This window comes from Theropithecus gelada, chromosome X, assembly GCF_003255815.1.
Source record: "Theropithecus gelada isolate Dixy chromosome X, Tgel_1.0, whole genome shotgun sequence".
Taxonomy (NCBI): Eukaryota; Metazoa; Chordata; class Mammalia; order Primates; family Cercopithecidae; genus Theropithecus; species Theropithecus gelada.
Genome location: NC_037689.1, coordinates 98,660,185 through 98,804,363, shown reverse-complemented (window position 1 = coordinate 98,804,363; position 144,179 = coordinate 98,660,185). Strand labels below are relative to the sequence as shown.

The 144,179-nt window shown below is 41.0% G+C and overlaps 3 protein-coding genes and 1 pseudogene across 7 annotated transcripts in view; 2 read left to right on the top strand and 2 right to left on the bottom strand.

Annotated features, from left to right (window-relative positions):
* Nucleotides 1–25,201: 25,201 nt before the first annotated feature.
* On the bottom strand, nucleotides 25,202–25,841 carry LOC112615898 (annotated as a pseudogene). Its single transcript, XR_003117500.1, has one exon. The product of XR_003117500.1 is annotated as a thymosin beta-4 pseudogene (transcript).
* Nucleotides 25,842–50,987: 25,146 nt separating this feature from the next.
* SYTL4 (synaptotagmin like 4) lies at nucleotides 50,988–106,586 on the top strand. Of its 3 annotated transcripts, none has more exons than XM_025372639.1 (19): nucleotides 50,999–51,132; nucleotides 51,631–51,724; nucleotides 78,013–78,103; nucleotides 79,287–79,466; nucleotides 79,721–79,936; nucleotides 80,065–80,174; nucleotides 80,395–80,497; nucleotides 89,825–89,926; nucleotides 90,396–90,471; nucleotides 90,873–90,963; nucleotides 91,073–91,176; nucleotides 92,633–92,722; nucleotides 93,827–94,005; nucleotides 94,291–94,393; nucleotides 94,921–95,082; nucleotides 99,737–99,845; nucleotides 101,651–101,750; nucleotides 102,479–102,687; nucleotides 104,907–106,586. In XM_025372639.1, exons 4-19 carry the CDS (start codon nucleotides 79,357–79,359, stop codon nucleotides 105,053–105,055), a joined length of 2,013 nt encoding a protein of 670 aa, XP_025228424.1. In that variant the 5' UTR covers nucleotides 50,999–51,132; nucleotides 51,631–51,724; nucleotides 78,013–78,103; nucleotides 79,287–79,356; the 3' UTR covers nucleotides 105,056–106,586. The 3 variants fall into 3 exon arrangements, with proteins under 3 accessions (XP_025228422.1, XP_025228424.1, XP_025228423.1); XM_025372638.1 differs by lacking the exon at nucleotides 50,999–51,132 and adding an exon at nucleotides 76,329–76,407 and having other exon boundaries at nucleotides 51,602–51,724; XM_025372637.1 differs by lacking the exon at nucleotides 51,631–51,724 and having other exon boundaries at nucleotides 50,988–51,132.
* A 574-nt stretch (nucleotides 106,587–107,160) lies between these two features.
* Nucleotides 107,161–137,092, bottom strand: SRPX2 (sushi repeat containing protein X-linked 2). Of its 2 annotated transcripts, none has more exons than XM_025372640.1 (11): nucleotides 136,746–137,092; nucleotides 134,852–135,063; nucleotides 130,434–130,514; nucleotides 118,989–119,180; nucleotides 116,096–116,272; nucleotides 115,668–115,794; nucleotides 115,380–115,501; nucleotides 114,103–114,282; nucleotides 113,636–113,769; nucleotides 111,699–111,820; nucleotides 107,161–110,262 (listed from the first exon to the last, which is right to left on the bottom strand). In XM_025372640.1, the coding sequence occupies exons 2-11, from the start codon at nucleotides 134,931–134,933 to the stop codon at nucleotides 110,082–110,084; spliced, it is 1,398 nt and encodes a 465-aa protein (XP_025228425.1). In that variant the 5' UTR covers nucleotides 134,934–135,063; nucleotides 136,746–137,092; the 3' UTR covers nucleotides 107,161–110,081. The 2 variants fall into 2 exon arrangements, with proteins under 2 accessions (XP_025228425.1, XP_025228426.1); XM_025372641.1 differs by having other exon boundaries at nucleotides 134,852–134,934; nucleotides 136,746–137,063.
* A 6,998-nt stretch (nucleotides 137,093–144,090) lies between these two features.
* The window catches only part of TSPAN6 (tetraspanin 6), an 8,092-nt gene continuing 8,003 nt past the window's right edge, over nucleotides 144,091–144,179 (top strand). Inside the window, exon 1 of the mRNA XM_025373515.1 lies at nucleotides 144,091–144,179. This exon is cut by the window's right edge and continues 133 nt beyond it. The gene's annotated coding sequence lies outside the window, so the exon portion shown is untranslated.

The window sequence follows — 144,179 nt, the reverse complement described above, 5'->3', positions numbered from 1 at the left end:
CTCTTTGCCTGCTGCCATCCATGTAAGACATGACTTGTTCCTCCTTGCCTTCCACCATGATTATGAATCACGTGGACATGTAAGTCCATTAAACCCATTTTCCTGTGTAAATTACCCAGTCTTGGGTATGTCTTTATCAGCAGCGTGAGAATGGACTAACACAATAGCCAAAGCTGTTCTAAGCAAAAAGAACAAAACTGGAGGAATCACATTACTTGACTTCATGTTATACTACAAAACTATAGTAAACAAAACAACATGAGACTGGCATAAAAACAGACACATAGACCAATGGAATAGAATAGAGAACCCACAAACAAATCCATACACCTACAGTGAACTCATTTTCAACAAAGGAGCCAAAAACATACATTGAAGAAAGAAGACAATCTCTTCAATAAATGGTACTGGGAAAACTGGATATCCATATGCAGCAGAATGAAATTTGACCCCTATATCTTGCTGTATGCGAAAATCAAATCAAAATGGATTACATATGTAAATATAAGACCTAAACCATAAAACCACTACAAAAACCAGCGGAGAAACTCTCCAGGACATTGGTTTGGCCAAAAATTTCTTGAGTAATACTCCACAAGCACCGGCAGCCAAAGCAAAAAAGGACAACTGGGGTCACATCAACTTAAAAAGCTTCTGCACAGCAAAAGACACAATCAACAAAGTGAAGAGACAACCCATAGAATGGGAGAAAATATTTGCAGACTATCTGTCTGACAAGGGATTAATAATCAGAATATGCAAGGAGCTCAAACAACTCTACAGGAAGAAATGTAATAATCTGATCTTAAAATGGGAAAAAAATGTAAATAGACATTTCTCAAAAGAAGACATACAAATGGCAAGCAGGCATATGGAAAGATGCTCAACAAAATTGATCATCAGAGAAATACAAGTCAAAACTACAATGAGATATTAACTCACCTGAATTAAAATGGGTTATATCCAAAACACAGACAGTAACAAATGCTGGAGAGGACGTGGAGAAAAAGGAACCCTCATACATTGTTCGTGGGAGTGTCAATTAGTACAACTACTATGGAGAACAGTTGGAAATTCTTCAAAAAACTAAAAATAAAGAACTGCTATATGTTCTAGCAATTCCACTCCTGGGTATATATCCCAAAGAAAGAAAATCAGTATATTGAATATTGAAGAGATATCTGCACTCCCATGTTTGTTGCAGCACTATTCACAGTAGCCAAGATTTGGAAGCCACCTAAATGTCCATCCATATACGAATGGTTAAAGAAAATGTTTCTATACACAACAGAGTAGTATTCAGTCATAAAAAAGAATGAGATTCAGTCATTTGCAACAGCATGGATCGAACTGGAGATCATTATGTTAAGTTAAATAAGCCAGGCACAGAAAGACAAACATCACATGTTCTCACTTATTTGTGGGATGTAAAAATCAAAACAACTGAGTATATGGAGATAGAGAGCGGAAGGATGGTTACCAGAAGCTGGGAAGGGTAGCTGGGGGGGTAGGGGTGAGGGCAGTAGTGATGATTAATGGATACAAAAAATAGTTTGAAAGAATGAATAATATCTGGCATTTGGTAGCACAACAGGGTGACTAAAGTCAAAATAATTTAATTGTAAATTTAAAAACAAAATATTTTAATTGGAGTGTTTGTAATACAAAGGATCAACGCTTGAGGGGATATATACCCCATTTTTCATGATGTGATTATTACACATTGAATACCTATATAAAATATGTACCTAATAAATATATACACCTACTATGTACCCATAACAATTTAAAAAATAATTTAAAAATTCAAAAATGGGCTAAAGAAGTGAATAGATTCCAAAGAAGATATACAAAGAAGATATTCTCCAAAGAAGACTTACAAATGGCCAGAAAGTATATGGAAAGCTACCCAACATCACTAATCATAAGAGAAATGCAAATCAAAACCACAGTAAGCTATAACTTCACATCCATTACAATGGCCACTATCAACAGAGCAGAAAATCACAAGTATTGGCAAGGATGCAGAGAAATTGGAAGTCGTGCACTATTGGTGGGAATGTAAAATAGTGTAGCTACCATGGAAAAACAGTATAGAGGTTCCTAAAAAATTAAAAACTGAATTACCATATGATCCAGGAATTTTGCTTCTGAGTATATATAGAAAAATAATTCAAAACAGGATCTCAAACAGATCTTTGTACACATGTTCATTGCAGCATTAGTCACAATGGCCAAAAGGTGGAAGAAACCCAAGTGTCCATCAAAGGATGAATGGATAAACAAAATGTCGTATATACATACAATTAAATTTTATGCAACCTTCCAAAATAATAAAATCCTATCACATATTACAATATGAATGAACTCAAGAACATTATGCTAAGTGAAATAAACCAGTTACAAAAGGACAAATACGGTGTGATTCTACCCACATGAAGTATCTAAAGCAGACAAAGCCAGAAAGAAGAAAGGTGGTTGTCAAGGGTTGGGGCAAAGGTAAAGGGAGAATTAGTGTTTAATGAGTATAGAGTTTCAAATTTGCAAGATGAAAAAGTTCTAGAGTTCTGTTGCACAACAATATGTATATACTCACTAGTGAACTCTACACTTAAAAATGGTTAAGATGATAAACTTAATATCATATGGTTTTTATCACAATAAAAAGAGAATGGCTAAAGGAAGCTCTCCAAACAGAAATGATAAAAGAAGAAAACTTATGGCCAGGAGTGGTGACCCATGCCTGTAATCCCAGCTCTTTGGGAGACTAAGGTGGGAGGATCGCTTGAGCATGAGAATTCAAGATCATCCTGGACAACATGGGGAAACCTCATCTTTACAAAAAAAAATAATAATAATACAAAAAATTAGCCAGGCATGGTGGTGTGTGCCTGTAGTCTCAGCTACCCACGAGGTGGAGGTGGAAGGATCAAGTGAGCTTGGGAAGTTGAGGCTGCAGTGAGCTGTGATCATGTCACTGCACTTTAGGCTGAGTGATAGAGTGAGATCTCGTCTTAAAAAGAAGAAGAAGAGGAAGAGGAAGAGGAAGAAGGAGAAGGAGAAGGAGAAGAAGAAGAAGAAAAAGAAAACTTGGAACTTTAGAAAGGAAGACAGAACAGGGAGTGATGAATGGGTGAAACTAGGAATAAATATAATAGATTATCTTTTTCTTTATGTGTTTTCAATCATGTTTCATGATTGAAGCAAAATTATGACCTCATCTGATGTTATGCTTAATGTATGTATACAAAATACTCAAGACAATTGTGTTTAAAATGTGGGGAGGGTAAAAGGACCTAAATGGAAGCAAATTTTCTATACTTCACTTGAAGAGTTAAAAGGTCAGTACAAGCAGTCTGTGATAAATAACACATATTTATTGCAATACCTAGAGCAACCACTTCAAAATCTATACAGAGGCCAGGCATGGTGGCTCATGCCTGTAATCCTAGCACTTTGGGAGGCCAAGGTGAAAGTATTACTTGAGCTCAGGAGTTCAAGACCAGCCTAAGCAACATAGTAAGACCTCATCTCTAAAAAATATAGAAAAATTGTTAATAGCTGGGTATAGTGGCACATTCCTATAGTCCCAGCTATTCAGGAGACTGAGGCAGGAGGATCAACTGAGCCTGAGAGGTGGAGGCTGCAGTGAGCTGTGAACACACCACTGCACTCCAGCCTGGGTGACAGAGCAAGACCTGGTCTCAAAGAAAAAAAAATCTATACACAGGCATACTTAAAAAACACTATGCATAATTTAAGATGGAATTCTCAACAAAGATAAAATAACCAACAGGGAGCGGAGAAAAGGGAACAGAGAAACACACAAACAAAAAAAACAGAAAATTAATAACAAAATGACGTATAACCACTAACATTCAATAATTACTTCAAATGTAAATAGTTTAAAGACATCAATTAAAGACAAGATGGCAGAAAAAGGAGAAAAACATGACCTAAAATAATGAAAAATATATGCAATTAGAACAATCAAAAGAAAGTAGAAGGGGCTATAGTTGTAGCAGATAATATAGATTTCAAAGCAAAGAAAATTACCAGAGACAGAGAACGCTATTACATAATGATAAAAAGGCCAATTCACCAAGAAGTCATAGAAATTCTAAATGTGTGTGCACCAAACAACAGAGCTGTAATATACATGGAGCAAATGCAGCTAAAATTAAAAGGAGACATAGACAAATTAGTAATTACAGTTGTGGATTTCAACAACCCTTGCACAGCAATTGATAGGACTGTTAAACAATATCATCAAGGAAATAGAAAAATTAAACATTATCATCAACTAACACAATCTAATTTATATTATTTGAACATGCCATCCACAATAGAATAATACACATCTTTTCAGGTGCATATAGAAAATTTATCACGATAGACTATACCTTGGTTCATAAAATGAACCTCAGCAAATTGAAAAGAACTTAAATTATAAATAGCACAGACATCAGCAAGACGGGCCAACTAGAAACCACTAGCACTTGTCCCTTCCACAAAGACAACCAAAACAAATGAAAAACTACATTTTAATGAAAACAACTAAAGGAGAACACTGGAGTACATCAAAGGGGTAACAAAAACGCTGCTGAGCACAGAAACTTAGGATAGCCACATAGCAAATGGAAGGAAACATGAGGACTCCACCACTCCATCCCCCAGCCACGATCAGCTGGGAAGCAGGAGCAATTTCTCTCTGTGGTGAAAAGGTAGGCAAGAGGATCCCAGCAGCCCACACTAAGATCTTGGACACCTATGTCCTCACCACTGGGGTCCTCTGCTGTCCTTACAGGCACTAAGCCCTGCTGAAGGAGTTCCTTGGAGGCCACACAACTGCGATTCCCTCAGAGAAGGAGCTGACACTGTGCCCCACTCCCTGTGGCCCGCACAAATACTGGGCTATGCCATCTTGGAGCTGAAACTAATCCTGGAGCATTCTTACTCTGGGGACAAGTGGTCATGGTACCCCTTCGTCCCTGAGGCTAAATCACCATTAAACCTGTTCTACCTGGTTGCTCAACAGCCCCAAGCCATGCTGTGAGCAATTGTTACATCCTTCTCTGTGGAGCCAGTCCGCTATGAAACTGTTCCACTGTCCCTCCCCTTCACCCTCTACAGCCAGAGCTGAAGCTGGACACTCCCTCCTGGGGAAGCAGTGCTTTGGCAGAATAGCTCCATCTTCCTCTCTCAGCTGTGGCTGTGCCCAGCCCCTAGGAGCCTGAACTAAAACCGCGCACGGCATCCTGAGGAGACAGTGCTTCAACAGAGCCCTGTATCCCAGGGAAACAGTGCCTGGGCCACCTAGAACAGTCAGAAACCCCAGGCCTGATCAGGTTGAAGCAGCATGTCACTCTTAGGAAATCTGTGCCTTTGCCGAATTGAGCACTTGCATGTCCCAATGCTGAGCTGATACAGTTCCCTACATTCCAGGGAAACAGAGTAGTGGCTGAGCTGAAACGCCTCACTCTACAGGCCAAACAACCTGCTTACCCTGCTTTTCTGCAAATTGGACTAGGTCCCTAGAGTCTGAGCTGTTGAGACACCCCTCCACCCCTCTGCCTGGGGAGTGGAATCATTGTGCTACTTCCTGCTCTCCAGGGCCCAAACAACAGCCATGCTTGACCATTCTGTGGTGCTTGCTGCTGCTGTACCTGGCCTCACAGAGTCTGGGATACTGCCAGGCCCCACTATCCCAGGCTGTAAGGTTAACCCTATATGGTGCTTCATCCTCAGAGACTTGAGTTGCCACTGAGCCCCACTGGCTCAGGATCCTAAGTTACAGGCCTACCTGGTGCCCTGGGCTAAAGCCTCCAGAGTCTCTTTCTTTCCCAGAGTTGGGCTAGGGATGTGCCCTACCCCCCAGTGGTAAAATCACAGCTATAACATAATCCTTTGGAACCCAAGCTGCCAGAAGGTAGCTCAGAGTCACAAATCCTGGTGTTGCAGGCAACCTATGTCCAACCCTGCCGCAGAGAGCAAACCTGCACCCCAAGACCCATATGTCACAACAGGTTCATGAGACTCTGAGCCTATGACTCTGGCCTCACAGCCACTCCAAGCACCTGTACCTGGAACCTAGTGCCACAGCAGCTGCTTGTAGGCCACGTCAGACCTGATACCAAGAGGAATCCTCTCAGCTAAATCTCCTCACTGTGGGGAAAATGAGAATAGAAGGACCCCCCCCCCCCACTCCACCCAAAGCTGAGGACATTAACAACATATGCAGTCACTACCACAAGCTTCTGCAGCCTAGGCCACTAAGACACCCACAGTTATTACAGCCAAAGAGGCTGCACAGAGACAACACCACTACACCTACCTGGAAACAGAGTCACCACACCGTTCCCAACTGGCACACTAAGTCCTAACTGCAGATGAAAGTCTTTCTTCATGAAATCCACTCTAGAAAGTTTGGAAGAGGTTATAGTTTCATCAGATGCCTAGACATCAATACAGGGACACACAAAACATAAAAAAGCAAGGAAATATGACATCACAAAAAGAACATAACTCTCTAATAACAGATCCCAATAAAAAAGAAATCAATAAATTGCCAGAAAAGAAATTCAAAATAATGATATTTTAAAAATGGAACGAAATAAAAGAAAAGACAGACAATTCAACAAAATCAGGAAAACAATTCAGTATATGAATGAGAAATTCAACAAAGAAATAACTATCATAAAAAGAATGAAACAAATTTTACAACTAAATAATTCAGTGAATGAAATTTAAAAAACACAATAGACAGTTTTGATTGCAGACTTGATCAAGCAGAAGAGAGAATCTCTTAATTTGAAGATAGGTCATTTGAAACCACCCAGTTGAAAAAAAAAAGAACTAAGAATAAAAAGAGTGAAGAAAGTCTAAAAGACTTATGGGGCACAAGTAAGCACACAAATTTTCATATTATGGGAATTCCAGAAGGAAAAGGGATGGAAAAGGGCATAAAAAACCTATTTAGTAAAATAAGAGCTAAAAACTTCTTAAGCCTAGAGATGATATATAGACATCCAGGTCCAGGAAGCTTCATTGTTCCCAAATTGATTCAAAAAGGTCCTCCTCAAGGCCCATTACAATAAAATTGTCAGAAGTCAAAGAGAGAATTCTAAAAACATTCAGAGAAAAGCATCAAGTCACACATAGGGGAATCTCTATTAGACTAAGAGCAGATTTGTCATCAGAAATTTTACAGGCCAGGATAGAATGGATTAATATATTCAAAGTACTGAAAAAAAAAATTGCTAGCCAAGAATACTATACCCAGCGAACTTTTCCTTCAGAAACAAGGGAGAAATCAAGTCTTTCCCAGATAATCAAAAACTGAGGGAATTTGTGACCACTAGATTGGCCTCACGAGAAATGCTTAAAGATGTCCTGCATCTAACAGTGAAAAGATGATAATCATTATAATGAAAATATACAAAAATGGCCAGGCCTGGTGGCTCACACCTGTAATCCCAGCATTTTGGTAGGCCGAGGCAGGTGGATCATGAGGTCAGAAGATCAAGACCATCCTGGCTAACATGGTGAAACCCTGTCTGTACTAAAAATACAAAAAAAATTAGCTGGGCATGGTGGTGGGCATCTGTAGTCCTAGCTACTCGGGAGGCTGAGGCAGGAGAATGGCATGAACCCAGGAGGTGGAGCTTGCAGTGAGCCAAGATTGCACCACTGCACTCCAGCCTGGGTGATGGAGTGAGACTGTCTCAAAGAAAAAGAAAAGAAAATACACAAAAATATAAAACTCACTTGTAGAGCATATACAAAATAGAGAAAAAGAAAAGAATCAAACCTCATCACTACAGAAAATTACCAAACCACAATGATAAAAAAAAGAGGAAGAAAGAAACAAAGTATAAACAAAACAAACAAAAAATTTAAAAATAACAGCAGTAAACCCTTACCTATCAATAATAACCTTGAATGTAAACAGATTAAATTCTGCACTTAAAAGATATAGACTGGCTGAATGGATAAGAAAACATGACCCAACTATAGTCTGCCTACAAAAACTCACTTCATCTGTAAAGACACATAAAGACTGAAAGTTAAGAGATGGAAAAAGATACTCTATACAAATGGAAACCAGAAATGATCAGGACTAGCCATATTTATATAACTTGAAAGAGATTTTAAGTCAAAAACTGTAAAAAGAGACAAGGAAGATCATCATATAATGATAAAGATATCAATTCAGCAAGAAGATATAACAATTCTAAATATATATGCACTCAATATTAGAGCACCCAGATATGTAAAACAAATATTATTAGACCTAAAGGGATAGATAGACCCCAATACAATAATAGTTGAGGATGTCAACATTCTTCTGTAATCATTGGACAGATCACTTAGACAGAAAATCAACAAAGAAACATCAGAGCTAAACTACACTCTAGACCAAACAGACCTAGTAGACATTTACAGAACATTTCATCCAACTGCTGCAGAAGACACATTCTTTTCATTAGCACATGGAGCATTTTCCAGGGTAGATTATATGTTAGGCCACAAAATAAGCCTCAACAAATTTAAAATAATTCAAATTATATCAAGTATCTTTTTTGACCACACTTGAATAAAACTAGAAATCAATAACAAGAGGAACTTTTGAAATTGTATAAATATATAGAAAACAAAATCTAAAAATGCTTCTGAATGACCAATGGGTCATTTAAGGAATTAAGAAGAAAATTTTTAAAACTGTGTTGAGGTTAGGCATGGTGGCTCACACCTATAATCCCAGCACTTTGTGGATCACTTGAGGCTAGGAATTTGAGACCAGCCTGGCCCACATGGTGAAACCCTGTCTCTACTACAAATACAAAAATTAGCTAGGCATGGTGGCCCACACCTGTAGTCCTAGCTACTTGGGAGGCTGAGGCATGAAAATTGTTTGAACCTGGGAGGTGGAGGTAGCAGTGAGCCAGGATCATGCCACTGCACTCCAGCCTGGGTGATAGAGTAAAAAAAAACATCTCAAAAAGAAAATGTCTTGAAACAAATGACAATAGAAACACAACAAACCAAAACCTGTGTGATATAGAAAAAGCAGCATTAAAAGGGAAGTTTATAGCAATAAATGCCTACATCAAAAAAGTAGAAAGATTTCAAGAAAACAACTCAATAATGAATCTCAAGGATCTAGAAAAGCAAAAACAAAATAAATCTAAAACTAGTACATGGAAAGAAATAATAAAGATTAGAACAGAAACAAATGAAATTGACACTACACAATACAAAAGATCAAAGAAATAAAAAGGTGATTTTTTGAAAAGATAAAATTAACAAACCATTAGCTAAACTAACCAAAAAAGAGAGAAGAGACCAAATAAATGAAACCAGAAATATAAAAGGAGGCATTACAACTAATACCACAGAAATATAAAGGATCATTAGAGATTATTATGAACAACAATGAGCCAACAAATTGAAAACCTAACAAAAATGGATAAATTTCTGGACACATAAAACCTCCCAGGATTGAACCAAGAAGAAATAGATTGTTTGACCAGGTTAATTATGAGTAACAAGTTTGAATTGTTAATAAAAAGTCTCCCATCAAAAAGCCCAAGACCTGATGGCTTCACTGCTGAATGTACCAAACATTCAACAAAAACTAATAGTAATTCTTCTCAAAGTTGTCCAAAAATTGAAGAGGAGGGAATTATCCCTAACTCATTGTATGAGGCCAGTATTACCCTGATACCAAAACCAGATAAAGATACAACAGGCCAGGTGCCATGGCTCATGCTTGTAATCTGAGCACTTTGGGAAGCTGCAGGAGGGTAACTTGAGCCCAGGTGGTCAAGGCTGCAGTGAGCCATAATCACATCACCGCACTCCAGCCTGGGTGACAGAGTGAGACCCTGTCTCAAAAAAACAAAATAAAATCAAACACATAAATAAGATACAACAACAACAAAAAGACAACAATGGGCTAATATCTCAAATGAACATAGATGCAAAGATACTCAACAAAACACTAGCAAATTGAATCTAGCAGTACATTAAAAAGATCATTTACCATTATCAAATGGGGATTTATCCCAGGAATGCAAGGATGGTGTGACATTAGCAAATCAATAAGTGAGATATATCACCTCAACAGAATGAAGGACAAAAACCATATCATCATCTCAACAGATGCAGAAAAAGCATTTGATAAAATTCAACATCCCTTTATGATAAAAATCCTCACAAACTAGGTATAGAAAGAGCATACCTCAACACATTAAGAGCCATATATGACAAACTCACAGCTAACATTATATTGAATGAGGAAAAGCTTTTTCCTCTAAGAACTGGAACAAGATAAGAGTGCTCATTCTCACCACTCTTATTCAACATAATACTGGAATTCCTAGCTAGAGAAATTAGGTAACACAAATGGATAAAGGGCATCCAAATTGGAAAAGAGGAAGTCAAATCGTCTTTGTTTGAAGATAACATGATCTTATGTACAGAGAACCCTAATAGCTCCACCAAAAACTCTTAAATCTGATAAACAGATCCATTAAAGTTGAAAAATACAAAATTAACTTTAAAAAATCAGTAGCATTTCTATAACCCAATGTATTAGTCCATTTTCACAATGCTGATAAAGATATACCAGAGACTGGGAATAAAAAAAGGTTTAATGGACTTACAGTTCCACATGGCTGGGGAAGCCTCACAATCATGGTGGAAAGCAAGGAGGAGCAAGTCACGTCTTACATGGATGCCAGCAGGCAAAAAGAGAGAGTTTGTGCAGGGAAGCTCCCATTTTTAAAATTATCAGCTCTCATGAGACTCATTCCACCATGAGAACAACACAGGAAAGACCTCCCCCAATAATTAAATCACCTCCCATCAGAACCCAACACATGGGAATTCTGTGAGTTACAATTCAAGATGAGATTTGGGAAAGGACACAGCCAAACCATATAATTCCACCCCGGCCCCTCCCAAATCATATGTCCTCATATTTCAAAACCAACCATGCCTTCCCAACAGTCCCCCAAAGTCTTAACTCATTTCAGCATTAACTCAAACGTCCACATTCCAAAGTCTCATCTGAGGCAAGGCAAGTCCCTTCCACTTATGAGCCTGTAAAATCAAAAGCAAGTTAGTTACTTCCTAGATACAACGGGGATACAGGCATCAGATAAATACAGTCATTCCAAATGGGAGAAATCAGCACAAACAAAGGGGCTACAGGCCCCATGCAAGTCCAAAATCCAGTAGGGCAGTCAAATCGTAAAGCTCCAAAATGATCTCCTTTGACTCCATATCTTGCATTTGGGTCACACTGATGTAAGAGGTAGGTTCCCATAGTCTTGGGCAGCTGCACCCCTGTGGCTTTGCAAGGTACATCCTCCCTCCTGGCTGTTTTCATGGGCTGGTGTCAAGTGTCTGTAGCTTTTCCAGGCACATGATGCAAGCTTTTGGTGGATCTATGATTCTGGGTTCTGGAGGATGGTGGCCCTCTTCTCACAGCTCCACTAAGCAGTACCCCAGTAGGGACTCTGTGTGTGGGCTCTGACCCCACATTTCCCTTCCACACTTCCCTAGCAGAGGTTCTCCATGAGAGCCTTGCCCCTGGAGCAAACTTCTGCCTGGACATCCAGGGATTTCCATACATCCTCTGAAATCTAGGTGGAGGTTCCCAAACCTCAATTATTGACTTCTATATACCCACAGGCTCAGCACCACATGGAAGCTGCCAAGGCTTGGGGCTTGCACCCTCTGAAGTCATGGTCTGAGCTGTACCTTGCCACCTTTTAGTCATGGCTGGAGTTGCTGGGATGCAGGGCACCAAGTCCGTAGACCGCACGCACACACCACAGGGACCCTGGGCCCAGCCCAGGAAACCATTTTTTTCCTCCTAGGCCTCCAGATGTGTGATGGGAGGGGCAGCCATGAAGACCTCTGACATGCCCTGGAGACATTTTTCCCATTGTCTTGGGGATTAACATTTGGCTCCTCATTACTTATGCAAATTTCTTAAGTCAGTTTGAATTTCTCCTCAGAAAATGGGATTTTCTTTTCTATCATATCATCAGGCTGCAAATTTTCCAAACTTGTATGGTCTGCTTCCCTTATAAAATTGAATGCCTTTAACAGCACCCAAGTCACCTCTTGAGTGCTTTGTTGCTTAGAAATTTCTTCCACCAGATACCCTAAATCATCTCTCTCAGGTTCAAAGTTTCACAAATCTCTAGGGTAGAGGCAAAATGCCATCAGTCTCTTTGCTAAAGCATAACAAGAGTCACCTTTGTTCCAGTTCTCAACAAGTTTCTCATTTCCATCTGAGACTACCTCAGCCTGGACCTTATTGTTCATATCACTATCAGTATTTTTGTCAAAGCCATTCAACAGGTCTCTAGGATGTTCCAAACTTTTCCACATTTTTCTGTCTTCTTCTGAGCCCTCCAAACTGTTCCAACCTCTGCCTGTTACCCAGTTCCAAAGTCGCTCCCACATTTTCAGGTATCTTTTCAGCAACGCCCCACTCTACTGGTACCAATTTACTTTATTAGTCCCTTTTTGACACTGCTAATAAAGACATACCCAGGACTGGGGCAAAAAAGGTTTAATGGATTTACAGTTCCACATGGCTGGGGAGGCCTTGCAATCATAGTGGAAGGCAAGGAGGAGCAAGTCACATCTTACATGGATGGTGGCAGGCAAAAAGAGCTTGTGCAGAGAAACTCCCGTTTTTACAACCATCAGCTCTTGTGAGACTCATTCACTATCATGAGAACAGCACAGGAAAGACCCACCCCCATAATTTAATCACCTCCCATCAGGTTCCTCCCATGACATGTGGGAATTGTGGGAGTTACAATTCAAGATGAGATTTGGGTGGGAACACAGCCAAACCATATCATCTAACTACAAACCAGCAGAAAAAGAAATAAAAAAGCAATTCCACTTACAATAGCTACAAAAATATAAAATACCTAGGAATAAATTAAATCAAGGAAGTTAAAATTGCTATGTTAATATTGATATTAATATCTTAAAAATGACTTTACTACCAAAGGTGATCTACAGATTCAATGAAATCCCTATCAAAATACCAATGACTTTCTTCACAGAAATAGAAAAAGGGATTCTGAAATTCATATCAAACCACAGAAGACCTCAAATAGCCAAAACAATACTGAGCGAAAAGAACAAAGCAGAGGCATCACACCACCTGACTTTAAAATATATTACAACCCTATAGTAACAAAGACAGGATGGTATGGGCATAAAAACAGATACATAGACCAATAGAACTAAATAGAGAACCCAGAAATGAATCCACATATTTACAGCCAATGAATTTTCAAAGAAGGCACAAAAACAAACCTTGGGGAAGGGATGGTCTCTTTAGTAAATGGTTCTATGAACACTGGATATTCATATGCAGATGAATAAGACTATAACCCTATCTCTCACCATATGCAGCAATCAAATCAAAGTGGACTAAAGACTTAAATGTAAGACCTGAAATTTTGGAACTGCTAGAAGACAACAGGAAAAATGCTTCAGGACATTGGTCTGAGCAATGATTTTTAGGTAAGACCTCAACAGCACAGACAACAAAAGTAAAAATAGACAAATGGGATTACATGAAGCTAAAACACTTCTGTACAGCAAATGAAACAATAAACAGAACTAATAGACACTTACAGAATGTGAGAAAATACTTGCAAAGTATCCATCCAACAAGGGTTTAATTACCAGAATATATGTAAGAAACTCAAATCAATAGCAAAATTATTGTGAAGGCACAAATAATTTGATTAAAAATGGGCACAGGATCTAAACCGACATTTCTCAAAAGAAAACATATGAATGGCCAGCAGGCTTATGAAATAATGCTCAGCATCACTAATCATCAGAGAAATGCAAATAAAGCCACAGTGAAATATCATCTCATCCTAGTTAAAATGGCTATGAAAAAGACAAAAAATAACAGATTTTGGCAAGAATGCAGACAAATGGTACTGCTATTACACTGCTGGTGGAAGTACAGCCACTATAGAAAACAGTGTAAAGTTTCCTCAAAAAACTAAAAATAAATCTACCATATGATCCAGCAATCCCACTACTGAGTATGTAGCCAAAAGAAAGGAAATCAGTAAATCAAAAAGCAATCTGCATGTCCTTGTTTATTACAGCACTATTCACAATAGCCAAGATATAACATCAATTTAAGTGTCCATCTATGGATGAGTGGATACAGAAAATGTGATATATATACACAATGGAATACTAAATACTATTCAACTATAAGAGAGAATGAAATTCTGCGATTTGCAGCAACATGGATAGAACTGGAGGTCATTATGTTAAGTGAAATAAGCCAGGCACACAAAGACAAATGACTCATTTTCTCACTCATATGTGGAAACTAAAAAATTTCATTTCATGGAGGTAGAGAGTAGAATGATGGTAATCAGAGGCTAGGAAGGGTGGGGGCAGATGAACAGTAGTTGTTTAATGGGTACAGAAATACAGTTAGAATGAATAAGTTGTGTTTGATAGCAAAGTAGTGACTACAGGTAACAACAAATTATTGTGTATTTCAAAAGAGCTAGAGGAGAAGATTTGAAATGTTCCCATTACAAAGAAATGATAAATGTTTAAGATGATAGATATTCTAATTACCCTGATTTGCTCATTGTACATTGTATGCATGTATCAAAATATCACATGTACCCCATAAATATGTACATATTAATAAGACATCATTCACAGTGTGTTCTCTGACCATAATGAAATCAAACTAGATGTCAAAAGCAGAATGATAACAAGGAAACATCCTACCACTTGAAAATTAACACATTTCTAAATAATCTATGGATCAAAGAAGAATTCTCAAGAGTAATTATAAAATATTGTGAACTGAATAAAAGTGAAAGTACAACATATCAAAATATGTGGTATGCAGTTAAAGCAGTGCTGAAAGTGATATTTATAGCATTAAATGTTTATATTATTAAAGAGGAAAGATCTCAAAGCAATAATCTAAGCTTCTACCTTAAGAAACTAGAAAAACAAATGTAAAACAAACCTAAAGCAAACAAAATGAAGAAAATAATAAAGATAAGAACAGAAACAAATGAAATTAAATATAGAAAACAATGTACACACCAAAGAAACCACATTCTAGTTCTTTGAAGTGATCAATACATTTAATAAACCTCTGTCATGACTGACAAAGAAACAAAGAGGACACAAATTACTAATATTAAGAAAGAAAGAGTAGATGTCACTATAGACCTTCAAATATTAAAAGGATAATAATGAAATACTCTGAAAAATAATACACACATACATTTTACAACTTAAAACAAATTGACTAATTCCTCAAAAACTGCATACTACCACAAATCATCCAAAATGAAATAAATAACCTGATTTGTCTTATAGCTGTCAAGTAAATTGAATTATCAGTTGAAAACATTCCAAGAAAAGAAATCTCCAGGCTCAAATGGTTTCACTGGTGTTAATTCATTTTCTGTTGCTATAACAAAATACCTGAGACTGAGTAATCTATAAAGAAAAGAGGTTTATTTTGGCTCATGGTTCTGGAGGCTGGGAAGTGTAGGATCTGGCAACCACATCTGGTTAGCTTCTTGTGAGGGCCTCATACTGGGTTATAAATTGTCAAAGAAGTGGAAGGGGAAGTGGGTATGCCAAAGGGATAACATCTAAGGCATGACTTCACTTTATAACAACCCACTCTTGTGAGAACTAGTCCCTCAAGAACTAATCCAGTCTCAGAAGAACTAACTAAGTCTTGTGAGATAGACATTAATCCATCTTATTAACCTAGTCACCTCTAATGGCTTCATCTCCCAACACTGTTTACATTGACAATTAAATTTCAACTTGAGTTTTGGCAGGAACAAACCACATCCAAACCATAGCATTCTGCCTTTGGACCCCCAAAACTCATGTCCTTCTCAAATACAAAACACAATCATTCCATTCCAATAGTCCCAAAGTGTTAACTCATTCCAGTACCAACTCAAAAATTTAAAACCTCATCTGAGACTCAAGGCAAATTCCAGCTGTGAGCCTGTAAAATAAAAAACAACTTATCTACTTCCAAGATATAATGGTGGGACAGGCATGGGGAAAACATTCCCATTCCCAAAGAAAGAGATAGGCAGAAAGAAAGAAGTAACTGGCCCAAAGCAAGTCTGAAACTCAGCAGAGCAGACTGTAAACTTTAAAGCTCCAAAATAATCTTTCACTCCACATGCCACCTCCTGGACACACTAGAGGTTTGGGCCTCTAGTGTCAGGCAGCCCTGCCCCCATAGCTTTCCTGGACTCGATCCACATGAAGTGGAAGGGGAAGAAGGCATGCAAAAGGGACAAAATATTAGGTACAACCTTACTTTATAACAACCTGCTCTTGTGAGAGCTAACCCAGTCCCATGAAAACTAATCCAGTCTCAGGAGAACTAACTTAGTCTCATGAGAAAGAAATTAATCCATCTTATTGACCTAATCATCTCTTAAAGGTTCCACCTCCCAACATTGGCAATTTAATTTTAACATGAGTTTTGGTAGGGACACACTACATCCAAACCATAGCACACCTAATTCTACTAAACATTTAAAGAAGCAATAACACCAATTCTACACAATCTCTTCTGGAAAATAGAAGTGAAGAGAACAAATCCCAACTCTTTTTATAAGGCCAGCACTACCCTGATATCAAGACTAGGTAAAGACAGTACAAAAGAGAAAACTGTAGATCAATATCCTCCATGAACATAGACATGAAAATCCTAAACAAAATATTGGCAAATTCCACCCATCAATATGTAAAAATTATAATACATTATGATCACATGGGATTTGTCCCAGGAATTCAATACTGGTTCAATATTTAATTACTCAGTATAATCTACCACATCACAAACTAAAAGTGAAAAATCACATGATTATATTAAGCAATGTAGAACAAACATTTCATTAAATTCAACATCTTTCTATGATAAAAGCTGTCAGCAAACTAGGAACATAAGGTGTACATATAAGCAAATAAACAAATTTTGATGAGAAATGATTATTTAAAGTTTCTAGGTATTTGCTTACAAAATACTTATCAATTACAAAAGATAAAAAGAGTAACCTTACAGTGGAGAAGCTTGGCAGATATCACCTTAATCAAGTGATAAAAGCGGACACCATTAATAATGAGACAAATAGAAATTATTCACCACCTGATAGGATATGATAAAGAAGGATGTAGCATTGCTTCTGTGATGTTTCTGTCAAAGATGCTGATATGGTTTGGATATTTATCTTCTCCAAATCTCATGTTAAAATGTAATCCCAGGCCGGGCGCGGTGGCTCAAGCCTGTAATCCCAGCACTTTGGGAGGCCGAGACGGGCGGATCACGAGGTCAGGAGATCGAGACCATCCTGGCTAACATGGTGAAACCCCATCTCTATTAAGAAATACAAAGAACTAGCCGGGCGAGGTGGCGGGCGTCTGTAGTCCCAGCTACTCGGGAGGCTGAGGCCGGAGAATGGCGTGAACCCGGGAGGCGGAGCTTGCAGTGAGCTGAGATCCGGCCACTGCACTCCAGCCCGGGCAACAGAGCGAGACTCCGTCTCAAAAAATAAAAAAAATAATAAAAAAAAATAAATAAAAAAAAATAAAATGTAATCCCCAGTGTTTTAAGTGGGGCCTGGTGAGAGGTGTTTGGATCATTGGGGCAGATCCCTTATAAATGGTTTAGCACCATCTTCTTGGTAATGAATGAGTTCTTGCTCTGAGTTCACATGAGATCTGGTTGTTTAAAAGTATGAGGCACCACCCACCTCTCTCTCTTGCTCCCACTCTCACCATGTGGGACGCCTGCTCCCCCTTTGCCTTCCACCATGATTGTAAGCTTCCTGAGGCCCTCACCAGAGGCAGATGCTGGCACCATGCTATATGTACTGTCCACAGAACTGTGAGCCAATTAAACCTCTCTTCCAAATTACAAAGCCCTAGGTATTTCTTTATAGCAACACAAGAACAGCCTAAAACACATGCTCTATTAGTCAGGGTTCCATGAGAGAAGCAAAGTCTCAAGGAATTTGTTACAGAGATTTGATCATCTACTATTGTGGGAAATGATTAAGCAGTCTATGCAAACCTGTTGTTCTCATGTCTGATGATGGAGCTTGAAGTTCACAGGTCAGGCAATTGGAAGGGGAAGATAAACGTAAAGTGGGGAGAACAAAGACAAGCTGCAACACTCAAGCCCAAGCTGGCAATTATTGTTGCCTCTGATCTTAGTGGTGTGGAGATCCTGCAGAAGCCAGGCCTTTCACCTGGGAGTTAAACACATACCTGGCTCAGGAGTGGAAGGAGTTGAAGGAGGACCTAAGAGAAGGTGGAGCATTTGTAGGCCCAGATGTGCTCCACACAAAGAAGGTGAGCCAGCAGATAAGCAGCAAATGTGTGAGCTGCAAAACGGCTATTGCTTCACTTCCATCCTCCAAATGTCTCACAGGAATCTTTTGTGGCCCACCCTAACAAGAAGCATAGAGAAAAGGGAATTCTGGAAAATGCAGTTCAGCCTAACTTGTTGACAAATATTAAAGCCACCAGAGATATATAACATGAATCTAATCATGAAGAAATATTAGAATAATCCAAATTCAGGGTCAGTCTCCAAAATAACTGTAATCTTCACAAGTTTCAAGATTATAAAAGTTAAGGAAAGACTGAGGAAACATTCCAGACTAAAGGGGACTAAAGGTACGTTACAACTTAATGCAACCTATGATTCTGTCTTGAATCCTTTTACTCTGATGGGCAATTGTCACAACTTGAATGGGGTCTGAGGATTAGATGGCAATAATGTAGCAGTGTTAATTTGCTGATACTGATGATTGACTTGTGATTATATGGGAGAAAGTCCTTGTTTGTCAGAAATACACACTTAAATATCTGAGGAAATACACACTTAAGTATTTGGAGGTGAATGAGCAGCAGGTTGGCAATTTATTCTAAAAAGGTTCCAGAAAAAAGTGTCATTTGTATTTACCACTTTTCCATAAGTTTTCTGTATACTTGTAATTGCTTCAAAATAAAAAAAAATTAATAAAAATATGCATTGGTAAGTGGAGCACCTGCATCCTTGATAAGCTCAATGGTGGCTATATTCTAAAGGCCAGAAATAATGGTGAGGGATACTGTAATACAATTCGGTCCCCTGACCTCAAATAGAAACAATGGGATCCCAAAGTGGTAAAGGTCAGGTGGACAAGATAGGGACCATTATCACAGTAGTACGCAGGAACAGAATGGTAATCTGAATGTTTTGACCCACAAGAATCTGTGGCAATGGCTAATTGATCACCGGGTAACTAGAAATCGAATAGTCAGCTTATTAAGTGCTGTTGACATATTGTGATGGTTAATTTTAGGTGTCAACTTGACTGGATTAAAGAATACCCAGATAGCTGGTAGAGCATTATTTCTGGATTTGTCTGTGAGGATGTTTCAGGAAAAGATTGACACTTGAATCAGTGGACTGAATAAGGAAGATCTGTCCTTATCCATTATGGAGAGGTGTCATCCAGTCATCTGAGGACTCAGATAGAACAACAACAACAGAGGAAATGTGAACTTGCTCGCTCGCTCTGTCTTCCGGAGCTGGGATGCCCATCTTCTTTTGCCCTTGAACATCAGAACTCCAGATTCTCTAGTCTTCGGACTCTTGGACTTGTACCAGTGGTTCTCTGTGTTCTCGGACTTTTGGCCTCAGTCTGAGAGTTACATTGGCTCCCCTGGTCCTCAAACCTTCAGACTTGGACTAAGCTAAACTGCCAGCTTCCCTGGTTTTCCAGCTTACAGGCAGCATGTTGTGGGACTTCTCAGCCTCTGTAATAATATGAGCCAATTCCCCTATTAAATCTCCTCTCCTCTTATCTATCTATCTATCTATCTATCTATCTATCTATCTATCTATCTATCTATCTATCTATCTATCTATCTATCTCTCTCTCTCTCTCTCTCTATCAATCAATCATCTATCTAGCTATCTATCTATGATCTATCTATCCATCCATTCTATTAGTTTGGTTTCTTTGGAGAACTCTGACTAATATAGATTTTCATACCAAGAGTGGTTCTAGAGGAAGAGAATTTTAAGGATCAGTCTCCTGAATTGGTTTTGGGGTTTTGGGAATTGGCTTTTTAATCTGATTAGACTTAAAAATGCTAAAATGTCTATTTCCCAATAGTACAGAAAGCACTGATAGCCCATGATGTGAACTGTTTATAGAGATAAGGGAAATGTCTGCATTGGATACACCTGATTAACCACTTACAAGAGGGTAAAGAACTCAGTGACTCTCTATGTACGATACTTTCAAACATTTGTGGAAAACTAAGGAATATAATGATATCAGTTGGTTGCTCCTAATGTCACTGGATAAAGTGATGAAAGAAAAGGATGAGCTCAGAGATTCAAATTCTAGGCTCAAGCAATGCATATGTGACCTAAGAGTTTCTAGGTGTATCCTGAGGGAGAATCTTATGTCCTGTAGCCACAGGGATAAAATTGCTAAAAACCAAACACAAAGTTTCATTATATAATTGAATTACAGTAAAAGTTGAACTCCCAGTCTTGCAGAGTATTTACTGTTAAAGTGAGAACATTGATTGGGAAAGAATGGGATCCTATAGGTTTGGATGTGGACGTGTGGGAAGACTCTGATGAAGCTGGGGACATTGAGCTCCTAAATTTGGATGAGTCTTTTATGCCAGTGGAAGTTGTTTCTTCACCCCTAGCAGCAGTGGCATCCCAACCTTAATGTTAGCAGCCTTCCCCACCCACAGCAGCATCTGCCTTTCCACCTCTGTCTGAGGGGATTAACTTTGCACTGCCTGAGGAAATGGTAATGGCATTCCCTAAGGCAGTTGTCAAGCAAGACAATTCAGATTTTTCTCCAGACCTATCCCCCACCACCCCTCTTTGTTTCTAGACTTATAACTAGACTGAAGCCCCAGCAGGCCCCTAAAGGTGAGGTACAAAGTGTGACCCATGAGGAGGTGCACTGCATTCCAAAAGAACCACTTGAAAAATTTCCAATTTATACAAGAAGAAATCTGGGGAACATGGGTTGGAATAGATATTGAGGGTTTGGTATAGTAATGGAAGGAACATAAAGTTGGATCAGAATGAATTTATTGACATTGACCTACTAAGAAGAGAGCCTTCATTTAATGTTGCAACTCAGGGAGTTAGGACTCTTGACAGTTTGGTTGTTTAGCTGAAAGATGGATCAAAAGATGACTCATGGTGTGTAAGTTGGAGATGCCTATTATCTCTTGATTTAACATACAGGAAGAACTTCAGAGGCTTAAGGAGATTGGAATGTAATTAGGGTAGATTTGCCATTTAAGACCTACTCACCCACTTTGGGAGAGTTCAGATGACATAACCTTTGCCAATACTTTAAGAAATAGATTTCCAAGTGGAGCCCCAACATCCTTGAAAAGCTCTGTGATTGTTCTTCTCTGTAGGCCAGACCTTGCAGTAGGAACCACAGTGACTCAACTGGTAAAATTAAATGTCGTGGGAGTAACTGGATCCCAGGGTAGCATGGGCCAAGTGGCAGCACTCAACTGCCAAAGGTGTGGTGAGCATAGTTATGGTGAACAGCAGAATCAGAGCAACCATCAGAATACTCTGACTTGTGTAGACTACAGCATTGGTCAATTAATCATGGTGTTCTTAGAAGTGAAATAGATGGGAAGCCTACTACATTCTTTTTTAAAATTATTTTTATTATTATTACTATTTCAATAGTTTTTCGGGAACAAGTGGTGCTTGGTTACATGGATAAGTTCTTTAGGTGTGATTTCTGAGATTTTGGTGCACCCATCACCTGAGCAGCGTACACTGCCCCCAATGTGTAGTCTTGAATCCCTTACCTCTCACTTTTCCCACCAAGTTTCCAGAGTCCATTATATCGTTTTATTTATTTATTTATTTATTTATTTATTTATTTATTTATTTATTTTTGAGACAGAGTCTTGCTTTGTCACCCAGGCTGGAGTGCAGTGGTACAATCTTGGCTCACTGCAACCTCCACCTCCTGGGTTCAAGCAATTCTCCTGCCTCAGCCTCCCAAGCAGCTGGGATTACAGGCCTGTGCCACCATGCTGGCTAATTTTTCATATTTAAAAAATAGAGACGGGGTTTCACCATGTTGGCCAGGCTGGTCTTGAACTCCTAACCTCAAGTCATCCACTTGCCTCACCCTCCCAAAGTGGTGGGATTACAGGTGTGAGCCACCACGCCTGGCCCATTATATCATTCTTATGCCTTTGCATCCCCATAGCTTAGCTCCCACTTGTAAGTGAGAACATATGATCTTCAGTTTTCCATTCCTGAGTTACTTGACTTAGAATAATCGTCTCCAACTCTATCCAGGTTGCTGCGAATGCCATTATTTCATTCCTTTTTATGACTGAGTAGTATTCCGTGGTATATATATACCACATTGTCTTCATTCACTCGTTGGTTGATGAGCATTTAGGCTGGCGCCATATTTTTGCAATTGTGAATTGTTCTGCTGTAAACATGCATGTGCAAGTGTTTTTTTGTTTGTTTGTTTTTATATATAATGACTTATTTTCCTCTACCCAAAGGAAAAGTGGGATTGCTGGATCAAATGGTAGTTCTACTTTTAGTTCTTTAAGTAATCTCCATACTGTTTTCCATAGTGGCTGTACTAGTTTATATTACCACCAGCAGTGTAAAAGTTTTCCCTTTTTACCATATCTACATCAACATCTTTTTATTTTTTAATTATGGCCATTCTTGCAGGACTAAGGTGGTATTGAATTGTGGTTTTGATTTGAATTTATCTGATAATTAGTGATATTGAGCATTTTTTCATATATTTGTTGGCCATTTGTATATCTGCTTTAGAGAATTGTCTATTCCTGTCCTTAGCCCAGTTTTTAATGGAATTATTTGTTTTTTTTTCTTGCTGATTTGTTTGAGTTCCTTGTAGATTCCGGACATTAATCCTTCGTCTAATGGTTGCATAGTTTGCAAATATTTTCTCCCACTCTGTGGGATGTCTGTTTACTTTGCTGATTATTTTTTTTGCTGTGAAGTAGCCTTTTTTCATTTAATTAAGTCCTATCTATTTATCTTTGTTTTTGTTGTGTTTGCTTTGGGGTTCTTGGTCATGAAGTATTTGCCTAAGCCAATGTCTAGAAAGATTTTTTTCAATGTTATTTTCTAGAATTTTTATGGTTTCAGGTCTTAGATTTAAGTCTTTGATCCATCTTGAGTTGAGTTTTGCATAAGGTGATAGATGAGAATCCAGTTTTATTCTTCTACATGTGGCTTGCCAATTATCTCAGAACCATTTGTTGAATGTGGAGATGTCCTTTCCCCACTTTATGTTTTTGTTTGCTTTGTCAAAGATCAGTTGGCTGTTAAGTATTTGGCTTTATTTCTGGGTTCTCTATTCTGTTCCATTGGTCCAAGTGCCTTTTTTTATACCACTACCATGCTGTTTTGGTAACTATAGCCTTATAGTATAGTTTGAAGTTGGGTAATGTGATCCCTCCAGATTTATTCTTTTTGTTTAGTCTTGCTTTGGTTATGTGGGCTCTTTTTTGTTCCATATGAATTTTACAATTTTTTTTTTCTGATTTTGTGAAGAATGATGATGGTATTTTGATGGGAATTCCAATGAATTTATAAATTGCCTTTGGCAGTAAGGTCATTTTCACAATATTGATTCTACCCATCCATAAGCATGGGATGTGTTTCCACTCATTTGTGTCACCTGTGATTTCTTTCAGCAGTGTTTTCTTTCTTTCTTGTTTTTTTTTTGAGACGGAGTCTCGCTCTGTCACCCAGGCTGGAGTGCAGTGGCATGATCTCGGCTTACTGCAACCTCCGCCTCCCAGGTTCATGCCATTCTCCTGACTCAGCCTCCCAGGTAGCTGGGACTACAGGCGCCCACCACCATGCCTGGCTAATTTTTTGTATTTTTGGTAGAGATGGGGTTTCACTGTGTTAGCCAGGATGGTCTCGATCTCCTGACCTCATGATCCACCCACCTCAGCCTCCCAAAGTGCTGGGATTACAGGTGTGAGCCACCACGCCTGGCCTAGTGTTTTCTAGTTTTCCTTGTAGAGATATTTAACATCTTTGGTTAGGTATATTCCAACTTGTGCGTGTGTGTGTGTAGCTGTTGTAAAATGGGTTGAGTTCTTGATTTGATTCTCAGCTTGGTCACTGTTGGTGTGTAGCAGTGCTTCTGATTTGTGTACATTTATTTTGTATCCTGAAACTTTACTGAATTTAATTATCAGATCTAGGAGCTTTTTGGATGAGTCTTTAGGGTTTTCAAGGTATACAATCAGCATCGGCAAACAGTGACAGTTTGACTTCCTCATTACCAATTTGGATGCCCTTTATTTCTTTCTCTTGTCTTATTGATCTGGCTAGGGCTTCCAGTAATATGTTGAATAGAAGTGGTGAAAGTGGCCATCCTTGTCTTGTTCCAGTTCTCATGGAGAATGCTTTTAACTTTTTCCCATTCAGTATGTTGGCTGTCGGTTTGTCATAGATGGTTTTTATTACCTTAAGGTATGTCCCTTCTATGCCAATTTTGCTGAGGGTTTTAGTCACAAAGGGATACTGGATTTTGTCAAATGGTTTTTCTGCATCTATTGATATGATCATAAGATTTTTGTTTTTACTTCTGTTTATGTGCTGTATCACATTTATTGACTTGCATATGTTAAACCAACCCTGGTATGAAACCCACTTGACCATGGTGTATTATTTTTTTGATAGGTTGTCAAATTCAGTTAGCTAATATTTTGTTGAGGATTTTTGCATTTATGTTCATCAAAGATATTGGTATGGAATTTTCTTTTTTTATTATGTCCTTTCCTGGTTTTGGTATTAGGGTAATACTGGGGTAGCATACTAAATTTTTATTTAATCTGTGTGAGCAGAAAACCTCCAGGTCAAATCAATAAAAGTCTAACCCAAATCATAAAAGCAGAGAATCATGGTCCCTCAATCAATTCTCAGACTTGAGCCAGTTTACAAACCCAGAATCCCTTGAATGAAGGGGAGGCTGGGTCTCCTCAGGGAAAAACCCTAGTACACTACTGAAAATGTATACTGGTGGGGTTTTTTTGGTTTTTTTTTTTGTTTGTTTTTTTAAACTTTTTATTTGCATATTTAAAAAATTGTGCATTCTGATAATTAAAATCATTTGAACAACAACAAAAAAATGGCACTCTGATTAAACTGCATTACAGCCTGCAGGACACCTTGGACCAGCTTGGTTTTACTCTAGATTTCACTGTCGTCCCACCCCTACTTCTTCCACCCCACTTCTTCCTTCACCAACATGCAAGTTCTTTCCTTCCTTGCCAGCCAGATAGACAGATGGGAGAGGCAGGCGCGGCCTTCGTTGTCAGTAGTTCTTTAATGTGAAAGGGGCAGCACAGTCATTTAAACTTGATCCAACTTCTTTGCATCTTACAAAGTTAAACAGCTAAAAGAAGTAAAACAAGAAGGCAATGCTTGTGGAATGTACAGTGCATATTGGCGGCACACGCCTCATTACGATTTGCCTGCTTGCTTCTCCTGTTCAATCGTTTCTTTGGAAGGCAGTGGATTTTTCTCTTGCATCTCTGTCTTCTTCAGTTCCGACTTATCGAATTTCTCGATCTCAGTCATATCGGGTTTGTCAAACATGGTTGCGGAGGAAAAGCGGAGCGAGGCGCACGAAAACGAGCGAAGTCTGGTCTGCGCAGTGGCCACTACCGAGTTGTCCGAAAATGTATACTGTTAATCTTTGTCCCAGCCTTCTCCAAGGGGATCTGTGGCCTTTTACAGGAGTAACTGTGCATTGGAGGGAAAAATCAGATCTTTCAGGGAGTACTTGTTCTAAACTGACATTGATTCCAGGAGACCTGGAACATCACTATGGCCGTACACTCAGAGTAGGAGCTTATGGAGGTCAGGTTACCAATGGAGTTTTAGCTTAAGTCCAACTCACAGTGGGTTCACTGGGACCCCAAATACATCCTGCAGTTATTTCCCTAGTTCCAAGGTGCATAATTGGAATTGACATACTTAGCAGCTGGCAGAATTCCCACAATGGTTCCCTTACTATGGAGAGTGGGATATTATGGTGGGAAAGGTCAAATGGAAGCCATTAGACGCATTCTACTTAGGAAAATAGTAAATCAAATGCAATACTTCATTTCTGGGGGAATTGCAGAAATTAGTACCACCATCAAGTACTTGAAAGATGCAAAGGTGGTGATTCCTACCACATACCTACTCAACTCTCCTATTTGGCCTGTGTAGAAGACAGATAGATCTTGGAGAATGACAGTGGATTATTGTAAGCTTAATCAAGTGGTGACTCCAATTGCAGCTGCTGTACCAGATGTGGTTTCATTGCTTGAGCAAATTAACACATCTTCTGGTACCTGGTATGCAGCTATTGACCTGGCAAATGCCTTTTTCTGCATCCCTATCCATAAGGCCCATCAGAAGCAGTTTGCTTTCAGCTGAAAAGGCCAGTAATACACCTTCACTGTTCTGCCTGTGAAGGGGTATATCAGCCCTCTAGCCCTATGTCATAACTTAGTTTGCAGATATCTTGATCAGTTGACAGAGGAAGAGAAGACTTGGGCCTGGTTTAGATAGTTCTTCATGATATGAAGGCTCCACCAGAAAGTGGACAGCTACAGCACTACAGCCCCTTTCTGGGACATCCCTAAAGAACTATGGTGAAGGAAAATCCTCCTGGTGGACAGAACACCAAGTAGTACACCTGGCTTTTCACTTTGCTTGAAAAGAGAAAGAACCAGACATGTAATTATAGACCAATTCATGGAACGTGGCCAGTGGATTGGCTACATAGTCAGGGATTTGGAAGGAACATGATTGGGAAACTGATGACAAAGAAATACGGGGAAGAGGTATGTGGATGGACATCTGAACTAGCAAAAACTGTGAAGATATTTGTGCCTCTAGATGCATCCATGTTGCTGCAAACGGTACCATTTTGTTCTTTTTTAATTGCTGTGTGGTATGGAATGGCCTTTTGCAGACACAGTTACAGTAGCAGGTAGATGACAGTACTTTGCAGGGCTGGGCAAGGTTCTTTGGAAGGCTGTTTCTGCTCTTAATCAGTGTCTAATATACAGTACTGTATCTCCCGTAATTATGCACAGGTCCAGGAATCAAGAGGTGGACATAGGAATGACACCGCTTATCATTACCTGTAGTGACCCACAAGCAAAATTTTTGCTTCTTGTTCCTATGACTTTATGCTCTGCTGGCCTGGAGGTCTTAGTTCCAGAGGGAGAAATGCTTCCACCAGGAGACATAACAATGATTCCACTGAACTGGAAATTAAAACTGCCACCTGGCCACTTCGGGCCCTCATAACTCTGAGTCAACAGGCTAAGAAGAGAGTTATGGTGTTAGCTGGGGTGACTGATCCAGACTACCAAGGGGAAATTGGATTAGTTCTCTACAAAGGAGGTAAGAAAGAGTATGTTTAGAATACAAGGGATCCCTTAGGGCATCTTAGTGTTAGCATGCCTTCTGGCTGAGGTTAAGGGGAAACTGCAACAACCCAATTCAGGTAGGAGCACAAATGACCCACACCCTTCAAATAAATGTTTGGGTCACCATGCCAATTAAAGAACCACAACCAACTAAGGTGCTTTTTGAAGGCAAAGGGAATATAGAATGGGAGTAGAACATAGTTATAAATACCAGCTACGACCACAAGACCAGTTACAGAAACACAGATTATAATTGTCATGAGTATTTCCTCCCTATTTTGTTAAGAATACATTTGTGGCTATATATACACATGCAGACGGTCCCCGACTTATGATGTTTGACAGTGATGTGAAAGCAATATGCAGTTAGTAGAAACTGTACTTCATATTTTGAATTTTAATCTTTTTCCAGGCTAACGATATGCAGTATAGTACTCTCCTGCGATGCTCGACTATGGCAGTTCCCAGTCAGCCATGAGATCATGAGGGTAAACAACCAAAATTTTATTTTATTTTTTTTTATTTTTTATTTTTTTTTTTATTTTGGAAAATGTTAAAATTTATTAATAGTTAACATCACATAGTTAATTAAACTAGTTATTTATTGTACATAATGACAACATCTTCACTAGACTGAGTGCTCAAGGATTTGAGATGATTCGCTATTCACCACACCCCGAAGATTGAGATCCCATGTATATTACACAAAGCAAAGCCATGTCAGCAAAGGACTGTCAACCTAATTCTGAGAACACAAACATTCAAAATTTATTTTCCAGTGTTCCTTTTTGGAAACCAACAACACATTTTTAATACCCACACACACACACACACATCTCTACCTTAAAAAAAAAAAAAAAAAAAAAGTGTAATTTCATAGATAGTACCTAATCTTCAAGCTTAAAATTTAAGTTAAAATTCATCTCTATTTTGTGGGCACCCTTTAGTGAACCTAAAATCTACGTGAAAGCTTTTGGCTTTTGTGTAGCAGGAAACACCCACATTTTGGGTCAATTAGTGCAGATGGGAGCAGCAGAAGAGCTACACCAGACAGCAAAGAGACTAGAGCAAGAGGACCAGCCCTTTGCCGCTCTGTGCTCCCAGGAGCTGGGCCATTTTCACCCAATAACACCCAACTTTGCTTAAAAGTCGTGCAATCAGACACTATTCTCAGCAGAAGTTTGATAAATATACAAAAACCGGGTGCAACTTCATCATGAGTTTCTTTCCATCTTTCCATTCTGATCCTTGTATCCAATTCAATGGAGTTACATCCCTCTTTATTATATAGTATCCAGGTTTAACGTCTGTGCTTGTGTGTATTTTAGAGCAGAGGTGGGCTTTCAGATTCAGAATCAACGGCACTCTTGAAAAGTAGGGACGGAAGTTTTTAAGCCACTCTCATAACAACCAAAATTTTATAGTAGACTGTGTTGACAACATTACTTGGATATTGTGTTTTGTGTTTTCACATCTTATTGTGTCTACAAAATGCCCAATTGTGTACAACACTTTTGTGTACAACACTTTATTATAAAACAGGCTTTGTGTTACATGATTTTGCCCAACTATAGGCTAGTGTAAGTGTTCTGAGCACATTTAAAGTAGGCTAGGCTAAGCTATGATTTTGCTAGATTCAGTGTATTAAATGTATTTTTGACCCATGATATTTTCAATGTACAATGGGTTTACCGGAGTGTAAACCCATGGTAAGTCAAGCAGTATCTGTACCAGTATAGACTCATTGTTTCTTATTTTATTCAATAACGTGTTACTATCGTTAGTCTGATCCTCAAATTGTCACTAACTTGCCCAATGGAAGTCACTTTAAGCTGGTTTATATGTTCTTTTGACATGCCTTCAGTCATTCTTGAGCACTTCCTTGCTTTCTAGCTCAAAGGGGTGTTCCAGGCTCATCTTATCATTTTCTGTCCCAGCTCTGTAATCAGTCATTTCTCCAAGGACCTCTGGCTTCTTTTAGCCAAGAATGGTATTTAGAAACTGGGATCTGGTATGCTAAATGTGATTGTTGCTATTGGGATGTCATTAATCCCAGGCTATCTCAGCAGATAGAGCTAGGACATATATATACGTGTGTGTGTGTGTATATATATATCTATCTGTCTATCTAGCTATATTATTATTATCATTATTTATTTATTTATTTTTTAGACAGAGTCTGGCTCTGTCGTCCAGGCTGGAGTGCAGTGGCACGATCTCGGCTCACTGCAAGCTCCGCCTCCTGGGTTCACGCCATTCTCCTGCCTCAGCCTCCCCATCAGCTGGGACTACAGGCGCCCCCCCACCATGCCCGGCTAATTTTTTTGTATTTTCAGTAGAGACAGAGTTTCACTGTGTTAGCCAGGATGGTCTCGACCTCCTGACCTTGTGATCTGGCCACCTCGGCCTCCCAAAGTGCTGGGATTACAGGCGTGAGCCACTGCGCCTGACCTACATCTATATTTTTCTATTTAAAATTACAAGTTCTAATTGGACCTCTGACTCCAATCGGATACCATAAGGTTTATTTTATTATTTTTCCCTTACCATATTGGTAACTCCCTTCTCTGACAGTGAGAAACATGACTTCAGTTATCCTTAATGATTTTATTACACCCCTCCCTCTATGTAGTTAATCTATGTCTTTACCACCCCTTCCCCTATGAAGATATCTCCTAACCCCACTTTGGCTTTGACACCTGATTGCCAGGCCACTACTTGGCATGGATGCCTTCCTCACCCTTCTTGGCTACTGGTGTGCCATACCAGGATACTGTTTTTGGTGAGGATTCTGATTCTGTCCTACTCAGTCTGTGATGTTGTACACCGCCCATCCCCACCCCACCTCACCTCCACTGTGTGGATATACTCTTGACTGCACTGCGGGTTTTGATACCCCACGCCAGGCCATCTCTCTCCAGGGATGCCCTCCTTACCCTGCTCTTCCTCAGGCTCTGACCCCTCAATGACAGGCTGCCCCTCTTCCCACATGGATGCTTTTCTTACACTGTTTGGGCTCTGATGCCCCACACCAGGGAGCCTCTCACCTGGGCTCTTACACCCTGCACCAGGAAGTCTCTCCCCTTCATGGATGGGTATCCATGGATGGGAGAGTGAGAAGGGTTTCTCACTCTCCTTGGACTCTGTCACCCCATTCCAGGTCTTACCCTTGCATGTATGCCTTCTTCACCCTGCTCAGGTTCTGACACCCTGCTTTAGACTGCCACCTCATTTCACTGAGGTACTCTTCACCTGGCACAGAATCTGTTGCCCTGTATGAGTCTGCCTGCCTTCACAGACACCCTTCTCATTCCACGTGGACTCTGATACTGCATGCCCGATTGCATCTCTGTGTGAATGCCTTCCTCACTCTGCTCAGCGCTGACTTTGCATGCTGGGTTGTGCTCCACTATGGACACTCTTTTAACCTCACTTAGGCTTTGAAATACCCTGTTCTGGGTGGGGAACATCACACCCTGGGGCCTGTCAGAGGGTGGGGGATGGGGAGGGATAGCATTAGGAGAAATACCTAATGTAAATGATGAGTTAATGGGTGCGGCACACCAACATGGCACATGTATAACTATGTAACGAACCTGCACGTTGTGCACATGTACCCTAGAACTTAAAGTATAATTTTTAAAAAAGAGAGAGAGAAAAAAAAGAAGCACCCTGTTCCATTCTTGAAGGATGCCTTCCTCACTCTGCTTGGGCTCTGATTCTCCACATCAGGCATTCCCCTTTAACCCATGTGGATGCTTTCCTCACCATCTTCAGACTCTAAAGCCACCTCTTCTTAGGGATGTCCTTCTCCCTCTGCTCTGGCTGTGACTCCTCATGCTGGACTGTCCAGTAGTGTGGACACTCTCCTAATCCTACTTGAGTGCTATAACCCCAAGCCAGGCGACCCCTCTTCACGAAGTTCCTCCTTTCCCTGTTTGGGCTTCGCCACTCCATTCAGGCTGTTCCTATGTGTGATGCCCTCCATACATGCATGGGTGCCCTCATACTCTGCTTAAGCTCCATAACCCTATACAACACCTTTCTACTCTACTCAGACTTAACATTCTGCCCTTCAGATGCCTCCATTGCTCTGCCTCCACCTAATGGCTTTCAGACGAAATTTCCCAGGAATGAGAGGAAAGAGGAAAGACATTGATGCCTTTTTCTAAATGCCTTGGTGAAGGAAGTGTCCTCTGTGTGTTTCCAGGAGGCATGGCTAGGGGGATAGCTAAACAGTTTGTACATAGATCCATTTCGTTATATCCATTACCCTGAACCTTTGGACTCCGTATTCCATAGGACATCAGAGAAGTTCAGGCATTTAAACTTCAATAACTGCAGGCCATCCCTGGGTCCAGGTTTTAATTAGCCAATTTAACATACCATTACAACATATCTTAGTGCTTGAACTTTAAATTTTGAATTCTGGATGAATACACGTGTGCTGAAGAATTCACCTCTATCAAGTCTTATATTTCTTCCTCCTTGGTCTCACTCATACCCTTAGAACTCACTTCTGAACATGCTTCCTGTGCTTCAGTCAATACAGACTGGTGAGGTCTTAGGACTCTTTTGGGATAAAAGCTGTCTTTCTTGGGCCAGGCCTTGTTCTTTTGTAATTCATGCTGTTGTTGAGTCTAACTCTCTATATGGACTTGAAGCAGGTGAGAGTGTGGATCCAGAAGAGGCTCAACACAAGCTTGCCTGGTAACTGCCCTATGGGTGTTTATTTAAGATATTATGCTGAAGAGGGCTGATTCCCTGTGTGTAGGGAGAGGGAGATGAGGGAATTCATTCCCCATTTCAGCAATTGGATACTGTAACAGCTATGCATATTTTATGTTAATCAACTATTTCTTTTTCTCACTCCCCTCTTATTGCTTCCTTGATGAACAGTCTGATGGTGACTAATATTATAATTTAGGTTCCAGATAGGAATGTAATTAAATCAACACAGCCCCAGATGATACGGTAGCTCATAGAATTTTGTGTCTCCTCTGTATTATAGATGAGAGTTCTTCCTTTGAACCAAGGACAAGAATGGCTCCTGAGTGACAAAACTGTGGGGAAAATAGGATACCCTCACGCAAAAGAATGAAAATGGACCCTTATCATACACTATACACAAAAATCAACTCAAAATGGATTAAAGAATTAAACATAAAACCCAAAACTGTACAACTCCTGGAAGAAAATACAGAGAAAAAGGTTTTTTGACGTTCATCTTGGCAACAATTTCTTGACAAGACACCAAGGACACAGACAACAAAGGCAAAAATAAACAAGTGGGACTACATCAAACTAAAAAGCTTCTGCACAGCAAAGGAAACAAGCAGGAGTGAAAAGGAGGAAAATATTTGCCAACCATACATCTGATAAGGGGTTAATATCTAAAATATATAAGGGACTCATACAACTCAATACCAAAAACAACCTAATTAGAAAATGGGTAAAGGAACTAAATAGATGTTTATTAAAGGAAGACATACAAATGGCCAACTGATATATGAAAAGGTGCTCAATATCACCAATCATCAGGGAAATGCAAATCAAAACCACAATGAGATATCACCTCACACCTGTTAGGATGAGTATTATAAAACACCGAAAGATAATGTATTGCTGGGTGCAGTGGCTCACATCTGTAATCCCAGCACTTCGGGAGGCTGAGGCAGACCGATCACTTGAGGTCAGGAGTTTGAGACCAGCCTGGCCAACATGGTGAAACCCCATCTCTACAAAAATACAAAAATTAGCTGGTCATGGTGACACGTGCCTGTAGTCCCAGCTACTTGTGAGGCTGACGTGGGAGAACCTCTTCAACTTGGGAGGCAGAGGTTGTAGTGAGCCGAGATTGCGCCACTGCACTCCAGCCTGGGCAAGAGAGCGAGACTCTATCTCAAAACAAAACAAAACAAAAACAAACAAACGAAACAAAAACGAGTGTTGGTGAGGATGTAGAGAAAAGGGAACCTTTGAACGCTGTTAATGGAAATGTAAATTGGTACAGATACTATAGAAAATAGTATGAAATTTCCTTAAAAATTAAAAACAGAACTACCAGATGATCCAGAAATCCCACTTCTGGGTATATAGCCAAAGGAACTGAAATCAGGATCTGGAAGGGATCTGCACTCCCATGTTCATTGCATTGCAGCATTATTCACAATAGACAAGACATGGAAGCAACTTAAATGTCCGTGGATGGACAAACGAATAAAGAAAACGTGGTATAGTGGTCTCTACCTCATCTTCAGGAGATAACTTTACAGGACCCCCAGTGGATCTCTGAAACTGTAGATAGTACCAAACCCTCTATATGCTATGTTTTTTCCTATACATACATACCTATGATAAAGTTTAACTTATAAATTAGGCACAATAAGGGATTAACAACAACAATAATAAATAGAACCATTATAATAATGTATTGTAATAAAAGTTATGTGACTGTGGTCTCTCTCACAAAATATCTTATTGTACTGTACTCATGTGGCAGCAGTTTCTTCATTGGCAGACACAGCCTCTCCAGTAATTTCTATATTTTCAGTCCAAACCTATTCCTGAATCTGTATAACTATCCCTTACTTACAGTAAATGGCTTGCTCATTTCAGGGAATTTCTTGCTAAGTCTTTCTATATAGACTCAATGCTTTCTGGAGCAATACATTGCTGCCAGTCAGAATATGTTTCTTTTTTCTTTTTTTCTTTTTCCTTTTTTTTTTTTTTTGAGGTGGAGTCTCCCTTTGTCTCCCAGGCTGGAATGCAGTGGCGTGATCTTGGCTCACTGCAACCTCCGCCTCCTGGTTCAAGTGATTCTCCTGCCTCAGCCTCCCGAGTAACTGGGATTACAGACGCCCGCCACCACGCCCAGCTAATTTTTGTGTTTTTAATAGAGTTTGGGTCTCACCATGTTGCCCAGGTTGGTATTGAACTCCTGAGCGCAGGTGATCCGCCCGCCTAGGCCCCCCAAGGTGCTGGGATTACAGATGTGAGCCACTGTGCCTGGCCAGGACATGTTTCTATTGATGTCTTCTACCCACAAATTTGATGCCTTTTCCACCTTAACTAAGCATTTGACATGCACTGTGGCCATCACTTTTACAGTTTGAGGTGCTACAGCAAAACTAGCACGAATTTCTGTTTCCTTCTTCACAGTTTCTGGATAGAAGATTCGTTCTTACTATAGATGTTAGCAGCCTCAGCATATGATTTTTTTTTCCTTATTAAGTCAGGAACTTTCACCTTTTCATTTAAAGCAAACACTTTACAACTTCTCTTTGGCATATCTGAATTGCCAGCATCCCTATGCTTGTGCTTTGGGGCCATTATTAAGCAAAACAGGGGTTCCTTTAACACAAGCACTGTGATATTGACACTGTTGATCTGATAACCTAGGTGGCTCCTAAGTGACTCACGGGTGGAGAGCATATACAGTGTGGATACACTGGACAAAGAGATGATTCATATCCCGGGTGGGACTGAGAGGGACAGTGTGAGATCTTATACTACTATGAATGACACAAAACGTGAAACTTATGAATTGTTTATTTCTGAAATTTTTCATTTAATATTCTAGGACAGCAGTTAACCAGGGATAACTGAAACTGTGGAAAGTAAAACCACAGATAAGGGGGGACTACTGTATATACATAAAATGGAATATTATTCAGCCTTTAAAAAGAGTGGGATTCTACCACTTGTAACACATGGATGAACCTGGAGGACATTATACTAAGTAAAATGGTCTAGACATAGAGGAACAAATACTACATGATACCACTTATGTGGAATCTAAAATAGTCAAACTCATAGAAGCAGAGAGTCAAATAGTGGTTGTTGGGGGCTAGGGAGAGGAGGAAATGGGAAGGTATTAGGAAATGGGAAGGCTTTAGTTATGCAAATGAGTAAGTCCTAGACATTTCCTGTGCAGCATGGTGCCTACAGTTAACAATACTGCATTATATACTTAAAAATTTGCTAAGAGAGTAGATCTTATGTTGTGTTCTTATAAAAAATAATAAATGAAGAGAGTAGGAGGAACTTTTGGAGGTGATGGATGTGTTTATGACATAGATTGTGGTTATTTTTTCACGTGTGCATACTTTTCTCTAAACTCTTCAAGTTGTAGACATTAAATATGTATAATTTTTATGTCAATTATTCCACAATGAAGTGGTTTTTCAAATAAAAGGAGTAGACTGCTAGATGGTCTTTATCTCCTACCTTCACCAATTTTTTACTCTTCCTAGTCCCTCTTTATGTCTTAGAAGGTTTACTCCTATGGACTGCATATTCTTGGTTCCCTTGACTTGGCTTGCATTGGGTTTGGTAAAGGGGTAAAAATAATAGGAGATCAGAGAGTGAAGGAGCGAGGCGTCAGGAATATTTCTTCCCTACTCTCTCTGCTGTGCACTGCATCCCTGGCAGTAGCTGCATTTCTGCACAACTAGAGTGCCCACTGGACAACTCCTCCTCCATAGACCCAGCACTTACTGGGCTCTGGTAACTTTGTTTCTTTGCTTATCCTTTGGCTGTAGGGGTAGTAACAGTTTCCCACTCAAACCTCACTATCCCTTGTTTCTTCTGTAACAAGGTCTATAACCCTGACCACTTCCTATAAGTAGTTTTACACAAATTCTCTTCATTTGAGCCATTTGGAGTGAATTACTTTTCTGCTGAAGCCCCACTGATAACATGTGTTCATATCTTCATCCTTTGCCTTATTTCCATGATTTTAAAGAAAAATAATGCTGGAAGTGAAACTCCCCACTTGGGTGTTTTTCTGTACACTTTCAGGGCTATTCTACAGTGCTTGGAGATAGAGCACTGGGGAAATAACAAATGATTCATTTGCGAAGCTTACCTTTTTAAAAGAAGAAAATTGAAAAACCTACACAAGTAATACATGATCAAAACAGAAAATTTAGGAAACCACAAAGAGAAAAACAAAAATTTTCAGTAGTCCCACTCCACAGAAATAATCACTGTTAACATTTTGATGGATATCTTTTTAAAACTATGCATATTGAACTTGTATGCTTCTTTTAAAAACACACAGTTCCTGAGGCAGTGCCAGCTTGAATTCTTGGGCTTTTGGAATTACCATAACTGCCCAATCTGTGGTAGTGTGGACAAAGCAGGAGCAACTGAAGAAAACAGAAGCACCGTGGAGGAGGAAACAGACCTGGGGAGGTTTCACAGATCAGTCCCCTTCTGGACTGTCATAATTGATGCACTGGATGGACCCCACCCACACTAAGTCCTGCTATTCTGGGTTGGGCTTGTGTGCTCTCTGGGAGGGGCGCCTTCTCCAGTTCTCACATTCAGAGGAATCTATGCCAGAAGCATGAGTAAATAAGTCACAGTTGCACAGCTGGCTGCCCTGCACAAAGCTCCTTTGGAATACATGGAAACCTCTAGAGCCTGAGGCAGTCCAGAGAGAGAAGTAAAGAACCAATTAATTCTCCACCAGCCCTGAAAAGGTTAATCCCAAATTGACTGTGGAATACAAATGTGTCCCCACAGGGCAGAATCTAATCTTATTTTGGGTAATAACTTCAATCTTCTGAATTCGAGCTTATTTGCTAGATGCCAAGGTCATTTTGTTTTCCTTCAGAATCCGAAGAGCCAAAAATCCCTGTTATTTGATTCCTGTGTCTCCTCAAAAGAAATGACACTATTATGTACGTGTAGAACATCTTGTCCTCTGTATTTGCTTTTCCACTGCCCGGTGTTATGCTGACCCCAAATAACCAACTCTTTTGTCATGATGTTTATAAACTAGGCTGGGAAAATAGCCTCCAGAGAGAAGGAATTTGTACAGAAGAGACATACAGAGTGGAGGCTACTCTACGCTGGCTGATTTGGTGTCAATGCATAGTCTTTCTTCCTAGGGGCCTCCTATATTATTATTTATTTCACTATTTCACAGCAATTGAAGCATCAACTGTCTACCAGTTCCCCTTTCTGGACAGTTAGCAGTAGCAGCAGAAGGATGGAATTTGGACACTATTCTTCTTGCTCGTTCTTTCTATTCTTTTTCAAGACCATGGTTTTCACTTTTAAAATATCCTGTTTGTGAGTCTGCGTTTTTGAAGATCTAACAAAAGAGATAACAACGTGAAAAATTTGTCAAAAAACAATCATAGGACTTGGAGCACAGAGGAACCCAATCTTCCTATTTTTTTTAAAGAAAATACTAATTTTCACTTTAACTCTGCTTGTCAAATACTTTTCTTTTGGAAATCTTGTTGTACCTTTTCAGTTCACGCTGAGGTGAGATAGTTGTACATTTACTGAGCTTCAAATAGAAAGGTATCTGGGCAGGGTGAACTCTCAGTAAACTTGTTTGTTTGCTTAAAATGAGTGCCAGGGCTTGACAGATTTGCAGAAGCTCCGTAGTAACTGCCTTCACATCCGATTGCAGTTTATTTGTGTCAAGCCTCGTTCTTACATACCTTTGGATACACGGTAAGAACAGTTTTAAGATTGTCAAGTAAGAGTGCAAGAAGAATCATAAAGAAAATTTTAGGAAAAGGAAGCAGGGATTAAACCCAGATGAAGCGATTTGCAGATAGCTCTTCCTTGTAAGTCTGAAGAGAGAAATTTTGAGCTGCATTATGAAAAATGGAATGGCAATAGCAAGGTAGTGGAGATGTGACCTCAAGATCCTTGAAGATGAAGCTTGTGATATAAGAGTAGATACAAGCAGAGTGGGTGGAAAGGCTATCTTTTAATGCAAATTATAGTGTGCAATGTTCTGGTTATATGCTGCATCAGCCTAAGCTGCCCTTTGCATTGAGGCAGCTGTTGACAATTGAGTAATTGAGACATTATAAGATATGTACACTCCTGTTACAATGACCACCATTCCTGTGAAGCATTATGAATGGTGCTAGAGCAGTCTTTGATGGTATTCCTAACAACAACAGAAAAGTTGCACAGTCCATGTTTTTCTCTGAATCTGGCCAAAGCAATAGTTACTCCTGATAATGGAAAGCTAGCTTAGTAGTGCTGTAACTGGTTACAGTAGAAGAATTCCTGTGATTGTCTTCTGGAGCATTGAGACCATGTCCCACTTCACAGAATGGGAGTAAAAGATTATTGAGCAGCACCCCAAAAGGATAGAGGGGGTGGCAGCACTTTCGGAAAGAGAAACGAAGACTGAATCCTAGGGGCCTTTGGCTGGGGAGTCTTGGCCTGAAAAGGGACCCCGAAGTTGCATATTAGATAGGCCTATATGTGACTGGGCGCGGTGGCTCATGCCTGTAAACCCAGCACTTTGGGAGGCCGAGGCGGGTGGATCACGAGGTCAGGAATTCGAGACCAGTCTGGCCAACATGGTGAAACCCCGTCTTTACGAAAAATACAAAAGTTAGTCGGGCGCGGTAGCGGGTGCCTGTAATCTCAGCTACTCGGGAGGCTGAGGCAGGTGAATTGTTTGAACCCGGAAGGTGGAGTTTGCTGTGGGCCGAGATAGCGCCACTGCACTATAGTCCGGGCGACAGAGTAAGACTCCATCTGAGAAACAAAAGAAAAAAGAAAGAAAGGCCTATATGTTGGAACAAGTTCACATGTTCTGATTCTCAGCCCAGGCAAGATCCTATTGAACTACAGTGCCCCTAGATGGAAATATACCAAAGGGAGATGCGTCCTACTCAAGTGTGGAGACTGAAACAAAGGGTTAACTGGACTTGCAGTGAATGCCAAACTGCTTTTTTTTTTTTTTTAAGTTTGACAGCACAAACAAAATGTTGCAAGCATTAGAAAATATTTTAATTTTTTTGTGCCTTGAACACTAAATCATCCTTGCATGGTATGATAGAAAGACATTGGATTTAAGTCCCTGTTTCTTCATTTAGCATTAATGTGTTACCTAACTTCTCTGAGCCAGTTTTCTCATCTGTAAAGTGGAGATAATAATACTGCCTAATTTTATAGTGTTAGTGTGATGATTAAAAGAGATGATACATTATAGAAATAGCTCAACAAATAATTATTTTCCTCTTTTTTTCCACTTGTACAGGAGTTTGTCTAGTGTGCTTAGCTTGAGTCAAAAAAGTGGCTTTAAAGTGTTCTCTGAATTTAAAGCCCTATCTTACAAATGGCCCATCTCTCTGTAAGTGAATGTTTTCCCAAATATGGGTTTTAGCATATGTACAAATGTGTTTTGCTCCTCAGCAAGACCAAATGAAACCCCAGCCCACAAGAATTTTATCTTTATGACTCCTTTTTCCTCTTGTCATTATCTTGGACTCCGGAATGCAGGACTGAATTTCACAGGAAACGCTGTAATTCAGCACAAGAGAAACAAGGCTGAAAAGTACACCACAGCTAAGGGGCAAAGTTTCTTAGCCTCAGAACTACTGAGCTTGGGGCCGGACACTTCTTTGTTGTGGGAAGCTGTCCTGTGCATTATAGGATGTTTAACAGTATCCTGGGCCTCCACCCACTAGATGCCAGTAGCACTTCTCCTTTTGGTTGTGACAACCAAAAATGTCTCCAGACATTGCCAAATGTTCCCTGGGCAGGGGGAAACAATATTGTTTTTGGTGGAGAATAAACCCTAGGAGAAACAAATCAGCTAGTTGTTTGGCATACAAACACCCTGTAGGGGTAGATAAATTGAATCTTTAGGAGTGACTGGGAATTCAAAGGGCAAGGGAGGGTGAAGGAAAGAAGAGTCTGGGCAGAAGAACAGTTGGTATTTTAAAAAGAGAACCTATTTCATATGCAGGCCTTATGAATACAGAGGTTAATAACACATAGATCTTGCTCTCGAAGAGCTCATGTTTTAGTGGTAAAGGCAACCACTTGAAAAGACAATGCAAATACTGTGTAATGAGTACTACGTCAGAAATATATAAAGAGTGTTATGGAACAATGGGAGCACAGGGGAGGGGCACCCACACTAGCGGGGTACAGGAAAGGCTTTCCAGAAGAGATCATATCTGAGTCAAAGGATAAGTAAGGCTTAGCCTGGAGAAGATAAAAGGAGGATGGAAGAGCCATGAGAGAACTTGGTGTTTAGAGGAAAGTGAAAATCATTCAGGTTGCCTAGAAACAGAATGGTCAAGACAAAGAGTGGTAGAATAGAAGCTTATAAGGCAGATAGGGAGCAGATCTTGAAAGTCTTTCAAAGCCATGTATAAGACTCAATTTTGAGAACCACCGAGAGCCATTGATTTTTTCCATGATCCTATTTATTTGGATTTAGGGAAGTCTACTTTGGCAGTAGTGTGGAAAACAGACTGGAAGTAGGGTAACCAGTCAGGAGGCTGTTTGTGTAGTTCAGGTGAGAGATGATTATGGCCTGAGTTAAGGCAGTGACAGTAGGAAGGAATTCAAGATCTACTTAGGTGATGAGAACAATAGGATCTAGGGACTAGTTAGGTGTGGGAACAGTTTCTGGTTTGTGCTGCTAGGTAGATAGTAGTGCTATTCACTGGGATAGAAAACACTGGGGACAGAAAAGATTTGTAAGGAAAATGAAGTTTAAGTTTGGAAAAGTTGAATTTGAGGTGATTGTGATCATTCAGGTGGGGATGGCTGGTAGCCATTAAACATATGAGTCTGAAGATCAGGAGAAAATGTAGGTTGGAGATACAAGATTGAGAGTCAGTACAGGGAAACTGAAGCCATTGGAATAGTTACCCTACTTCCAATCTGTTTTCCACACCACTGCCAAAGTGGCCTTCCCCAAATCCAAATCGGATCATGGAGAAACTCAACGGTTCTCGGTGGTTCTCAGAATTGAGTCTTATACATACATAACTTAGAAAGACTTTCATGACCTGCTCCCTGTCTATCTTACAAGCTTCTATTCTAAGATCATCCCAGGACAATGAGTATACTGAAGAGAGATGAGGGCCAAAGACATTCCCATGGCTTGCTTCTGTACTTTATTAGTGTCACCTCTTTTGAGAGGCTTTGCTTGACTAACATATATAAAATATTACTGTATTCCTTTACTCTGATTTTTTGGGTAACGTTTCAATATCCCATATTATGTTATGTATTTAACCCACTTGCTTTTTGTTACTTTCAGATATTTACAATAGTTTAATCTGTAGGCACTTAAAAGTTCAGTCAAATCAAAACTTCCATCTCACACGCAGTTTAAAACTTCTCCTCCAGTCCCCAACCTCCAGTGCAGCTTGACTGGCAATCCTACAGATCTCTAGTCAGAAAAGTGTCTTGGTGTGTTCTTTCATTCTTCTTGCTCTACCTCCTCCCCTACTTGTTCTACTGCTTCTGTCTCCTCCAGGGCTTAGGGGTGGGGTGGGTAAGGAGAGGGGAGTCTTAAAGGGACAGTGAGAAGCTGAATTGACTGGTGCTGGTGTAATCTGGCTATGAATATCCTTTGTGACGTAGATGCCCAAATACTGCCTTTTCTTGTACTGTGCTTTCGTGGTCTATTCAGGGACCTTCTCACTCCTCTTCCTGCTAGCAGGGATCTCTTCCCTACACCATTCCCTGATAAGAACAATGTACCATCTGACCGTCTTCCCCCTTGGCTGTTGCCCCCACAACTTTCTTTTCATGGGATCCTCATTTTTATGTGGGAGTTGCCAGCTATGCTCAAAAGAAACTACCTGGTCCGCAGCAAACATGGTTCCTTGGAAGTCTAGATCTCTTTCTTTGCTCTGCCATTACAAGCAATTTAAACCAGCCTTCCACCTTCAGATTTTAGGTAAAAGTCAAGTATAAGTTTCCATCTTTTCATAGTACTAGAGGACATATGTGAGGTCCTCTCGTGAACCCATCCTGTTTCAGTAGCAACAAAAGCTAAAACTTTTGTAGTGCAGCAAGCCTCCAGCCTGGGGGTAAGATGCCAGTCCCTCTTCGAAAGGCTTAATTAGGATCTTTTTTGCTTGTCTCGAGCAGGGGAACCATAGTGCTTTCTACTCCAATGAGTTCCCTTCAAAAAATCCTCTTTGTTGCTTCAATTAATCTCTAGAAATATCTTATAATAATTCTGGAGTTGAGTGGTGGGGATTAGTAATTGAAATACCAGTTTGGTTACCTCTTAGCAAGTCCTGTGGGAATCTGTCTAACACCCCTCTTTAGAATGTGTGACTATCCCTGGTATGTATGTCTTTAACTTTGAAGCCTCAGTCAAAACTTTGGGAAACAACAGAAAAAGTCCCATTTAACATCCTTTTCCAAATATATGTAGCAATATACACATAACCCCATATACATACAAATATACATCTTGTGTGTATGTGTGTATATGTATTTTATATATATATACACACAGAGAAATATAATATATATATTTATTTATTGCTGAGAAGCAAAATAGAGTACTAGTTAAGATTATGGAATCTGAAGTCACACTATCTGGCTTCAAATACTGAGTTAACCATTTGACCTCTCTGTGACTTAGTTTCCTTATCTGTAAGATGGGTGTAATAATAGTATCTGCACCATAGGATTTTTGTGAGGACTAAATGTGTGTGTGTGTGTGTGTGTGCATGTGTGCATGCATGTGTTTGTGTATCTTAGATTAGTACCTTAGAATAGTAGTAAGTGCTATATGCATTTGCTATTAGTGCTATTATTTTTCTCTGACTTATAAGTTGCATGTGTGCAAGACTTTACTGCTATACTTCTAACTCCTAAAAAACAGTGCATATAACAGGCACTAGTAAATGTAGTAAATGTTAGTGCTCTCAGATTTTTCATGAATAAATTAATATGACATTTAAGCCTTCAGTGTTAAGATATTGGCAGAAAAAGTGGAATCCAAAATATTAGGAAAGAAAGTCAGAGAGATAGGAGAACAAGGAGGTCATGATGTCCAGAAACCACAGGAGAGGAGATTTTAATAAGGCAGGCATGGGCAATGGTGTCAAACATTGCTAGAGGATAAAAGGAAAATAAAACTAAAAAATTGTCATTGCCTTGTGTAACAAGCAGCCCCAATTTTTGCTTTCATGTTCTGGTAAATATTGGCTTTCTTTCCCTGAAAGATGCTTTTATTAAAATGAATTACCAACGAGAATAAATCTTTGAAAATAGGTCTTAAAAGTTTTCAGCCCTGCATTTCCAACCTCCAAAGAACAAACCAGCACGTACTTGGCATTAACCGTAAAGGACCTATCCTCAATACAACTTAGTACGTTTTCCCCTGACTTGGACTCTCCTCTTGAATCAAACCATAAAACCTGCTATTTATGTCTGCATACAACTCCATGAGGATTCCCCTCCTAAGGATGTCCTTCTCCTTTCCTCCTACTCACCTCTCTTTTCAAGAATATAAATAAACTATATAAAGAACTCTTATAACACAACAACAAAAAGACAACCTAATTAAAAATGGACAAGGGTTCTGAATAGACATTTCTTCAAAGAAGATATACTAATGGCTAACAAGTACATGAAAAGTTGCTCAAAAGTATTAGTTATTAGGAAAATGCTAATCACAACCACAATGGGATACCAATTTCCACCCACAGGGATGTCTGTAATGGAAAAGACTGATAATAACAAGTGCTATTGAGAATGTGGAGACATTGGAACCCTCACATATTGCTGATGGGAAGGTAAAATGGTGCAGTCACTTTGGAAAGCAGTCTGGTGATCGCTCAAAAGGTTAAACATAGAGTTACCACATGATCCGCAGTTCCAATCCTAGGTAGATACACAAGCATTTTGAAAGCATATGATCACAAAAACAGCATGCATGAATGTTTATGGTAGCATTACTTGTAGTAGCCAAAACATGGAAAAATCTCAATTGTCCATCAACTTCTGAGTGGATAAACAAAATGTGGTATTATATCCACATAGTGGAATATTATTTAGTCACAAAAGGATGAAAAATTATTTGAGTGATGTCACAGAATGATGGAGTAGGGAATTTCAAGGCTCCTCAAATGGCTGTAATTAGCTACTGGATAAAGTTCAAATTCTTTAACATGACTCACAAAGCCTCTGTTGTTCTAGTACCTACCTACCTGTTATGGATTGAGTTGTGTGCCCCCAAATTCATCTGTTGAACTTACAATCCCCAGTACTTAATAATGTATGCTAATTTGGAAATAAGGTCATAGCATATGTAATTAGCTAAGATGAGGTCATTAGGGCGGACCCTAATCCAACACGATTGGTATCCTCATAAGAAGGGGAAATTTGGACACAGAGACACATACACAAGAAGAATGCCATGTGAAGATCAGGACAGAGATTGGGATGATGCTTCTACAAGTCAAGAAATACCAGAGATTTCCAGCACAGCACCAGTAGCTAGGAGAGAGGCATGGAACAGATTTTCCTCACATCCCTTAGAAGGAACGAACCCTGCAGATAGCTCGATCTCAGATTTCTAGCCTCCAGAACTGTGAGAAAACAAGTTTGTGTTATTTATTCCCTTCAGTTTTTGGTACTTTCTTATAAATTAATACATCATCCTTTTAGCCTCATCTATCATCACTTTTTCCTTTCACCTTATGCTCCAGCAACTTCCTTGCACCCCCTTTGCACATATCCAGTGTTTCTAGCCTTTCTGTTTTTGCTTATGCTCTTCTTCTGCCTGGAATGCCTTTCTACCTTTTTGGTCTAGCTAATTCCTACTCATCCTTTAAGATTCAGAGAAGCAATTTCCTCTTCCAGGAACCCTTCACTGACCACTCTCCAATCAGGCTGATGTAAATGGCCTTCTGAGGCATTCTCCCATATCCTGAGCATCTCCCCAGCTTTGCACTTTCCACACTGTATTGTAAATTTATGTTTTTGGTTTGCCTGCCTTCACCTGCCCCATTCAATAAACTGTGAACTCCCAGAAGAAAGACTCACCAAAACCCCAGTGCCTAACTAGCACAGTATATTTATATTTGAATGAATGGCCTTTTTTTTTTTTCCCAGTGTTTGTTCATCTATTTTCCCATAGTACCTATTAAAGTGCTTCACATGTAGTGGGTACTGAGTACATCTTGACCAGTGGTTCTCAACTGGGGACATTGGTCAATATCTGGAGACATTGGTGGTTGTCACAACTTGGAAAGTGATCTAGTGGATAAAGGCATTTAGTGGATGGAGGTCAGATACATTGCTAAACATCTTGCAGTGCACGGGATAGCACCTTCCCCCGACCCCAAGAAATATCCATTCCAATATATCAATAGTGTAGAGACTGAGAAACCTTGATCTTGACTGAATGAGAGATTTGAATTTACTTTTTATACTTTATACTCACTGTAGACCACTGGTGTACTAAATATGCTTGTTAGGAAGCCTGTTTTTTTTTTTTTTTTTTATTTTGATTTTTACAAAAGTAAGCTCAACATGAGATGAAAAGGGAGTGTCCTGGCAACCAGAATTAAAACTTTGGCAATTAAAAGGTACCTGATCAATGGCAAAACAGATATATAAATTGCCCTGGAATGCTCTATAGCAGTGAAAATAAATTTACCCCTATCAACAGGGATAAATCTCATAAGAATAATATTGAGTGAGGAAAGCAAATTGCAGAAGGTACATACAGAAAGATAATATTTCTGTAAGGTACTACGTATTGTTTAGAGATAGACACATATTTAGTAAATGTGTATAGACATACAAGGAATTTCATGGTATCCTGTCACCTGGGGCTGAGGAAAATCTCCATTTTTTTAGGTTTGCACTGGTCAGAACTTGCTCAGTGTGGCAAAATCAGATTTCATGGAAATAATCAAGACCAAATCTGAGATTGTGAAAGCCTTAGGATGGAGGAGGACACAGAGAGTTTCGATTGTTTTGGTAATGCCTTACTTCATAAGCTGGGTAGTGGGCATGTCCTTGTTGTTATATTATTCTCTATATGTTTACATGTTTTTGAAAAATTTAAAACTGTTTCAAAAGAGTAATTGCTCAATACCGAGGTATCCTTTCACCTGGGGCTGAGGAAAATCTTCATCTTTTAAAGTTTGCACTGGTCCAAACTCTCTCAACGTGGCAAAATCAACTCATTGAATTCAATCATTCACAATGGGTCAGGACATCATATACTATACATGGGGTGATAATCCATACATTCCTGTTTACATTTTTGCCAGGATAGTGCCTGGGTTTGCTCTCATTAGACCTCTCTCAATGTTTAGCATAAGAATTTGAACTTTGATGGGTGCAGCACACCAACATGGCACATGTGTACATATGTAACAAACCTGCACGTTGTGCACATGTACCCTAGAACTTAAAGTATAATAAAATAAAATAAAATAAAAGAATTTGAACTTGTGGCAGACGAGGAGGATAAAACAGAAATGGGCAGCAGTTTGCAAAGCACAGAATGTATGTAAACAGGCCACTGACTAACTTTGCTTTGGTTCATTAGTTACGTTTGTCTCTCTGTGTATTTGAAGCTGGTCAGTGAGACTGTCTTAGAGAAGAGGGGTCAAATCCTCACATCCTCTTTAGTGAGGGGTACCTTGGACAGTGAGAAACTGCACACATATAAAGAAGTAAAGTTTAAAATTTTGCTGAGGAATAAGGGAGTTGGACAAAATGTTTCCGAAGTTACTTCTGGCTGACAGTGTTTCCAGCTCCTGCCAAGCACCAGCTGCAAAGAAGGAGCAGAGAAGTGCCTGGTCTGAGTTCCCACAGGCCAGATTTGGGGGCCGGAACACATTCAAAGTCCAAGGCTGAGTAGAGGGCTCTAGAGGGTGAGCTGAATTAGCAAAGCTAGACAGAACAAAAGGATTTCCTTTTTTCTTTTTTTTTTTTTTTTTTTTTAATTTGCTTTAAGTTCTGGGATACATGTGCAAAACGTGAAGGTTTACATGTGCCATGGTGGTTTCCTGCATCTATCTATCCATCATCTAGGCTAAGGATTTCCTTTTCAAAGTGGCCTCACACTTCAGGGTGGGGCAGTGTATTGAAGGGCTAAAACATAAAAAAGCCCCAGAAAAACAAAAACAAACAAACCAACAAAAACTCTGGGTAGAGCCTGGGAGATGGATTTTTACTGTTTTGTCTGCTAGAATTAATTTTTTTTTTTTTTTAGCTTTTGAAGATTTCTCAAGAAGATTTTAAAAATATTATCAAAGCCATACATGCTCATTAAAAGAAAGTTGAAAAAGACAGAAAAGTAGGAGTAAAACTAAAAATTTGTTTAGTTCCATCCCCTAGAGACATCCACTATCAATATTTTAATAAAAATTCTTGCATACAGATATACCTTGGAGATATTGTGGGTTTGGTTCTAGACCACCACAATAAAGCAAGTCACATACATTTTTTAGTTTCCCAGTACATATAAAAGTTATGTTTACACTATACTGCAGTCTATTAAGTGTGAAATAGCATTCATTATGTCTAAAAAACCAACGACCTTAATTGAAAAATATTTTAGGCCAGGCACGGTGGCTCATGCCTATAATCCCAGCACTTTTGGGAGGCCAAGGCAGGAGGATCACTTGAACTAAGGAGTTTGAGACCAACCTGGGCAACATAGTGAGGCCTGTCTCTAATAAAAATACTAAAAATATATATATACCTGCACATGGTGGTGTGTGCCTATAGTCCCAGCAACTTGGAGGCTGAGGTGGCAGTATTACTCGAGCCCAGGAGATAGAGTCTACAGTGAGCTACAATTGTGCCACTGCCCTCCAGGGTGGTGACAGAGCAAGACCTTGTCTCAAAAAAAGAAAAACTTTATTGTTAAAAAATGCAAATGATCCTGTGAGTCTTCAGTGAGTTGTAATTTTTTTGCTGGTGGGAGGTCTCGCCTTGATGTTGATGGCTGCTGACTGATCAGGGTGATGGTTCCTGAAGGTTGGGATGGCTGTAGCAATTTCTTAAAATAAGACAACAATGAAGATTGCTGTATTGATTGACTCTTCCTTTCACAAAAGATTTCTCTGTAGCATGCAATGCTGTTTGATTCCATTTTACACGCAGTAGAACTTCTTCCAAAATTAGAGTCAATCCTCTCAAACCCTGCCACTGCTTTATCAACTAAGTTTATGTCACATTCTAAATCCCTTTTTTTTTTTTTTTTTTTGGAGACAGAGTCTTACTCTGTCACACAGGCTGGAGTGCAGTGACGCGATCTTGGCTCACTGCAAGCTCAGCCTCCTGGATTCATGCCATTCTCCTGCCTCAGCCTCCCAAGTAGCTGGGACTACAGGCGCCCACCACCATGCTCGGCTAATTTTTTGTATTTTTAGTAGAGATGGGGTTTCACCGTGTTAGCCAGGGTGGTCTCTATCTCCTGACCTCGTGATCTGCCCGCCTCAGCCTCCCAAAGTGCTAGGATTACAGGCGTGAGCCACCGCGCCCAGCCTCTAAATCCTTTGTTGTTGTTTCAACAGTGTTCACATCATCTTCACCAGGAGTAGATTCCATCTCAAGAAATCACTTTATTTGTTCACACAGGAAGCAACTCCTTGGTCAGTCAAGTTTTATCATGAGATTGCAGCAATTCAGTCACATCTCTGGGTTCCATTTTTTTTTTTTTTTTGAGATGGAGTCTCACTCTCTCACCCAGGCTGGAGTGCAGTGGCGCAATCTCAGCTCACTGCAAGCTCCGCCTCCCGGGTTCATGCCATTCTCCTGCCTCAGCCACCTGAGTAGCTGGGACTACAGGTGCCCACCACCACGCCCGGCTAATTTTTTTGGAGTTTTAGTAGAGACTGGATTTCACCATGTTAGCCAGGATGGTTTCGATCTCCTGACCTCATGATCCGCCCGCCTCAGCCTCCCAAAGTGCTGGGATTACAGGCGTGAGCCACTGCGCCCGGCCTCTGGGTTCCACTTCTAATTCTAGTTCTCTTGCTATTTCTACTACATGTGTAGTGACTTCCTCCACTGAAGTCTTGAATTCTTCAAGTCATCCATGAGGGTTGGAATTAACTTCTTCCAAACTCCCGTTAATGCTGATATTTTGCCCTTCTCCGATGAATCATGAATTTTCTTAATGGCATCTAGACTGGTGAATCCATTGCCTTGAGTGGCATGTTGCCATTTACTGATATAGGAAATACTGGAGGAGGAACAAATTTAAGAGAAAAGATGATAGGTTTAACTTTGGATGTGTTGAATTTGAGGTATCTGCAGGACATTCAAGTGGAGATGTCAAGAAAACAGAACTCAATAAAGCGGTCTGGGTAGAGTTATAGAATTAGAGTTGTGACCATATATATGATAATTAAAGCCAAGTGAGTGAAAAAGATTATTTGGGGGAGGGAGTATATGTATCCTAGCCCTGAGAATGTCTGACTTTCAGAGGTCAGATAGCAGAAGAGTGGCCTACAAAGGTCACTGAGGAGAGGGCAAAGGAGTAGGAGGAAAAGCAAGAGTATAATGTCATAGATGCCATAGAACATTTCAAGGAGGAGGAAATGGTTAACAGTGTTAAATGTAGGGGAGAAGTCAAGCAAAATAAGGACCAAAAATACCTTACTTATTTGTGGATTTATCAACACTGAGGGTCATTGGTTTTTTATCTCATTGAGAAGTTTCAGTGGGGGAAGGAAGCCAGACTGCTGAGAGCTGAGAAATGAATGAGACGTAAGGGAATAAAAATTGCAATTTCACCTGTAAAGTATGTTTTCAATACATTTGCCCATAAAGAAGACCTGAAGAGGGACCTCCTGTGTAGGGAGGATATTGTTTTAAGATGGTAGATACTTGAGCATGTTTAATTGCTGATGTGAAATGAGGGGGAGAGGGATGGGAAAGAGAGGGAGGGGAATCTGCAATTACTGGGTAGGTATAAACATTTTAAAGTCTATTGATATATACTGCTCACATGCTTTCTAAAAGGGTTTTTAACCAACATATGCTCCTATCAGCAATTATGAGAGCTTGTTTGGTGGCTACTTTGTCATCATTAAGTGTTATTTAAAAAATAAAAAACAAAACTCTTTGCCAAATAATCTCATTATTGTTCTAATTTGCTTTTCTTTGATTACTAGTGAGTTGAATATTTTAACCAGTTGTGTTCTTGAGTGTGTATGTGTGAATTTAGTCTACTCCTTTGCCCAAAACGTTTCTATTTTAGACAGACAATTTGCCATAAAAGGCCACAAGTTAAAGGATCAGAATGGTATCATATTTTACTTACTCAAATTAGATAGTTCATATTCTTTTATCTCCTTAGAAGTGTGAGACAATTTGACAACTTTTGACTCAGCAGAACGAAAGGGGCAGGTGATTTCACCATCTAAGGGAGCGACCAACAGATGGAAGTAAGGGGGTGGGGAGGCACGTCTAGTGTTAGACCCCTATCCTCGGTCCCTAGGCTCCCACTTCTAACCTGGAAGGACATTCATTCCTCTTGTGTCTCAAGGCTTTGGGTCCCAGAGCTCCCTTTCGGGCTGAGCGGCCCCCTACTAAGGAGCCCGGGGCGCTGTGCGGCCCCTTTAAGAGTCCAGCTCCTCCCAGCTCCAGGGAAAGTTGCAGCTTTTTCCGCCTCCCGGGAGGGTGAGAAGGGCCGGCCGCCGGAGCTGGGTGGCGATCTTCCCGGAGCCAGAGACCCTCCCTCGAAACCGGCACTGGGACGTCTAGCTCTCTGGAGGCACCTGTTGCAGGTGACAGGTGGGTCAGCAGCCAGCGGCCGCCCCCTCGCCCTCGGTTGGGGGCTCCTTCTGGACCCCCAGCTCCTTTTCGCTGCTGAAGCGCCCCCACCCCCATCTCGGGGTCGTGCGTCTTCCCTACCTGCTCTCTGCTCCCCTAGTTTTTCCTTCTCCCTACCTGACCTCGTCTTCCCTCTCCCCGTCCGCCTCTCCCGACCGCACCCCCCAGGCTTGGACTCCCGTCTGCTTGGGCGGTCCCTCCCGGCCACTTTTCTTTCTCTAGGGCTTCTTCTGGCCCCTTCCCTGACCCACCTAGCACTAACGCGGGCTGTGCCCCTCTGGGAGCCGCCTCCCCTCTCCTCTCCGGCTCCCCTCGCGCGGAGTGCCCGGGCTTTTCCCGCCAGCCCGAGCTGGTGCCCCTCCCGAGAGCTGGCCCTGGGGGCGGGGGCGGGGCCGAGCTCCTAGCGGGAACTGCGCCCTCCAAGGCGTGCAGTCACCTTTTCGTGGGTTTCTCTCGCAGCGCTTGGCCGTCGAGCGGGGTCGCTAACCCGCACTCTCTTCGGACCTCCGACATCTCGGCGTCGGCTTCTCTGGCGTTGGCCAGTCAGCCACAGGTAAAGGCTGGAGGCTGGTCGGCCGGAGTCCTGCCTCAGTGGGCTCCCTCTGCGCTTGGGGCTGGGGACCTGGCTACGTGCTGTGGAGCTGTTTATCTTGCCGCTCTTCAAGCAGGCTGTGAGAGACCTGGTACTGGAGGAGGGTCCTCGAGATCTCAGAAGGGGCACAGAATGCTTCTGTCTCCTGTGATGGTTTGTAATGGGGCAGAAAAAGGTGTTCCTCCAACCCTTAACATTGAGATGGGATTTGGGGTGGTGAAATCATTTGGTTAGAATTCTGGTGGCTTGAAAAGTGGTGAGTTTCTAATTAACCAAGCTTTTCTTCCCCCAGTACCCTTCTTCTTCAGGACTAGAGGACGTAAAATTCCAGAGTACTGCTCTTGGCAGGGTTGACCCTAGACCTTGTGTATTTGTGGCAAAAAATGAGTCTTCTGTACATCCTGGACCTCCTATATTTAACTGGCTTCTTTTCTGCTCTTTAAGCTCCCCACCCCCATCTCTCATAAATCTATTAATATTGCGGTATTAATGACTTAAGACTTTTGTCGCTGTGGGAACAATGTTCAATGCAGAGATGTGGCCTTGATGAAGTTTTCCGCATTTTTGGTGGTTTAGTTTTTAGCACCCTAGTAGAAAAGCACCACCAACTTGGCTTGTGAGGCTCTTTTTGGGCAGGGGATGAACATTTCTGCTAACACGATTTCAGGTGTCTCACTCTTGGTCAGAGCAGTGAAATGGAGCTCGGAGGCCTGTTCTGGGGTAACTGATCTGTGAGTATATGTAGCATTCCGGCTCTCTGAGCTTGTTAGGCTCTGATTGTTAGGCTCCATTGAGCCAGACACTGTGATAAGTTCTTTACATAAAAATGCAATCCTCACAGTAACTCTATACAATAGGTGCTACAGTTATAACCATATTATGATGAAAAAGAGACTTAGAGGGTAAGTGCCTTGCCCTCACAATCTCGGAGGCAGAGCTTGTGTTCCTATCCTGTCACACCACCTCTATTGTCTTGGATGTTGGGAGCACTGAATAGCTCATGAATGAGGACTAAATGATTAAAAAATTTCCTTCCAAGTATATGTTTTGCTCCTTGATTCCCCCTTAGATTCACTGCCGAGACTATGGACTACTTACCTTATGATGTCTTACCCACTTCATTTCTGACATGGGCCAGTTGCCACATTACCACTATAAGTACACATCCCTGAGTGTACCTAGATGAATGAAATCTCCCGGGTTCTCAGCTCTGTGGTAATTGTCTTGAAGTTAGAGGAGGGTAACCCTGGATTCCAGGGATGTGCGCCTGACTCAATTTCTTCCTCTCCTGCTGGCTAGGGGAGAAATAAGTGATAGGGATTTCCTGACAGCCATACCAGAGAGCTTGAGGGTGATCGTGTGCTAGTTTTGTCATGGGATGGATGGAGTACCACAGGCAGGGATAGGAAGAAAATGTCCTCCCTATTCCCAGCTCTGGGACCTTGCTCAAACTGTTCCTTTTTTTCTTCCTAAAAAGCTAACTTTCCTCCCCCATGCCCATTCCCCTGACATTAATTCCTATCCATCCCTCAAGATTGAGTTCTAAAGTCACCTTCTTTGAAACGGCCTTACTGAACACATACTTCTTCCCCCAAGCAGAATTGCCAGTTATCCTGTGTCCTAAAGCACTTTGTTTACACCTCAGTACAGCCCTTAACACTGCTTAGTTGTTTTTCCACCTGGAAGGCTGTAAGTTCTCTAAGGGCAAGGTCTGGATCTTGGAGCTCCCTTTGTCTTAAATATAAGATATTGGCAAATATTTGTGCCAGTAACCGGATGTACCATGCCATTCCTTCAAGGTGCTGAGGTGTAGTAATGGTGGGGTTGAGAGTACAGAAGACACCTTCCTGAGGCGCTTGAAATACGACGGCTACAAGTTTGCCCTGATCACCCTATTTAAACGTGTAATCCCTTCTCTGAACGTTCCATATGCCCTTTCCCTACCTTATTACATTTTTCTTGCTTATTGTCTGCCCTGCCACTCCCTCACCCACCATAACATAAACACCCTGTGGGCAGGGATTGCTGTCTGTTGTATTCACCGGTAGACTCTTGGACCCAGAACAGTCCTTGGTACATCATAGATGCATACTAATATTTGTTAATGAATGAATGGCATTACCATTCTAGGAATTTGGCAGTCTTGGAGTTAGGCACTCCTGGACCTGAAACTAAGCCTACCCAGTTTGTCACCCTACAGGTGTAAGTTTGCCCCAGGCCCAAAATTCAGCTTTACTTCTGCTGATTTTGCTTTGAGACTGCATTACTGATGCCAACTTTGACCTAGTTGGAAGTACTTACTCTCTCTTACTTTTTTTTTTTTTTTTTTTTTTTTTGAGACGGAGTCTTGCTCTGTCGCCCAGGCTGGAGGGAGTACAGTGGCGTGATCTCGGCTCACTGCAAGCTCTGCCTCCCGGGTTCATGCCATTCTCCTGCCTCAGCCTCCTGAGTAGCTGGGACTACAGGCGCTCGCCACCACGCCCGGCTAATTTTTTTGTATTTTTAGTGGAGACGGGGTTTCACCGTGTTAGCCAGGATGGTCTTGATCTCCTGACCTCGTGATCCGCCCGCCTCGGCCTCCCAAAGTGCTCGGATTACAGGCGTGAGCCACCACGCCTGGCCTCTCTCTCTTATTTTTTAAAAGTATGGGTCTCTGGATGGAAATCTCTAAAGTTTAAAAGTGGAAATGTAAAAATGTTGTGCTTCTTGTTGGTAGAAACAGGGCCGCACTGGGAGGAAGGGGTGTGGATTGTCAGATGTCTTGAGGCCTTTCAGTCTTTTTGCAAGATCAGTAAGAGCCTGGAGAAAGTTACTGTGCAATGGGGAAGTGAACAGCTCAAAAGAATAATGGATGGCACAAATTAGGCTTCTGGTTTCAAGTTACCCATAGCCTTTTAGGTATGAGGTGGTTATTGGATTATGGAACTTTATGGAAAAGCCGTAGCTGAGTGCTGTTTGTGTTGTATTTAAGTAGTTTTCTACCAGGACGATTGTGCAGTGTGAAGAAACCACTGTGTAACATAAAGGAAAAAAGTGCTATTCTGTTTAAAAGTGTTTTGAAATGTTCAGAAAGGAAGAGGCCAGAATGTCTTAGAAGACAGACTTGGAAAGAGTTGGGCCCTTCATAAGGTGGTAAATATGTGATTCTCATCATTTAATATATGTTAACTTATTTGAAACTCAAATTTGTACAAAAAACTGACCAGCTTCTTTTTCTACTAAATTTGTCTCCCCTGCCTTTGAACATTGCAGTGACCCAGGTTTCAGTCCCTGGACTTTTCTCCATTTAAAATCTTCAGAGAGGCTCTCTTCCAAGCTGCATGGCTTTGAAGAACATCTGTCTAGCTACTCGTCACTCCCAAATTTATGTTTGTGACCCAGGCCTTTCTTCTAAGCTGCAGCCTCATATATCCAATGACCTATTCGACATCTCTCCTTGTCTATCAGATAGACCTCTCAAATGTAACGTGGCCAGAACGGCACTCCTGATTGCCCTTGTATTCCCACCCTCTTCCCTCAGCACTCCCTGTCTCAGTAAAATGTCACCATCATCCATTCAGTTGCTCAAACCAAGAACCTAAGATCACCCTTGATTCTTCTTTTTCTCTCACTGCCCTCCACCCAATTTAATTCATGAGGGAGTCCTGCTGACCTGATCTTCAGACTGTGTCATGTATTCTGCCACACGTCTCCATCTCCTCTGCCTATCACCATAGCCCAAGCCACCACGAGTCTGCCACAAACATCCTTGCATAATGCTCAAGGATATATATATGCAAGTATTTTTGTGGGGTAGCTTTCTAATAGAATTGTTAGGTCAAAGGATATATACATTAAACAATTTAAGTAGGCATCACCAGAGTGACATCCAAGAGGGTTTACCCTTTCACTATTGCGAGTGATTTTCCTCCTGCCCTTGCTGAGGATGGATGACACTTTTAATATTTTCCAATCTGATAGGTGAAAAATAGTATTTAACTGATTTAACTTGGCATTTCTCTGATCACTAGTGCGGCTGAGCATCTTTTCATTTGTGTTAGCTATTTGTATTTTTCCGAGACTTGCTCCTTTATATCCTTTGCACATTTATCTTTTCGGTTATATATTTGATTTGTTTGTAAGAACACTATATTTATTAGTTATATTTACCCATTGCCTGTTATATAGTGCAAGTTTTTTTCTCTCTAGTCTGTCATATGTCATAACTTTGTTCATGATGCGTACCCCTCTCGTAATCAGATAAAACCCACTATAAAACATTTAAAAAACATGTTCATTAGATTTGGCAATTAGGAGGCCAATGACAACATCAGTACAGCAGGAGAGAAGGCAGATTGTAGAGGGTTGGGCAGTGAGGACTGAGAAGGACTGATAAAAAATGTGGTAGATACACATGGACATGGAGAGTGGGGTGATAGACAGTGGAGACTCAGAAGGGTGAGTGGTGGGAGAAGGGTAGATGATGAGAAATGTCTTAATGGGTACAATGTATGTTATTCAGGTTGTAGATACCCTGAAATCTCTGACTTACCACTGCATATGTAACAAAATTGCATGTATACCCCATAAATTTATATTATTAAAAAATGTAGTATATACATTGAAGAAGCTTGGCTATGATGGGAAGGAGAGAGTGTCCCTTATAGACGGTAAGGCACAGGGGATAAAAAGGCTGTTTTATTTAATTTTGTTTTACTTTAAATATAAGAGAGAGATGAGCCCATTTATGTGCAGATGGCATACAGCTTGATGATGCAAGGTCCCTGAGAAAGTCAGAGGGTGGGAGTGCCAGAGTGAAAGCGGGGAAAAGGCTAGCCTTAGAGAAAGAGTGGTGGCTCTTCCATTGAGACAAGAGGATTCACTAATCCTCTTGGTAAAAACTATGGAGAAGGAGGGAGCTGTAGAGGGGCAGGATTTTGAGAGAGCTCCTGCGCCCCCAACAAGAGAGTGGAAGGTTGACCAGAGAGTAAAGAGGGGAAGAACGGTGAAGGGTTGGAATAACATTTGAGAGAGATGAAAAGAGGAGTTCTTTAGCGGCATATCATCCAGGTTATGTATATGTATTTCAAAATATCATGCTGTATACCATAAATATGTACAATTTTTGTCAAGCATACCTCCATAAAACTGGAAAAAAATTTTAAAAAAAATTTTAAAATGGCTTGGGTAACAATCTCCAGAGGGCTGGAGATTGGATGGCCCTGGCAGAAGAATAGTTGAAATGATGGACCACTGTGGCTTTCATATTCATATCTGTGAGTATCTAAACCTAACTTGAACTTGAATAATTTTTAAGAAGTAGAAAATTTCCATGGCATCTACACTGCTTCTTGTTTGTAGCTCTATCAATTCAGGCATCAGAATACCATTAGTACCAGTATCTTTAAACTCATCAGAAAGCATGATTTGATTTACTGAGGGCCTACGATGTGCCATGCTCTGTGTTGATTTACTGAGGATTTACATTGTACCAACTGAGAGCCTACAGCCAGGATCCTACAATGTAGATTTATCCATCTATCCATCCATCAACCCAGCTAGATGCTTGAGGTATGGCTGAGAAGAAGGTAGACAATGGCCATTTTTCTCCTGGAACTTATTTCGGCAGGGGAAGTGTGTATTAAATATTGTATCACATAGTTTTTAAATTACAATTGTGATAAGTTCTGTGAAGTTCAGTTTTTTTAGAAATCAAATTGTCACATTGCTTTTTAACAGGTCTTCCTAATTTACATTTGCCAGCAAAATATGAGAATATCTCTTAAATCCTTTTTAAAAACTGAAAATTGTCTTTCTAAAATTTTGCTGAATCAATAAGCAAACATACAAAAATCTTTATTGCCAGTAAGAGTGAAACTTTTTCTTTTTGATATCTATTGGACATCTGATTTTTCCCCTTTAAGAATTATCTGTTCACGCTCTCTGTCTATTGGATACTTACCTCTTCTTGTTTTTAGTAGATCTCTCATTCCATGTTTGAAACCATTAGATACACTTCTCTCCTTTCTCTCTTAGCCCTGGCGACCTTAAAATATTTTCCCCCAGTCTCTACGGCCATTCCCTTTTGATCTCCTGTGAAATTTTTTTCTTACCTTGAAGTGTTGCTGTGCTTAGGGATGGGACTACATTTTTATTACTTGACCCAATAAAAGATAACATATAAATCTTCTGTTCCTGCTTATCCCACTCTACAGAGCTAACAATGTTAAGATTGTATTTCTTTCTAGACATTTTTCCATTCATCCATGATCTAATCTGTCTAAAATGTAAACAAATAAAATTGGAATCATAATATATATGATTTGCAATTTTTTAACCTAATATGCTTTCAGTGTCAGTATAAATAGAACTACAGTACCTCCTTCTTTTTAACAAAGGCACGATATTCCCTAATATGTGTGTACCATAACTAGTCAGTTTCCTATTGGTGGATGTTTATGTTCTTTAATTTTTTTTTTTTTGCTGTTTCAAATATTGAGCATCCTCACAATATATATTTGTGAATTTACTTGAATATCAGTAGAATAAGTTTCTCAAAATGAAATGGCTGTGTTAAAAATATAGTCAGTGGTACTAAAGATCCAGAGAAATCTAGGAAGACCAAGAACTATCTGTTGGATTTAGGAAGTTCTTGGTGACCTTAGAGCAATTTCAGAGAACTGTGAGGCAGAAAGCTAAACTATGGTGGGTTGAGAAATGACTGGGGAAATGAGGAAGTGGAGGCAGTGATTATGTACAATTCCTTAGAGAAATCTGTCTGGCTTTGAAGAGCAGAGAAAGGGTAGTAGCAAGCAAAGAGTTAAGATCAAGGACCTGTTATTTATTTAGGAGGGACTTGAGTTTCTTTAAAGGCTGGTGGGAAGGAGGGAATAATTAATAGAGCAAAATCCTTGGAGGGCAGAGTCCTTATGCCAGATGGGAGGGGATCCAGATTGAGAGAGAGGATTATGCTCAATAGGCATAGATGAAAGTAGGTTCATAGATTTGGCAGCAGGAACTTATCTGATGGTATTTCTATTTCTCTATGATATAATAGTTAAGGCCAACCTCTTAGAGCAGGGGTTAAGATGGGACAAGGTTTCAGTTAGGTATTTGTGGTGTTTGAAGAAGGTTTGAAATAGTTATTGTGGAGAACAGGAGAGCAGCCTAGGGAAACATAGTTGTAGTGCCAGGCAGGGTTAAGGTGAGCTTGGTGACCAATAATTCATATGGATAATAATCTACCAGAGTGTGATTTTCGTTTTTCTCCAGTAGATCTCAGGAGTCCTTGTACATGCATAAAGTATAACAGTTGGGCTTAGAAGAGCTATAGTTTTTTAAAATCAGATATTTGCAGTGAAATTATGCATTATTGAGGATATTGACAAGAGTGCAGTTGAAACAATAGAATTGGCTGGGTGTGGTGGCTCACACCAGTAATCCCAGCACTTTGGGAGGCTGAGGCGGGTGGATCACCTGAGGTCAGGAGTTCGAGACCAGCCTGGCCAACATGGTGAAACCCCATCTCTACTAAAAATACAAAAATTAACCGGGCGTGGTGGCACACACCTATAATCCCAGCTACTCAGGAGGCTGAGGCAGGAGAATCGCTTGAACCCAGGAGGCAGTGGTTGCAGTGAGCTGAGATCACACCACTGCACTCCAGCCAGGGCGACAGAGAAGTCTCAGGAAAAAAAAAAAGGAGAAAGAAACAATAAAATTTAAATTGTCTAGGAAAGGAAGTAAAGGTGGGAAGGAGCTGACAAGGTGAAAGCAGAAGGGTCTATGGAAGACTGCCCCCACCCAAGAAATCTGAGAATAGGAATGGGGCTAGTTGGGGGGCTCATCGACTGAATAGGCTAGAAGCACAGCAGGTTGTGGTCAGAGAGTGGGTGTTGAATCAATTATATCAAAGGTGGAAGAGTCCTAGATGATAAGCTCTTGGGTGTGGCTGAATATGATATATGGTATTCTTGATGCCAGCTCATTCATTCAACAAATATTTATTTTGTGCATATTATGATCCAGGCAGTGCTCTAGGCACCAAAGGTACAGAGATGAACAAAACAAAGTCCCTTCTCTCATACAGCTTACAATCTAGTGGGGAAGATTATTTTTATAAACTAAAAGAACATCCTTATTGATGTGCTGATTCCGGTATGTGTAGCTCTATTTGTAACTAATGATAATATTAGGATCAAATATTTACATATATAGGGCTAAGAAGGTCCATCTAGGCATTTTGAATATCTTGCTTTATCTCAAGTTATACTAACTGAATTATGAAAACTCGTACCTCTTGTCCCCTTACAACTTTTTAAGGTGTTTTTACTTACTATGTCAATATTGAAAATAAATATATACAAATCTAATTTGAACATTTTATTGGTTTTAATTTTTTATACTTTATTTCTTTGAAATATTAGGATATTGCTTCTAGCTGTAGACCAGATGTTGATAATGCATGTACTAATCTTGCTCTAGGGATTTGATGTAATGTGTAAAGTAATTATGGTTAAGCAGTTTAGGAGGGAAAGAGGGCTTGTAATAAGTTAATATTTTACATTTATTTTTATATTGTTCTCCAATTTATACCTACCTTTTAATGTACATATGTTCGTGTATATATTTATTAATATTTTATTTGAAAGAAATTAGCATTTATTTGGCATCTTATAGGCCTCAAGTAACACTTTAAAATTACCTGCCACATATGCAGTTCAATTTAAATTCAACTACAGGTTATTTTTTATTGTTTTAAGGTTTCTGTGGCCATAGCCAGATCACAGCATCCCTAAAATTAAAAAGAAACCTAATGCATGAAATCACAGTTATGTGTGAGCATGGGTTGGATTAGTCATGAACCATGATGATTTCACATTTAAGGGGACTGTGTGGGTAATTTTTAGGTGACATGGTCTGCAAGAAATAATCAGATGCCAGCTAGAGTTCAGTTTAGAAATCCCCACCATCTGTGATCCTGGCAGGAGAAGAGGGTCTTCCCTGTGGGGGTGCTGCATTATCAAAGCTTGTTGACTAAGGAAAGATAATAGTGTTCTGCGTGGGAGGTGATGAGGCTTATTGAAAAATAACAATGTGTCAGCTCTCACTGGACTTAAAAATGTTTTATACATATAAATGACCTAGATTTTAAAACAGTCCATTCTTTTAGTTGGGGATTTTAGATTTTTAAAAAAATCTAAAAAATGGGGTGTCAAGGAAGGGGCCTTTGTCAGAGAAGAGGGTAAACTGGCCATCCTACACCCGTCAACCTTATGAGGCTCTTGTGTCTGGCTCATGTTAGAGGAAGCTTCAAATGTAGATTTTGAAAGCCGGAAAGCTAAATGGGATTTGCTTTAATATATGTATTTTCCCTGTTGCCAAGTAGGGTGTTTGGACACATGGTCTTGTTTTTATAATATTTTAGATTTACTTCTATGTACCACATTTATGGAAATCTGCCATCTAGGATTGGTGGTGGGTTTAAGGCATCTTCTAAAGTTGCTGAGGAGCAAGGGAAAAAATGTGTGAAATCATGAAAGACCACATTTCCACATATCCAAAACAACCATTCTGCAGGAGAAGTGAATATATAGTATTAAGATATATGACTTCCTTCTGGGACTTGTTTTAGAGTGTTATATATTATTTTAAGTGGGAATTTCTACAAACCATTTATGAACAGAATTTGTTGGCATTGAAAGGTAGCTATGTGAATTCCATCTGGAGGAAATTGTCCCCACATACGATTCTAAGAGCTAACAAAAGAGATATTTTAGTTACTACCACTGCCTTCTTCCACCCTGCTGCCCACTCCCACCCCCTGCCCCACCATTATGCACCTGCCATCTTTTAGGAGGGATGTCCCGGATGAGGGGAATGAGTTATTTTCTTGTGTATAATGTTGCTTTGAGCTAGAGTTGTCTGGCCTGTTTCACATATTGCAGGACAAGGTCAGGGGTCTGGGAAAGTAAGCCAGACTCAGGGCCTGTCAAACATTATGTTTGTTATTAGCTGAAGACTTTTAGAAACCCCACCTCAAGTTCCTGAGGCTGATGTCCCCTTTTCCAAAAATCACTATATAGAGCAATATTGCCAGAATATGAAGAGACAGTATAATATAGTATAGCGGTTAAGAGCTTGGACTGTGGAACCAGATGGCCTGCGTCCAAAAACCAGACTGTCACAGGGCATGTGACCTTGAGCAAGTTATTTGCTCAATCTGTGCCTCACTTTCCTCATTTGTAAAGTAGACATAATAATTTAGTACCTACTTCATAGTGTGATTGTGAGGACTAAAGTGCTTAGAAAAGTGCATCGTAAATAATACATTATAGAAGTGTTAACTATTATTGTCATCATCTTCATCAGTTGGTGGATATCGTAAAAGGAGTGAAAACCAGCCAGATGAGATGGCTGACGCCTGTAATCCCAGCATGTTGGGAGGCCGAGGTGAGCAGATCACAAGGTCAGGCTTTTGAGACCAGCCTGGCCAACATGGTGAAACCGCATCTCTACTAAAAATACAAAAATTAGCCAGGTGTGATGGAATACGTCTGTAATCCCCGCTACTGGGGGAGCTGAGGCAGGAGAATCCCTTGAACCCAGGAGGTGGAGGTTGAGGTGAGCTGTCACCACCTAACTCCAGCCTGGGCAACAGAGTGAGACTCCATCTCCCAAAAAAAAAAAAAAAAAAAAAAGTGAAAAGCACAAAATGCCTCAGCACCTGCAAACTCTACTTTTGTAGAATCTATTTTGAAAAGGATTGTAGGGAGCCACAACCTTAGTGCAAAATCAGAATTTTGTAAAATTAAGAGCTGATTGTAAATTTCTCATTGTTAGGGAAAAATACAGCTTTGCTTCCATACAGCGTTTGAGAATGGACTCAGCAGGCCCTAGGGGATTTTATGTGAGGCATAGATGTGCCCCATGGATGGACAGGTGGGGGTCTGGACCCCAGCTGACTCCTAGGAAGCCTTAGTTGCCCTTTGGTTTTGGAGCCTTGATACTGACTCTACCAGTTTGTCTCCACTCCTGTTTTTCTTCTTTTATATCCTATTTTAAAATGTATGCTATTTTTTGATGTTTTATGCATCTTTGTAAGTCACTTTAAATCTTGTCTGGAACAGTATATAAATAAATATCCTTTAAACTGATCATATCTAATTACTAACATTTGCTTCATATTTATGCTTGTCAGCCTCCCTCCATGCAGAGAGGTACGGTGACCTTCCATCTAGGCAAGAATACTGATTAGATTTCTCAAATTTCATAGAAAGATGTCAAAACTGCCATATGCTCATATATTTTCCAAAGCATATGGTTAATAATAATTAAAACTAAACAGCTACCAATATTGGGTGCTTACTCTAGGCCAGGCACTATGCTATTCCTTTTACTCATGATGCATGCTTGAATCCTCACAGCCATAGGCAGGAGCTCTTATTATTAATCCTCATTTTTACAAATGGGGAAACAGACTCACGGAGGTTAAATAACTTGTCCAAAGTTAACTCAGGGAAAAAGCAAAGCTGCGATTTAAACCCAGGCAGCTAAGATCCAGTGCTTTTAAGCACAATTCTATGCTATACTGTCGTTGATTAGAAATCTAGCACATCAGAACTCCAAGTCCTAGTAGAAGAGGCCGTACTTGTGTTACAGAACATTCACAGGTCCTGCAGATTTTCTCTCTGTGTTGTCTTTAATATGCTCCTTTCCATCTCTAGTGCCACTGCCATCTACTTTTGGCTCTTGTTATCTTTCCCCTGGATTTATGCCACAGCCTCCTCAAATCCATATTCTGCAAAATTGTCAGTGTGCCCTAACAAGTCCTTGCCTTACCTAAAACTCTTCAATGATTTCTGTTGTCAAAGGCTAATTAGCCATGTTTTTGAGCATAGCATATGGAGCACCTGCCAGCCACACGTGATGTGATTCCCCACCTGGCTCTTCCGCATTCTCCCTTACAATTTTTTTTTTTTTTTTTTTTTGAGACGGAGTCTCGCTTTGTCGCCTAGGCTGGAGTGCAGTGGTGCAATCTCGGCTCACTGCAAACTCCACCTCCCCGGTTCACATCATTCTCCTGTCCCAGCCTGCGAGTAGCCGGGACTACAGGTGCGCACCACCACGCTTGGCTAATTTTTTGTATTTTTAGTAGAGACGGGGTTTCACCGTGTTAGCCAGGATGGTCTCGATCTCCTGACCTCGTGATCCGCCCGCCTCGGCCTCCCAAAGTGCTGGGATTACAGGCGTGAGCCACCGCGCCCAGCCTCCCTTACAATTTAAACCAACCAGCATCATTGTACTACTTGCTTATACCACGTTGCTTTATGCCTCCATGCTTTTGTAAATGCTACGCACTTTGCCTAGAAAGCCCTCTTTCTCCTGCTTATCCAGCTGAAACACATTAATTTACAATCAGTTCATATGCTACTGCTGGATATTCTCTTTCTAGTTCCCTTTCCCCAACCTGAATTACGTGCCCTCCCTTGGTATTCTTATAATATATCATGCATATATTTCTTTGGTTACCGTGTTTTTTTTTTTTTTTTTAGGGATTATTTAGGTGTCTCTGCTACTAAACTGTGAACTCTGTGGGCATGGACTACGCTCTGTTCTTTTCTTCTTAGCCAGCTAGTGTATCACTTAGCACATAGTTGGCCCTCCTAACTAGTTAGCATTCTGTAACAGTGCAGAATACAGAGCTCTAGGACAGGGAAAGAAGTAGGATTTGGAAGGCCTGAAACCATGCACACATTCAAAGATAATTACCAGGACAGCAGAGGGAGCTCTTGCAGAAAAGTCTTTGGGGCCAGGTAATTTACATTATTTAACCCAAGAGCCAGAAAGGATTTGGGGAGATGCGAGCTGGGTTCTGAATCCAAAGGGAACTTTGAAACTTCTAAGAAGCCAGACTTAGCAGATTATAATTTGAATCTTCTTTGAATTTGTGTGAGTAGCCTGGAATAGGTATCTAAGACAGATATATTTTAATAAACATATTTATAGTTTTCTAGGAGAGACATCACCCTAAAATTGAAAGGGGCAGTTGATAAAATAACCAACACAATATCCCAAAGCAAATATTTTATTGACTGTAAGCAATGTTGTATGCTCACGCAAATGTTATCAGTAAGATGTTATCCATTGGCATTTTTGTGCATGGGTGGCTGGATGCAGACAAGGGAATTTTAGGAAGCCCTGCATCCCTGGAACCTTTCTTTTCTACTTGAGTGTTTTTCTTTTTTCTTTTTCTTTTTTTTTTTAAGTTTTGCAGACCACCATATACTCTGGATTTGGTCTCATTTTTCCGTGCTCTAAAATCAACTTTTTTTTTTTGGAGAGGGAGTTTTGCTCTTGTTGCCCAGGCTGGAGTGCAGTGGCATGATCTCGGCTCACCACAACCTCTGCTTCTCGGGTTCAAGCTATTCTCCTGCGTCAACCTCCCGAGTAACTGGGATTACAGGCATGCGCCACCATGCCCAGGTAATTTTGTATTTTTTGTAGGGACAGGGTTTCTCCATGTTGGTCAGGCTGGTCTCGAACTCCCAACCTCAGGTGATCCACCTGCCTTGGCCTCCCAAAGTGCTGGGATTACAGGCATGAGCCACCGTTCCCGGCCAAATCAACTCTTTTACCTTTAGATTATCAAATAACTAGTCCCCCGCCCATGGGTACTGGATTTTGCTACCTTTTAGGGCTATGCTTCACCCATGTTCTGGAAACCCACACAAATAATGGATATTAGTTTTGACAGTACTTTAGCTTGATCTGCTTTATATACTGTCATTGCCTTTGTCACAATTAGTTAATAGAGTCCACTTTTTTTTTTTTTTTTTTTTTTTGAGAGAGAGATTGAGAAAGGGTCTTACTCTGTCACCCAGGCTGGAGTGCAGTGGCCCGATCTCGGCTCACTGCAGCCTTGACCTCCCAGGCTCAGGTGATCCTCCCACCTCAGCCTTCCAAGTAGCTGGGATTACAGGCGCACACCACCACACCTGGCTAATGTGTGTGTGTGTGTGTGTGTGTGTGTGTGTGTGTGTGTAGAGATGGGGTTTCACCATGTTGCCGAGGCTGGTCTCAAACTCCTGGACTCAAGAGATCCTCTCACCTTGGCTTCACAAATTGCTAGGATTACAGGCATAAGCCACCTCACCTAGCCTAGAGTCCACTTTTGAATGTGTCTTATGACAGCAAAAATTCTTATTCATTATGCTGTACTACTTGCATAAGAACAACTGCATTACAATCATCAGAATGATTTATTCTTTCCTAATTAACATACATCATATCTCTATACAAGCAGAATCATGAAAATATATGGCAATTTGTGGAATAGTTTCCCTTAACCAGCCTTTAAGTAAGGGACTTCCCAGCTTTTTTGATTACTCACCTTTATCACCCCAAATTTTTATCACTCCTAAAATAAGTATTTATAAACTACATTATTTACCACTGTATTGGTCACATATTATAAAGCATGCACAGGCCAGGTGTGGTGTCTCACGCTAGTAATCCCAGCACTTTGGGAGGCCGAGGCAGCCTGGGCAACATGGTGAAACCCCATCTCTACCAAAAATAAAAACAAATTAGCCAGGTGTGGTGACTTGTGCCTGCGATCCCAGCTACCGGGGAGGCTGAGGTGGGAGAATTGCTTGAGTCCAGGAGGTCAAGGCTATGCTGAACTACGACTGTGCCACTGCACTCCAGCCTGGGTGACAGAGTGAGACTCTGTCTCAAAGAAAAAGTACAAAAATAGAAATAAAGGATGAGAGATTAAATGAACTTTTTAAAATTAATTCTAATATTTATTAATGGTGCAATAACCTTTGCTCTCATTTTGATGAGACCAATGACATGAAGTGTGCTTCATTTAAACAAAATTTTGGTTTATGATACAGCTACTTGAACATCTGATTCTAACTTCTCTTTATTTTTATACTTGATTTTAAAGACTGATGCCTCACAAAGTATATACATTTTAAAATAAAGTATGTTGTTTGGATGCACTTACTAAATAATCATACTCATATTACAGTTCCAGGCACCAGTTATGCAAACATTTTATTGCTGCTCCTGAACCTGGTGTCTTTTACATTTTTAACAAATTGAAAAGTTAAAAGGTGAAACATCTTTTAGATAACAAAACTGTATAGTAAGGGAAATATTTCAAACCTACTCTGTATTGTTTATTCTCTATTAAAAAAAACCTTGACATAAAATATTTTAGTGTTTCAATTAATTTAAAGGCTCCTAGTGTCTTGTAGGCATTCTGGGATTGGAAAACATGATTACAAGAAGAAACTTTAGTTACATTTAATACTAAAATGTTTAAAAACATTTTATTGAACTACAATAGACAAATTATATATAAAGTATACAATTTGACAAATTTTGATATCTGTGTACATCCATGAAACTATCACCAGAATCAATATATTGAACATCTGTCACCTCCAGAAATTTCCTTGTGCCATGTTGTAATCCTTCTTTCTTGTCCCTCTGTACTGTTACCCTCCTCACCCCCTGTCAACTCCTGAAACCACTGATTTTGTTTGCTGTCACTATGCATTTTCTAGAGTTTTATATAAATGAAATCATACAGTGTTATTTTTTTGCCTGGCTTGTTTCAGTCAGCATAATCATTTTGAGATTCATTCATGTTGCTGTGTGTATCAGTAGTTCGTTCTTCTCTGTTGCTGAATAGTATTCCATTGCATGGGTATACTACAATTTGTTTATTCACTTACCTCTTAGTGGGCATTTGGGTTGTTTCCAGATTTGGGCTATTACCAATAATGCTGTTAACATTTCCATGCAAATCTGTGTGGGCATGTGCTTGCTTCCCCCCGCCCCTTTTGAGGTGGAGTCTCGCTCTGTTGCCCAGGCTGGAGTGCAGTGGCGTGATTTCAGCTCACTGCAACCTCCACCTCCCAGGTTCAAGTGATTCTCCCGCCTCAGCCTCCCAAGTAGCTGGGATTACAGGCGCCCACCACCACACCCAGCTAATTTTTGTTTTTTTTTCTTTTGAGACGGAGTTTCACTCTTGTTGCCAAGGCTGGAGTGCAGTGGCACAATCTTGGCTCACTGCAACTACCACCTCCTGGGTTCAAGCTATTCTCCTGCCTCAGCCTCCCAAGTAGCTGGGATTACAGGCACCTGCCGCCACATCTGGCTAATTTTTTGTAGTTTTAGTACAGATGGGGTTTCACCATGTTGATCTGTTGATCGACTGGTTTGAAATTCCTGACCTCAAGCGATCTGCCCACCTTGGCCTCCCAAAGTGCTTGGATTACAGGTGTGAGCCACCGTGTCCGGCCTACATATGCTTTTGCTTTTCTTGGATAAATACCAAAAGTGGAAAGCATGGATCATATGGGAGATATATGTTTAACTTTTTAAGAAACTACTAAGCTGTTTTCTGATACGGCTATACCATTTCACATTCCCATTGTAGTGTATGAGAGTTCCAGTTGCTTCAAATGCCTGCCAACATTTGGTGTATTTGAAATTTGGGTCATTCTAATAAGTGTGTAGTGATATCTCACTGTGGTTTTAGTTTGTATTTCCCTAATGATTAATGATGTTGAGCATGTTTTCATGTGTTTATTTGCTATTTGTATATCTTCTTTGGTGATATGTTTATTCATATCTTTTGTCTATTTTTAAAATGTGTGTTATTAAAAAAATTGTAGAGTTCTGAGAGTTCTTTATATATTCTGGATATAAGTCCTTATCAGATATACTAGTTGCAAATATTTTCTTCCAGTATATGGCTTATCTTTTTATTTTCTAATAAAGTTCTTACAAAGCAGAGGTTTTAAATTTTGACAAAGCCTAATTTATCAAGTTCTGGATCACGCTTTTACGTGTCATGTCAGAAATGCCTGCTTTTTTTTTCATATGGATATCTAGTTTTTCCGGCACTACTTGTTGAAAAGACTGTCATTTCTCCACTAAACTTCCCTTAACCTTTATTAAAAAAATCAAGTGACTGTAAACATAAGGGCTTATTTCCATACTCTCTATTCTGTTCCTTTTATTTATTTGTCTATCTTCATGCCCAATACCACAGTGACTTGATTACTGTGGATTTATAGTGTCTCTTGAAATCAGGTTAAGTTTCAGCTTTGTTCTACCATATGTTTTGAACGTCACAATATATCGTTGTTTTTCCTTTAAACTGTCGATTATATTTTAAAAGAGATTTAAATAATAAGAAAAAAGTATTTTTACCTACATTGTTACCATTGCATGTGCTCTGTATTTCTTTTTGTAGACCTATATTTCTGTGCAGTACCATTTTCTTTCTGCCTCAAGGACTTCCTTTAACATTTTTTATAGTGCAGGTCTGTTGGTGATTAATTCTTTCAACTTTTGCATGTCTGAAAAAGTCTTTATTTCACCTCTGTTTTTGAATAATATCTTGCTGCGTGTAGAATTCTATCTAGGTCGATCTTTTTTTTTTTTTTTTTTTCGCTATTTTAGAGAGGTCGTTCTGTCTTTACACTGCATTGTTTCCAATGATAAATTTGCTGTTATCATGATCTTTGTTCATCTGTATATATATAATGTGTCCTTCCCCAAGACCCCAACCCCACCCCACCCCACCACTCTAGCTTCTTTTAAGATTTTCCCATTATTTCTGGTTTTAAGCAATTTATGGTGTGCCACATGGTGTATTTTTCTTTATGTTTCTGGTGCTTAATGTTCATAGAGCTTCTTGGATCCGTGAGTTTATAGTGTTCACCAAATTTGGGCCATTATTTTTGGTGACATCAATGACATGTATAGAAGGTAGCTTGATGTCCTACAGCTCATTAATTCCTTTTTCTTTTTTTTCAATTTTTTTCTTTCTGCGTTCCATTTTGAATAATTTCTATTGCTATGTCTTCAAGTTCTTAACTCTTTTCTACTGTAATGTCCAATTTGCTGTTAATCCCAAGTAGTGTATTTTTCATCTCAGACATTGTACCTTTTATCCGTAGGTTTGATTTGAGTCTTTTTACATCTCCCATGTCCCCTACCTAACTTTTTGGACATATAGAATGTAGTTATAATAACTGCTTTAATGACTTTGTTTACTAATTCTAACATTTGTGTCAGTTCTTGGTCTTTTTGATTGATTTTTCTCATTATTATGGATCATATTTTCTTGCTTTTGTGCATGCCTGTGAGTTTTTTTACTGGGTACCAAATATGACTTTGACCTTGTTGAGTACTGCATATTTTTGTATTACTATAAATATACTTGAGCTCTGGCATGCACTTAAATTACTTAGATACAGAGTGACCCTTTAAGGTTTTGCTGTTTATATTTGTTAGGCAGGACCAGAGCAGTGCATAATCTGGGCTGTTTCCCACCACTGAGGCAAGACCCTTCTGAGTCCTTCAGCTCGTGTCCTGTGAATCATGAGGTTTTCCAATTTGGCTGGCGGAAACAGGCACTATTCTTAGCCCTGTGTGAATGACAGGCATTGTTCTTTCGAATCCTTTCAGGTAGTTCTTTCCCTGGCCCAGAGTAATTTCCTCACAGGCATATCATGGGCTAATCACTCCTTTGCTAAATACTTGAGTGAAATCTTCTGCAGGCCTCTGAAGATCTCTTTCTCTTTCTGTGGAGCTCTCTCAGGTCCTCTGTCCTATGAACTCCAGCTACCTGTTTTTTTCCCAGACTCTCAGCTCTGTCTCCAGAACTCAGGGAGTTTACTAGGCTCTACCTGGGTTCTTCCTTTCTGTACCATTATCTGGAAAGTCCCTTAAGACAGTAAGCTGGGAAAATCAAAGGGCTCACCTTATTTGTTTCCCGTCTCAGAAATCATAGTCCTTGATTGCCTGGTGTTCAGCGATTTGAAAACCATTGTTTCATGTGTTTGGTGCATTTGTTGTTGTTGTTATTGTTTCAGGCAGGGTAGAAGTTCATTCCACCTTGACATTTTATAATCCCCAATTATGACCAATTATAATTTGTAGCCCAATTTAAATTCTCATCTTTTGAAAAAAGTGTAGACACCATCACATTTCTTGACATAGCTAAATCAGTTTTAAATACCCATGTTCAAAAGTATACAGAATCTGGCATGCAGCAGTGTAAATCTCACATCAGTATAAAACTCATTAATCAGTTTCTGTGTAAAACAGTATCATTTTAACAAGAGCAGTTTAATTCAGGCTTCTTGGTTAAACAAATATATTTTGAAAGACTCTGGGTCACTTTTTCGTGTTCAGTGAGGTATAAAATTGTCCATTGTCTTTAGCCTAAACAGCAAAATACTGTTATTATATCACTTTGGCAGGATATGATAATCCATTAGAAGGTATTTGCAAAACCATCATATAATTATTACTTATAACTTTAGAGAAATAATTTAATACCAGTTCAGCCTTTTGGTCCTTGAGCATGGGTCAATATTTAAGAAAATTTTCTGTCATCTATAAGACTGTGAGCATGGTTCCTCACTTCAAAAACAGTGACCTCTGATGAGTGCATTGAAATTAATCACTATAAATTCATCCATGTAACCCAGACTACTTGTACCCCAAAAGCTATTGAAATAAAAAAATTTAAATAACAAAAACAATAGCCTGAAACTTTAACTGATGTCTAGACAGTTTAACTCACAATTCATCTGCATGCTTTAAAAGAAAATAAATGTCATTTTCTAAGAGCTAGTTTAAGTCTGAAAGCACAAATGAACATATACAAACTGACAAAAATAGGTAACACTTAGCATTCTTTGTGTTCTCCTTACTTTAAGCACTTTACATATTTTAAAAACGCATTTAATCTTTATAACAACAAGCCCCAAAGGGTAGGTACAATTTTTATCTTCATTATACAAGTGAGGAAATTGAGGTACTGAGAGGTTTAGTAACTTACCCAAGGTCACACAGCTACTAAATAGGGAAGGTGGGATTCTAGTTCACGCAGTCTGGCTCGAGTCCAAACTTTTTTGTTGTTTGTTTTATTGACACGGAGTCTCACTCTGTCGCCCAGGCTGGAGTGCACTTGCACCATCTTGGCTCACTGCAACTTCCGCCTCCCAGGTTCAAGCCATTCTCTGCCTCAGTGTCCTGAGTAACTGGGACTACAGGCGCCAGCCACCACGCCCGGCTAATTTTTGTTGTTGTTGTTGTTGTTGTTGTTGTTGGTTTTTTGTAGAGACAGGGTTTCACCATGTTGGCCAGGCTGTTCTCGAACTCCTGGCCTCAAGTGATCCACCTGCCTTAGCCTCCCAAAATGCTGGGATTGCAGGTGTGAGCCACCCACCCGGCCCAGAGTCCAAACTTTTAACCACAGCTCACACACTGCCTCAGGAAAACAAAAACATTTTTCTCTCAGCTCTATTACAGCTCTTCAATTTCCATGGGTTTAAGTTTAAACATGCAAACACAAATAGATTTCTGGATAAAGACATTCACTAAACTTTTGTTGAACTCATACTGTGTGTCACATACTGTGCCAAGCTCCTGGGGCTATGATATCCAGATATAGTACCTACCTTCAAAGAGGTTACATCTGGTAGATGTTTCTAGTTTGAGCATAAGTACAATATATTACCATCTTCACATTTATGTGTGGCCTGCATGCAACACAGCAAAATCTGTTGTATTTGCTGTTCAGGGCAGGGACATTACTTGGTGTTTTCCTAATTCACATCAGTTTTCATTTTGGGAACACCAATTATTATTTTTAATCTGAGTACTATTCTTACGAGGAATTCTGTATTTTTAGTCATCTTTTTAATATTCTAGTATCGTGCCCAAGGTCATATAGCTAAGCTATATGAGAGCTAGGATTTGAACCCAAGTCTGTCTTTCACCACTATTTTCATGATTCTATGCTTCCTGTCAGGTTTTGCCTAGTTTTTCATTTTTAAAATTGGTTTTCAGAATTTGAAATAATTTGAGATAGCTCGCCCATCCCCTTCTTGAAAACCAGTTATGTTAGTGTTTATTTTCATTCATTGTTATTATTTCTCAATCATTAGGATTAGGATATAGACTGGATATATCCAATTGGATATGGAGTTCTACATATGTCCTTTAGATCAAGCTTATTGTGTTGTTCAGCTTGTCTACATATTTACTCATTTTTCATCTGTTGTACTATCAGTAATTGAGAGAGGTATGGTAACTTCTAACTTCCCATTTTATGGTAGATTTAGTTTTTCCTTTGGTTTTGTAAGTATTTGCATTAACATATTATCTTCATTTTTTTTTTTTTTTTTTTTAGCAATAAATAGGTATAATTGCTAAGTAAGCCATCTTTACTTTTTTTAACATTTTTTATTATACTTTTAAGTTCTGGGATACCAGAATGTGCAGGTTTGTTACATAGGTATACATGTGCCATGGTGGTTTGCTGCACCCATCAACCTATCATCTACATTAGGTATTTCTCCTAATGCTATCCCTCCCCTAGCCCTCCACCCCCCGACAGGCCCCGGTGTGTGACGTTCCCCTCCCTGTGTCCATGTGTTCTCATTGTTCAACTCCCACTTATGAGAGAACATGCGGTGTTTGGTTTTCTGTTCTTGTGTTAGTTTGCTGAGAATGATACAAACCACCTTTTCTAAAATATCTTTTTATGGGCACGGGTCCCACAAGGATGCTATATTAAGATACTTCATCTGAATCTTGACACCTCAGGACTAACACAGAACAAGTTGTCCATCTGAGCTCAGATTCTGACACTCATGTTACCTGAGCCGTGATCTTCTCAACAGATCATCTTGCCTTTTTGATTATACACCTGGGACTGAACGTAATGAAGGGTCTTAAGTTTTGTTGGGCTTTGGTTTCTCTATTAAACCCTAGTAGCCACAAACTGGGAGTATCCGAATAGTCATAGCTTTTCTAACTTCACATCTGTCTGATTTTCTTATTATGACTGTATTTGTGCCTCCATTATTTTCCTGAGTTCTAGTTTTCAAAATATGATGTACTATTTACCATAAAAATATATTGCTTGGTTTATTGCATATGAAAGCTGTATTTTTCTTTCATATTTTCCTTTTTGAATTTCTAGAGAACATTAGATGCCATACTGTGGGGATGGTAGTGAGGTAGGAGGCAGGTTTTTTCTCTAAGATGTTAAGGATAGATTTAGTACCATTATGATCTCTTCTTTGACATGTGGGTTATTTAGAAGTGTCTTTTTAAATTTTCAAAAAGTATCATGATAAGAAATTATCATATTTTAAATTGGTTTCTTATTTAATTTCCTCGAAGTCAGAAACTGGTCTGTATGGGAAGGAATTTTTTTAAATTATGGAGACTTGCATTACAGCCTAGTACATGGTCAGTTTTGGGGGTAAATATTCTATATGTGCTTGAAAATAATGTAATTCCTCAGTTGGATATATAAATTTTTCGTATTTCCATTAAATCAAGCTCATTTTGTTGTTCAACTTGTCTATATATTTACTAGTTTTTATCTGTTCATACCATTCATAATTGCAACAACAAAGAGGTATATGTTAACCTCTCATTTTGATGGTCGATTTTTCGATTTCTCTCTCTTGTTCCTTTGTATATTTAGTGATGTTTTATTAGTGGATGCATGTTTATTCTCTCTATGTAGTGATCTTATCTATCCTTTATAATGCTTTTATTATCTTTTTTACTTTTAGATATTAATGTAGCTACCTCAGCTTTCTTTTGGCTAGCACCTGGTTTATCTTTTCCCATCTTTTTACTTTCAATTTTCCCTTCAATTTATGTTTTAGATGTGTCTCTCATAAATGGCACATAACTGGATTTTTTCCTTTTATCCAGTCTGTTAATCCCTGTATTTCAAAGGGTGAATTTTGCTCATATATGAGTTTCATATTCATTGATATACTTGAACTTGTTTTTACCATTTTACCTTTTGTTTTCTCTTTGTCTCAATTTTTTCTGCACTTACCTTTGTCTTCTTGCCTTTTAATTTTTGTTCTTAATTTGTTTTCTTCTCCTTGTTACTGATTCTGCAAGATCCCATTGCAAACAAGCTGGCTGTTAACAGGGTTAGTGTTGGAAACAACAGCAACCTATGGTGGAAGGTGGGGCTTGGGGTGGGATATGGCTTTTCTGAAAGGAGTCAGATTGGCAAGTGATGGGGAAGAGGAGGCAGGGAGCTGATAGAGTCCATGGCTGATGGTCTTACAAAAATCTTTTTACAAGTATAAGACTAGCATGTCTGATGGGACTTGAGGGAAGGGAAGTGGGAGTGTGAGATGAATGAAGGCTTAAATAGAACCCAAAGGGACTAGGTAAAGGAATTGAACAGGCATAAGTAACAGGATTTATGGGTGACAGTGAGGGTTCAGCTGAGGTTGTAGACCAGGAATTATGTAGAACCTGGGTATGGGAGCAGACAAGGCAGGCTAGAGCATTAGCACAGGTTTGGGATTTTCATGGGCAGTTGTGGCAGAGGGATGAAGGTATACGGATATGGAAGGTGCTGGTGAGAGTGGTTCAAATGTTGAGCCATCTGGAATCCAGGATGGGTATGGAGGGAAGATAGATCAGCAGAAGGCAAGTGGACCAAGAGACAACGTGGAGCTCAAGAGACTGTGGTCTTGATAAGGTTGAAGAACAGATACAGCGAGAGTGAGCTGTGGTTGGAAAGTGGGAATTCTTGAATTTAAGATTTCAGAGGGGGCAGTTCTGGTTGGTCAGGTCCATAATGAAAAAGAAAGGGAAGATGTACAATGTTGGTAGTTCCATTTTCTTAAGATACTATCTTCAAGGATCTTCTTACTTCCCTGGATTTTGATATTACTTGGTCTCATTATTATGCCAACATGCCTTTCTCATCACAGTATTCTGCTGCCTCTCCACAGGCACCAGTTTTTTAATCTGCTATGGTTCTCATTTCTAGTGTGCCTGTGCTATCCTTGCTTTTTAGCTGACAGGTAACTGATAATACCTCTTTTATCCAGGAGCCACTGATTTTTTCGCACAGTGTTTCAGCCGTAATCACACATATGGGAATTCATTTCCACAATGCTTTTGATTTGTCTGTTTAGTATTTTATAGTTGCTTTGGTTATAATTCTGCCGCCTAGACTGAGCCTGTAGAGCACCAACTCTAGTGTCAGATTTTCTGGGCTTGAATCCCTGCAATTTCACTTACTTGCTCGTTATTCTTGGGCAAGTTGGCCTAACCTCTTCTGAATCCTCATCTATACAATGGGGTAATAATAGTCACTCACTCTTGGTGTTGTGACAAGGATTAAATTAGTTAATATATGTAAGGTACTTGTTTGGCATATAGTCGATTCTCAATAAAGGATACTGTTGGGGTGACAATGACAGTGATCGCAATATTGGCAGCATATGCAAAATTACATACCAGATAGTGCATTAAGTGCTAGGGCAGATACAGAGGAGAAGATTGAAACAGTCCTTGTTTTCACGGAGGGTATATATTCTCCTTGGTGATAAGAACTAAGAAGACTTCCTCAAGACTAAGAAAGGGTGTGTGAAAGAGGCTTAACATCTTATAGTTCGATAAAGACCAGGAAATATACAAGTTGAGGAAATATTGCAGGAACCTATATAGCTTTGCCGTGTTGTTTATTTTCTCCACTGTGTTGTAGGGAATTAGTAAAAAAAGAAAAATTAAAAATAAAAAAGTGAAAGGGGCCTGTTGTGTAGTTTCAAAGGAGAGGAGAGAAGGTAAGTGTGATTCTCATTTCCTTTTTCACTCTCTGTCTACCTTGGGCTCTTTGGCTCCCATGACTACCAAATGTATAGTTTCAGATACAGTTTTTCTTCCTGAGGTCCAGCCCTGTGTCTCCAACTATTTCCTGGGCCCAGTTACTTGGATATCAAGTATGCAACGCTAACTTAATAGGGTTAAAACAAAATTTTTTGCCTTACTTCCAAACCTGTTTCTTTCATTCTATCTCCTGTCGCTATGAGGGCTGTCACTAGCCAGTCAGTTGTTTAATCCAGACATGTGAACTAGGCATCTTTGACTTCACCTTCTTCATCCTCTCTGCTCAGTCAGTCTCCCTATTCTGTCAATTCTACTTCTCAAACCTATTATGTTTTTTCTTGCTGCCCGGCTAAGGCCTTTATCATTGTACTCCAAACATTGTGATTGGCCCTTTAATACACATTATTTAATTTTTTGAACAACGTTTGAGGTGGGTCGTTTTGTAGATGAGAAACGAAAGGGTCAGAAATAAAATGACTTCTGCTGGGCACAGTGGCTCTGCCTCTAGTTCCAGCTCCTTGGGAGGCTGAGGCAGGAGGATCGCTTGAGCCCAGGAATTTGAGTCCAGGCTGGGCAACACAGTGAAACTCTGTCTCTAAAAATGAAAAATAAAATGAAATGAAAAATAAAATGACTGGTCTAATTATTTAGATTCACAGTTAGTAAATCTAGGTTGTTTTTTGCTGGAGTATTGTAATAATATCTCTGCCTCATTTGCATTGTTTTCTTTTTTGAGATATAAATGGAAGATATGTATAAAAACAAATTAGAACTATATAAAGTAAAAAGTGAAAGTTACCCCTTCCCAATTCTACTCACCAAGGGAAACCAATGATAGCAGATTTTTTTCTAGACCTTTCTCTTTGCATATACAAATATTTAGATAAATTCTTTATACAAGATCTTTTTTTATTGTCCTACAACTACTTTTTCACTCATGGCCATATTTTTGTGTCAATATGTGTGTATCTACTACATTTTTAATAGCAACATAATGTTCCATTATGTGGACATATTGTTTTGTTTAATGATTCCTCTGTTAAATAACTGTTTCTGTTCTTAAAAATAATGTTGCAGTAATAGTCTTGTGCATATAATCTTGCTTGTGCATTTGTATGAATATTTCTATTAGGTAGATTCTTAGAAGTCATATTGCTTGGTTAAGTAGTATACTTATTTTAAATGTATGTACTACCAAATTGTCCTCTGGTTTGTCCTCTAAATCGGTCTTTCATATTATAGATAGAGCAATATAGCTATAATATGTCTTTGTAAAATGAATTTCATCATGTGATTTCCCAGAATCAAAAAGCAACATCAGAGATGTTTGATGGATTTCTATTGTCTATGCAGTAAGTTTTAAGATTAAAAAAAATTTCTTCCAGACAGGATCTTGCTCTGTTGCCCAGGCTAGAGTGGGCCACACGTGATGGTGTGATCTTGGCTCACTGTAATCTCAACCTCACCGGCTCAAACAATCCTCCCACTTCAGCCTCTCGAGTAGCTGGGAATGCAGGTGTGAACTTTCACACCCAGCTGAGTTTTGATTTTTCTTTTTGTAGAGACTGAGTCTCCCTGTGTTGCCCAGGCTGATCTCCCTGTGTTGCCCAAGCGATCCTCCTGCCTCAGCCTTCCGAAGTGCTGGGATTACAGGTGAGAGCCTCCATGCTGAGCCAAAATTCTTAAAATTTTTTTTAAAGTTTTTAAGAGTTATACAGGAAGGGAAGCATCACACACTGGGTCCTATTGTGGGGAGGGGGTAGCGGGGAGGGATAGCATTAGGAGATATACCTAATGTAAATGACGAGTTAATGGATGCAGCACACCAACATGGCACATGTATACATATGTAACGAACCTGCACGTTGTGCACATGTACCCTAGAACTTAAAGTATAATAATAATAATAAAAAAGAGTTATATAATCTGGGCCCAAACTATCTTTCCTACCATTCTTTCCTACCAGGAAATTTGTCCTCTGATAAGGCAAAATCCACCTCTTCTATAAAATTTCCCATGTACGCTGCTGTCTTTCCTCTCTCTATGCAAGATAGAATGAGTTACTTTCTTTCCTAAGTTCTCATAGCACTTAATTTATAATCCCTCTGATAGCACTTAATGCGTTGTACTGTATTTATGTGTGTCTGTCTCCCCTGCTACTCTGTGATTTTCGTAAGGGTAGGAACTGTGCCTTACTCATCTTTGTATCCCCAGCACTTTACAGAATGCCTGTCAGGGTAGTGCTCAACAAGTATTCATGAATTTGGGAAAGATATCCTGGAGGTAGTGCTAGAGTACTAGTATGATAAGAACTTTGAGAGATAGAGTAGGTGGTGGAAGTTTTGAAGCATAGCGGAAAGCTGACTGACTCCTGGGAGAATGGAAGCTGGTCAGGAATAGAGAACTGGGCCAAAACTGGCAGGAGCCTTCATGTGCTTTTCTCCTTCACTGCAGAGACCAGTTGCCTGGTTATTTGGGTTAATAGGCTTGAGATTTGAGAACATTTAAAGTATTAAAAATTGGATGATTGAGGACTCACTTGGTGGAGGGGGAGATTGACTCAGCTGTTCTATGTTCTTTCCAGACTAAGATGCATATACTGAATAACCAGTCCTTTTCCCAGAGTCATGAATAACTTTTTCTTTCTGAAAAATCAAGGACTCTTCATTTTCAGGGCATGATTCGGATGGGAGTAGGAAGAGTAAATAGGTCAGATACTTCTACTTTGTCTCTTTAGCTTGGCTCAAGGGGAAAGTAACCTATTGAAAGGGTTTAGGGCTGTGGGCCTATTCTTGAGTAAATCATCTGTGTGAAATTAGTTCTTTTGTCATTTCAGGCAACTCTGGTAGCTCTCCTTGTCTGGTTGTTTTGAAGAAAGAAGAGCAGAAGAAAAAGTTGAATAAATCATGTCGGAGTTACTGGACCTTTCTTTTCTGTCTGAGGAAGAAAAGGATTTGATTCTCAGTGTTCTACAGCGAGATGAGGAGGTCCGGAAGGCAGATGAGAAAAGGATTAAGTAAGAGTTCCCCAAAACGAATAGGGTCCCAGGCCTTTGACCAATGATGTCTGGGCTTTTCCTTATGTCTCCCACCTGACTTTCATAGGAATTTGTATATGTGATGTTTACCACTACATATTGGGTCACGTTGGGCTCTGAGTTTGTTGCTTCCACAGAACCAAACAGTCTTACTCTGTTTACCTTTCAACCCCTCTCCATCCAATCTATGCATATCCTGAATCCACTTATGCTTCTTTTTTGGGTCTTGGCAGGCGACTAAAGAATGAGTTACTGGAGATAAAAAGGAAAGGGGCCAAGAGGGGCAGCCAACACTACAGTGATCGGACCTGTGCCCGGTGCCAGGAGAGCCTGGGCCGTTTGAGTCCCAAAACCAATACTTGTCGGGGTTGTAATCACCTGGTGTGTCGGGACTGCCGCATACAGGAAAGCAATGGTACCTGGAGGTGCAAGGTGTGCGCCAAGGAAATGTGAGTGTCACCTATGGCTGAATAGAGAGGAGATGAGGCCCTGGTTGTGGTGAGAATTTCTTTCCTTAGCCTTTATTAGACAAGAACCATTCTTTATCCATCTATCGTTTTCTTTTATTTCTTCCCAGAGAGTTGAAGAAAGCAACTGGGGACTGGTTTTATGACCAGAAAGTGAATCGTTTTGCTTACCGCACAGGTAGTGAGCTAATCAGGATGTCCCTGCGCCACAAACCTGCAGGTACTGGACCTGTCTGGAGATGGTTCTTGGTATGGAATCCTAGTGTATTCTGACTGGTGGCATCTTAAATCCATGGGCTCAGCCAGTTTGTGGAGAATCAAAGATTGTATTGTCATCCCTTCTGCAAGCATGATGTACTTCAGGGGATTTGCTATGAGGGTTGTTTCCTTTTTTTCCTACTCATAACCACCACCCTGGCATACTTTTGTTTGTCTTGAAGTGAGTAAAAGAGAGACAGTGGGACAGTCCCTCCTTCATCAGACACAGATGGGTGACATCTGGCCAGGAAGAAAGATCATTCAGGAGCGGCAGAGGGAGCACAGGTAAGAGTCAAGTAATTGTTTAAAGAAATGCTTACAATATCCCTTTAATTCTTTTACTATTCTTTTTACTTCTTCTGTTTATAAAATAATAGATGTTTATTATAGGAAAACTTGAGAAGTACAGAAAATAGTAAAGGAGGGAAAAAATCATTCCTAATCCCACTGCTCATATGTAGACATTAACATTTTGGTATATTCACTTAGTTCTTTATTTTTTATAGTTTGCAGTCAGCTTTCTCAAGTTGAATAGTTTGTTCTTTATAAGAACAATTTGAAGACAAATAAAAATAACGCATACTCATTATTAAGCAACAAATCACCCACATTCCTACTACCCCAGTTTTCACATTATGTGGAAATTATTTCATGTATCTTCTATGTATATACATAACAGGTTGACTGGATGGAAAAACTGAAAAATCCTTTTAATATTGGATCATAGTATAATAAATTAAAATCATCCTGTTTAATTTTACTTGAATTTAACAGAATAAAACACCAAAATAAGATGAAAGAATAGCTCATCTTCAGACAAATGTTTTTTTAAAGTAAAAGATACTAGTTGTTAACATTCCTCTAAGCTTAAGAAAAAATATTATGAAAGCCATTGAGCAGTTGGCCACTTTTTTTAGTGGATTTTTTTTAGGTAACAGCCTTATTGAGATATAATTCACATACTATACAATTTGCCTGTTTTTTGTATACAATGCAATAGTTTTTAGTCTATTCACTGAGTTGTGCAACCATCCCCTGAATCAATTTTAGAAAATTTTCATCACCTCAAAAAAAAAACCCTTTACCCTTTTAGCTATCACCCTCTCCGATCCTTAAGCAATCACTGGTCTACTTTCTGTCTCTATATATTTGCCTATCCTGGGTATTTCATGTCAATGGAATCATACAGTATATGGTCCTTTTTGACTGGCCTCTTTCACTTAACATTAACGTTTTCAAGGTTCATCCATGTCATAGCATGTATGAGAACTTCATTCCTTTTTATAGTCAAATAATACCCATGATATGTATTTATCACATTTTATCTGTTCATCTGTTGAAGAACATTTGGATTGTTTCTACTTTTTGGTTATTAAGAGTAACGCTGGGCCGGGCGCGGTGGCTCACGCCTGTAATCCCATCACTTTGGGAGGCCAAGGTGGGTGGATCACGAGATCAGGAGATCAAGACCATCCCGGCCAACATGTTGAAACCCCATCTCTACTAAAATACAAAAAAAAAAAAAAAAAAAAAATAGCCAGATGTGGTGGTACGCACCTGTAGTCCCAGCTACTTGGGAGGCTGAGGCAGGGGAATTGCTTGAACCCGGGAGGCGGAGGTTGTAGTGAGCCGAGATCGCACCATTGCACTCTAGCCTGGCAATAGAGTGAGACTCCATCTCAAAAAAAAAAAAAAAAAAAAGTAATACTGCTATGAACTTTCATTAAAGGTTTTGTGTGGATGTATGTTTTCTTTTCTTTTCTTTTCTTTTTTGAGACGGAGTTTTGCTCTTGTCACCCAGGCTGGAGTGCAGTGGCACCATCTTGGCTCACTGCAACTTTCACCTCCTGGGTTCAAGCAGTTCTCCTGCCTCAGCCTCTCAAGTAGCTGGGATTACAGGCACGTACCACCAAGCCCAGCTAATTTTCGTATTTTTAGTAGAGACGGGGTTTCACCATGTTGGCCAGGCTGGTCTCAAATTCCTGACTTCAAGTGATCCACCCGCCTTGGTATCCCAAAATGTTGGGATTACAGGTGTGAGCCACCATGCCTGGCCTATTTTCATTTTTCTAAGATAGATACTTTGGAGTTAGTGGTCATTTAAAATATCTACCTGTTTCAATATTTAACATTATCAGTGGATGCTTTACTGTGAAAGAGGAAGCAGTTAGCTTTCTTACATTTCCCTCCAGTTATTTTCTTCCGTCCCCACTATTTGTTACTCAAATTATTTTTCGTTTGTCAGGGTTTATAATATTTACATTCTCTTATATAACCATAAATCATCTGTTTGTTTTATCTGTTTGTTTCCTTTTAGTTTTATACTTAAAAGGATTGTATGCTTACAACCAGGCCTTATACCACAGCTTCTCTATTTCTGATTTATTTCTTGGTTTTCTGGATTTCATCATTGAGGAGTTCCTTCAAGAAGAGCTTGCAGGTGCTATATTTATTGTATTCTTACATGTTAAGAATGTCTGCCAGGTGCCTTTATACTTGAGTGGTATCTTGGCTGGATATTATATTCTTGAGCCACATTTTCTTTCCCTCAGAATGTTGTAGACATTGTTCCATTGTCTTCTTCCATTGAATGTAACTGTGAAGAAGTCTGAGGACACCTTGACTCTTGTTTTTCTTTCTTATGGATGAGAGAGAGAGAGAGAGAGAGAGAGAGAGAGAGATTAGACTTGCCTGAAAATTTTCTTTTCTTTTTCTTGAAGTTTAGTAATTTAACAAGATTATAACTCAATGGTGATCATTCTGTATCATTTTCCCCTATATGTGATATACCCTTGATGAGTTCTTTCTTCATTGCTGGAAAATTTTTCTGTATCATATCTCTGAACTCTTTTTCTTTCTGTTTTATTAGTTAAGTTCTCCACCTCAGAGATACTGGATTTTCTTATCCTCTATTTTTGTCATTTTCTTTTATTAGTGAATGGAATCGGAAAAATGGTGAAAGCAGCTAACTGTGATTAGCCCAACCCATTCCTCCATGCTATTAATTTGGTTTTCAGTTTATTTCCCTTCCCATGCCCCTTTTCCCTTCCCTTCCTTACTTTTTGCTGCTTCTAATTTAATTATTTGAGTAAATTATTTAGGTTTCGATTTGTTCTTTGCTCTAATCTTCTTTCTCTTATTTTGTTTTATCATCTTGTATTTGAATTCTTGCACTTTATTGAATTTATATTATTAGTTCCCCTGTAGTGTAAAGCACTCACATGAAACCTACTTGTTTTACTAGGGTTAATTCTTCTCCAGACACGGTTCTTCGGTTCTTCATCCATCTTGCAAATTATTTTCATTTCTCTCCACCCCATGGCTATTTATATATCTGCCAGACTATTTTACTTCATTTCACTCAACTTTAATATGGGAAGTTTTCTCTGTATCTTTTGTTTCCTCTGATACAGTGTATGTGAATTCTTCTGCTTACCTCAACTTGAAACAATTTATCTTTTCCCCATTCCCAGCTGTACTTTAGTTTAAGGACTGAATATTGCTTTTTATATTTCCTTCCTTGTAACCTGAAGGGGTGGGTGCAGAAGGCAACTTGGGGTCCTGAGTTTTGGTCTCTTGAAATTCTCTTAAATGTCCTGGTTCAGTGCTTACTTGTCCCAGATCTGGGTTAATCCCTTAGCTCATACCAGTGCCCTGGGAGATGACATTTTGCAGCAGTCTTGTCTGTCTCTGTTGGGATTCTACAGTGGTACCTGGGGCTATAAATCTTGAAGACTTCTGTTTTTCTTGACTACTCACTCACTTAATCTGCAAATTGCTACATTGGAAGGGATTACTTAAGGAGCTTTGCTGAATTAAATCTTCTGTTTTCATAGGCATGACTTTTTGAAATCTGTGACTTGAGGCTTTATTTTTGACTCATTTGATTGTGGCGGTGAATTTTTAGCTTTTGTATGGTGTGTGTGTTTTTTCCACAAACTTTCACTCACCCAAAGGGAAATGACTTTATCATGTTTCATATGATTGTTGAAAAACAGTATAGAAATGTATAAAGTAAGTCCTCCAGTAACCTCACTGCTTCTTCCTCAGATAATTATCGTTAATAGTTGTGAATAGTTTTGGCATATGGACTACCAAACTGTCTAAATATACATATATGGGTTGGGTTCCTAAGTTTTTAATTTCTTATTTTTTAAAAAAGGATGATCCTATATACATGTTAAGTGAAAAAAAGTGAAAGAAAAAGAACTTTAAAAACTCAATAATATAGCCAATCCCATAGAAAATGCACAAAATATTTGAACAGACATTTCACCAAAGACAATATAGAGATGTCAGATAAGCACATGAAAAGATGCTCAACACCTTTAGTCATTAAATAAATTTGAACTAAAAATCACAATAAGATACTACTACATACCCACTAGAATGACTAAAATTAAAAAGACTAACCATGCCAATTGTTGGTGAGGATGTAAAACAACTGGATTTAAAAAAATTTTTCTTTTCTACATTTCCTCCTTGCTATTATAAACAACTAGAATTCTTGTACACTGCTGGTGGGAATGTACAATGGCATAGCTAATTTGAAAAGCAGTTAGCAGTATTTTAAAAAGTTTGTTGTGCAGCTACCTTGTGATGAAGTCATTTCATTCCTGGGTATTTACTTAAGAGAAGGGAAAATGTATGTTTGTACAAAGACTTCTATGTGAATGTTTATGGCAGCTTTGTTTGTAATAGCCCAACCCTGGAAATAACCCAAATGTCCATCAGGAGGTGAATGGATAACCGATTTGTTTATATGATGGAATACTACTCAGCAGTGGAAAAAATGAACTATTGATACATGCAACAACATGAATGAATCTCAGAACAATCATGCTGAGTGAAAGAAGCCAAGCAGTAAAGAGTACATACTGTATATGGTTCTGTTTGTATAAAAATCTAGAAAATACAAACTAGAAAGCAGTGACAGAAAGCAAATCAACACTTACAGGAAGGGTGGGAGGGATTAGAAAGGGGCAGGAGGAAACCTTTGAGAGTGATAGATATGTTCATTAACTTAATTCTGGTGATAGTTTCGCAGATATCTACATTTGTCAAAATGTCACGTTGCACACTTGAACGTGTGCAGCCTATTTTTGTCAGTTATTACTCAAAGTGTAAAAGAAAAGAATTGTAGAAAGATATAACATGAACATCTTTTTGTGTCAGCACCAAGGATCTGTTTCATTCTTTTGACATCTGTATGATGTTTCATTGTATATATGGACTGTGATTTTTATCTGCACAGCCTTGGATGGGTGACTCATCTGTTCCAGGTGATGAGGCCCCCTTTTTTCTTTGTGAGTTAGGGATAAGAATGGCTTTTATTTGCTGAACCTGATTAACACATCTGACATCATCAGTCAGAATGTAATTTCTGAAACCTACTGCTTCTGGTTGTCTGTGATCTCTTGTCTCATTGGACCCAGAAGACTCTTATTTATCCTAAACATGAAAACAGATTAAGTGACCATAAATGATCTTTCCCATGAAATTATGGAGCCTCAGAGATAATTTAATTCAACCACTTTATTTTTGCAGAAAAGAAAGCAGGATAAGTGATTTACCTGAGATCATACAGATAGTTAGAGCCCAGGGCTCCCATCTCTTAGTCTATTTTTTACTGCACAGATGTCAAATAATTGCTTTTTTGCCCTTGGGTTGTTTGTATTAGCTCGGATTGGTATGTATTAATCTTTTGGAAAAAAATACAAGCAAAAAACATTCTCCATGGGCCATCGTTAAAAGTACCTCGCTGGAGGAATGGTTCTGCTTGGGTTTTTTTGGTGGGGGTGGGGGTGGGGTTGGGGGCAAAAGGGGAAAAAGGACAATTCTAAAGTAAAAAGTGAAATCAAGCCCCCCTGCTATGTCTTGTACTATACAGCTAATACATCTTTCAAGGAATGACCGACATTTCACCTCTTGCAAGTCCTAGGATTTCAACCCTGCTGTCTGTTTTCACAGAACTATTTCAAACATCATGTGCCAACTTGGAGAGTTTATTCGTTACTGGCTAAGACATTATATATTTTGGTTACTTCATTCTTTGTGCATCTATTTGTTTGTTTGTTTGACAAATATCTATGGATGCCTACTATGTGTCAGGCATTGTTTTAGACCCTGAGATACACTGGTGAATACAAGGCCCCTTGTTTGTGGGGCTTAGATTTCTGGGGTGGGAGATAAACAGATAGTCAAGTAAATGTATGGTATTTCAGATGTTGACAAGTGCTGTGGAGAAAATGAAGTAGACCAAAGGTATAGGGAGTGCCAGGAATGAATGTGTGTACATATACTGTTTTCTTTAGGATAGCCAGGGCAAGTCTTAACAAGGTAACATTTGAGCAAAGATATGAAACAAATGAGGGAGCAAACCCTTAGGGTATCTGGGGGAAGAGCATGTAGATAGGCAAAGAAGGAGGTATAAAGATCCTAGGATGAGTTTTTGTTTGGCACTTTTGAGTAATCTGAAACTGAGTGAGCAAGAGAGGCTGAGGAAGGAGATGAGGACAGAGATGGGGTGAGAAGCAGATCATGTTAAGACTTTGGTGGCACTTGTAAGCATTCTGTCTTTTACTCCAAGTAAGAAGGATGGCTCTGAGGGACACAGCCTTATTTTGTCTTCTTTTAAAAAATGGAGGTAAAATTTACATAACATGAAATCATTTTACCAATTTTAAAGTATAAAGTTCTGTGATTGTTAGTACTTTCAGAATGTTGTGCAACCATCACCATGATCTAATTTCAGAACATTTTCACCATCCCAAATAGAAACCCAATAGCCATTAAGTAGTCACCTCCATTTACCCCAGCCCCTAATCTGCTTTCTGTCTTGATGGATTTGCCTAATCTAGACATTTCATATAAATGCAGTAATGCAATATGTGGCCTTTTGTGTTTGGCTTCTTTCAATTAGCATAATGATTTCAAAGTTCATCCATGTTGCAGCATGTATCAGAATTTCATTGTCTTTTATTGATGAATAATCCATTATATGAATGTACCACATTTTGTTTGTCTAGTCATGCATTGATGGACATTTAGGGCATTTTCACCTTTTGGCTATTAGGAATAATGCTGCTATGAACATTCATGTAACATTTTTGTGTGGACATATATTGTTCAGTTCTGTTGGGTAGGTATCCAGGAGTGGAATTGCTGGGTCATATGATAGTTTTATGTCTGAAAAGCTCATTTTGGCTGTTGAGGGAAAGCCAAAGCCAAGGGAAGAAGCAAGATTAGTTAGGAGGCTACTGCAACCATCCAAGAGCTAGATGACGGTGGTTTGGACCAGAGTAATGGCAGTGGAGCAGTGAGAACAGATCAGAGTCTAGGTATACATTGAAGAGGATTTGCTGAAAGATTTGATTTGTATTGTGAGAAAAAAAGGAGTAACAGATGATTTTTAGCATTTTTGACTTGAGAGATGAAAGAAGGGAATTGCCATTTGATGAGACAGAGCAAAGAGCAGTTTTGGGGGGAAGATTAGGGCTTTGGTTTTGGGCTCGCTGTGTTTGAGACATCCACGTGGAGACATTGAGTAGGCCATTGGGAAAACAAGTCTGGAGTTTGAGTAAGAGATAAATTTGAGACCGGGCATGATAGCTTACGCCTGTAATCCCAGCACTTTGGGAGGCTGAGGCAGATGGATCACCTGAGGTCAGGAGTTCAAGATCAGCCTGGCCAACATGGTGAAACCCTGTCTCTACTAAAAATACAAAAATTAGCCAGGCATGGTGGCACAAGCCTGTAATCCCAGTTACTCAAGAGGCTGAGGCAGGAGATCACTTGAACCCAGGAGGTAGAGGTTGTAGTGAGCCGAGATTGTGCCACTGCGCTCCAGCCTGGGTGACAGAGACTCCATCTCAAAAAACATAAAAAATAAGTAAAAATACATATATTTGAGTTATTAGTTTATTGAGGATATTTAAAGCCATGAGACTAGATGAGATCATTTAGGAATAATTCTAGATAGAGAGGAGGAGCAGCCCGAGGAAGAAGTTTGGACATAATCTAAATATTAGAGGTCTATGGGAGGAGGCAGGACTAGCAAAGGAGACTGAGAAGCAGCAGCCAGTGAGGTTGGAGGAGGAAACCAGGAGAATGTGGTGTCCTGGGAGCCAAGGGAAGTTATTTGAGATATTTGAGGAAGAATGGATTTTTTTTTTCCTTTTTCCTGCTGCTCTCACTAATTCTTTGAGGTAAGGGGCCCAGGAACGATGTCCTTCCTTTGAAAGATGAGAACTGGTGTTTTGAATGCCCAGAGTCATCCATCATTAAGGCGATTAAGCTAAAAAAAAAGAATTCTGGTCACCTGAATACTGTCTTCTAGACATACTGCTTATTTATGGATATATCTCAGTCCCACTGAGGGCATTTATTCAGTAATTCAGTCAATAAAAATTCTTGAGTGCATACTCTATGCTAGTGTCTTTTCAAGGCACTGGGAACACATCAGTAAATGAGATAGGTGGTCACTGATCCTATGGAACTTTGTTGAATGGAGGAGAAAGACATTAATTTGTTTAAATTATTGAACCAATTAAATCGTTTGTTTAAAATACATAAATAGTTACATATGTGGTGACTGTTACTAAGAAATTAGGATGCTATGGGAGCGCAGAGAAAGGTTACTAATCCAGACTTAGGATGGGGGCATGGCCAGAGAGATCTGGAGGAATTGACATATAAGGAGAGACCTGAAGAAGGAGTAGATTGAGCCAGGTGAAAAAAAGTGGCCATTGTGAAAAGAATATCTTAGACAGATAAAAGAGGGAAGATGGAGAGCTTCAGGATATTCAGAGAAACAAAATAACTTTGTTTTTCTAAAATATAAAGCTTGAGGAGGAGTAGGGGGTGAAAGATGAGGCTGGAGAGGGTGAGCAGGGGCCAAATCATGAGGATTTTTTTTGCCATGCTAAGGAGTTTCAGCTAAATCCCAACAGCAATGGGGAACCACTGAAGAGTTTTAAAAGTATACTCAGGGCTGGGTGCGGTGGCTCATGCCTGTAATCCCAGTACTTTGGGAGGCCAAGGCGGGCGGATCACGAGGTCAGGAGATCGAGACCAACCTGGCTAACACGGTGAAACCGTGTCTCTACTAAAAATACAAAAAAATTAGCCGGGCATTGGGGATGGGCACCTGTAGTCCCAGCTACTCTAGAAGCTGAAGCAGGAGAATGGCGTGAACCCAGGAGGCAGAGCTTGCAGTGAATCGAGATCGTGCCACTGCACTCCAGCCTGGGAGACACAGTGAGACTCTGTCTCAAAAAAAAACAAAAAACAAAAAAGTACCCAGCTGGGCACCATGGTACATGCCTGTACTCCCAGCTACTCAGAAGGCTGAGGCAGCAGGATTGCTTGAGCCTAGGAGTTAGAGACTGTTGTGCACTATGATGGTACCTGTGAATAGCCACAGTACTCCAGCCTGGGCAACATTGTGAGACCCTATTTCTTAATTAATTAATTTATTATATGTTTAAAGTATACTCATATTTATTTTAGAAAGATCACTCAGGCTACGATTGTGAATGGATTGGAAAGAGGCCTGACTAGAGGCAGGAGAACCTGCTTCCTTTCAATATTGGCTCTTGGTTTTTATTCTAGTGTGCTATTTGAAGTGCCAAAGCTGAAAAGTGGAAAGAGTGCATTGGAAGCTGAGAGTGAGAGTCTGGATAGCTTCACAGCTGACTCGGATAGCACCTCCAGGTGGGGTTCCCCCCATTTCCCTCATCTCTTCTAAACCCAAGTTGTGATTTTGTTCTGCATCATCAGTGTTCCTGACTTCTGTCCTCAGGAAGTTGAACGAAGTATTTTCTGTGTCCTCACCAGAAGTCTTTTAAGTAGCACGTCTACCTATTTGGCTCTGAGCACAGCTTCTTGGAACATATTGGCATCCCTAGTCAGTTCCCCCAGTACCTTGCAGTATTCTTCTTAGCCCAGTAGCAACTGATGCTGCTGTCCCTTAAGAATGAGGGTATGAGTGTTTGTGTTTGTGCAAAGTTGCCTCTCTGATCTTCTGCATTCCTCCCAGGTAAATCACATGTGAAGTGTATCTTCTGAATTTGGTTATTACGATGACCCAAGCCACTGGCTCTCCTTCCATAGAGCTTTGATTCCTGGGTAGAAGGGGAAGGGTAGGAGGTGACTTAGTTATAACTTCTGAATCTACCTCCAGGAGAGACTCTCTGGATAAATCTGGCCTCTTTCCAGAATGGAAGAAGATGTCTGCTCCCAAATCTCAAGTAGAAAAGGTAAGTTTCAGGTTATTGAGCCACCTTCCTTCCTCCCTTCCTTCCCTTCCTCCTTCACCTCCCTGTCTCCCTCCATCTTTCCCTCCCTCCCTCCCCCTCACTCTTCTCTTCCTCTTTCTTCCCTCCCTCCCTCCCTCCATTCTCTTAGGCAGAATTTAAATCAGGAGTTTCAACTAAACACATTTCAGTTCAGATTCATTTGGGAGCATTTTCTAAAGTTTTGGTTGAAATGTGTGAGAAAATAGGTTTTGTACTATTTCTAGGCATTTAATCTTTCCTTTAAGTTTGTCGTAGTTTAACGAAAATCTGAGCCTTATTCTTCTTAAGACTGTCATTCCTTACTCACTCCTTCTTCCTATCCGTCTGTCCTTTTCCATTTTCTTGCCCTTGTTCCTTCCTAGGAAACTCAGCCTGGAGGTCAAAATGTGGTATTTGTGGATGAGGGTGAGATGATATTTAAGAAGAACACCAGAAAAATCCTCAGGCCTTCAGGTAACTGGTTTTCCTTACTGGTCTTTTGAGACTGAAGTTCTGAGTACCCTTGATGGGCTCTTGGTATGAATAAGTCTCTTTGATTTGGCTTTTTTGGTCTTCCCCTCAGAGTACACTAAATCTGTGATAGATCTTCGCCCAGAAGATGTGGGACATGAAAGTGGCTCCTTGGGAGACAGAAGCAAATCCGTCCCAGGCCTCAGTGTGGATATGGTAGGTGCCCTTATATTTTACTTGGTCACTACATGAAATTTTACTTATCTGGAGTTGGCTTTAGTACCTGATATTCTCAATCAACCTATTTAATTATTTAGGAAAAGGCAACATGAAACTTGATACCCCCAAGTTTCTAAAGGAAAGGACTGTCTTTGCTATCTCTTTTTTTTTTTCTTTTTTCTTTTTCTTTCTTTTTTTCTTTTTTTTTTTGAGACGGAGTTTCGCTCTTGTTTCTCAGGCTGGAGTGCAATGGCACGATTTTGGCTCACTGCAACTTCCACCTCCTGGGTTCAAGCAATTCTCCTGTCTCACCTGAGTAGCTGGGATTACAGGTGTGCACCACCATGCCCGGGTAATTTTTTATATTTTTAGTAGAGATGGGGTTTCACCATGTTGGCCAGGCGACCCAGGCTGGTCGCAAACTCCTGACCTCAGGTGATCCACCTGCCTCGGCTTCCCAATTTTTTTTTTTTTTTTTTTTTTTTGAGAGAGCATCTCACTCTGTTGCCCAGACTGGAGTGTAGTAGCACAATTATAGCTCAGTGCCACCTTGAACTCCTGAGCTCAAGCTATCCTCCCACCTCAGCCTCCTGAGTAGCTGGGACTATAGGCGTGAACCATCATACCCGGCTACTTTTTTTTTTTTTTTTTTTTTTTTTTTTTGAGAGATGGGGGTCTCACTGTGTTTCCCAGCCTGGTCTGGAACTCCTGGGCTCAAGTGATCTACCCGCCTCTGCCTCTCAAAGTGCTGGAATTACAGACGTGAGCCACCACACCTGGCCATCTCTTTTATTTTGTAATAAATTGCTGGATATATGGCTGGGGCTCAAATAAATGCTTCTTTTGATTAAAATGTAAAGAGGGTTGGGGAAAGTCAAATGGAAAAGAGTTATAGCTTCTATGAAAAACATTAAATATTCTTATCTTATTCTTTTGAGATATGAGAAGGATGGTTGGAATAGAGCTGGGAACCCTGAAATGGGAAGACATGTAAAAAGAAGGATATGAGGCCGGGCACGGTGGCTCACGCCTGTGATGTCAGCACTTTGGGAGGCCAAGGCAGGTGGATCACCTGAGGTCAGGAGTTCGAGACCAGCCTGGCCAACATGGAGAAACCCCGTTTCTACTAAAAATACAAAAATTAGCCGGTTGTGGTGGCGGGTGCCTGTAATCTCAGCTACTCTGGAGGCTGTGGCAGGGAGAATTGCTTGAACCCAGGAGGCAGAGGTTGCGGTGAACTGAGATTGCGCCATTGTACTCCAGCCTGGGCAACAAGAGTGGGACTCCGTCTCAAAAAAAAAAAAAAGAAAAGAAAAGAAAAAAAGAAAAAAAAGAAGTATATGTGCATATGCATACACACGACAACTCAGAGCTTTAAAGGAAAGATATTATTCTTTGAAGCTAAAGAAAAGTCTTTCTTTTATTAACTCTGAATCTACATTTATTATTCCAGGAAGAGGAGGAAGAAGAAGACATTGACCACCTAGTGAAGTTACATCGCCAGAAGCTAGCCAGAAGCAGCATGCAAAGTGGTTCCTCCATGGTAAGTTCTATTAGATCTGTGGTTACAGGCATGTTGGGGTACTAGGAAGAAAAGCACCTCCCTAGAGCAGACTCGGAACCTGGGGAAACCATCCTAGTCACTCTTTTCAGGTAAGTAAGATCATTTGTTTGTTCCTATCCTCAGTTTAGACTATAGGTGCTTAGCGTACATCTAGGTGACTTCCTGAGTCCCCACCTGGAGATTATGACATTGGATAATTAAGGCTTGGGACATTTTTCACAAGCTTTGTGAACAATAACCTTAACTTATCCTCTGAAGGGGTACCCAGGCTATGAAGTGAGCAAGATCAGATTTCGTCATCATAGCCCATTCCAAATTCTCAACATTAGAGGAAAGTGACTGTCATGAAAGGGGCTCTGGAGGGTTAATCGACATCAGGGTATGGTTAACAAGTAGTAATACCAGTCAGGATAATGAAGTTAAAGGAACATTTAAGAATCAGGGCCTGGTTCTGTCATAAGCATGAAGATTGATATTTAGGGAAATAGGAAAAAGGGTGAACAGAATTTGTTCACACTCACACATGGGAAGAGAATGTCAGCTCACATGACCGATTACTACCAGAGAGGAAGGTGCCTTTTCACTTCTGGTGGGGTTTCCTCCCTCCCACTCACTTCCAATTCTGGCCAAATCTCTTTTCTCTATAGGCCCTGATAGACATAAGGTGGATAAGAGAAACCCACAGATAATTAAGGCACCTTGTTTTAGTTAGTGACTAGCCCCCTTCTAGCTGGTGTTTTAGTGTATATAACGCATTCCCCAAATGGACTTACCTGCGCCTTGCCTCTGCTCCCTGCCCACCTCCTGGGGCAGGTGAAAATGAACACTAAAATTTTTAAAAAGAGGAGAGGAAGAGAAGCTAAGAGGTAGGTGAGCGATGAGCTGATTTATTCACCTGAACAGTTGTAAGTGCTGGTAGTTCTCTCTTACCCTCTGGGTCAAGGAATGTCAGCAGCACTGGCTTATTGCAGGGGCTTCTGAAACTTCTGTTGAGTGACTGTGGCTTTATCATGAGGGAAGATGTGAGTGATGTGGGCGGGGGAGTGTGCCTTCCCCAGATGTTCGTGGGTGCTTTATCTTCAGAGTACAATCGGCAGCATGATGAGCATCTACAGTGAAGCTGGCGATTTCGGGAACATCTTTGTGACTGGCAGGATTGCCTTTTCCCTGAAGTATGAGCAGCAAACCCAGAGTCTGGTTGTCCATGTGAAGGAGTGCCATCAGCTGGCCTATGCTGATGAAGCCAAGAAGCGCTCTAACCCGTGAGTGCTTCTGGAACCTGACTGATGCTCTGAGACCAGAGACCAGACCCCGGCATCTGTCTGGGCACTCTCGAACAGAGCTTATCTGTTTCTGGGGGAGCAGGGAGGTGTGATGTAGGAAAAGAACCAGGATTGGGAAGAAGCAAGAATGGCATGTCTAAGAGGGCTTGAGGTGACTTTTTGGTCATCACATGTCACCATGGCATATTTATATGGAGAGCAGGAAAGTGAAAAGCAGGCTTGAGAAAGGCCAGCAAATTACTTAGTACTCTCTTTGGTTTCTAGATATGTGAAGACTTACCTTCTGCCTGACAAGTCCCGCCAAGGAAAAAGAAAAACCAGCATCAAGCGGGACACCATTAATCCACTATATGATGAGACCCTCAGGGTAAGTATCTCGACCCCAAGGGTAGGAGAACTTGTTCTGTCTTGTGCCCTAAGCTGTAGCTATTCCTCTGCAACAAGGCCAGGTGACACGGATTTCAGTGGGCCATATCTGTGTCTGAGGATACATCGGGTATCTGTTCACATCCTGAACTCCCAGTGAAGAGAACAAAGGCGATCTGCCTTTCCTGGATTGTTGTGAAGTTGGAGATTCACATGACCACAAATCTCATTTTAAAAAGACATTTGAGATAAGGCGTCTCCTTGGCAGTTCTTTTTGGACGATCCAGTGTTATCTCATCCACTCAAGAAAAAATTAATTTTCCAGGTCCTTCTATAGAATATGGTAGGTTTTTATAAAATGGGTTAAGTTGAGGCTTTGAGTCAGGAAACTCAAAGTGCTTAGGGAATATAAAGTAATTTGGTATTCAGGACTAGTGACTTCAGGAATGGTTGCTCAGGTTTTGGAATAATCTTGTCTGAAGAATTACCCTAAACTAATCATCTTGGGCTTCTACTTTCCCTTCACAGTATGAGATCCCAGAATCTCTCCTGACTCAGAGGACCCTGCAGTTCTCAGTTTGGCATCATGGCCGTTTTGGCAGAAACACTTTCCTTGGAGAGGCAGAGATCCAGATGGATTCCTGGAAGCTTGATAAGAAACTGGATCATTGCCTCCCTTTACATGGAAAGGTAGTCTGCTTTAACAACTCCTGCAGTTTGGATCTGAGGTAGAATTGTCTGCAGTAGCCTCTGCTGGTCTATGTTGGTAGCGTCTTTGAATGTAGTCTTCTCTGGAGTTCTAGTGCCCCCTTCTGCTGTTTCTGAGTTTGACAGCAATTTCAGAGGCATTTGTATATCAAGTGTGAGTTCTGTGTAAACCAGGCAAAGTATGAAGCCATGGTGTTGCTTTGAAAAAATTTTCATATGTGTACCAAGCTTTGTCTCCTAACCTTCCAGAATCTGGGTGTATCCTAACATCCTAACTCGCACCTCTTCTCCAAGCTAACCTTCTGTGTATATCCTAATCTGTATCCTTTTGCCAAGCCACCGCTTTACTTCCAAATGGGAAGTAAAGCAATTCATGGAGCTCCAATTGCTATGCTCTTGGTTACAGAGGCCAGGGAAATATTACTTTGGAGATGGCACCTCGGGCCAGGGTGTAGCAGTATGGCATAATCATGCCTGGGATCTGAGTGTTGACCTGTATTGGAATCCTGGTTCTGTCACTGGCCAACTAGATGAGTCCCTTAACTTATAAAATAATGTAGGGAAATCATCTGGCTAAGAAGAAACTGCTAAAACAGAGGACTTATTCAGCAACTTCTTGATTATCAGAACTATACAATGACATGACAAAGTTCATCTTTAATTTTTTTTACACCAGCGTTTTAAATGTGGGATGGTTTTACAATGGTCCATAGACTATCTTTGGGAAGTTAGATGAGAAACTAGTCATAGTGGCTGCCTCTAGGAATGGAGACTGAGGTAGAAGGAATATTTAGTTTTCTCTATATCCCCTTTTTAAGCATTTGAACTTTTTACCATATTAAGAAAATTAAGCAAAAAAGGACTTAGGTACACATGGTTCAAAATTAAAACAACATAAAGTATATTAAAAGGAAAGTAGGTTCCATTCCTTAGAAATAACCAGTGTTAATGCTACTTGTGTATCCTTCTATAAATTTTTTATGGCTGGGTGTGGTGGCTCACGCCTGTAATCCCAGCACATTGGGAGGTGGAGGCAGGCGGAACACCTGAGGTCAGGAGTTCGAGACCAGCCTGACCAACATGGTGAAACCCCGTCTCTACTATATACAAAAAAATTAGCTGGGCGTGGTGGCTCAAGCCTGTAATCCCAGCTACTTGGGAGGCTGAGGCAGGAGAATCGCTTGAACCCAGGAGGCGGAGGTTGCAGTAATCCAAGATTGCGCCTTTGCACTCCAGTCTGGGCAACAGAGTGAAACTCCATCTCAAAAAGAAAGAAAGAAAAAAGAAAAAGAAATTTTGTATTAAGCAGCACAGATATGCATCCGTGTATTTACATGTATATTTTTTCTTTTTTTACACAAGCGGGCTCACATGCACCTCATTGTACACATCTTTGTTTTTTCATTTAACAATATATCATGGGCATCCTTTTGTGCCATCACATACAGATCTATCTCATTTTAATTGCTGCTGCATAGCGTTTTTTCATGTGCCTGTATTATAATTTATTTACCATTCCCCGACTAATAGGCATTTAAGTTGTTTGAATTCTTTTTCGCTCTTAAGACTATGCTGTAATATATCTTGGTCTTCTTTTGTGAATGTAACTGTCAGAGAAATTCCTGTTGGTGGAATTGCTGAGTGAAAGGAAATATACATCCAATATTTTGATAGCTGTTGCCCTTGCAAAAAAAAAAAATAGTGACAACATTAAATTTGTCCCTTTAAATACTAATAAAAACAGGAATTCGTTCAGTAGCACAGTAGGATGACTATAGTCAACAAAAATATGTGTATTTCAAAATAACTAGAAGATTTGAAATGTTTCCAATGCAAAGAAATGATAAATGTTCAAAATGATGGATGTAACAAAATATCACATGTACCCCATAAATACATACAAATATTATACATCAGTAAAAAGACAGGAAAGAAATTATTACCAAACTATAACATATTATTACAAATTTAGAATTTCTTAACCATTTGGCACCCAAGTCATTCTCTACAGTCAATATAATTATATTGGAAATGTCACTGTAAATCATCATGAACTACTGCCATGAAACTGTTTTATATAAAGAGAAGAAATCACATTAACATGGAGGTATTTGCTCTTTGCAAATATTTGGAGCCAGAATAAAAATGTGCTACTAAAATAAATATGCCAGTTTCTAGCTAATGCTAAACTCCAATTTTTAAGAATCCACTGAAACTCACAGAACTTTTCTAAAAAATTAATTTTCTAGAAATGAATAAATTGTGTAGACATTTTATAAACAACGGAAAGACCACTCCCATATTATATATCGATTTTAACTTCTACATTTGTTGATTCTGGTTTTGTTTTTTTCCCTAGCAATCCATTTGCTCGTATTCAGTTTTCCCTTGCCTGCATCTACCTCCTGATTCTTTTGTCTCTCTCACATACATTAAACTGTGTGTTCTGGGTGTGTGGTATGTTGATCCAAACCTGTGGGGATTATGCCTTCCTAGCATTGGTGAGGACCTAGGTTAGAGGAACCCCAATTAACACAGGCAAGGCCAAGTGCGGTGGCTCTTGCTTGTAATCCCAGCACTTTGGGAGGCTGAGGTAGGCAAATCACTTGAGCTCAGGAGTTTTGGACCAGCCTGGGCAACCTGGCAAAACCCCACCTCTACAAAAATTAGCTGGGTGTGGTGGTGTGCGCCTGTAGTCCCAGCCACTTGGGAGGCTGACGCTGGAGAATCACTTGAGCTTGGGAGGCAGAGATTGCAGTTAGCTGAGATTGCACCATTGCATTCCAACCTGCCTGGGCTGTGGGAGTGAAACCCTGTCTCAAACAAAAACAAGAACAAAAACAAAAACAAAAACAAAACAAGCAGGTGAAAGGGCACCTTTAGTCTGCATCAGCTCATGCTCTGGATACTAAAGCATAAGGAACAAAGTCATTCAGAGAGATCCAGTAGAGTAAACCAGTTCTGCCAATCAAAGCCAAAGACAATAGGCCACTTGCTGCTCATCCCAGAAATTCATTCGTTCACTCTTACATTCATTCAGTAAATATTTGTGGAGCACCTACTATGTGCCAGATACTTTGCTAAGTGTTGGGCATACTAGGATGAACAAAAATAGGCTTGATTTCTGTCTCTTGGCACTTCGACTCTAGTGGTAGAGACAGACATTGATCAAAGGTAATTTACATAAATGCAAAATTTGTAATTGTGGCATATTCAAATTCGTGTAACAGAGTTTCACCTATCCTTCAACTCCTTGCAAGCCCTCCTTTTTTCTTTTTTTGGGGGGAGGGACAGGGTCTGGCTCTGTCACCCAGGCTGGAGTGCAGTGGCACGATCTTGGCTCACTGCAACCTCTGCCTCCCGGGTTCAAGTGATTCTCATGCCTCAGCCTCCCAAGTAGCTGGGATTATAGGCCCACACCACCCAGTCAGCTGATTTTTGTGTTTTTTGTAGAGACGGGGTTTTGGTATGTTGCCCAGGCTGGTCTCGAACTCCTGGACTCAAGCATTTGCCCACCTCAGCCTCCCAAAGTGCTGGGATTACAAATGTGAGCCACTGCCCCTGGCTGAAAGCCCTCTTTCTCTCTTTTTTTCCTCCCAACAAGCCCTCTTTTTAAAAATACAAAGTATTTGAAATACCATACAAATGATATGAACTATTCACATTAAAAAGACACTAAATGTTTATTTGAGTAAAAAGGGGAACATCGTCTTTCGTTTCCCTATTCTGTTCCCTCCCTAGAGGAAACATTGATAAGTTTGTTCGTATCCTGGGTTTTTCTATGCAGTGTGGTATAGTGTTTAAAAGCATGGACTCTGGAACCAGTCTGTCTGAATTTGAATCTTGGCTCTGCTGATTACTAACTGTGTGACCTTGGGCGAGTTACTTAGCTTCTCTGTTCCTCTCTTCCATCACTTGTAAAATGGGGATAATAGTACCTATCTCATAGAGACAGTCATCAAACAAAATGATACACCCAAAGTACTTATAACAGTGCCTAGCACATAGTAAGGGCTAACATAAGTGATAATGGTAATCGTTATTTACATACATTTATAGTCACATATACAAATATGAATATATTTTAATATAAGTGGAACATTTTTCTGCATCTTGCTTTGTTGACTTGACCCTATGTCTTGAATATCTTTCCATGTCAGCATGTACAGATTCACTGCATTCTTTTTTGATGATTGCGTGCCATATGCCATACAAGGACACTACAATTATTCATTTAACTCTTTCTATATTGATTGACATTTAGGTCATTTCCACTTTTTGGCTATTACTAACAATGCTGGTAGCAAGATTCTCCGTCATGCTGTCAGTCCTTCGTGAGTTTGTATGGCAACCTTGCTTGAAGATCTTTGAGAGTATTTGGAATAGAGTAACTATACCCCCAAATAGTGGGTATTGCAGAAGACTTTGTTGGTTCTGCCCTGTTTCCTTATAAAGAAACTGCCATAGAAACCTGTGGCTGCCATGGCCTAGGGACCCTGGATTATATTCATATGAAGAAGGATCCTCTTTTGCCCTGATGCTGTTCTTGGGGGGTAATTTTAGAATTTTCTCAGGGAGAAGTCCCAGCAATTCCTGAGAGACCCAGCTTGACCTGTTGGGTTTCCCTGTGTTTCAGATCAGTGCTGAGTCCCCGACTGGCTTGCCATCACACAAAGGCGAGTTGGTGGTTTCATTGAAATACATCCCAGCCTCCAAACCCCCTGTTGGAGGTGACCGGAAAAAGAGTGAGTTTTCTTTGGGGTCCTGGATTTAGCTCTCAGTCTTCCGCACAGGATCTGTGTGAGGCCGGTGCTTGCTACTGGCTAGCACTGTTGAAGAGACCAGATTGGGGTGCTCCCTGGATCTGCTAGGGAGGTTCCTCTACTAAGGAAGCCTCTCTGCGTTTTTCCAACCAGAAGAGAATGCCTTAGGGTTGGCATTCTTTTCTTTTTTTAGGCTATTAAATGGACTTGGTCTTGGTCCAGCTGTGGCAAGCTACTAAGAGGGCAGAAGAGAACAGAAACTTTGGGGCTGAGAAGGGTGGCTGGGAGAGGTGGTAAAGTATGAAGGACAGGAAGTTGAAAGCTGGGGAAGAATAATTCAACATGCCAGCCACTGGGTTAGTGACTACGGTTGTGTAGATGAGTAAAACATACTTGCTTTCCCTTGAAGAGCTTAAGTTTTGGCAAGAAATACTGTCATGTGCTAAAAGGACACAGAAATAGGAGTCGTCAATTATGTCTGGTTACATTTGGGAGAGTTTTGAAGAAGTAACATTAAAACTGGATCTTAAAACTTTACCAGACAGAAAAGGAGCAGGATGAGGAGAGAAGGGCATTTTTAGAAGAGGGGATAACATAAGCAAAGGTTTTAAAAAGGCATGGTAAATGTGGGGTTGTGAGTGTGTCCCTTATTTTAGTGGGACTGGAGTTTTGGTACACTAGATGTGGGTGTGGGGCTGGAATTGGACATGAGGTGGGAACCTGACTGAAGAGGGCCTTGAACTTAAAGAGTTTCACTTGATCCACTGGCAATGTGTTGCCTAAGTTCTTTGAAAAAATACAGCTTTGGCAGAGTCACATCTAGAAGGTTTGGGGGAATCAATGATATCCCCAATGAGGGTATGTAGAATGACTAGAGAAGAGAGGCAAGTATAGAACCAGAGAGATCAGCAACATTTTGAAGCATGAAGAGAGAAAGAAGCACCAGTGAAGTAAAAGGTGATCAGGAGAGAGCTTCAAGAAGAAGGGGCGGGGGTTATCAACAGTGTTGAAATACTACAGGGAGGTCAGACCAGATGAGGTCTGAGAAGACATGGCCAATTGGCATTAGATTGCATTTTCAGTGGATCAGTGAAAGCAGAAACCAGATTTCACTAGAAACTAGGGTGAGTGAATGGGCAAAGAAGTAGAGGTGGTAAGTGTGGACTTTTTTTCCCTCAGGATAATTGATGGTGAAAGAAAGTAGAGACATGGATAATAGCTTGAAGAAGAGATAAGGTTAAAGGGAGCTTTTCTTTTAGAAGTACTTTTTCAAAGAGATGAGATTAGTATATATTTAGACTGAGGGGTAGGGACTAGTGGAGAAAGAGATATTTCAATTGGGAGGTGGGGATTGAAATTGATGATGCCTGGTGTGTCCTGTGAAGTAGGGGTGGAATCAAGAACTCAAACGGAGTTCCCTCTTTTTTAAATAATTGAACAAATATCAGGCAACTTTATGTCTCTAAACCTCAGTTTTCTCATGTACAAAATGAGGACCAAAATAGTGTGACTCTCCTAGAGTTGTTTTGAGAATTAAATGCTTAACATGGTATCTGGCACATAGCCAGTTTTCAATAGGCATTTATTGATATTGTGGTTGTTATTAATACAGCGCCTATTGCTTACTGGCAGGCACTGTGCTAGGCACTGAGGAAACAGGACAGGCATGGTTCTGTTATGGAGCTCGCTGCCTTTAGGAGCAAGGAAAGAAAGTGCTGCATAAACAAAGCTCAAGATAAACCTAGAAGTGTAAGGGGCTCACTTGCTATGGCTGACATCCCTTGCAGGTAAAGGTGGGGAAGGGGGAGAGCTCCAGGTGTGGATCAAAGAAGCCAAGAACTTGACGGCTGCCAAAGCAGGAGGGACTTCAGACAGCTTTGTCAAGGGGTGAGTCCCTAGACCAGCCCCAAACTAACCAGTTTCAGAACAAGAGAGCTAAGAGAAGAACCCAATTTAACTTTCTCTGTGGATATTATCCAGTGTGTCTTACCACTCCCGGCAACAAAATTTGTTCCTGAAATTAGGTAATGACAAAACCTCCACCACCTTTGCACTGCTCTGAGCCCAGTTTGGACTGGGCTGTAGACTTGATATTCCAAATAAGAGGGTTGTAGACAGGTTCTGACTTTTGTCTGACTCATGCTCTTAATTAATTTTGGGTAAAAACCTGTGCCTTCTGACTGTCTAGATTTGGGAGCTCAGGGCTTTGTTTCCCACAATTTTTAAGCTTTCCCCAAATGACAGATTTGACTTAATTTATCTAGAAATCATGTTTGGCTAAGGTTATAGATATTACTGTTGGTTTTATTTAAAGAGATAAATTGTCTAGTAGAAACAGAGCCAAATATTTGAAACCCATTTTCAGTGGAGCACAGAATAGCCTCACTAATACTATTACATTCATTTTCTGTCTAGGTTAAAGGAATTGAATCAGGTGAATGATCTAGTAGAGATAGTGGGAACTCTGCTTCAGCAGATTCAAGGAGGGGCGTGTGTACTAGGATCTGGATGTGGGTTCATCTTCCTGGGCTAGACCTGTGGTAGGGGAAAGGGGAATTTAGAGAGATAACTGCCAGCTTTGAGTAGGCTGTTGATTACTCCCCACCCTCTGCCAGATACCTCCTTCCCATGAGGAACAAGGCCAGTAAACGTAAAACTCCTGTGATGAAGAAGACTCTGAATCCTCACTACAACCATACGTTTGTCTACAATGGTGTGAGGCTGGAAGATCTACAACATATGTGCCTGGAACTGACTGTGTGGGACCGGGAGCCCCTGGCCAGCAATGACTTCCTGGGAGGGGTCAGGCTGGGTGTTGGCACTGGTGAGATCCCCTCCCTCATCCTCACTTGTTTGAAGGCTTCTTGTCTGTTTGACTCCTATTACCACCCCCACCCCCCCAACACAAAGCTCCTCTGTGATGACAGTTGTCTTCTTTCCTTTCAGTTAACATTCAGCCAATACTTATTGAGTGCCTACTATGTGCCAGGACTAGGGGAAGGCTGAGCTCATACACTGATATATGCACAGATAAATGTAACCCTGATTGCCAGGAACTCCATAATCTTCCCACCAAAAAAATCTACAAACCTGCCTATATGTATGTACCTATACATTCCATCTTCCCTCCTGTTAATAATGAAACAAGAGTCCTTGCTAGCAAAAGCCAAGCTCTCTCCAAGTGCTCTGGGCCACCTCTCCCCACCCTTCTCAATGACCTCGCTTCTATAATCTTCATCTCTCAGTTTCATCCTCCCTACCTACCAGTGGTGAATACAGATATGCTCTGGTATTTCCAATCTTATGAAACAAAAATAAACCTTCCCTTGACCACATGTTCCCCTTCTAGTTTCTTAGAAAGAATTGTCTCCACTTCTCACCTCTCCTTCAGCTCTCCTTCACTGTGATCTGCTTTTGTCCCATCACTCTGCTGAGCAGTTGCTCTTGCCAAAGTGGTGTTCTCATCTCACTAGAATTTTCAGCACTATTTAACATAGTAGATCACTCCTCTTCACTTGAAACACTGAACTTCTATTGACACTGCATTCTGATTCCCTTTTAAGTTACTGCTGACCCCTTCTCAGTTTTCTTTGTAGTTGCTGCATTCTATACCCAAACTCTAAATGTTGGTGCTTGGTAGAGCTTAGTCTCGGATCCTCTTCTTTGCCCTCTGTCCAGTCTCTGCACTTGTATATTAATATACTTACATATTAATAATCACACAGAACATTTAACATGAAGCATATAGACTGATGTTTTTACACATGTAAGTCAATTCATGTCAGTCCCCTGTTAAAACCCCTCAGTGGCTTTCTGTTGTGCTTAGAAAACAATCCAAAGTTCTTACCATGCCTGCAGGTCCCTGTGTAACCTGTGCCCTCTATTCCTTTCTGATCCGTCTCATATCACTCTTCCCCTTGCTCACTATGCTTCAACCACATAACTTTCTGGTCTCCAAATATACCAAGCTCATTCCCACTTCAGAACCTTTGCAATTATTGTTTTCTCTGAATGGAAAGTCCGGTTCCTTCTTATCCTTCAGGTCTTGGTTCAAATGTCACTTTCTCAGAGAGTCCTCAGACCACTCCATCTGCACAGTAGGTCCTGAATCAGGCACTACACATCACCCTGTTTATTTACATCATAATGTTAATCTCACTATCTGAAATACTCTTATTTACTTGTATGTTTTCTGTCTTCTGTATTCCAATGAAAGTTGCCTGAGGACAGGGACGTTTTCTGCTTTGTTTACTAGTGTCTCTAGAGCCTAGAAGAGTACCTGGCACACAGTAGGCACTCAATAAATGTTTGCGGAATTAATGGGTGAATATACAAGATAATAGGAATGGGGCCACATACGATCCTTACTTCTGACCTGGAGTCTGCAGCTAGAGGAAAGGTGTTTAGCTTTAAAAGAAAAAAGTTGGCCGGGCGCGGTGGCTCGCGCCTGTAATCCCAGCACTTTGGGAGGCTGAGGCGGGCGGATCATGAGGTCAAGAGACTGAGACCATCCTGGCCAACATGGTGAAACCCTGTCTCTACTAAAAATACAAAAAAATTAGCTGGGCGTGGTGGTGCAGGCCTGTAGTCCCAGCTACTCTGGAGGCTGAGGCAGGAGAATCGCTTGAACCCAGGAGGCGGAGGTTGCAGTGAGCCAAGATCACACCACTGCACTCCAGCCTGGTGACAGAGCGAGACTCTGTCTCAGAATAATAATAACAATAATAATAAAAGAAAAAGTTTAAGTACATTTGGCAATAGCTCTGGCATGAGGTGTCAGGCGCTAGAACTCTGTAACAGCCTCAGAATACAAAGTCTCTAGTAACTGCGTGCCATTTGGAGTCTGATTTCATCAACCCAGAGTCTCTTGACAAGAGTCTCAGGAGTACAGGTGAGGGAACTCTTCCCAGACTGCTGCGCCCATCAGCCCATCTTCACAGGAAACTGTCTATTATGGGGTGGCTACTCTTGCTGTACAACCCATCTTCCCTGGTGGGCTGAGAGTGGGGCCCCTCTTTAGCCTCCTCTGGTGTTTCTCCTCAGGGAACAGTAATGGGGAAGTGGTGGACTGGATGGACTCGACTGGGGAAGAAGTGAGCCTGTGGCAGAAGATGCGACAGTACCCAGGGTCTTGGGCAGAAGGGACTCTGCAGCTCCGTTCCTCAATGGCCAAGCAGAAGCTGGGTTTATGAGTCCCTGTCCTCTTCTGCAGGTCCAGCCCTGGCAAGGGCCAGGCAGAGGAAGTGAAGAAACCAAGAGCAAAGATTTATAATTTAATGTGTGTGTATAGATGTGTGTGTGTGTGTGTGTGTGTGTGTGTGTACGTGTACAAACATGTATTTTCTGCAAATCTCATTATGCTGGCTAGAGTGATGCAGACTTGTTCTCCTTTTTAAAGCAGTCTCAAGAATAAGCATCTCTTCAAAATGTTTCTGTGTATAATCTGGTATATTTTCAGAGTCCATTTTTTCTTATGTCTTTATAAGGTTTACTTAAAAACATCTTTTAAAACAAGCTTTTATCTTCTGTCTTGCTATCATTGTTCCTACTTCCCTAGGAAACCCTGGCTACCTTTGGCATTAGGACCAGTCTGGGTTTTAAGGCTCTGGGAAGCAGGGTTGGGTTACTAAAGACAGAGGAATGTGGAGGAGAGGTGAGTAGTTCCTTCCTCTTTCTCCTCTCCAGTTTATGCTTTTAACTTATTTTCTACCTTGATAAACTTCTGGAACTTGGCTTTTAAATTTAACTGTTCTAGTTTTTAAGCAGTTTCCACCTTGCTTTGGTCTAATGCTTTTCTTTGAAATGCTAACAGAATTCCCAAGCTTTTTCCAGTTCTAGACATCTTTACTAGACCTTTGGGGGACTCTTATAATGGAGCTGCTTTAGAAAAGCACTTTAATTAGATAATGTATTTTGACTAAAAGTCATGAGCATGCCCAGTGAGAGCTTCTAGCTGATCTCAGAGGACTGGAGTGACTGAGGGTAAAGTGTCTCACAGCCCATGCTGAATTTTCTGTATTTTAAACTGATATTGCAGTCATTGGAGAGAGAGCTCCTCATTTCTCGAATGAAAGATGAGATATATTCATCCTCATGTACCACATCTGTCTTAGTGTTTATGTCTAGGGTGTGTTATCAGACAGCATGGTCTACATACCACTGTGTCAGTCAGAAGAACCAAGTGTTATCTCAACTGGCCCAGTGTTTCTCCAGGCTGGGGACTGTTAAGGGCTCTAAGGGAATGTAGACAGTCTCCCTGTGGTTCTGACTTCCTGCTTGATGAGCTTTCAGTTCCTGTTTTTGCTATTGTTTCCTAAATTTGACCTACATATTACATGGGTGTAGTGTGTTGAGGCTTTTCAAAGAAGGGTCTAGTGAGCTAAGTTTCATCTTCTGGTACTCACTGATCCAAACTAACCTTTCTGTTCTTATAAGCGTTTCTAGCCAAAGTTGTGTGTGGAAGGAGTGTATAGCAGAGAGGAAATCCCTTTCAACAGAGTCAGCTGCTAACTGATTTCCTATAAGGACACTGGATTAAGGGCAGCTACAATGGTTTCTATTGTATGTATGAACCGAATGGAGGAATGTTTTCAAAGATTGATTTGGTGTGGATTGCAATTGTAATGGAAGGCATAACTTGGGATCCTAGGCTGTAACTTGCTCTTTTGTTTCCCATCCCCCGACATGTACGTGTGCTTTAATAAAGCTTTCTCACTTGTCAAATGTTTGCGTTTGTTAGTTCTATAAATGCTTTTGTCTCTGATGTCCCAACTCACTGTTGCTTTTCCCATGGCTTGAAGGATAAGAACCAAAGTGATAAATGCTCTTCCCTAACCATCCTGTGCTGATTGAAGAAAGTTTGCCTTTTCCCGCATTGCTGCCTGATACCTTAAATGCCTGATACCTTTGCTGAGCTTGATCCCTTGTCCTTTGTGTTTAGTATCTAAGGAGAGAACTGAGAAATCATCCTAAAAGTGGCACCACTTTTCTATCTCGTAACAAAGGAACCCTTCCTTTAGCTTTGTAGACCCTCCTATACTGGAGGAAGGAGAGAGATGTTCATACAGGAGGTGAGGGAAGACATTCCCTGCTATAAGCACTTCTTTCTGGATCCTTCAATTTCTCTGGGAGGCGGGGACTTTTTCTTTTACTCCTCCTACCATTATGTAGTTTTGAGAGAGAAATAACACAGGTGCCAAGTAACCCAGCTCAGAAATAAGGCTCTTGATTTCTAGGTAGAACCCAAGCAATTCTTGACCTCTTGTGCAAAAGGGCATTAATAGATGTCAAATGCTGCTTATGTACAAGGCTTCATATACTATTTCTTTAATTTCTCCAACCACTTTATGAAGTAGGAAATCTTCCCTTTTTACAGATGAGGAAACTCAAGCCCACTGTCACGTGACAGAGTTGGGCTTTGAACCAAAGTCTGACTACTGCACCATGTGGCCTCCTGTGAGAATGATATGTGTGTTATGGGTGAAGAGTCAAAGGAAGAGATGACTTATCTCTTCTAAAATATATTAAATAAGTTCAATTTACAAAAAGTAGGACAATCAGAATGCTTTGGATATTACCTAGCCAACTTAGTGACTGTACTGCTTGTGAGTGAGTGTGTGTGTATGTGAGAAAGAGACAGACAGAGAAGTAGGGGAGAGGGACAGGCAGGATAAGAGAGAGTGGGGCATGGGGGAGAAGTGGGGGAGAGGTGGGTAGAGAGAGAGGTACAATATATACAGGGGTCGGGGTAGCCCCTTTGGGTCTGGCTGTGGGCCTTATTCTGCTGCTGTCTCTCCCCTACTTTAGAAGTTAGGATTTCTCAAATCCTCATCTTCAAAGGACTACAAAGGAGGTTACTGTAAAACTTTACATAAAGAAAGCAAGATTGACTTGCCTTGACTATTCAAAATGAAATTAAACAAAAGCTCCTCAGTTGCATATAAATGTTCCTTGAGTCAGGTCCAGGTGGAGCTCTGTTTCGCGGATAGTGGGCCTGCTCTGTTTGGGCCTTTGACCTGCTAGCATGTCCTGGCTTGCCACTTGAAGTGTTAGCGATAAACACAAGGAAGGGCATTCATCTCGCCCAAGGTGCAGCCTTTGCCTTTGGAACCATAGACCTAGTCTGACCAGAGATTTCCCACATGAACTCATTGTATCTGCCTTCTGCCCAAAACTTGCCTGCTGCCTCTCACAGTTCCCATATTTCCCTGGAGGGAAGAGGGAGAAGGGACCTTTTTGCTCCAACTTTGAACATTTCCTCCATGTTCCATTCTACCCAGCAACTCCCTAATTTTTTATTTTGCATTTAAAGAATGAGATTTCCACTAAAACCCCAGTGGAAGGAGCTTCTCTCTGACTCACTGCTCCCCCCATTTGTTCTGGGCTCATGATTTATGTCCCATCACTCTGCTTTCAAGACTGAATTTTCTCAGGTTGAGAGCCTTTCATTTCCCTCTTTCCTCCTGAGCCCACTCTGAGCCTTGTGTCTGGGTAGGATTATAGAACATGGAAACTTTCTCCTTGCTTACAGCTTTCAGTTGTCTTTAAATGGAAAGTAGGAAAAGAAGTAGCATCAGGATGGCATAATGTCTAAGAACATTATGCCTCTAGAGCCAGGCTGCTGGTGTTGAAATCCTGACTCTGCCACTTACTAGCTGTCTGATCTTAGGCAAATTGCCTAATCTCACTCAACTTCAATTTCCTCATCTGTAAAATGGGGTTAATAACAGTACCTACCTCATAGAGTTCTTGTGAAGACTTCAGAGCCAATCAGTAGAGTGTTTAGAACAGTACCTGGCACATAGTGCTCGAGCATGATGAGCTCTGCCTCCCCATCCAGCCTGCTTCCTTCTCCCCTGAAGTCATCCACTGATGACCCCCTGAGTAAAGCTGAAGGAGAGAGGCTGCTGAGTCTTAGCTATGACTCTGGGTTTCATGACTGTATGAAAGAAGCTTCTCAGCAGCAAGGGAGAGAACACTTTTCTTTCAGACACTGGCACACCATTGAGAGGGACTGCAGTCAGAGCAGGGATCTGTGTGTGGCTCCACCTCGAATTTTAGGCCTGGTAAGGCTTGATTTTTGTGCTGCTATAGCTCCCACCTGCTCTGTGCTCATCTCTCAAAAGGGGATGAGTATCTGAAGAAGTGAATACATGAGGCGGGTCTGTTTTGCTTTTCTTTCCCTGCAACCTGCAGTGGTGGTTTTGAAGTTTCCTAAGTAACAAGCTGGGAATTCCTCTGAAGAAGGGAGAGAATTGTTTGCCTTCTGCTACAGAAACGGGAGGCCTCAGGAAGAAGGGGTTCTTTTCCGTGAGCCAGCTGGAGGGCCCCAGAGAGCATTCTGCTCTGATTGGATACATCTTCCCAAGCTCTCTCCCACTGCAGGGTTTTCCTAACAGTGAAGTAATGGTTCAGATAACATTTGCTGCCCAATGCCCTAGAAGGGGAAATGACAAACAAGTTCAAGAGTGTTTTGGGCCGGGCATGGTGGCTCATGCCTGTAATCCCAGCACTTTGGGAGGCCGAGGTGGGCAGATCATGAGGTCAGGAGATCGAGACCATCCTGGCTAACACGGTGAAACCCCGTCGCTACTAAAAATACAAAAAATTAGCCAGGCATGGTGGCGGGCACCTGTAGTCCCAGCTACTTGGGAGACTGAGGCAGGAGAATGGCATGAACCGGGGAGATGGAGCTTGCAATGAGCCGAGATCGCGCCACTGCACTCCAGCCTGGGCGACAGAGCAAGACTCCGTCTCGGAAAAAAAAAAAAAAAAAAGTTTTGTACCCTGCTACCTCATCCTATAAGGAAAATCCAGCTACACTTGCTTAAAGTGTAAGCTGGTTTCTGTTGTGCTCATGCTGCCCTCTGCTGTCACCTCAGGGTAGAGGAACCAGTTAAAACAGCCAGTTCGTGAGTGAATTTAGGATTTACTTTTCTGAAAGACTGGAGAGCTGGGCAGGGGCCCGGGTTAGGAAAGGAAGAACTTCTACCCCCAACCCACTGCCCAAGGCCTGTCCTCAGTCCCTACCTAGCTTCTAGGGAAACTATTAAACAGCCCTAAAAGGATGCCTGGAAACGTTGTAGGATTTGGCAAACTCACCCACCTCAGAGTCCTGTCCCTAGAACTGTGGGAAACCATTTCCTCCTTTTATTAGGTCTCAGTTTCAGCTAACTAGAGGAGCTTTTCCGTTGACTTCAACCATGCCCTGGCTCAAGTTCACTCGCATATGTCCCTTTGCTCCCGGCGCTGAGTCAACTCCTGATTGCTCAGTAGGTAGTCATCAATGAATGTGAAGATTTCCTCGGGGGTGACAGGTTCCATGTAGCGGTCTCGGTCGATGCCCTGCTTGTCAATCAACACCATATTGAAGTAGGAGCGAGTGAGGCGCTGAAATTGCCTAGAGAGAGCAGCCCAGGGAGGTATGAGACCTTGTCTGGGCACCTATCCCCCCAGGCTCTACTACCCTCTGACTTTTTGCACCTCCACTCATGGACTAATTCCTTCCCCACCTCATCCCTGGTCCCCATCCCCTCTACTTCCTGTCTCAAGTCTCTTTGTTTTTCTGTGTTCAGACTCTACTCTTGCTGCCTCTATGCATCTAGTTCTGCTAAGCAGTCCCTTCCTCACCTCAGCTGCGACAGCTTTGTTATTAACAGGCAGTGCTTTCACTGTAGGCCCTTTTAAGCAGGGCTATCACATATTGCTGTGCAGGCTGCACAGGGTGACTCCAGGGGCCACCCGCTGCAGAGACTGTGCTGTGTATGCACATCATACATGGCAGTCCTTAGGTTGATAAATACCTTCTGGTTAACTCTTCCATCTGTAGCTGCAAGTCTGCAGTCTCCCTCTGAGTGTTTTCTAGTCTCTTCTCTAATTGGGACTGAATCTTTCTGTCCCCACTGAGACTGCGCTCTAGAGGCAGATATAGTTTCTCTATTGTTTAGAGGCACTGCTCTAAAACAGAGCAGTAATGGCTTTCTTGGCCCTGAATATATGTGAAGGTATTAGAAGGGTGATACTGGATAGATAATGAGAAAGACCCACTTCTTCCATTACCTGTCACCTCTAATGTTCTCTTCCCCTGGAGTTGATAGATATGACTCAGATTTCAGTGCTTAAAGATGCCTTTTGTGATGGGCATGGCAGCTCATGTCTGTAATCCCAGCAGTTTGGGAGGCCGAGGTGGGCAGAACACCTGAGGTCAGGAGTCTGAGACCAACCCGGCCAATATGGGGAAACCTGTCTCTACTAAAAATACAAAAATTAGCTGGGCATGGTGGCACACACCTGTAATCCCAGCTACTCGGGAGGCTGAGGCAGGAGAATTGCTTGAACCTGGGAGGTGGAAGTTGCAGTGAGCTGAAATCGTGCCGTTGCATTCCAGCCTAGGCGATAAGAGCAAAACCCCATCTAAAAAAAAAAAAAAAAAAAAAAAGATGCCTTTTGCTCCTTTGGAGACTGAAGGCAAAGAGATGAGGCCAGAAAACAAGAGCCGGGGCTTATCTGAGTCAAGTTTGGGTTTACTGTCTCAGCCCTGGCTGTGCTTCAGAGTCCCCTCAGGTGCCTTTGTAAAAGCACATTCCTAAGGTGGTGTAGGGTGGGCCTGGTCATCTGTATTTTAAGCCCTCATTTGATTCTGATGTTCTGCCAAAGTAAAGAACTCTCTGGTCTTACCTAATGCATCCATAAGAGTTCAAACACAAGAAGTGCCCCGAGAGAGTAGTGTCTGATGGTTCCCCAGTAGTCTGCTTTTGCCAGTGTCCTGCCTAGGGTTTCTCCCCCGGCCCCAGCCATCCTCCCCGACACCGCGCTTGGCAGCCTCCCAGCCTGGACCTGAGCTCCTCGATGATGTTGGCTGACAGCTGTTGCTCCCGGATGCGCCCCACCTCCTGAGGTGGCTGTCCCACCAGTTCAATGATGGTCACATGCCGCAAATCCAGTCCACAGGTGGATTGCTGGGAGGGAGAGAGAACATTTTACACAACAGGGCCGTGCGTTCAAACCTAAGGCTACTTGGCTGATTCCTCGTGGGACCACATGAAGCAGTGTGGGAAAGGAGCCCTTTCTCCCCCAGTGATCACGTAATCACGCTGTGGGGTCTACAACAACCTGTTCCCTGTGTCATTCCGGAAGTACTTGCCCCAACGGTGCTTCCTTCATTCTACTGAAACCAGTTACACAAAGTGGGATAGAGAAGAGAAATTCAATGACTAAATTGCAGGAACATAATCATTGTTTAAGTTTGCATAGGTTTTAAATTACATAAGTTCTTAATGAATAGCCAATGTGATATGATAATGGCTGTTGTTTATTGAATACACAAACCTAATGCTTTGTAGATGTAATCTAATCCTCACAACACCCCTCACAAGCCAGGTGGTGACAATAACATGCTGAGCCAAGATTCAAACCGAGGACTGATGCCCCCTGCCCAAGCATGTGCTCTTTACCAATAGGCTACCTGGCCAGGGCCTTCACTCAGTCTCCAGGATTTCTCCAAAACTGTGCCCAGTGCTCTTTTCATTACCCCTTGTTACCTTCCTCGCACTGGGCAGCGCAGCTTGCAGTCCAACCCCGGATCTCCGTCCTGCCTTGTCTTGCAGGATTACCTACTAGCCAGTTACCAGGGTGAGGTTTAAAGAGACCTTGAATACTCCTCGGCACCCCACCTCTGTTTCATCTTTGGGCTTCCCTTCTAGTCCTCACCCTCAGGGTCACTATGCTTGCTGACAGGTTCCTTTTCTTGTTCTTACTCCCTTGCTTCCAACTGAACTGTTGCCTTTGTCATTCTTTTTGGGTCTCTGGATGAATAAGGTCTTTTTGGTCTAGACCCTCCAGCTTTTTTTTTTTTTGTAAAACTACTTCCATCCTGGGCCCCTGAATATTCACTCGGCAACTTCTAAGATTCAACCTTTAGAAACCTCCTAAGTAGCTTTTTCTCCCACATGGGTATCCAGCCCCTTGCAGCTCCCCAGAGCTGCTTCTGTTAGTTTTGTCAGCATACCCTGAATTATCTTCAGTAACCTAGCCTGTTCTTTTATAAGTCCCCATAATCATATTTATTCTGTCCTATCGACCTCTCCCTACCAGTGGCTTTGGCTAGGTATCTCTTATGTTAAAAACTGTCATGCAACTCTCATTTTACTTTGAGATATCATAACGCTTTTCCTTCTTTTCTGCTACTGGTAGTGGCTAAGAGCACAGATTCTGCAGCCAGACTCCCTGTGTTCAATCCCAGCTCCACCACTTACTAGCTAGTGACCTTGGGCAAGTGACTTAATCTCTATGCATCAGTTTCCTCACCTATTTAATGGGGATAACAATAGTATCTACCTCCAAAGGGTTGTTGTGAGAATTGGATGAATATGTGTAAAACCCATAGATCAGTACTGGATACCTACGTAGCACTTATTGCATAAGTGTTCGTTAGTGCTCTTATTCCTTGAAAACATAAACATAGTTAATTCCCAACATTTACATTTGATCATAGCTGTCTTGCAAGTCTCTTCAGAGTGCTTTGCCACACTCCCTTCCCATCTTTCACCCAGCTCCCTGCAAGTCACAGCCACCACTCCAGTGACTTTATTGCCTTTTCAGTAAAAGCAGTTTCAAAAATGTGCTAAATATGTCTATGGTAAGACTGATCAAATGCTATCCACAAAAAGTTTCAGGAAGTAGGTAAGGTTTGTGCTGCAGAGAACATCTCTGATTTGGAAAAGGTAAGGGGTAATTTACAGGAGATAAGCCCTCATTAGGGGAATGGGCCTTACCTGTAGCATAGAGATCTGCATTTTATAATATCGGTTGGAGGGATCAGGAGCTGAGATGATGAGGAGTCGCTGTTTCTCATAGAATTGATCCAGGAGACCAGCAGCTGAGTTGACATTGACGTTAATCTTCATAGCTAGGGCAGAAGCAGGTGACCAGTCAGAGTACGGCTTCTCCTCCATCCCAGCTTAGGTAACCTAACATCTTGAGGTGTTCCAGTCTTTCAGGTTGCCTCTCTCTGGCTGTTTCTCCTGTCCCTTGGGGGAAATCCTAAAAGAACACTTGGAGATTTTAAACCCTTCTTCTTGGGGTAGGAGTAGTCTATGGGGGAATGTTAGTCTTTAAATTAGACACATCCCAGAACCCCCCATTCCCACATCATATACATTGTTACTGGACTCCTGTGCCATGAGGAAGATCCTCCAAAGTTCCCCAGATCACCACATCCACTTGCCCCTGTTTCACTCACGAGTACAGATTGGTGGTGAACCTGACCACTGGCGGCTGGATTGACAGACCCGGGAGGGTGTCCCCTGGCGATCATAACCGCCATCACAGTGGTATTCACAGGTGGCACCATAGTTGTCCCCTGCTGAGGTGCAGGTGAGGTAGCCGTGCTGCGGAGGTTTCAGAGTTGGGCAGCGTCTCACTGTCAGGGAGGAGCTCAAGTTAGAAGTTATGGTGTTCCTTATAAGAAAGAAAGGCTAAGAGGGTGCCCATGCTGGGCTTTCTAGATCAGAAGACTTAGGATGATCAGAAAAATGGCCTTTCTATATTTCCAGTGGCTGGAGATGGAGCTGGAATTTTCCTTTCTTAAGGAATTAAATCTGAAATGCAGACAAAGGTTTGTAAAGTCTGGAAACACAGGTGAATATACGTGTTGTCATCAAAAGACTGACAATCTTTAAAAGAAAATATTATCTGTTTCCAGACTTTATGGACATGCTGTGTAAAGATGACTACCTTGCAGAATTCCTCTTAATAGCAGAAATAAGTTGGAGGAATCTTAAATGTTCATTGGTAGGAGAAGGGTTTAGCAAATTATGATATATTCTTAGAGTAGAATATTATGCTGTCATTAAAAATATTTCTGAAGAATTTTAAAATAACATGAGACAATTACTTTGTTAATGAAAAGTGAAAAGGATGATTTATGATTGGATATACAGTATAATCGCAACTATATATTTTTTAAAGTATGTATAGAAAAAAGACTGGAAGGAAAATACCAAAAAGCTAATAGCAGTTGCCTCTGGATGATGGGGTAATACATTTTTCCCCTTTATATATTTCCTTATTTATCAAATGTTCAACAATAAGCATGAATTATCTTTATAATGAGAAAAGCAAAACAAAACAATACAACACAAAGCAAAGAGGAAGAATCAGGTAGCCAACACCACCAATTTTAGCAGAGGTGAATGATAGAATGAAGGCAGATTACATGTGATCATTTTGAAGTCTAAGAAGAGAAATGGATAAAGAATATCCTTGTGAATTTTATCTGGATTTAGGATAACGAGAGTCTTGTTGATGAGAGTCTTGTTGGAGAGTCAAAGTTTCAGAAACATGTGTATGCACATGTAATGTTGGCTTCCTAAATAAGCCTGTTTGGTGAACTTGTTTTTCTCCCTCCCCAGTATAAATGAGGTGTGTCTCTTCCAGGCATAGAGAGGAGAGACATTGGGTGGGTCAGGGTAGAGCAGGATTAATGAACAATATGGAAACTAAAGAATTCTTTCTGACCTTGTACTTTCACAATGAACTTGCAGCTGGCCCGGTTGTAGGCTCGGTCATAGGCAGTGTAACGAATCACGTGCTCCCCTTCAGGAAAGTGAGAGCCAGGCTCAGGGCCCCGAAGTGTCACCCTGCATGGGACAGGGTGAAAGAAACACTGAGGAAAGAAACCCTTAGAATTGAAGTCTGAGGCACATCCCCACTGTCACCTTAGCCTGTGCAGTTTCAGTGTGACCAGCCTGAATGACTGAGAGAAGCTGAGGGAAGGCATAAGCGGCATCCATTATTCAGGCTCACCTGGTGATGGTACCATCAGCAGAATCTTTCACCAATGGCGGGTCCCAGTATACTCGAGCAGTCAATTTCTCTGGCTCTGCCATCTTCTCACGTGAGTGGGGACAGCGGATCTTGGGGGGATCTATGTCTGCCAAGGTGAAAAATCAAGTGCTGACTCGTGGGCCCCCTGCTTTCCCTGGAGGGAATCCATTGAAGCAGTGCCACACACCACACACCACACGCTGGGTAGGTAAAAAGTTCAAGGTGCTCAAGGAAACTGGGGAAGGAAGCCCAACTCCAGGGGAGAAGATCATTTTGTTCAGCAAATACCCAGGGTGCTACCCTCATAGCTAAGAGGAATGCCTTCTGTGGTGAGAATTCCACATCATCTCGATATAATGCTGAGGTGGCTCTTTGCACCAGGACAACTGGGAGCAACCAGCATTTACCTACACATACAGGCTCGCCTCCACTCCATCTCCCATCTTCCATGCAGATTCGGCTGCGATCACCTTCCAGGTGGTAGCCACTGGAACAGCTATAGTCACAGCGAGAGTCAAGAAGCACTCCATTTGTGCAGGTGTAAGTGCCACTAGTGATGAATGGCAGTGCGTGGCATCTCATCTCTAAGAGAAAACCAAGTGGCAAGCTCAGTGGCTTGTGCAACTATGTGGAGGTGATGTCTGGGCATCTAGCACAGGGAGAAACGTATCAGAGAGAGCAGAAAATACAAAAACCCTACCTGAACTGCCCTTACATTTTTGTGCCTAACTGCCTTTTCCCCTAATTGTCTTTGTATTTTCGTAAAGTATAGCAGCACCCTTGGGCAGAGGGGTGTCAAAAAAGTAAATTACTTGTCCAACCATATAGACTTCAAAATCAGACCTAACATTGTACATTGCCAAAATCCATAGAATATGCAACAAGAGTGGGCCTTAATGTAAACTATGGAATTCAGGTGACAATGATATATTAATGTATGCTCATTCAACTGTAAAAAGTGTAACACTCTGGTGGGAGATGTTGACAACAGGGGAAGCTGTACATGTGTGGGTGCAGGGGATAAATGGGAAATATCTATATCTTTCATTCAATTTTGCTGTGAACTTAAAACTTCTCTAAACAAATAGAATCTATTTTAGAGGGGGAAGTAAAACAACTTATCAAGAGTAAAAAAAAAAAAATCAGACCTGAGTTTGCATCCCAGTTCCACTTCTTACTAGCTCTGTAACTTTAAGAAGTTGCCTCATCTCTTTGAGTCTCAGTGTTTTCTTCAGTGAAATGTGGATACCTCATAGGATTGTTGTATAAATTAAAAGAGACAATGCATATATCCTCTGGGCTCATTTAGGGCCTTAGCAACTGAGAATTTTTGTCTCTTATTCCTCAAATGCTAGATGCCCTTGAGCACGTTCAAAGCTGCTTTTCTCCTCCAGGCAATACTCATATAATTTTGGGGCTCCCTTAGGCACTGCTCAGCTGAGGCTCACTTACATGCCAACTTGGGCTGACTGTCTGGGCAAGAATACAAGTCAGAGCAGTGCCTGGAGGGCCAGGTGTGGTATTTGGTAAAAGAGGAATCCATGTGCCTTGGACACCACATGTGGCAGAGGTGGAGCCTGTCACCATGGATTAATTGTGAGCCTATGCTTGCTAAAGTCTTGTTGGAGATACCTGATACTTGAGAGAAGGAGGCCATATATTCCTTTAGGTTGTCTAACTTCTAATCCTGACTAAGTTCAATTGTTGAAACTTTGAATAAAGATCTGTATTAGCTATATTCATTCTGTTTCTTGGCAAACCAGACTTAAAGATTATTGCATTTTCTGTTTTCCAGTGTCCCTTTGTAAAGACCTATGCAAAAATGACCTTCTTGAAATCAGGGCGAAGACAAAAGATTTGTCTCTTCAGATGAATGTGTTTGCTTAGTATCATATGACAGGAAATATGATAGATCCAAAGCATTTGCCCTTTTGTCTCTTATGAGGAAAGTCAAAGCCAGATTCAATGCTCAAATGTAGTAATTGACTCATTGTAGGCACCTGGAAATATGTATGTCACCATTCTTTTTTTTTTTTTTTTAAAGATGGAGTCTCGCTCTGCCGCCCAGGCTGGAGTGCGGTGGCGCGATCTCGGCTCGCTGCAAGCTCCGCCTCCCGGGTTCACGCCATTCTCCTGCCTCAGCCTCCCGAGTAGCTGGGACCACAGGCGCCTGCCACTACGCCCGGCCAATTTTTTTTTGTATTTTTAGTAGAGACAGGGTTTCACTGTGTTAGCCAGGATGGTCTCGATCTCCTGACCTCGTGATCCGCCCACCTCGGCCTCCCAAAGTGCTGGGACTACAGGCGTGAGCCACCGCGCCCGGTCACCATTCTTTTAATTGATTTTATGTTCACTTGTACTTTACAGCTCTGTATTTTTCAATTGTATCAGACCGATTCAAATTCCTGTTGAAAATGATGGGATCTAAGTCCTGAAACAATTTAATTCCAGTCACCGAGAGGGGTGTGGTGACTGCCTGCTTTCTGGCTATCAAGCTTCTCTTCTCCTCTACAGCATCTTCTCTGACTAGCCCCATTTCTATATGAATGCTCAGCACTTCTGCATCCAGTTACATGACATTCATGTGCACACATTTGTGTTTCTATCCCATTCATCTATAAGCAGCCTGGGAGTATTTGAAGAATTGAGTAATACAGGAAGTGACCAATACAGGGCTGTGCATACATGGGTGTCCTACAAATGGTGTTCTGCCATGGACATATGGACAGGAAAAGCTCAGCTGCTGAAAGGCTGTGGAACTTGAGTAAGAGGTAGAGATTTGGAAGCTGAAGGGGGAAATGATTTGGAATGTGTATATATCAGCATTTTCACATTCTAGACTTAGGGATTTTTCTTCTGACTTTCAGAAGAAAATGAAGAATAGCAGATGTTTCATAGCTTCACTGCCAAGGTCTTCTAAGGCTATAGGCCAGGAAGTACAGCAGTTGACCACAAGTGGAAAAGAGTCTAAGACCACACGTCCTTAGGAGCTCCAGAAGAAGATCTAGGTCCACATCAGACCTCAGGCCCAAGCCTTCGCTCTGGCTGTGCACTCCTGGGCTCCCCGAGTCAGAAGAGATGGTTGCTCCTTAAATGCTCATATTGCTTGGACAGTAACCCAGAGAAACTGAACTCGAATGTTAGGATGGGGAAAGGCCCTGCTGGGGGGCTTGTGGAATATTCTCAATTTGCACTTGAGAGAAGGGCATATTACTAACACCTCCAGGCATATACCCTCAGCAGCTGGCTGGCTGGCTTCTCTCGAATACATGCATCAGCATATGCACACACACAACTTACGCCTGCAGTAGGCAGTTCCAGACCAGCGACGGCTTGGCAGGCATTGCACCGACCTTCTTCCAATCAGTCGAAAGCCCCGGTCACAGGAGAGCTCACAACGTGTGCCCAGGCTGCTGTGATAATTTCCTCCCCTCGGTGAGTAGCATGTGGCTTCTCCATCCTGGATATTTAATGTATAACACCATCGGGGGACTGTAGCAATAGAAGAAAGACAAGCTAGAAGTACAGTAATCAAGACAGTGTGGTGCTGGTGAAAAGACAGACAAATAGGTCAATGAAAAAAAATAGCCCAGAAGTAAACCCACACAGGTGTGTTGAAATTATTTTTGACAAAAGTGCAAAAACAATTCAGTGGAAGAAAGCCTTCAGACAAATGGTGCTGGAGCACTTGTACTTCCATATGCAAAAAAAAACCCCACCTCAACCTAAGTCTCACACCTTATACAAAAATTAACTCAAACGGGATCATGGACTTGAAAAAACAGGAGAAAGTCACCGGGATTTAGGGCTAAGCAAAGTGGTCTTAGGTATGATATCAACAGCACAAATAATAAAAGAAAAATTAAATTTTTTTTTTTTTTTTTTTTTGAGACGGAGTCTCGCTCTCGCCCAGGCTGGAGTGCAGTGGTGCAATCTTGGCTCACTGCAAACTCCACCTCCCGCGTTCACCCCATTCTCCTGCGTCAGCCTCCCGAGCATCTGGGACTATAGGCGCCCGCCACCATGCCCGGCTAATTTTTTGTATTTTAGTAGAGATGGGGTTTCACCGTGTTAGCCAGGATGGTCTCGATCTCCTGACCTCGTGATCTGCCCGCCTCGGCCTCCCAAAGTGCTGGGATTACAGGCGTGAGCCACTGTGCCCGGCCAGAAAAATTAGATTTTAATAAATTAATGAATTAATAAATTGGACCTTGTCAAAATTAAAAATTGCTCTGCGAAAAGACAAAGCCATAAAAAGGGACTAGTATTTAAAATATAGAAAGAACTCTCAAAACATTGAAAAAGCAAACAGTCCAGTTAGAATATGGACAAAAGATATAAACACACATGGCACTGAAGAGGATATACCGATGGCAAATAAGCACATAAAAAGATGTTCAGCATCATTAATTATTTGGGAAATGCAAATTAAAATCATAATGAAATACCACCTATATATCCATCAGGGAGGGTATCCTTTAAAAAAAAAACGGGTAATACCAAGTGTTTGTGAAGATAGAGAGAAACTGGAATTCTCATACGTGTCTGGTGGAAATGCAGAAATACAGCCACTTTGGAAAATATTTTGGCTATTTCTTATAAAGGTAACACGATACCTTCTTATAAAGAAAGGTACACTTACCATATGACTCTGCAATCCCACTTAAAGGTATTTATGCCAGTGAAATAAAAACCTGTGTCCACACAAAATCCTGTACATGAGAGTTAAAAGTAGCTCTATTCATAATTGCCAAAAGCTGGAAACAACTCAAATCTCAAATTTTTTTTTTTTTTTTTCAAGACAGAGTCTCCCTCTGTCGCCTGCAGTGGTGCAATCTCGGCTCACGGCAACCTCCGCCTCCCGGGTTCAAGCTTGATTCTCCTGCCTCAGCCTCCGCAGTAGCTGGGACTACAGGCGTGCGCCACCACGCCCAGCTAATTTTTGTATTTAATTTTTGTATTTTTAGTAGAGATGGGGATTCACCTTGTTGGCTAGAATGGTCTCGATCTCTTGACTTCTTAATCTGCTCGCCTTGGCCTCCCAAAGTGCTGGGATCACAGGCATGAGCCACCGCACCCGGCCTCAAATGTCTTTCTACGGGTGAATGGCTGAACTAACTGGTGTATTCATACAAAAGAATGAAGTGCTGATACATGATGCAACAACATCAATCAATCTCAAATGTATTTTGGGAAGTGAAAGAAGCCAGACTCAAAAAACTACATACTGTAGAATTCCATTTATATAACAAAAATATAGGGACATAGGCAAAAATACAGTGACAGAGTACAGATCAGTGTTTGCCAGAGATTAGGGGTAGAGGTAGGGAATAACATCAGAGGGGAAGCGCTGGGCAAGAGTTTGAAGTGATGGAACTGTCTCATACTGTGGTGGGAGTTATGTGACCCTATGCATTTGTCAGAACTCACAGAACTGTACACCAAAAAGAGAGAGTTTTTCTGTGTGTATGTTTAACATAAAAATTTAAAGGATAATACAAAAATGTAAACTAGAGAGAGGAAGGGAATGTGACATCAAAGAAGGCTTCTTTGGAATGAAAGTCTAATCCCAGTTCAGTACTGAGCACAAAAGGTTATAGGGCTGTTAAATCATAAAGGCATCATAAAGATGCCTCACAGGCTATACAAAATAACTGACTCTTTAGTGGGTTCAGAGTTTAAAGGGGCACATAAAAACAAGCAGAGAGCCACCTGCCCAAGGATGCACACACACAGCATGGCATGGGTCTGTTAGCCTAGGGTTGGGAAGGCTAAAGCCCCATATGAGTTGATTCAGTTCCCACATCCTAAGGGACATTCAGTTCCCACATCCTAAGGGACAAAAAAAAGGGGGGAGCTTTGAAAAAAAAAGTAGATGAGACACCAAAGGAACAAAGAAAAGCTAGAGCCTCTTTCTGAGTGCAACTGGAGAATGAAGACAGATGACAGTGAGAAATCTTTTCTTCAGTAAACACTACTCTTGGGGCTACCAGCATTACTTTTGAGCCTGTGGCAGTGACACATGGCTGCCATCTGGAGACACCATCTCCAAATTACAGAAAGTCTTTTAAGCACTACAGTTGCAGAGCTGTTGATTATAAGGCCACAACACATATCACAAAGATCTTACTTGGCAGGCTGGGACCTCAACAATCACTCCCATTCTATATCTCTCCCACAGTCTGTCAAGGAAAATACACATCAGATTGGAATGGGTAGAATAAGTAAGAACGGTAAAGGGAAATATAAAGGTCAGGCTAAATGCTGAGACAGTAGAAGAGGCCCCAACTATTGTAAATAAGTTCAAATTTTCTGACCCAGAAAAAATCCTGGCATAAAGACAAAAACGTTGAAAGGCTGGAGAGGAGCAAACACAATCTCAGTTTTCAAATAAGGAAGAAGTCTCTGGGAGCTATAGCCTAGTGACACTGACAGCACTGATAGCATAGTGTTCTAGAATATTTAAACGTAAGGCGTATGCGTTACACAGAGAAGTAGTGATCTCCAGGAACCCTCTGGAACAAGTAATTCCAGATTGACCTAATTTCCTGTTTGGGCAGGGTCACCAGACTGGTAGAGCAGGGGAAATAGTGGATACACTATGTGGAAGTAAGTGAGGCATGTGACAATGCTTTTCATGTCATTGATGTGGATGAGATGAAATACAGGAGAGGTGACAATACGGTTAAAATTTCATAAGTGGCTGAGCAACTGTACCCAAAGAATGCCCATGGGAAGCTGATCGAGGATGTGGTTAAAAGAAATCAAGAAGGCAATTCCATTTACAATAGCTACAAAGAAATCTAGAAATAAACTTAACCAAAGAAGTGAAAACCTATACACTGAAAATTATAAAACATTGATGAAAGAAATTAAAGAGGACACAAAAAATAGATATCCCATGTTCATGGATCAGAAGAATTAATATTGTTAAAATGACCATATTGCTCAAAGCAATTTACAGATTCAATGCAATTTCTATCAAAATACCAACATCATTTTTCACAGAAATAGAAAAAGCAATCCTAAAATTCATATGGAACTAAAAAAGAGCCAGAATAGCCAAAGCAATCCTGAGGAAAAAAAAAAAAAAAAAAAAGCTAGAGGCATCACATTACCTGACGTCAACATATATTGTAAGGCTATAGTAACCAAAACAACACGGTATTGGTATAAAAATAGATATATAGATCAATGGAACAGAATAGGAAACCCAGAAATAAATTCATTTATTTATAGCCAACTGATCTTTGACAAGGCCATCAAGAACATACACTGGGGAAAGGACATTCTCTTCAATAAATGCTGCTTAGAAAACTAGATAACCTTTTACAGAATAATGAAATTGGACCCCCATCTCTCATATCCAAAAATTTACTCAAGATGGAGTAAAAACTTAAATGTAAGACCCAGAAGTACAAAATTACTAGAAGAAAACATAGGGAAAACTCCTCAGGATATTGGTCTAGGCAACAATTTTATGGTTAAGACCTCAAAAGCACAGGAAACAGAAACAAAAATAGACCAAGAGGACTATATTAAACTAAAAGGCTCCTGCACAGCAAAACAACAACAACAAACAACCGAGTGAAGAGACAACCTCTTGAATGGGAGAAAATATTTGCAAACTACTTATCCATCAGGGGACTAATAATGTCCAGTATATACAAGGAACTCGAACAACTCAACAGTAGAAAAACAAATAATTCCACTAAAAAAATTGGGCAAATGACACGAGTAGATATTTCTCAAAAGAGGACACACAAATGGCCAACAGATATATGAAAAAATGCTCAACATCACTAATCATCAGGGAGATGCAAATCAAAATCACACAATGAGATATCATCTCACCCCAGTTAAAATGGCTATTATTAAAAAGTCCAGGTGCAGTGGCTCATGCCTGTAATCCCAGGACTCTGGGAGGCCTATGCAGGTGGATCACTTGAGGTCAGGAGTTTGAGACCAGCCTGGCCAACATGGTGAAATCCCGTCTCTACTAAAAATAAAAAAATTAGCCGGGCATGGTGGTGGGCGCATGTAATCCCAGCAACTCGGGAGGCTGCGGCAGAAGAATTGCTTGAACCCAGGAGGTGGAGGTTGCAGTGAGCCAAGATCATGCCATTGCACTCCATCCTGGGGGACTGAGTGAGACTCTGTCTTTAAAAAAAAAAAAAAAAAGGACATAAATAACAGATGCTGGCCAGGATGCAGAGAAAAGGGAACCATACATTGTTGATGAGAATGTAAATTAATATAATCACTAAGGAAAAGAGTATTGAAATTTCTTAAAAAATGAAAACTAGCTGGGCGTGGTGGCTCACACCTGTAATCCCAGCACTTTGGGAGGCCAAGGCAGGTGGATCACCTGAGGTCAGGAGTTCGAGACCAGCCTGGCCAACATGGTGAAACTGTTTCTACTAAAAATACAGAAATTAGCTGGGCGTGGTGGCAGGTGCCTGTAATCCCAGCTACTGGGGAGGCTGAGGCAGGAGAATCGCTTGAACCCGGGAGGCAGAGGTTGCAGTGAGCCAAGATCACACCACTGCACTCCAACCTAGGCAACAAGAGTGAGACTCCATCGAAAGAAAGAAAGAAAGAGAGAAAGAGAGAGAGAAAGAGAGAAAGAGACAGAGAAGGAAGGGAGGGAACTAGCACTACCATATGATTCAGCAGTCCCACTACTGGGTACCTATTTAAAGGAAAAGAAATCAATATATCAAAGGGATCTGCATTCATGTGTTTATCACAGCACTATTCACAATAGCAAAGATATGGAATCAACCTAAGTATCCATCAGTGGACTAATGGATAAAGAAAATGTGCTACATATACATAATAGAATAGTATTTGGCCATAATAAAGAATGAAATCCTATCATTTGCAGCAACATGGATGGAACTGGAAGTCATTATGTTAAGCAAAATAAGCCAGGCACAGAAAGACAAATACTGCATGTTCTCACTTAATTGTAGGTGCTAAAAAAGTTAATCTCATGGACATAGAGAACAGAATGATAGATACCAGAGAATGGGAGGGGTAACTAGGTGGCAGGGGGGATGAAGAGAGGTTTGTTGTGGATACAAATCTACAGTTAGAAGAAATAAATTCTAACGTTTGATAGCAGAATAGGGTGACTGTACTTAGCAACAATGTTTTGTATATTTCAAATTAAGTAGAAGAGAGGACTTGATAACAACACATAAAAATAGTAAATACTGAAGGTGATGGATACCGCAAATACCCTGACTTGATTACTCCACAGTCTATGCACATGACACTCAACATGTGCCCCATAAATATGTTAAGTATTATGTATCGATAAAAGAAAAAAGAATGTGGTTAAATACTGTATTGCAGGCTGGGCGTAGTGGCTCATCCCTGTAATCCCAGCACTGTGGGAGGCCGAAGCAGGCGGATCACCTGAGGTCAGGAGTTCGAGACTAGCCTGGCCAACATGGTGAAACCCTGTCTAGTAAAAATACAAAATTAGCCACGTGTGGTGGTGTGTGCCTGTAATCCCAGCTACTTGGGAGACTGAGGCAGGAGAATTGCTTGAACCTGGGAGGCAGAGGTTGAAGTGAGCCAAGATCACGCCATTGCACTCCAGCCTGGGCAACAAGACCAAAACTTTGTCTTAAAAAAAAAAAAAAAACTCCCTTGCCCCACCTAAAAAAAACCCAAAAATACTGTATGGCAAAATTGTCTGGTGGGAAATGTGTAAGTCTTTATTGTGTATCTCCTGTGTTCTAGGCACCATGCTACATGTTTTCCTTTTCACATATATCATCTCATACAGTTCTCCCAACAGCCCTGTAAGGTATGTAGGTGTCTTTCCCTCTTTCGCAGATGAGGAAGTAAATTGCCCAGGATCCCTAAGCAAGTAGTGGGTAGAGCTGAAATTTGAACCCAAGCTTTGTCTGCTCCAAACCCCATGTCCTATGTAACCGCAGTGTCTGCCACTGCAGATATAAAATAGGCTACTACTTTGAAGTAAACACTGACCTTGTTGAATAGATAATATATCCACATGACTCAAAACCTCAAAAGTATAAAAAGTTACAAAGTACAATGTCTTCCCCCAACTCCTGCTCCCATGCCCACCCTGACTTAGTCCCCTCCCAAAGAACTACTTTTAATATTTCTTTGTGCAAATAAAGCAAATGTTGGCATAGCTTCTTATTTTTCCTTCCTTTTTAATACATAGGGTAGCATATTATGTCCACTCTTCCCTCCATTGCTTGTTTGGTAAACTTAACAGTTGTATTTAGAGATCTTTCCATATCACTACATAGTAAGCGTGCAATTTATTTAAATGAAATAACATTTATAAAATACATAGCAGTGACTGGCACATAATAGGTGTTTGTCCAGAGTCCAAGAGCTGGAAGGGGGAGAAGCTGAGATTTGAACTCAGGCCCATTGTCTCTGCTTTCTGTAGCTATTCATCTGTCTATCTCTTTTTAAGGTGTATGCAGAAAATAAAGTGCTGACAACAGTTTTGAAAGGGCCTTCTCTGTTATCTTCTATTATCTTCAGATAACCCAGGCAGTGTGACTAGCTTGCTCACAGATGAGGCAAGCTGCAAGGAAAGCAACAGCCCAGCTGACTCCAAGCTAGGAGTCAGGATAAGGGAATGACAGAAAGTGCAGGATGAGTGAAGATGATAGCAAATGACATGCCAATTTGCTTTGAAATAATGATCTGGTTGTTCTGGGTTTTTTCCCAGTCTTCTTTTCTAGAACAATGAGTTATATTTTTGATGAAAGAGATGGATTAAGCATGGCTCTAGAGTGAGACAGATCTGAGTTTAAATTCTCTGTGACTCTCTGAATCTAAAACTTCCCTGAGCTTAGTTTCCTGGTTGGTAAAATGGGGGATAATAAACCATACCATAGGGCTGGTTGTGCGAACCAAACGAAATTTCATGTGTAAAATATTCAACCCTGTGAATGTTTTTCCCTAAGTCAGTGTCTGGGTTTGAGCCAGTGTCCCATCTTTCCTGAAGCAGCAACATGCTGTGGTTCCCAGCATTCATTTGGAGCACGTGACTGAGACACACGACTGCCATCTGGAGACACCATCTCCAAATTACGGAAAGTTCTTTAGCACTACAGTTGCAGAGCTATTGATTATAAGGTCACAAAGACTTTACATGGGAGGCTGGGGCCTCAGGTTGTACTTTTCCTGGACACTCCCTCCCCCTCATCATTGCTAACTTCACTCAATTCATTTTATGCCAAGACTAAGTCCTAAAAGGAGCTTTGAGACACTAGACCTCCAAACCAAAGGCCCTTATGCAGCTTATATTTCTCCAAAGGGCTTTATGCTCATTTAAGAAGAACCAATGAAGAAGGTTAATGTTAATAATAGGGCTGCAGACTCTGTGAAAGTACCTTCTGCATCTGTTGCTTTTTACTAGCCACCTCTCCAAACTATAGTCTCCCATAATCTGGCTTCTGCTCCCAGGATGCTAGTGGTCAGCATCTACTTTTAACCATGGCTGTGTGAGAGTAACACACATGACTCCTTAAATATAGTTAAATACAGTTGAAAACAGTTAAATACACAAGTACAGTTAAAAACAGTTAAATACAGGAATACAGTTAAAAACAGTTAAACACACAAGTACAGTTAAAAACAGTTAAATACAGGAATACAGTTAAAAACAGTTAAATACAGTTAAAAACAGTTAAATACAGTTAAAAACAGTTAAATACACAAATACAGTTAAATACAGTTAAATACAGAAATATAGTTAAATACAGTTAAATACAGAACTATTTTCTTGAGGGTAATGAAAAGTAAACCAAAGAGGCAGTGCATAATGAAGGCCAAATAAGTGTGTCTAGACAGTAAACATTTATTTCAGAAGAGGTACCTAATAAGTACTCAATAAATATTCAATGAACGAATAAATGGGCAAGGGAAAGCTCAGTGTGGGCTAAAGCAGTTGGGAACACAGTACTGAACACAGCCTGACCAAAGTGCAGATTTCGTGTGGAGAGAACAGGTAGGAAGTTGTTAGTCTGGGAAGCTAGGCCGAGGCCAGATTCTGATTTAAAATGATCATTGTGGGTCACTAGGTTTGGGGGAGGGGGAAACATGAGTCAGATAATCCAGTTAGAGGCAACTGTATTATCCATGTGTGAGGTCAAAGTTTTATTCCCATGGATTAATAAAGAAATGACAGGTCTTTGTGACTGACTGGCAGGAAGTGATGAGGAAAAGGGGGCTGTTAAAGGTGACAGGACCTATTAGAGGTGACACTGAGGTATTCTGAAGTCTAAGTAACTAAGAGAATGATGGTAGTGTTATCAGAAGTAGGAAGGTCAGTAGGTGGAACCCTTTTCAGGAGAGAGGAAATATTTTTGTTTTAGACATCTCCAAATGGAAGTGTGTATCAGCGGTTGGAGATGTAGTCCATCAGCTCAGGAGACAGGTCAGGGTTGACCCAAGTTCAGATCCTAGTCTCATTCTCTCTATGGTCACCACCAGAGAGTCCATCTCCTTTCCCAGTTTCAGCTCTGACCAGAATTGTGAAATGCCATGGAGCCCAAGGAAGGGGGATTAAGAAGAAAGGAAGGTGCTCACTGCTGCTAGAGAGACTGAGAGACACGCTCAAGAAAGGGTCATGGAAATTGGTTCTCTCATGGGAGAAAACTTTTTTCTTCAAGAGATGTCATTTCAGGTTGTAGATTTGTGAGTGGGTGAGAAACAGACTGTAGAGAGTTTAGGAGTTAGTGGGTGCTGAGAGAGAGAGGGAGTGGGTGTGGACCATTTGGCAGTGAGAAGAACATGAGTAGAAGGTAGCTACGAAGGAGCTCAGAGGAGCTCAAAGCTCTGATAATTTCTCAGTTGAAACTGTTTTTCTTAAAGGTCACTGTTTACCTCCTTGCCAAATAAAATCTTTTCTCTACCCTCAATTAGATTTCTTTGCAATATTTGACACAATTTATCTCTTACCCCTTCCTTTCCTTAAAACTCTCTTCTCCTGTGGCTTCTGTAATATGACAGGTACTGCCCAGATATCTTCTACATGACTGACCACTAATTCTCTTTTTTTCCCCTTGCTGGTTCCTCTTCTCCTACTCATGTCTACAGATGTCTTCTAAAGCTCTGACCCTGGCCTTCTGCTCCCTCAGACAACCCATCTATCTAAGCTGATGACTCACACAACTTCATCTTTCCGCTTCCAGCTGCCGGTAGGGCATCTTTACCAAACCAGTTTTCTTTTTTAACATTGTCTTTTTGAGAGGGGTCCTACAATTCTTCCAGGTGTACAGACTGAGTGCTTTCAGACATCAGTTTGTTTCTTAGCCTCTTGGTACATCAGGTCTGTACTAAGTCTTGTCGTCTCTTTCTTTGAAACATTTATGGGGTTCATCTGTACCTTCCATTTCTTTGCCACCACCCTCAGTCATCTCTAGCCAACATTACTGTAGCTGGTTCCTGGAGAGTCTCCCTGACTCAGGCCTAACCACTGAACCCCTATTTCTGCATAGAATAATCAGGTTAATGTTCTAAAATGACAATTTATTGTGTCATGCCCCTGTGCAAAAACATGTGATGGGCTCCCTGTAGATCCTAGTACAACAGCTAAACTCTTCTGCCTGGCTTGCAAAGCAAAGAAACAAAGAATCAGAAATGGAAGGGATATCAGATACCACCTGGCCTAACTTCCCTTTTAATGCAGGAATTACTTACTGTGCAGCATTCATCACAGATAGTTTTCCTGCCTCTCATTAGTATTGTCCCTAGATCACGGAGTCTTTCCTAATTTGGTCTCACTCTTTATATTTAACTTTTTTTTTTTTTTTTGAGACAGAGCCTTGCTTTGTCGCCCAGGCTGGAGAGCAGTGGTGCCATCTCAGCTCTCGGCTCACTGCAACCTCCACCTCCCGGGTTCAAGCGATTCTCCCGCCTCAACCACCGGAGTAGCTGGGATTATAGGCACGTGCCACCATGCCTGGCTAATTTTTTGTAGTTTTGTTAGAGATGAGGTTTCACCATATTGACCAGGCTGGTCTCAAACTCCTGACCTCGAGTGATCCACCTGTCTCGGCCTCCCAAAGTGCTGGGTTTACAGGCATGAGCCACTGCACCTGACCTATATTTAACTTTCTTTGATACTACTCCCTCCACCTTCCATCTCCTCCAGTCAGGCCGGTTTCTTCTTAGCTCCCTCCTCTACCAGGTTTGTTCTTACTTCCACATTTTTAGCCATCTGCTTTTCTGGGTGCTCTCCCCTCCCCTTTCTAGTTCTCAAAATCCCACCTATCATTCTAAGCTTAGCCTAAATGTCATCTTTCGTGACCCCTTTCCTGACTTCTTTTTCTTAAATCCTACTGCATTTACTGCTATCACATAGCTTCACACTTACTTGCCCTACATGTGCTAATTTTATACACCCCCATCACCCCCAACAGAATGTCAGCTACATGATGGGGACAAAACCCTATCTGAGACCTTGTATCACCCACAGGCTTACCTTGCACAGGATTAGGCATTGAGTAACTAGTCGATACTTAATGATTAATAATATATGGAGAACCTTCAGGCTGGAGAGGTGAGGTCACACAGTAAGTCAGTAACCCAAGTTCATGACGAGAAATCACAGCCCCTGATTCCCTGTGCTGCAGTTTGGGCACATGTGAGTCAAGCCTGATGGGGATGCTTCAGGGAAGGGCCTAGGTCTGAGGCCAGAAAAGAGCTTTTCTGGGCTTGAGAAGCAGGGTAGATTACCTCGGTAGTCCAGGGCAGGAGCCCGTGGGACCTCCTCTGCATATACTTCATTGTAGCTTTCATCTGGATAGTAGCCAGAACCTAGAATAAGGAAGACAATATCAAGATGGTGTCTTGATTTCTCACTCAAGTCCTTCCCAACCTTCCCTCTCTCGTCCAACTTTGTCACTTCCTTAGGACATGGCATTCCATGGGTGGGGAGCCAGGTGGATATTTAGTGGGGGAAATCCTGTGTTGTAAGGCAGCAGAACTATTGTGGGTGAATCTCAGCACCTCAGTTGCATAGAGGGCAGGCTCATGGTTGTGGGGCCAGTTACTGCGAGCACTAGAAGACTCCATCTAAAAGAAAAAAATTGAACCTGACCATACATCAATCCTGTCAATCTGGACTATAAATGACCCATTTCCTTGAAGCAACACATGAGTCTTGGTAAGACACTGGGGACTAAGCTCTGAGAATGGACTGTGGTCCCAGATAGGAGGAAAAAACAGAACCTGTGTCTTCCCCCTACTGACAGTCCTGCTCACAGTCCTCAAAGAGAAACAGTTACTCAGGTTTCCACTAGCCCACAGGGCACGGGCCTTTTTGTCATTGGATTACCATTGCTGGGGGTGGCGTGCCAAGGCCAAGAGGGGTGACTTAAAAGGCAAGAGGAAATGAAAGCAGTTTTGTGAGCACTTTGCCCTGGTTTGGAGAACAGAGACGGCAGAGTCCTTCGGATAAATTTTCTGTTTCTCTAATCACAAGGAACGTTAACGGAGCTGCCGAGCTAGGGAACATTCCTAATCTATCTCCATCCAGTTAAGTGGCCCAGTCCCTAGTGGAGGCAGGTCTGCGGCTGTCTGGGAGACTAAACAGTGTGTTCCACCAGACGGCAGGAAATCGGTCATGAATACGAACTAATTGGAAAACAACTTGGTCCTTTCCGGAGCAAAGTTTCCGGAAGCCTTCCTTCCAGCCTCCCTGAGCCCTAACGCACGCACAAGAATAGCGTAGCCAGCTGTGTTGGAGTCAAGAGACAATTCCGTTATTTCCAGGAGAGGGTGTGCTTCCAGGACAGGGCTGGGTTTTAGTGCTGGAGCCCTTTGGCCTGTGTAAACACTCAGGCCACAAGCTCGCCTCCTCCTCTTGGGAAGAGGCACAGGGCCCCCTGCACTAAAGGGCGGAGCAGAGGGCGAGATGATGAAGCTCCTCCATTCCCCACAAGCCCAGACTAGGGGTGGGGGAGGTGAGGTATTGGGAAACCAGTCCAATTTAGTGAACAAGGGAATGAATCAATTGAAAGTTTGCCTTATGAAATCATGTCCTCGTTGGTTTGCCCTCATTCCAAAGGAAAGAGTTCATTTTTTCTTTTTCCCCTCTTTCTTTTTTTCTGTTTTCCCATTTCAGTTCTTCTGGCTTATGTTTATTTCTTCTCAGGCCTCATCTCCCCTGCTCTCTTTTCTCCCATAACGGGAGGTTTCATTGGTGGGCGCGGGGGAGGAGGGGGGGGTCATGGAATTCTCGTCAGCGGTTTCAGTTTGGTATTAGCCTCAAAGCCTTATAGGTCTTGTAAACAGGAGGCCAGATGTGTGTGATTCCCTAAAGTATTAGGTCTCCCTGCTCCGGTTACAGAGTCCAGCTTTTGAAGAAATGCTCAGCAGGGAGCAAAGGACTGTTTACCAGAAGAGAAAACAGGAGTGCCAAAGCCCTGTGGCTTGATAATGGTAACAACAACAAGAAGACATGACAATGGCTGCTAACATCTCTCAGCTCACATTCTGTGTTAAGCACATGACATATGTTAGCTCATTATGTCACCATAACATGTCAGCAGGGTAGGTATTACTAATGTGCTCCAATATAAAGCCGAAGAAACGGGCTTGAGGAACCAAGGGGGTTGTCCAAGGTCTCCCAGTTATTAAGTAGCAGAGTAGGCATTCCAGCCCAGGTCTGCTTGACCCCCTAGATACCAAACTCAGACACTCCACTGAAGATGGTGATTAGGGGAGAGCTTTTGACGATGTCCAACTGGGGTAAAAGTCCAAAATCTCTTTTGCAATCCAGCTTTTTTACTGTGTGTGTGGGATCGAAGGCCACCAAGCATTTTACATCATTCCAGATTTACAGGGGATGTAGGAAAACTGTGGGGGAAGACTCAATAAGATAATTACAGTCTCCATCAGGGTGCGGAAGTACGCTTTGTGTGGAGAAAGTTCAGACCACCTTGCCACTTTACACCTTTCCATTTTCCCATTTCCCCTCTTTGCCTATCTTTGAGTATTTTTTTCTTTTTTGCAAATGGTGGAATTCTTAGATGGGTATAAGAATGAAATTAAAGGGGAACACTCCCTACATTATTCTGTCTGCTTGTCCCTCTTTAGCCCTGGGGGAAGGACTTGGGGAGCATTCATCAGTTCCTTTAGATCAATCAGTGCTTGGTTACTGTGTGGTCTGTTACTGGGCTCCTCCAACCTCCATAGTACAGTCAGGCCCTCTAAGCACTGCCCTTCACAAAAGTATAGTTAGACATGTAATTGATAGTTAAAAGACTATTTCAAGATTCATATTAATCCTTGGTTTATGATGACAAATACAGTCTGACTTTCTGGACTGCACAGATATGCCAGCACACACTTTTAACCCATTCTTTGCTTTATTTATATTCTTAACTTTTCCCAACCACTGCTGATTATTCCTGGACCCTTTTTCTGATTAGCCCTGAATCCACATTTGGCTGCTTTTCTGTGCTATGCTCATTTGAAGACAAGGCTGTAGAAGTAAACAAAACAGTCCTGGATGCATAAAGAGTGCTCAATAAATATTTGTTGAAGGAATGAATGAACAAATGCATGAAGGCAAGCCCAACAGCTGAGCTAGCAGTGTAGGGGAAATGTCTCTCATCATGTGGTCTCCTAAGGATAGAAGAGGGAAGGATGAGTGGGATTGCAGGGCTGGCGGAGGCCTCACCAATCTGAGCTCCTCAGGAGTGGTGACTCGTGATTCATGTGGAAGTGGGGAGTTCCATCTTTTCAAATAGCCCTTTGAGAACCTCAACTGAATCTAACTTTTAAAAAACTGCTCTGTGCTCACGACTCCAACAGCTCAGGCTTCTGTTTTGGGAAAGGTAAAGACCTTTGCATGCCATGAGGTTTCATACAGGTGTTCAGAACTGGGCTTCGAGCCATGTAATCTCCACTTCTTTAGTCCTGTGGTCTTTGGCTGGATTTTGGTCTCTGTAAATGAACTGAAGCTAGGGGAGGTTGGGGAGGACAGTTGCATATTTATCTCCTGGAGACTTGGGGCACCTTTAACCCCAAACAGGATATGCTCTGCCAAGGGCTTGACTTGAATTTTTTCATCTCAATGTCAGTCCTTGTGCTTCACCCCCTACAAAGCCAGGTTAAGCCAAAAAGGGGAAGAAGTTTGCATATTTGTTTGAAAACTTGATGCAGCTGTTCCAGACAAACAGAGCTACTGCCAAAGGCCTCCACCAGGAGCTAAGGGCATGTGGAAAATTTTAGCTGCAATGACTGTGGCTGTGATGGGAGCAGTTTGTTATTTACTCATCTCTGGATATTTTCCTAACCCCATTGGTTGGGCCTGTCTCCTTCCCCCACTCCTCCCTACTGGCCCCTGTGAGGGCAGACACTGCAGGCCACAGAATATTCTTAGCACTTGGAATGCCAGCTGGGCCCCATATAAAACCTCTGTATGCCACTTCATTATCCTGCCCTCATCCCTTCCCTCTCCCCTTTCCCTCTTCTCACTGAGTTTGTTCTCTGGCTCTCTGGGTGAAGAATGAAATGTTCAGGAATCCAGAAAACTCCATCCCTTCTGAAGTAAAGAACAAATGAAAAGAAACTGGGAAATTCCTGATTAAAAGGATGTGATCTGTATTACCACTAACAGCTTTGGCATAAAAGGGCTATAAAAATCTCATTTTATAAATAAGGTCAGGGAGGGAGGGAGGGAGGGAAGAAGTCTGATGGATTCTTGTTTCCCTTGAATAGATTGCCTGCTCCCTTATTTTTCCCAAATGAGATTTGTGGTCTAAGTCCATTTTTGTGGTCTTGACAAGGGTATTTGACTCATAAGAGGATTAATATTAATAAAGATTTGATTCATAAAGGATTTCATATTAGAAAATGGTTTTCAGGAAGCTAAGTACACAAGCAGGTGAGACAATGGCCTCAAAGGTGATGTCCAACCTTCTCATGTTTGTACTAGTGTGGCCTATTTCAAATAGCTCTTGTTAGACTGCCTTAAAAGCCTCCTTTGGTAGTCTGTTGCAATGTTTAACCATCTTTATTGTCCTTTAATACTTCTCTGTATAGAAAATAAGTGTCTCTTTTTGTAGTCTAACTCTTTCTTCTCCAAGTCTTGGTCTAGGACTTATCCTTCCGGGAAATAACAGACAACAGCTCCTAGAACTTACCTGCATACCATGTTGGTGTCACTGCTGGAGTCAGGAAGAACAGCAGAGAGAGAGCTCCTCTTTGAGTTAGTTGACTGGCCATCCTTGAAAGGGAGGATTATGGAGACAAGAAAAGATGTATGTATGGCCTGAAGTACCAGGGTAAAGGAAAGTGACTTTCAGAAGTCAGCCATCAATTAACTTCCAAAAGTGGGGAAGCAGAAATATGGGATCTGTGAGGAAGAAGAGAGATTTTATAATTAATGAATGCTTTTTATATTATCTCCCTCATAAGAATCTTTCATGTTATAGAATAACAAGACTCTGTTTGTTATTTGTGGTCCCTTTTCCTCCCAGGAGGAGGAGGACGTAAAACAACCAATCTTCAACTGACCCTGGTGGGATCAGATGCAAATGCTCCATGGTCCAAGTTATAGAGAGGGACACTGAAGTACTGAGACTAGGAAAAGGCCAACATAAAATTACATGGAACCAGTAGGGAACCTGGTGACCTAAAGGCTACCATTAGGTTTCATTCATTCAACTAACATTGCCTAGCCACTAATCTGGGAAAGTGTTAGCATATGTGGTCTAAGAATTTGAACACTGACGTTACACAGGTCTGGATGTGAATCCAATTCTGTCACCTGTTAGCTATGGGGTCTTGGACAAATTTTTTAACTTCTCTGAGCCTCGGTTTCCTCATCTATAAAATCGGAATAATAATACTCTCTACCTCATGAATTGATTATTGCCTGTCATATAGGGAAGTAATTTATATATTAGACAATATTATTACCAATTTTGTATTGGACAGGACTGAATGTTTCCCTTCTTTAGTCTCCCAGGCAGTAACTATACTCTGGCTCTGTTCTTAGCTTTGGGTTTTAAGGCTTAGTGGTTTGGTAGTGGCTTCTGGCTTTCAAGTCCAGCCTAACCCTCTAGTTTTACCTTGCTGGGCCAGCAGGAAGTCAGCGAGGTAGAGGAGGACCTGCTGAGGTACATGAGGAGAGGGTGAACAAGCTCCAATTGCCCTCTCACTTCCTGCCCTGTCCTCACCCTAATGGGATGAGAGTTTTGTGGTTCCCAGTAGGCAAATACTTTGTAAATGACAGTATTAAAATTTGCTGCCCATTGGTATAAATTGGCCACTGGGCATTTCAGCAAGCACCCATTCACTCACATGCTTTCAATGAAATGCCATGCTCAGGGGAGGAGTCAGTCCTAGAAATAGAGAAACAAAAAGGTGGTAGATTCTGGCCAGAGTTCCTAAGGGACATGCAAAGCCCAAGAAAGGGAAAAATTTATTTTCTAATTCATTGCTACTTGGTTTCAGACTTTGTCTAGAAAGTGACAGGGAGGCAGGATGGAGAAAAAGAATAAATGAAGGAGAAAAGGGAAGTAGAAGGATGTGGGATGGAAGGAAAGAAAATCTGACAGAGCTGAAGGAAAGAGATGGATAAACACAGAAAGAGGCAACAAAAGGAGGAGAAAGAGGAGATTAAAGAGAGATCTGGGAAAACAAACAGTTAGATAACTAATCACCAACCCCTCTCCCACATCTAGCCTCCATCTAGTTCCTTTGTTCTGGAGCAGAGGCATTCCTTTTTCAGACCCAATACTCTGAACCTGTGACCTCTTACGTGTCCAGCTTCTCCCCAATCTCAGGCTTAATACTTGACTCACTAGAGTCAACCATCCCATCCCTCTGCTGTGGGCCAAGAAGTTGCTGGGAACATGTGTTTGCAGTCAGGTCACAGCATAAATGAAAAGCAGCATATGATCCAGCTTCATAAAATAACTTCTCCCCCGACCTCCACCCCCAGCCATGTTGCCCAAGTTCTGGATCTCCTTATCCCCTTCACAATTGTGCATTGCGGTAGTGGAGTGTGGAGGGATTAGTTGCAGATCTTACCTGGTTTATGGTATTTTGTGCCCTTTTTCTCTCTCCTCTTTCTCCTTCCTCTCTGCTCCTCTCATCAATTGGAAAAAACCTTCTACTTCAACATTCCTAGAACGAGTGGCTCCTGGTCTGTCCCGACCTCCGGGATTCTGTTAACACTGCCCAGATGTTACGACGTCCGCATCTGCCAAAAGTTTCCTTAAAGCTATATTATCCCCGAAGCTATAGTTATTCCTCTCTCAGAGAAGGGTTTTAGAAAGATGGGGGAGAAGGAACACAGGGATTAGAGGAACTCAGTCTGTCTGCTGCAGAAGAGGGGGAAGTGTGAATGGCACTGGCTCCAAGCCTGTGAGTATAGTGATGACTAACACAGAGGCTGGCTTAAGCGGCCTCCAGAGATGTGTTGCACTGAAGAACACTTCTTTTTATGACTCAGCATGACATAAGAATTGAATGAAAAGGGATTTCACAAACACAAACACCAAAGAGAGGGGAAGACTATAGCTGATTTTGACATTCCCTAAGATTTCTCCTGTAATTCCTTAGGCTCCCAACTCTGAATTATCTTGCAATCTATATGGTATCAGGTCAGATACACTTTGAAACCCTCATGCCAGTGACCTAACTTCTCTGGACTTCAGTTTCTGTTAAGATTATATTGTTTACAAAAAAACCCCATGTACTTCTTGCCTGAAGAATCAAGACTGATTTCCCTTACTAAGAATGGAAGGAAAGCATGCCTGGAGAGGCTTTAGTGGGAGGCTGTTTGAGCAAATCTAGCTGCATCCCAGTGGTCTCTGATGGAGGGTTACATTTCACTCAGCAAGATTTTTTCATTTTAGTATCTGATAATAAGACTGTTCTGCCATAGCACAGACCAGCTACTTACAATCTCCCTCCCCTCACAGTTGACATTTCCATCTCTTGGAAAATCAGTGGTTATAGAAGGAAGAATTTTAAGCTGTTGTAGAAAGGGTGTTTCTCCTGTGTATGCAAGCAAATTGGTAACCCCTTCTCAGTCATAATGGGAAGAATTGTACTTATGAGAATACAAAGTTCAAAAGCAAGCCTGAGCCTGCTTCATTTCCAATCCACCTGTGACAAATATGTATTGAGTATCTACCATGTGCTTAACGGAGTAATACCTATGTAAAGAAGATGTGGCTGGGCGCAGCGGCTCACGCCTGTAATCCCAACACTTTGGGAGGCTAAAGAGGGCAGATCATTAGGTCAGGAGTTCAAGATTAGCCTGGCCAACATGGTGAAACCCCATCTCTACTAAATACAAAAAAAATTAGCCGGGCGTGGTGGTGCCTGTAATCCTAGCTACTCAGGAGGCTGAGGCAGGAGAATTGCTTGAACCCGGGAGGCAGAGGTTGCAGTGAGCTGAGATCACGCCACTGCACTCCAGCCTGGGTGAGGGAGTGAGACTCCGTCTCAGAAGAAGAAAAAAAAAAAAAAAAGAAGACGTGATCGTCATGGCCTTATTCATTCCATAAATTTATCAAGTATCTACCATGTCAAGAGTGGTGGATGTAGTGGTGAACAAGACAGACAAAATCCCAGGCATTGTAATTCATAATTAATTCAACAAGTACTTGTTGAGCATCTATTATGTGCCACACGTGGTTCCAGGTATTTGAGAAACATCAGTGAACAAAACAGACAAAAATCCCTGCCCTCATGGAACAGAGGAGACAGACATCAAACAAGCATGTTCTTAATTACAATTGCGTGTGTTTAGGGAATCTTTATTGGTCATCTACTATAAGCTGAGCAGTGCAGATACAGTGGTGAGCAAGTAATGTGTGACTCTTGATCTTATGGAGCTTACTCTCCAGCTCCCGGAGTTTATGTTTAGTAGGGGAGAGAAGAGGGACGCAATCAATTATAAAACAATACAACTCCCTATGGTAATAAACTACCAAAAGCTGCGTTACAGACTTTAAGGGCGCTAGGAGGAGGTCAGAGGAGGGGGGCATCTGAGAAGAGATGGGCCTTGGTCTAGTCTCAGGCAAAGGAAATGCCATCAACAAGAGCTCACTGTTAGGTCAGAGGAGGGAGGGGCCAACTGCTAAGAGGTTTCAGGGAGAGACAGAAAACAAAGTTGAATAAATAGGGTAGGGCCAGAAAATCAGATATAGGAGGTTATTTTAAACTTATATGTGAGAAAATAGTGAATATATTAAATGTGTGTGTCTGTGTGTTTGAGTGTGTGTGTGTGTGTGTGTGTGTGAGAGAGAGAGAGAGAGGAATATGAGACAGAGAGAGAGGGAACAAGTAAAGTAATATATTCTACCAGAGTTTTTCTTTCTTAAACCCCCCTTTACTGGCTCCCTCTTGGCATAGCGTACAGTCTGAGTTCCTTAGCATTGCATACCATGCTCTTCACAAGCAAACCCCATCTATGTCCTTAGCCTAGTATTAAGCACATCCCATGCCTCCTAATTCTGGACACACTCCGCCTCATGCTCTTCCTTGAGCTTCTTGTTCTTCCTTTCGCACCCCGGAGCCTCTGCACAGACGTGTTCACTCTGCTCTATAGTCCCTTCCCTCCTTTCTTGGCTTATTGGAGTTCTACCCACCCTTGCTGCTGAGAAGCTTCCCCCAGCCCATCCCAGCCCAAGTTGGTTAACTTTGCCTTCCTTTTCTCTCACAGCACTTTGTACATATCTCCATTTTAGGACTTTTCACACTTATTGACATTGTTCTTTACTTATCTCTGACTCCTACTAGACTATGAGTGCTTAGAGGGCAAGAACCTTATCCTAGTCTTGTTCATATCCCCAGCCATCCAACACAAAACCTAGCACATGCCAGGGTGAAGATGCTGCGTAAGGCCTCAATCCCACTGAAAGCTGGAAGGAGTGGGATAGAGGGGTTCCAGAAAGAGGTTAAAGAAGAAAGTGAAGGGGGAGAATATGGAAATCATAGGGAGATCAAAGTAAGGGGATATGTCAGAGGAGAGGGACAGCATTCTTGTGAAGCATTGGGATTAATAATATAAAGAGCTCACTCAAAACAAGTGAGGTTAATCATAATAACCCCAATGTTTCTGCAGCATGTACTCAGTGTGTAAAACACAATGTTAGACACTGCAAGGCTATAAAGTGAAATAAAACACCTCTCCCTATGGTTTGGTTGGGAAGATAAGACAAAGCTAGATAAGGAGACTGACAGCATCCAGGCATAGTCAATTTCTTAAGTTTCTTAAAGTTCAGTACCATTTTCAACTTTAAGACTTTTAATATGCAGCCCCTCAGCAGTAAATAAGGTATTGTTTTACGAAATATTAGATATGGAAACTGACTTCCCTAGTTGAGATCTCAGGAAAGCTCAACCAGGCTAGACTAGAAACAACTTTCTTAGAAAATGGACATAGAATTGTGAATTTTAATACCATTTAAAAGTATTTATCATGTCTGTGTGTCCCAAACTATATATTATGAGCTTTTTTGAAGAAGGCAAGATCAGGGATGGAAAGGGAGTAAAGGTTTCACAGAGCATCTGAAAGGAGTGGATGGGGAAAAAAAGGAATAAAAATAGACAAAGAATAGAATTTCAGAGAAAGAGAATGGGAATACACAAGAGACAATAGAAATAAAGAGATATTCCATTAACGCAACGGATTTTTTAAACTGTACATATGAATTAGCTGTTTAAATAATGAGGTATCTGATGGCTGTAATACAAAATGTGAGACATTAAGAAAACAAGTAGGATGTGCCTTTAAATTCTATGATAGTCACTTAGCCAAAGGTAATTGAAGGGATGCTAGAAAACGGATTAGAAAATGAAAATGGTAAAGTTATTATGTGAATAAGAGATAAGATGTACTCTCAGTGATACAGCTGATTTTTTTTTTTTTTTTTTTTTTTTTTTTTTTTTTTAGTGGTTCCTAAGAGAGACAGTAGGAATGTCCCAAGACATTATCTAGGTACTCAATTTAATTTTTTCTGTTTTATGATAGTGTGATACTGGGATGGCTTAGACATTTAATTTTTTATTTAATTTCAACAATCAATCCTGAGTAATTACTGTGTGGTTACTCCCAGAGACCAGTTATGACCTCAGTGAGCAATCAGCTCAACAGGGATTGGCCGAGCAGAAAATGAACTCATCAATAGGGCATTATGTCCTAGGGTACTGAGGACAGTATAAAAGGGGACACAGGAGCCCTGCCACACTAGCTCTTCAGTAGTTTCTGAACATCTAGACGGTAGGATGTAGAATAGGTAAGTAGAAATGCAAAGCAGATATTGCAGTGATTGACTAAACGGCTGAGTTAATGGGAGTGAGTGTGTAGTTTAGACAGTTATGCTGTTAGAGAAAGAGGTGAGGGAGGAGGGGCTTTTTACTGAGTTGGGATTGAGCTGGATATTCAGTAGAAGCAGAAAGTATGAGTGAAGTAGAGGGTGGGCAGGGACTAGGAAATAGCACTTGTTTATTGGGGGGTTGATCGTACTTACCTGGTACAGAGCGGAAAATTCACATTGGAAAAGCAGTAGGAAATCAGTTGAGATTGTATTGGGATGAGGGGCTTGGTAGGGATGGAGGGAGGTTGGAGGTGGCACAAGGGAGGTCTGACTTAACAGTGAGCCCTTGTTTATGTCATTTCGCTTGCCTGATGTCTAGCAATGAAAAACATTTACACCTAATCTTGAAGGTTACAGGAAGTTAATTGGGAAGGGAGAGTACTAAATGTTCAATGTAAAACAAGCAGTAACAATACTTAAAGTATTTTCCTTTTTTTCCTACGTGGTTGGCATCAAATTGTGTTTCTGTGCTCAGAAAGAGGGAGAAATTAAGAGGTTGAACAAGAAAAAGTACTGAACTCTCTGCCTTATCACTCTGGGGCAGGTAGGGTTACTTCCTAGGTGACTGGGCTATTGGAGTGAAGGCAAAAGCCAAACTCAACCAAAAAACCCCAAGTGCAAGGCAGAATTGGGGCAATCATTGAGGTTCTTAAGCTTCAGAGGTTCCGAGGAGCCCTTGTTTGTGGTTAAATGTCTGTGCAACAGCAGTCTTTACTCAGGTTACTCTGAGAGGAGGCAGCTGTGTGTACAACAGCAGCTATGTTTCATCACAAAGTGGGCCCCATTTCTGATGAAAGACACAGAAGTTACCCAGGTTTAGTCCTAGGCAGCTTACCTAGCTTCTTTCAATCTGTTTCTTCATCTGTAAAATGAAGGTGCTAGGTGTGTCAACCTCATAATAGGGTTTTTGTGATGCGTGCATATGAGGTAACGTGTATCAAGCTCTTAGTGATAGTGGTTGGTATATAGTCAATGCTCATTATGACAGTCATTATTAATACTTTAAAGAATACATTTATCTAATGGCCTAGGGAAATACTTCTTAAATTGCCTTAAATGGGATTAGATGCCCCTTTGGTCTGGGTACCCAGACCCAGGCCTAGGTTTGAACTAAATTGAATTTCTGGGTTTGGTGCCATGGTGGGCGTGGGGAGATGGAAGTGGGTGTAGCAGAGTAGGAGGCAATGGTGCAAGGTGTTGTGGCCATAGGAATATGAATTTCCAGGTCAGCATTTGGTTTAGTTTGGCACCGAGTGTTATTCAAACAAAGCAGCGTTGTGAGTGGTAGAGGAAGGGAGAGGAGGAAAGTCAACACATTCTTGGAAATAAGATGTGGCTTTTGCTTTGCTATTTTGTTTTTTCTTCAGCTACAGATATATTTCTTTGCTCTTGGGCTCACATTGTAAATCCCTTCCAGTACATAGTACAAATCTAAATTTCAGAGAAACTTCTCTTTAAGATGACAAGAAGTTATCAAGACTTCCCTTGATCCTTGTTTTTAGTATAAGAACCCCTCAGTTGGGGTCATTTAGCCTAGGGAGAAATCTTTGCATGTACTTAGACACCCCCCTCCACCATGTTGAATATCTGCTATTTCCTAACGACTTTACCTCAAAGTGTTTGAAGGTGTATGTAGATGTACATTTATCCATTCTCCATGTATTTGTGTATTAGGCCTTTCAAATTTTAGTAAAAAATTTTAGTATAAAGCCTGGCAGTGCAATAATTAATTTTCCAATAGTTGCTGCCTTGCACCTCAGACGTCTGGCAAGATGTTATAGGATCTGGTCCTAGGTCAATATTCGAAGCACAGGGAAGCTCTGTGTGACCAAGTCAATGGAACTTTCCTGTGTTCTGGTCCTGAGATGTACGTTTAGAGCAACGTTTCAAGCAGAAAAGTCTGAGTATTCATCTCTCCTCCACAAATACAGGTCTTTTTGCAATGGCAATAAAGTAAATAGCCACTTGTGATATTAAGCTTGTGTCAATGATGAAGGGTTGGATTGCATAGGGAACTGATATAGCCTTCTAACCCCATTCCTCTAGAGATAACACATACTCACTTAACACTCAGTCTTTGCCCTCAAAGAGCTGACGTTTTTGTTGAGAAATCAGACCTTAACACACCTCCTGTGCTGTAACAACATAAACCGATATGTTCACAATACATAACATTAGGTTTTAACCTCTCTGTAATCAGCTGGGTTTTGATGGGAAAAAACAGGTGGCTGGAATATACAGTGCCTTTCTGTTTTAACATTTAAGAGGAGGTCACACTCACCAGGGATGAAATTTCCATAGCACTCTCTTTTTAAAAGTTTGCAGCGAATAGCTGAACTTACATTTCACTATTATGTAAAAATACTTTCCTTCAACTTTCCAATTACTTAGGGGATAAAAGAAGAGAGGAATACTGAGGTTTTGCAAAGTCCTACAGGGAAATTCTAAAAGTCATTATTATCTTTAATACCTAGCTTAGAAATTCTTTCAACAAGTGGTGATTATTTTCCTCAATTCATTCATATTTCCCCTTCCTACCCCATAAAACAATGTTCACAAACCGAAAAGCACACAAGTGAGAAAAAAATCAGCCTAATTCCACCAGAGGTAAATTTCACTGTTCCTTTCAGTTTTTGTCTAAGCACACGTGACTGTATGTATTGCTTTGCAACCCGCTTTCTTTTTGCAAATATATTTCTTGTGGGTATTTTCCCATGTATTTTCCTAGGTCACTTTTAACCTCTTCATTCTTTTTCTTCTCTCTAGGGCACCAGGGGCCAGGGAGGCCCAATCTCAGAGCGCTGCGGGCTCTGCTGGTGATATAAACAATATGGTGAAGTTATAAGGAGAGGGGAGGGGTGGGGGGGACGGGAAAGGTTCCTTAGGATAGAAAAAAAAATGAAGAAAGCTCCACTAGAAGACCTACGAAATTTCCGACACTAGAACCTTTGTATATAGTTTTCGGTAACCTTCGGCAGGGGGCGCTTGGAAATTGTTGCCACTTTCCGGACAGCCTCCCGTACTTTACCCTCAAGAAAATTGTACAGTGTTTCCGGCCCTTCTCAGTTGTGGACGCTCGTAAGTTTTCGGCAGTTTCCGGGGAGACTCGGGGACTCCGCGTCTCGCTCTC

Coding starts and splice junctions, on each gene's coding strand:
- SYTL4 (XM_025372637.1), top strand. CDS start 79,357: ATGTCGGAGTTACTGGACCTTTCTTTTCTGTCTGAGGAAGAAAAGGAT. Junction 80,175..80,394: donor CCTGCGCCACAAACCTGCAG/GTACTGGACCTG, acceptor TTTGTCTTGAAG/TGAGTAAAAGAGAGACAGTG. Junction 102,688..104,906: donor CAGGCTGGGTGTTGGCACTG/GTGAGATCCCCT, acceptor GTTTCTCCTCAG/GGAACAGTAATGGGGAAGTG.
- SRPX2 (XM_025372640.1), bottom strand. CDS start 134,933: ATGGCCAGTCAACTAACTCAAAGAGGAGCTCTCTCTCTGCTGTTCTTC. Junction 115,502..115,667: donor GCTGATGGTACCATCACCAG/GTGAGCCTGAAT, acceptor TGTCCCATGCAG/GGTGACACTTCGGGGCCCTG. Junction 110,263..111,698: donor AACATCATCGAGGAGCTCAG/GTCCAGGCTGGG, acceptor TGCTCTCTCTAG/GCAATTTCAGCGCCTCACTC.